This window comes from Alligator mississippiensis, chromosome 8 (genome assembly GCF_030867095.1).
Source record: "Alligator mississippiensis isolate rAllMis1 chromosome 8, rAllMis1, whole genome shotgun sequence".
Lineage (NCBI taxonomy): Eukaryota > Metazoa > Chordata > Crocodylia > Alligatoridae > Alligator > Alligator mississippiensis.
Window position 1 is genome coordinate 25,527,732 of NC_081831.1, and position 125,003 is coordinate 25,652,734.

Below are 125,003 nucleotides of genomic sequence, written 5' to 3' on the forward strand. Positions count from 1 at the left end.
ACATGGTCAGGTGTTAATGAGATGGAGATGGCACTGCCAGAGCCCCTCTGCCTGAGCAGAGGAGACAAGGACAGCTTTAGGGAGCAGCAACAAGGGGACTGTAGGGTGCAGCAAGGACAAGACCTTGGCCCCTGCAACAGGCACCAAGCAGACCGCTGGCACCTCAGCTCTGAGACCAAGCTACCCCAATGCAGGAGGCAGCTCAGGCCCTTAGTGTGCTGGCACCAGGCAGCACCCAAGAAAAGGGTGTGCATGAAGCTAGAACCACCCACCCACACTGCAGGGGGGGCGGGGGAGGAGGAGGGAAACACAAGCAACTTTTGACACATTTCTGATGCACCAGGGGTTTCTGCCATGGGACGTGTCCAGCTCTTATGGCACTTGGGCTGGAGTACACCATGGGATGACCACTTTTTAGGGAGCTGCAGGGAGTAGTGGCTTTGCTTTTCTGCAGGGAAGGGAGGTGGAGGGAAGAGAAGGGTAGAGCACTGGAGCAGAGATAAGCAGGGGCTGACACTCCAACCTCAACACCCCCCAAAATTTTTCTCCCCCTCAGTAAAGCAAAGGGAGAGGGGTCAGGCAGAACCCAGGTCTGGTAGTGGCAGGGCTCCAGCAGCATCTCTCCTTCCTCCTGTCAATGGGAGGTGCAGGGGCAGGAGAGGAGCACTGTGGGATTCTGGAGGACCCAGGTATCCCATTCCCATGTAGGCGTAAATATGTCCAGCCAGCCCTCTGAAAACTTTCAGCTATTACTTCTGTCTGCCCCCACATGCACCTTCCCCCCCCCACTGCCCCCCCCTGCTCCTCTCACGTTTTACTCTGGTGTGCACCCTTCTGGACAGGGCAGTGGCTTAGGACACCAGCTTTGCTCATGTCCACACTGCACCCCCAGCTGGAAGTAGCCTGGCTTGAGTCTCAGCCTTTGCCCTTCAGAGGAAGAGCCCAGGAAGGCCACATGGGCCTCTGCCAGCAGATGAGGCATGTTGCTGGCCTGATCCCTGAAGGATAGACGTGGACCAGCTCAGCCCCAAGAGGATGCTGGGAACAGGCCTGGGCCCTGGGGATGCTGTGGGAGATGGACACAGCATCATTAGCTTTGGGCCATGGATGGCATGGGCTTCCCTTTGCTCCATGTTTATGGGTCAGTGAGGAACATCACCACTGGCTGGGATGTGCACTCAGAAGGATGTCATCCCCAGCCCCCATAGCTAACTACGGGCAGGCACAGCCCTCCCTTGGGTGCCTACTCACCAGCCTCTGGGCCCTTCAGTGGAGAAGCAGCACTCCTGGTCACAGTATGTTTCTGATCTGCGGCCACTCCACATGTTCCTAATGGTGCACAGTTCCTGGAAAACACCTGTAGGGACGTGGAGAAAGAGGACTCCCCTGCTGCCCCGCCATGGGAGCAAAGAGGTCACGAATCTCCCTTAGGAACTTTCCTTGGATTATTCCAGACACAGAGAATCCTACCTCAAGCCTCCCCAGCCCAGGCTTTTCAGGACAAACCAGCCCCTCTCCTGTGTTTGAGACTGGTTGGGACACAGGCAAGCACTCAGAGACGCCGGGGATTTGTTTTCAGAAGAGAAGTTTAATCTAATTTACATATTCCTAGGTACATTAATAACCAGAATAGGCCCAATGAAAAAAGTTAAAAGGTAAATTCCCTCCAAGCTCTGCTCAGCTTGGGACTCCAAATAAAAATGGATGCTTGTTGTTTCTACACAAAACTAGAGTTAAAAAATTTGAGGTTCTATGCAGCTAGACATAAAAAGCAACTGTGAGTGTGGCCGCAAGGGGAGCCCAGGCTGTGCTGCATGGGGACCAGATGCTCCCACTGCTGCCATGGGGAGAAGCCGAGTTGGCAGGAGACGCATTAGTAGCACCGGATGCCTCCCTGGAGACTCCTGTGCTCACCATCACGCCACCTGGAGCTGAGTCAGCTCTGTATGCACCTGATGCTGGTCAGGAGCCCCCGTGCCTGGCCTGAGAGGCTGCACGGCAGAGACCTTGAGACATGCCATGACCCATGGCAACATGAGGGTGGAAAGAAGGGTGCACCCTGCACCAGCTATGGCACCCTCTGTGATGGTGCGTGAGCTGGGTGGGACAACACGGACGCCAAGGGGGCAGGGGAAGGGAGGATGAACGGACGCAGACGGGCAGAGGAGCAATGAACCCATGACTTGCCGTTTAATGTGTGTGATAGGGGAGGTGGGGGTGCCGTTGGGGGTGCGGGGGAGAGGAACATGCAGCGCAACCCGGTAAGAACGGACTCCGACATCTACACGGACTACACGTGTTGCCTACGCAATCGAATATACAGGAACCCGCAGCCACGTACACAATCCAGTGGCAGCAGCCAGCAGTGTCGCCCTCCCGCTCACCCTCCATGCCGGCCCCATGCTCATGGCCTGGGCCCAAGCCTGAGCGGCCCGCGGGGCAGACACACTGCCCTCACTGGAGCTGCAGAGTCTTTGGACTAACTGGTGTTCATGATGGGGAGAGAAGCCCCCTCCCCATGGCTCAGGGACAAGTCCCCTGGGTGGGGGCGCAGCCCAGTGCTTCCCAGGTATCCTCTAGGGTCCTGTCTCTGAGCTGAAGGCTGCACCCCGGACTGCTCTGTTCCATGTAGTGCTTGTGGCCGGCTCCCCTGCTCTTGGTGAGTCGTTCTGGGGGAGCTGGGCCCTGAGGGCTGCTGAGCCCAGTGCTCAGAAGGCAGCTGCCCCTCTCCGGGAGTGACTGCAGCAGGGGTGTCGTGCTGGCTCCAGGGCAAGCGTCTGCATCCAAGAGGGGGCAGCAGGCAGTGCTCCCGGAAGAGCTCCGTCACTGAGCCTCGGCCACAGCCTGGGCCTCAGGTGCCACGGCCTCGCTGCGCAGGGGATCGACTTTGGAGAAATTCATTTCCAGGATGTGGCGCTGGAGATGCCGCACCCACTCCTCCTGGATGGAGAGCGGGCCCTGGAACTCCACCTCGCAGAACCTGCCCAGGAGAGGCCAGCGCATGAACCCCCGGCTCGGACTGCCGCGGGCGCCGGCTGCTGTGGCTCCGGCGGGGCCCCGCAGTGCTGGGCACTGCACAAACACAAGAGAGACAACCCCAGCCCCGGAGGGCTCGATCTCACGGTGCAGACATAGGAGGGGGGGCAGGGAGTGAGAGGGGCTGGCCCCACCAGGCCAGGCTTGGGGGATGACCAGCATGGCAGCAGCACCCGCAGGCTGCCAGAAGGTGGCTGAACCTGAGCATGAGCTGGAGGCACAAACAGCCCTTTTGGGAGCCAAACTCAGACCAGAGTAGGGGACAGAGATGCTGAAGGAAGCCAGGCCTGAAGCAGGCCTGGGGTTCTGCGCGGCTTGTTTCACAGGACACGTAGGAGTTCAAGAACACCCTGTTGGTCAAGGGGTGATGGGGAGGGGTTCCCCATGCACTGGGTAGGGGGGCCACTGGGAGGAGTGCAAACCCCTCCAGGGAAAGGGGCTGGGGACTCTGGCCAGGGTCTCATGGCCTGGGTGGGGTAAGTCAGCCTCTCCCCCACCCCCACCAGACAAACCTGCACTTGAGGGTGTACATGTTGCCCACAAACTTCACCAGGGACGTCTGTGGTGGCCGGGGCACCAGCGAGGGCACTGGCCGCATGCGGGGTGGGGGCTGGCGCGCCTCTTCCATCTTCTGCTGGAAGTCACTGGCCTCCTCCTCACGGGATGCTGGGGCCTCTGGGGGCCGGGCCTGTCTCCGTTCAAACTCTGGGGTGAAAGAGGAGGATTCAGACCTGGGTGGCACAGTGAGACGTGCCCCACAGGACCATTGCGGGCTTAGTTTCACCCCCCGCCACATGTTGCCCTGCCTCCTGGGGGCCTGACTAGCTGCATGGGGCCATACAACCAACCGATCTCCCCTCCATGCCTGTGGGAACACGTGACTGCGCAGCTGACTGCTCAGGGAGGGAGGGAGGGGGGTGGGATGAACAGAGGCTTGCCTTGGAGGGGCCTGCAGTCTGTCTGCAGTCTCCCCCCAGCCCCATTCCCATACTGCTAGGGAGAAGGGTCCAGGGTTGAGCCCCCGGCCTGGCCTGCCCGGGGTAGCTCTGACTCACTGTTGATGTTCTGGCGCTGGTGCTCTTCCACCTTGACCAGGGACAGAGGTGAGGTGATCATGGGCCGTTCACCGGCACCACCCCCATCCAGAAGCTTCCCGGGCTCGCTGTGCACCAACTCGCTTGCCAGGCTCTTGCCCACCAGGGCCATTCCACCAGGCTGCAAGCTGAGGGGCAGGCGCTTGGCTGTGGCTTCCTGCTCACGGGCATGGGAGGCATTGCGAAACTTCTTGGTGAAGGGGCGACCACCTTGGATATAGCTGCGGTAGGCTCCGGCTTTCTGTGGCCGGTGCTTGATCCACTCGCTGAGGGTCTCAATGGGCGAGCCATTCACGCACCACTCGGTTACACCAAACTGGCGCAGATGGGCTCGGGCATGGCTGGCCAGTGCCTTGCGGTTCTCAAAGTACAGCCCACAGAGCTCGCAGCAGGCTTCACTGGCTGTGGGAAGGGGGAGAGATGAACAGGATGAGAGCTCACAGGGATGGGGAGGGGTGGCAAGGGGGGAACTTCCCCCTTCCCACCTGTCCTTCCCTCCCTGCCCCAGGATATGGGGCACTACAGTAGCCTTAGAGCCTGACTACCCAACCCTCGGAGTCCCTGTGGGATCAGTGGCCTGCATTCAGCTGGAGAGACCCACCCCCCACGAGGAAAGGGCAGGCTTTGGGCACCTGCTGGCTGCTCTGCAGGGCATGCACCACTGGCTGGGACACCCAGCATCAAAAACTGTGCTCATGTGGCGTCAACAAGCTGCCTTGCTTAGGCTGCAGGGAGCTCTGGGATCCAGGTTGGGCAGGGAGGAGACTGGGTCCAGCCAGATGTTCAGGCTGGCCCCTTTCACATAACGACAGTGAAGTCAGGCAGGCAGAGCCCTCTGGAGATCACATCTAGTCCAATCCCCTATCTGAGTCAGGATCAGCCCCATCCAAACCATCCTATGCAAATTCTTCTCTCACCTACTACTGAAACTACACAGTCAACACTGTTACACAACCACAAGGCAGAGCACCCAGACCTGGCACAGGTAAAGCAGGGGAAGCAAGGGCTGTCAGTGCCTTGGTGTGAGGGTTACTAAAATATGCCTGAGAGATGCCAGGTAAAGGCCACACTCCTTGCAAAAGGCGGCAAAAACCACCCCCAGTCCATATTGGTTTGACAATGGGTTAAAATTTCCTCTTCACCCCCACCACCCCCTCCAATGCAGTGTTCAGTTTGACCCTAAGTGGAGAGGCAAGACTCTAGCCAGGAATCTTTGGGGTTGAGTCCCAGCAGGAACACTCAGCCCAGTCACCATTCCCAGCCTGGGCTGCAGCCAACACCCAGTGCCTCTGAGGGAGGCTCCTTCCCAGCAGCAAGAGCCCCGATGCCCTCTAGCATTTGGCTGTAGCCAGCCAGTTCTCTCTGGGGTATGGCCCAATTCCTCTGGACTCGCCACCACCCCCACTGTGGACACAGTGCCCAGTGTTGCAGCTGGGGCCTCAGCCCAGCTCCCCAACACCCCCATCCCCACTTACATGTGTGTGCAGGCTTATCGTGGACAGACTTGGTCTTGAAGGGCAGCTCAGTCTGTATGTAGGCCTTCTGCTTCATCTCCGTGTGTCCACCCAGACGGTCGTCTTGCAGGGGCCGTTTGGCGGACAGCGGCGTCAGGAAGCCACCTGGGGACTTGCTGGTGAGCGGCGTGAGCGAGAGCTCACGACCCAGGCTGGAGCCACCTGGGCCGGGCTTCCCTGGTCGCCCACCCAGTGGAGACAGTGCCATGGTGTGCAGAACCTTCCCAGGGGACTTGGGGTCAATCCCATCCTCACCCAGCAGCTTGGGGGGCTCGATGCTGGAGGCATGTGGCTCCTTCTTGATGATGCACGGCTTGGACTTCTTCTTGAGGATCTCACGGAGGGTGTCAATAGGGGAACCATTGACAGACCACTCGGTCACTCCCATCTGCCGCAGGTGGGACCGGGCATGGCTGGACAGGCCCTTGCGGTTCTCAAAGAACTCGCCACAGAACTCGCAGCGGATGTCCCGCACAGGGTCAGCTCGTGAGGCTGTGGGGAGTGGGGATTGGTATCAGTGGGAGGAGACTGTGCCCTATGACTGGGCACATCCCTTCGCCATCCCACACACACGCAGGGACAGCAGGCAGAGCAAGGGTGGGTAAGCTTGCAGCTACAGACCCCCCCACAAAGCAGGGAGGCACCTGGGCTCTCAACCACAGCTAAATGGAGACAGATGCCAGCACCTGCCCTTCTCCAGCCTGGCCCAAAGACTCCTGATGAATGTCACCGATGCTGTCCCAACCCTCCCCCCAAAACCAGGTAAGTACAGTCCCCAAAGTAAAAAGCAGCTTGCCCAAAAGATCTCCTGGCTTTTGGGCCATGCTCCACCCCAACCATAGGTAGACACCAGGATTCCTGTCACCCAAAGGCCTTGCTTTATGTATGACAGCTCCCTACTTTCCCACCACAGGTCCTGCCTGTCAGGACAGGAATCTCTACCATCAGTGCAGGCAGGGCGGCTGCTGCTGGCACTTACAGAGGTTCAGGGGAGACATCTCGTCCCGCGGGGACCAAGCCCGGTCAGAGGGATGGTGCTCGCTGTGGAGGCCACCTGATAGCATCTCCCGCTTGATCTCCACCCGCATGTGGTCCTGCTTCAGCTTCTTCTGCAAGGAGGTCGGGGAGAGCCCAGGGAACATCTTCCTGGCGGTTGGGGGTGGGGAGGAGGTAGGCGACTGTCCCATGGGACTCCCTGGCTGCTGGACCTTCTTGGAGAGGGTGGCCACATGCAGGTCCCCAGGACCACGTGGCTCCAGTGACCCCATGCCCAGGATGGCCTTGGCCATGGCTTTCTGCCCTGGTGCGAGTGGGTTGGAAGCACCACTCCGGGGCTGACCCCTGCGCTTGAGGATCTCGCGCAGGGTGTCAATAGGGGAACCGTTGACGTACCACTCGGTCACCCCCATCTGCCGCAGATGGGACCGGGCGTGGCTGGACAGGCCCTTGCGGTTCTCAAAGTACTCGCCACAGAACTCACACCGGATGTCCCGCACAGGCTCTGCCCCCGAGGCTGAAACAAGGAGGGGAGAGGGGGGTTACCTTGGCATGACACAATGCTGGGATATCAGCAAGAATGTCCCCTAAGACATGGCACAGGTTGGAGACTCTGTACCATAGCGAAGATACCCCAGAGAGAAAGAGAAGACTCAGGTCATCGATGGATGCCTGGGCAGCACAACAGATGCTGGGGATGGCCGTAAGGGAGGGAAGCAGCTACTCTGAACATCCAGAACAGGCACAAATGCCAGAGGTTTCCCTTGCTGGCTCTTGCAGGCAGGTGGCCTGGGATGAGGTAGTTGCTTTGGTGTCTCTGGGTATATCCTGGAGGGAGCATTCCCTACCCCAGGCTGCCAAGCATGTGCCTGTAGGCTGAGTTCCCCGTGGGGACAGTGACCTGCAAGGATATACACACATGCCCCTTCAAGTCTCCCCCCCCCCAACCCCAGTCTTCCCTGGCAGCTCAGCAGCACATGCTCCTGCCATGCCAGTTGGCAGCACTCTGTGCACTGAAGGCTGAGCATGCCCTGGCTAATCCATGTGCTAGGTACCCAGCTTTTGGCACCCTCCACCCCCAGCCCCCTGCATCTGCAGTGTTCCTGCCTGTGGAGTGCTCCGGGAAGCCCTGGTTTTCAGCATGTGCTGGAGTGGATGGAGGATTCGCACAAAACATAACATGTTTGCCACCACAGAAAGCCACAGGCTGAGCCATGCAGTCTCCTGCAGTGAATGCTTAACGGTGAATGAGTGCAAGTCAACAGGCTGTCAGGGTGGGAGCTGGGCATTAAGATATCGCCAGCTCAGAGGAGAGAGAGCACACGGCGGAGCTGGACCTGGTGCTTGGCTCTCCCTGCCCGAGGGGAAAGGAGCAACCCCCAGATGTGTGCCCTGAGGTGCAGTACGACGGCAGCTTGACCCCCTCCCGGAGTGGGCTCCAGCCCCCTGAATGCTGGCTTGACAGCAAGGATGATGGAGCCTGGTCCCCTGTGGCGAGCTCAGATGAATGCATGCAGCACTCGACAGCAGGGGCCGGGCCCTGAGAAGCAGTGATAATGCCCTAGAAAGAGCAGAAACTGCCATACCCTGAACTGCTCTGAAAGGGAGTGGCTCAACCAGCCAGGGATCTACCTGGGAGCATCTCAGGACCCACTGGGCTTGAATGCTCTAGTGGGTATCTAAGACTATATGGGGCAGGAGAGGGCCTGGACTGCAGTGGGAAGGCCGCACACATGCCCTGCCAGGGACAGGCCAAAAGCAACACACTAGGAGCCAGCCACGAGAACCAGGAAAGGTGATGCTTACAGGGAGGAAAGGCAGGCCACCAGTAGAGTACATTCCAGTTCCTGCCTAACAGAAGTCTCCACTGGGTACAGGACAGGGCTGGGACTCTGGGCTTCACAAAACAAGGACTGGGAGGGGGAGTAGGGGTGGGGAGAGAGGAGGCTGTGTTGAGAGGGAACCTACAAAGGTTGAGTGGAGACATCCCAGCATCTGAAGCCCAGTAGGCGGAGGAGGAAAGGTGCTGTTTCCTGTGCAGGCTGGCCCCGGCTGACAGCCTGTGGGCTTGTGGCTTCAGTTTCTTGGTTGGTGGAGGGGAGTGAGGTGGAAGCCTGGCTGGCTCTCTGCCCAGGGGCCGTGGTGGCGGTGGTGGTTTCACGCCTGCTGTGGGCGCTGCAGCAGCCGAGCTCTTTGGGCTGGGTCTGGGGGAGGCCCCCAGCTCTCCTAACGCCTTTCTCTCACTAGGGAGGAGAGAGGACAGACGGCTTTTGAAGTCTTCGCTTTGGATGAGGTCATTTAACACGTCAATGGGGGATCCTTTTGCATCGGGGTCGGTCACGCCGAGGTGTCTCAGGTGGGCTCTAGCGTGACTCGACAAGCCCTTTCTGGTTTCAAACCAGGCACCACATAATTGGCAGTCAAGGTCTCTGCCCGAGTCACTATCTACAGCTGCGAAAAGAAAACACATTCATCACAATATGGACGGGCACTGGGGCGCATGGCTGTGAAGCACCGGGGATGGCCCTGCCTGGACCTCGCCTGGGCCGTCTCTCCACCCTAGCATAAGAGTGAGGAATGTGCTGGCCAAGGGCCGTGCTTCTGCCGCTGCCCACAGGGCTATGTTGGGACTCCACTGGAAACCTGCCACCTTGGGGCTTCACACTTGCAGCATCTCCATGGAACACGCAACAAATCTCTCTAAACAGCTGCAATAAAATCAGAGTGGCCAGAGGAAAAACACCTAGTTGTCTGACCACTGGCTCCACTGTTCCTGACCAGCTGCAGCTAAGCAGTCCTTCCCACTGCCATCGACGGCCTGGGCCTGGTGCCTGACACCCCTTGAATGCTGGAGCTCCGAAGTGTCAGAGGGCCATAGGCAACTGTAGCTGCCCCCTCCAGGGTTGCTGCTGTTCAAGTCTCACCTAGCTGTAGGCCAGAAACAGCAGAAAGAGAATCAGACTGAAGGGATCTTAAGGGCTGGTGATTTGTGACAAGACAGGATGACTCGTGGACCTCTTGCACTGAGGACCTGGCTATCCCCAGTCCTAGCTGTTTAAAAGGGTGCTCATTTGAGCACGCAAGGGCCAACTGCAGCAAGCTCCGAAACATCATTCCGTCTCCTCCCCTGGTCCCTGCAGCAGAGGAGGGCTTGGACCAATTCTGAACACCCCCTGCTTTATATAAAGTGATTTTGACTAAGGGAGTTGACGTCCCCTTCCACAGCGTCACCCTGCAACAGGCCCCGCAGGGTTAGGCAGGGATGGAGCTTTTCAGAAGCCCTGGAAAGCCTGTTCACTACTGGCTGACAGCAAGGACAGAGAACTCAGTGCTGGACACAGGCAGTGCTGTACACAAGCCAGGTCCAAGCACGTCTGTGCAAAAGGTCCACCTCATGCAGCTGTGGTGGCAAGACCTCTTCCATGCAAATCTAGCAGCATCAAGCAGGCAGGATGTCACAGCAATAGCCAAACTGTGGGCACATGACTGGGTGTCCACGGGCTGGACAAGCATCTGCTTGCCCAGCTGGCTTCTACAGCCTCATGGAAGAGCCATGTGCAGCTACTGATCTCAGCTGGAGGCCAGCACACATTGCAGCTGCCTCGGTGATTTGGACAACTGGTCTAGGCTCAGTCCTTGTAAGCAGTGCAGACAGACGAGGAAAGGCAGTGGTGCGAGGAACTGAGGGTGGGAGTTGGTCAGAGACATGTGTCAGGCAGACACCTGGTTTCCCTAGCAGTTACTTTACAGCCTCTTTCCTGCCTGTGTAGGAGCAGCAGAATTGGCTGCCTCTACCCCTGCCATGCCAGATGGAGTCAAGGCACCTCTGCACTGGGGTGGAACAGACCCCATAAGGTGCTGTTAAGGGTGAAGGCATGAGGAGGGTGGTGGAAGAATTGAGTGGAATGTGGAGGTTAGACCATTCAGAATGGCTGCGCAGGCCACAGAGCCTCCCCTGCTGGCGTCTGCTTGGCTGGTGGGATGGGGAGCTGTGAAAGTCCAGATGCAAACGGATGAGACATAGCACACCGATGCAGACAGACTGACTGTGCTCTCACTGGCTGGCCCAGCCTAGGGCAAGGGCCAAAGAGGCCAAGCAGACTGCTCAGGGCTTGCAGAGATTGCCTCAGGCCAGACCTGCCCTTGGGGAATGGGGTGGCTGGGACAGCAGTCCTGCTATTACTGCTGGCCTCAACAAGCCAAAGCAAGGTTGTGCAAGAAGCTATGTATGAGGGAAGACTGAAATTGAGATGGAAAAGCAACAGAGCTAAGGCACCTGGGCTGACACACCCTCCAAACATGCTGCTAGCTGGCACAGGAGAGCTTCATGAAGCAGAGGGTGTGAGGGGCTGAGGAGGTACCTGGCTGGGGCCCCCGGGTCCACTGTCAGTTCCTGTGGTAGGCTGCACTGAACTCCTTGGTCAGGGCCAGGCAGAGCTGAAGTCTCCCTCAGACTCAGCGTGCTGCGTCGCATCATGCTGGACTAACTCTTTCGAAGATCCCTGGGCTCTGAGTGTGTGCAGAGCAGGGGTCTAGCAAGCTGCAAGGCTAGTACAGTCCTGGATGGTCTAATGCCCTGCCACGTTGGTTGGTGTCTCCCAAAGGGCTCCGGACTTCCCATAAGAGGCGGGGCACTGAGGGGACAGGGATGTACTGTAATCTGGCATGCAGCATGCTGCAGGATGCTTCGCTTGGAGAAGGGTAGGGATGCACTGCTGGCAGGACTCCTCAGGCCCAGAACAGAAGCACTCCAGCAGGTGGATGCATAGGCGCCTTGCAGCCATGAAGCCCTGAGGAGATGGTGTGCTCTGCTCCCCCAACTGTAACAACTCCGAGATCCAGCTTTACTAAGACCTCTTCAGAGAGGGCAGGAGAGAAGTCCACACTAAACCAAGGAGAGGTGAATCCCCTCCCCTATATGCTATGACCACACACACCAGGGGCAGGGAGGGATTCACATGGCTGTGAATAAGAGACAGGCACCCCCAACCCAAGTCTGCAGATCTCTGCCCCCCACATTGGTTTGCAAGGCAAGGATGCTGGCAGCCAGGTGAGAGAAACAGTCGCTCTGGGTCCTCCCCCACCCACGGAAAAGTACTGGCAGATCCCTCATTGCACCCTCCCACCCAGGATGGGGTACAGAGCTTCTGGCTGATCCATGCCAGGGGTCATGATGGTATGCTCAGCAAGGCCAAGCAAAATAGGGTGCCCAACCCACCAGCATCTGTGCCACAGTCAGCGAGGGGGCCTACAGCCCCAGGTCCCTGCCCCAAGCCCAGGGGGAAACGACAAAGGCAAAGGGACTCACTCAGATTCAGGGGCCCTTCGTCCTCAGGCTGCGGCCACTGTGCTTTTGGGGAGCTCTGCAGGGGGCTCAGAGGCAGCTTTGGGGGCTTGTCCTCGGGGTTCTTCAGAGGAGGAGATCCCGAGAGCGAGGGAGGCACCTTCTTGAGGATGGGGGAGCCCGGCTGTGAGAGGTTTTTCGAGGAGAAACCCGGTGGGGACTTGATGGCCTTGTTGATGGGGGCGTCGGGTGGGCGCTCGCCCACCTTGCCGAGAGCCAGAAGTGCAGGCCGTGGGGAGCCAGCTGTCCCCTCCTTGGGGGAGCTGGACTTCTTCCCAAGCGTTGGGGACATGGGGCTGCCATCGGGCTTGCCCTTCTGCTTCATCAGTTCGTAGAGCAGGTCAATGGGGGCACCGCTGCTCTCTGACTCAGCCACACCAAGCTGGCGCAGGTGGGAGCGGGCATGGCTGGATAGGCCCTTGCGGGTCTCGAAACAGGCGCCACAGACCTCGCACGTTGTGAGGTTTTGGGCTGCAAAGAGGAGCAGGTGTCAGAGAGGGTGGGGCTCACACCAGGTGCCTGCACTGTCCAGAACCTGCAGGCAGGCAGCCACCCCCACAGCACTGTGCCAGCTGCTCTAGCCACCCCACCCCTCCCTGACATCTTAGCCACCTCCCTTCTGGATGGCAAAGCATTGTCCTGAAGGCTCCCTGGGGCAAGGGACTATTGCAGTGATAATTAGAGCTGCCCCACACCCTCCACTAGGGCTTCTGGATACCCCTGAAGCAACCAGCAGGGAGCAGAGAAAAAGTAGCAGAAGAGAGGTGCAGCATGTCAGGCCCAAGGCAGCAAAGGGATATGGCAGCAAAAGGCCAAAGTTTGAGATCTGTGCAGGAACAGCAGAGCTGGTGCCCCTGCAATCAGCTGCTTCTTTGCTGTGTGGCCTGACCTGCTGGGGGTGGGGTGTGCGCGCAAGGTCTGTGACTCTCTCTTTACACCTGTTGCTCGGTTATACTTCCAGCTGCTCAGCACGGGCTCTTGGACACTACTTCCAGACACAACAAAGTCCCCTCTGAAGCTGGGATGCAGATACTTCTGAGGAGAAGTGTGAATCTGCAAGCCCTCCAGGCACTGCCTGAGCTTGGGGCACTGTGCTGGTGCCCCATAGCCATGTCTAGGCCTCTCTTCCATGTCTGGTGCCTAGTATGCAGTGAGTGTTGCCAGAACAAATACCCATTCTCTTTCCTTAAAATTTCAGGTCTTTCCGCCTCACTCCCTGGCCTGCTGTTCCTGTCACCCTAAAGAGCTGACTTGGGTGGGCAGGGCTTTTGCAAAAACAATTGCCCATTGAGAATAAGATGGTTATTAAAAAAAAAATAAAAAAATTACATGAATTTAAGAATAAAATAACTCTCATGAGGTCCCTTCCAGCCCTAAACTTCTGTGAATCTGAAATGGCCTCCTCCATGGTTCTTGGAAGAAAGACTTCCTTCTACAGGAAAAAGTGCCAGCTGTGGTGGGAAGGCACTTACTTTTGGAGTCCTGGGGGTCTGGCTTGCTTCCTGGTGGCTCAGGAGACAGCTTGGTCCCTATTCGGTTTGAAGGCTGATCCAGCTGACCAGAGGGAGCACTCTTCTTTGGGAGGGGTGGCAAGCCCAACTCAACTGCCACCATCTCATCCTCCTCAGAGGCCATGACTGCCAAGAGAAGGGAACACTGTAAATAGTGAAGTGTTAACAAAACTCACTCAACAGAAACCTGAATAAAGGTTAAGCCGCTCTGCCCACCATCAAAACGCCCTAAAAGTTATTCATTAGCTTCCTGTTACCAAGACCGAAGAATGGAAGTGACAAAAGCCTCCCAGCTCCTGCCAGCTATTCATGGGAACAGGAAGCTTTACAGGTAAGTTTACAGATAAGAGATACTGTTGGGCAAATCTGGCTGTCATCAACAGGCCAAGAACCATGGGCTCTCACATGCATTGGATGGGATCGCATTACTAATCACCACTGCACTGGGATGTAAAGGATTCCTCTGGAAACTGCCTGCTCCCTCAGCAGCATAGGGTCCACCCCTTCCCAGCCCCACCCCATTTCATAGTGCTGTTTATGTAGGAGTAGCTCTGGACATGGTCCAGACCTACACTGGGCTTGGCACTGGACAGACAGCCCTGCCAGCCCCTACCCATCTATTTGTTGCCAGTGAGGTAAGAATATACACATCACTGATGTAACAGCATTTTACAAACTAGTACAACTTGTCATGGACCCTTAGAAATTACAGTCCTGTCAGCACTTCGTAGGGATCAAGGAATTATTAACCACATCAAACAGAGCTTGCTAACATGACAGGGATACTGATACTCAGACCAACGGGCACGGCTCTCTGCAGTGGTTGTAAGATTAAATGGATAAAGGCAAAAGAACTGACAAGAGACCTTAGGAAAGGGCAAGGGCAACAGGGCTAGTGATGTTGCTTTGGGGAAGCGGATCATTTATTTAGGCTGTTTTCCATCCGGGTGTTTCATTTCCAATGCGAGCCTGCCAGAGAAAAAAAAGCTGCTCTCTCTTTTCTCGGTGGCTGTACAGGACAGGGCTGGAAGCAATGGCCTCAAGCTGCAGCAGGGTAAATTCAGGCTGAAGAACAGGAAGAACTTTCTGATTGTGAGAGTGGTCAAGCACTGGATAAACAGTCTTCAAATACCTGAAGGGCAATTATAGAAAGGATTGAGATGTGCTTTTCTCTGTGGGTGTAGGGGCAGAACTAGGAGCAAAGGCTGCAAACTGTACCAAAGGGAATTTAGATTGGAGATTAGAAGGAACGTTCAGACACGGACAATGGTCACACACTGGACAGAAAACAGACACTGGGCTGGCATGGTTTCATCAGCGATGATCCTGCCCTGAGCACGGGGTAGGACTAGTCTAATGTTTTTGAACTGCTTTTGTACCAGGTCCCATTTGTAAACATGGACAGCCAGTCCCAACCCACTGCCCCCTGTCCCCAGTGCATGGGGCAGGGGTGGGTGTGGTACATGGGGGGCCTCCAAGCAGCCCCTCGCAAGCTGGAACTCTGCCAGCCTACAAGGGAAAAACCAGTTTCCTGTGTTTTTCTCTTTTAAAGGAGAATCCATTTTTAAAGTTTGTTTGTGATCCTTTCATATATTCTCACCACCCCATGGGTTGAGAAACACTAGACTAGACCTCACAAGGTCCCTTCAGATCCTATGATCTTAGGGACACAACTAAGATGACTGCTGACAAAATGGATAAAAAAAAGCAATAGGCTTTGAGGAGCCTATAGACGACAGTGTCACCAGGCTAAGATTACTGGGCCCCACGGAGAACATTAGAGAATGAGTAAAAGGAACAGCTAAGACAAAGATGGATTCAGGCAGCTTGTACAACCCCCGCATTGCTCTGCCTAGTTCCTGGACTTGTCACCTGCTTGACAGCCGTTTAAGAAAAGGGGCAAATACAAGCTAAAGCAGACAGGTCCCTATGGGTCAGGCTATGCCCAGTCCCGGCAGAACGCACCGCCGCTCACACCCGAGCCACCAGGAACCAGTTACCCAGGAAGCTGCTACCTCGGCTGCTGCAAAAAGCAAGGGGGGGGGGCCCGCGGGCAACGTCACACTGCGGGGGATGCAGACCCCTCTGGAGGGTCCCAAAAGGCCGGCAGAAAGGGGGGGGGGCGGGATTCAAATGCCCAAGGGCTTCTTGGAGCCACTCGGTGGCAGTTTCCAGGGGGAGGGGGAATCACCTTGGCCCCCCCCAGGGCAAACTCGCACCTCAGGCCGGAGCCGTGACGTTGCTGCCCGCAGACACCCGCCAGCCCCGGCCACTTCTGGGGCACGGATTGGACTGGAAAGCCGAGGCTGCCCCGGATGTCCGGGCTAGTCGGGACCCCCCTGGGGTGATGCCGCGCCCGGGGCGGGGCTGGGGCCCAACGAGGGGGAACCTCTCCCGGCCCGGGCCAAGGCCGCCCCCCCGGCGCTAAAGTGCCTTCGGGGGCCCTGCTGCCTGCCCCTGGCGACAGGGTGGCCAGGGCAGGCCCGTCGCGAGGCGATGCGGGCGCAGGGCCCGGAGGCACCGGGCCTGTCACAGCGGGGGGGGAGGGGCACCGGCCGAGGCCGCCCCGCTGCAGCCGGCGCCGGGCGGAGGGGGGCGGGGAAGGGCTCACCAGGCTCGGGCGCGGCGTCTGGCTCGGGGTCCCCGGCCCCGCCCCGCGGTCGCGGCGGCGCCGCCGCTTTTGTCCCCCTGGGCGGCGCGGAGGTGGAGGCCGCCATCTTGGCTCCGGCGCACGCGGAGCGGCCGCTAGGCCGTGCAGCCGAGCGCCGAGGCGCCGGGCCTAGGCCTAGGCCTAGGGCTGGGCCGGGCCCCTCCCAGGCGGCGCAGCCGAGCGCCGAGGGGTCCGAGCAAGAGGCGCTGCCGCGCGACAGGAAAGGCGGCGGCCGGGCGGGGGGGGGCGCGCCGCCAGGCAGGACTAAACGAGCCACTGCGCCGCGGGCACAGGCCACTGCAGTGGCGCACCGAGCGATCGGCGGCCGGGGCCCGCCGTGCGTGAGCAGCAGAGGCCGTCGTTCTCCTGGACAGGCAGAAGCAGGGGAGTTCCGAGCGATAGAGCCAAGGACCTCCCCCACCCCCTCCCCAATGGTCTGGGGCCTGCCAAGGATGGGGCAGGGGCAGGTGCATGGGGGTGGGTATTAGGAGGACCCTCGCACCCCCCACATGCCACCTTGCAGGGCTGCTCTACCTGGTCCTGGCTCCTGTGGGGCCCCTCTAGCATGCTCAGCTCCTTTGGCTACTCCAGGTACCTTCTCGAGGGGTGACAGGGCTGCTCCTCTTCTGCTGGGCAGCCCCCTGCCCTTGCCCTGCCTGGCCTATCACAGCCATCCTTGCTGCTGACATCCTCCCCTGGCAGTCCAGGCAGCTGCCCTCAAAGCCCCAGTGCCCGAGGACAGACAGCCTGGCTGAGCTCACGGCACTGGGAGGTGACAGGTAGCATCACATCTGTCCCTATCTGCCGTGCCAACAGCAGGGACATGGGGTTGACAGGTGCTCTCACAGCAGTCAGAGCATGGCTTTACACCTCACATCTGTCAGCCAGACTGTAGCAGCAGGAGCAGCCAACACCTGCCTGGCCTGAGCACTGCCTGCCCATGGCCCAGAGTTGAGAACTTGCTGCCTGTGCAAAGCGTGGCAGGGAAGGGACTCCAGAGCCACATGAACCTGGCATGCCAGTACCTGCACCACTTGCCGGGCCGGCACTCAGACTCAGGGACAGGCCTGTTTCCTGGGCTATTGCTTTAGGAGGTCATGCTGGCCCCCGTCTCCAGAGCAGCTATCAACACCAATCCTTCACCCTTCTGACAGCCAGTCACAGGAGGAAGATCTGGGGAAGTCTCCAGCTTAAAACCCTACAGTGAAATACAGGAGTTAGAGTAGCCTTAGGGCTAGTACTACTTCCTGTGTTCCAGTGCTTTTCAAATGTTTTTGGCAGTGCATCCATTTACATGCAAAATATTACTGCTGGTTCCCCCTACACTCTAGGCATTTAAGCATGTTCACTCCTTAGGAAGAGTGTTGATGCCAACGTCAATGCAGTACTATTACTCACTGTGCACTGACCAATTAGAAGCTCCACCACCGTTAGTAACATTAGGACCCATGTAACCTGTTTGAAAACCACGGTCTTATTCTAGTAAAGTGCTCTCCAGCATTACAGGCATTGCAGCAATTCAGGCCTCTGCCCCATGACACCACATCACGACTTGCTTTGGGCAGAAAAAGAAAAATGCCAAAGTCCCTCTTTCCATTTTAAGACTTGTAGAATGGCTTGAGCCTACAGGGTGTGGGGCTTTCCAGGAGGCTGAACCACAAGGCAGTTTAAGGATGCCCAGGATCCAAACACCTCCTTACCACAGTCAGTAGAGAGAAGAAATTCACCTTCCCTTGAGTAAGACAATGCACAGACTTGGGACGTTCTTAAAAAAGGGGTTAGCATTTGGCTACGAAACGGATGACATTTAAATATGGGCATGAACTTTTAACCAAAGGACAGAGATCCAGAGAAAGTGGGTAAGGTTTTCCAAGAGCCTGGGGACAATGCAAGAAACACTTGCTATCTGCAAGGATGGGTACACAAATAATTGGCAAGAAGTCAAGATTTTTAAAAACAAAGAGCTTTCCCATTTCCACTGATGTTCAGTCTGATGTGGAGAACAGGGAGGCACTTTGTCAGAGGGTCTGAAATGAGGTAGATATAAATCTATTCAGCTGAAAGCTGGGTGCAAGGAGCAGCAAAGAAAATGCCCTCCCAGAAAGGGAGAGCATCATACACATTTGGCTCTTAAAACCAGTGAGTTCTCAGGGCATAAATGGGGGGAGGCGAGGGGAAGGGAAAGGACCCAGGGCAAGCAAGGTGGAAGCAGGTGTGGGAAATATAAAAACCGACAGACAGGAAGAACACCATGCTGAAAGCAAAGGTATTTTGAAACAAGCAGCTCTCATCTTCAGCTGTTTCCTAGGATCTGCACTCATAAACAGGCATGGCCTGCTAAGTAATGCTTCAAAGGTGACCAGTTCCTAAAGAAATATTTACAGACACCTTGACCTGCAGCAGCAGCCCAAGACAGCACTCCCTAACTCCAGAGCTTGCTTCAGACCCAGACGCTAGCCGTGCACCTCTCATCAACATAGACTGCACCTTCACTGGACAAAACAACAGATTATGACACCTGAGGTTCATTTGTGTGCCATTCAACCAATGTCAGATACACCCTCACCTGCTGACTGTGCCCCTTTGCTGTCTATTGTGGACAGATGGGGTGATCCCTATGTGTAAGAATGAATGAACACTGATGTGGCCCGCTGAGCAACTCTTGCAAAGCCAGCGGGTCAAGGCACTTAAGGGAGCCCACCCCTGCCCCAGCCCTGGTAAAATCTGTGGGCAAGGAAGGAGCCCCCCAGGGGACACTTGCCTGCCTGTACACAAATGCCAGGAGCTTGGGGAATAAGCAGGAGGAGCTCATCCTGCTCAATGCAAATAATTATGATGTCATAGGGACAACAGAGACCTGGTGGGACTCCACCCATGACTGGACCACGGGTATAGATGGCTATACCCTGTACAGGAGGGATAGTGTAGATAAAAGGGGCGGGGGTGTAGCTCTCTATGTTAAGGAAAGCTACACGTCCCTGCAACCCGATATTGGTGACCAGGGTGGACGGCTGGAGACCCTCTGGGTTAAAATCCGTGGAGAACATGGCACAGGGGACACAATGGTTGGGGTCTACTACAGACCTCCCACCCAAAGTCCTGAGCTTGACCAGGAGTTTGCCCGGGAACTGGCTGAGGCAGCATGCTCCAGGACCATGGTTGTCATGGGAGACTTCAATTACCCGGACATCTCATGGGAGGATCGCTCAGCAAAACCCAAGGAGTCGCAAAGCTTCCTCTCGTGCATGGATGACTTCTACCTGACTCAAGAAGTCTATGGGCCAACGAGAGGCAAAGCGCTGCTCAACCTGGTACTGCCTACTGGGGATGACCTAGTCGGCGACCTAGTGATCGACGGGAAGCTGGGTGACAGCGAACATGAGCTGATCACCTTCACCATCCACCGAAAAGCTGGCAAGTCAGTCAGCAACACGGAAGTCCTTGACTTCAGGAAAGCCGACTTTGACAAGCTCAGGAGGCTTGTCAGTGGGGCCCTAAGGGACCATGACCCCAGGGAGAGGGGAGTTCAAGAAGAGTGGTTGCTCCTCAAGGGAGTGATCCTCAATGCACAAGCTAAGTCTATTCCATCTCGGAGGAAAGGCAGCAAGAGGGCACAGCAGCCCCCCTGGCTCTCCAGGGACCTAGCAGACCTCCTGAGGCTAAAAAGAAAGGCCTACAAAGGATGGAGGATGGGAGTCACCTCCAAGGAGGATTATTCTGCACTGGTCCAGTCCTGCAGGGAGCATACCAGGAAAGCCAAGGCTGCAACTGAACTCCAACTAGCTTCGAGCATCAAGGACAATAAAAAGTCCTTTTTCAAATATGTGAGGAGCCGGAGGAAAAGCAGGGGCAACATTGGACCCCTGCTGAACCAGATGGGGCAACTGACAACTGACGCCCAGGAAAAAGCCAACCTATTAAATGGGTACTTTGCGTCAGTCTTTCATCAGTCCCATGGGACGCCCATGCCCACTACAGGATGGGGAAGTCCAGGTGAGGGTGATCCCCTGCCCTCCATTAATTCTGACCTTGTAAAGGAACATCTTGAGAAGCTGGATACCTTCAAGTCAGCCGGCCCTGACAATCTTCACCCCAGGGTACTCAAGGAGCTGGCGAGCATCATAGCCCAGCCTCTAGCGCGGATCTTTGAAAACTCTTGGCGCTCTGGTGTAGAGCCCGAAGACTGGAAGAAGGCCAATGTGGTGCCTATCTTCAAGAAACAGAGGAAAGTAGATCCGGCTAACTATAGGCCCATTAGCCTGACTTCTATCCCGGGGAAGATCTTAGAAAAGTTTATTAAAGAGGCCATCCTTAATGGACTGGCCGACGCCAACATCTTAAGGGATAGCCAGCATTGGTTTGTTGCGGGTAGGTCTTGCTTGACCAATCTCATTTCCTTCTATGACCAGGTGGCCTATCACCTGGACAAGGGAGAAGAGATTGATGTCATATATCTTGACTTCAAAAAAGCCTTTGATCTGGTATTCCATTATCACCTCTTGGCGAAACTGGCCAATTGTCGCCTTGGGTCCACCACGATCCACTGGCTGGAAAATTGGCTCCGTCGTCAGACCCAGAGGGTAGTAATTGATGGAAGTCACTCATCGTGGTGTCCTGTGACCAGTGGGGTCCCCCAAGGCTCAGTCCTTGGACCCATATTGTTTAACATCTTCATTAATGATGTGGACACTGGAGTCAGAAGCGGACTGGCCAAGTTCGCCAATGACACCAAACTTTGGGGCAAAGCATCCACACCAGAAGACAGGCGGGTGATCCAGGCTGACTTGCACAGGCTCAGCAAGTGGGCGGATGAGAATCTGATGGGATTCAACACCGATAAATGCAAGGTTCTCCACCTAGGGAAGAAAAACCCGCAGCATCCTTATAGGCTCAGCAGTGCTATGCTGGCTAGCACTATGGAAGAAAGAGACTTGGGGGTCATCATTGACCACAAGATGAACATGAGCCTGCAGTGCGATGCTGCGGCTAGTAAAGCGACCAAAATGCTGGCTTGCATCCATAGATGCTTCTCAAGCAAATCCCGGGACGTCATTCTCCCATTGTACTCAGCCTTGGTGAGGCCGCAGCTGGAGTACTGCGTCCAGTTTTGGGCTCCACAATTCAAAAAGGATGTGGAGAAGCTTGGGAGAGTCCAGAGAAGAGCCACGCGCATGATCAGAGGTCAGGGAAGCAGACCCTACGATGACAGGCTGAGAGCCCTGGGGCTCTTTAGCCTGGAAAAGCGCAGGCTCAGGGGTGATTTGATGGCCACCTATAAGTTTATCAGGGGTGACCACTAGTATCTGGGGGAACGTTTGTTCACCAGAGCGCCCCAAGGGATGATGACTAGGTCGAATGGTCATAAACTACTACAAGACCGTTTCAGGCTGGACATAAGGAAGAATTTCTTTACTGTCCGAGCCCCCAAGGTCTGGAACAGCCTGCCACCGGAGGTGGTTCAAGCGCCTACATTGAACACCTTCAAAAGCAAACTGGATGCTTATCTTGCTGGGATCCTATGACCCCAGCTGACTTCCTGCCCTTTGGGCAGGGGGCTGGACTCGATGATCTTCCGAGGTCCCTTCCAGCCCTAATGTCTACGAAATCTATGATATAACATCAATTTCAGAAAGACACACAAGCCTGGATCAGAACATGAACTGCCCTGGGCACTCCACTGTTGACCTTAAAGTGATTGTTCTTAGACAACAATTAAAAAAGAACTTGAATGGGAAATTGCAGAACAAGAAATCATTCACAGACTGGATTGTGTTAAGTACCATCTAAACCAAGACTATAGATTCTTATCCCCTTACCTGGATAAAGCCCTGTGCCCCTCTGTGGGTTAACTTCTGTTTTTCTCCTACCCACCTTGCCTCTCCCAGCAATGCCCCCTTCCCCATCCTTTGTATTCTAATCACTGCTTTCTATTTAGAAGCTCTACTTCCTGCAGTCTCTTCGCAGCATCTGAGAAAGTAAGCAAATGCTTTTGAAAGCTTATTCTACACATTTCTGATTTAGTTAGTCCAGGGATGACAAAGATGCAGCCTGCAGGCTGGATCCAGCCCACAAAATCCTATCATCTGACCCACCGTGCTGCCCTCGAGTCTTGGACTGAACCACTGTGCCACATGCTCATGTGCAACTGGTGTTTAGAGCTGGTCGGTGGGCCTGATCCGTCCCACCAACTGGCCCTGCAGCACTTATCCAGCCTGCAGGGGCTGATGAGGTTGATACACCTGAGTTACTCTGTGAAGTGCAAATCTACCCTGCTTTCCACCCAGTACAAATTGTCTGGGTCACTTTAAGGCCACAGTCCTTATACTCTAGGACAGCTTCAACTGACAGGCTTGGAACAAAAATTCATAACCTTACTGGACACTAAATACCATGGAATAAACAGAGACATTGGTTTCATGATTCACTGTAATCTAACTGGTGTTTCTTCTAATCTCTCTGGTACTTCACAGGTAATGACAGCCCCTTTCTCTTCTGAATGGTTGTGTTCTTTTACATAAAGAGGTAATCTTCTCTTGCTTTGAAGTTACTTCTGATAACTTCTTGCTCCTTTTTACAGCTCTCCTTTTCTGTAAGTGCCTGTTTTACATACAGGGTTAAATACAAGCCAGTGTTTTATCTGGTACTTATCTTAGGCTGCTTCTGCTTCTTTCCCAGACCCCAGGAAGGCAGTTTACGTCCCAAAACTTGTCCAACATCTCTCCCAGCTATAGGGTTGGTCTAATAAAAGATATCACACCAAAGACCCCTTGCTTCTTACACAGGTCACTTCAAAGTATGTGCTACCTACAGTGGCAAGGAGGACTTGCTGATGTCTTGCTGTTAATGAGACAGCTGCAGCTAACCTAGGCTGAACAACAGCCATTGAGATGGGCCTAAAAGAGAGGAAGTTCAGATAGTGTGGGGGAAAACCCCCTGACTGAAGTGCAAGCTGAAAGAGGGGGGCATGCCTTGCACCAGCTCAGTCTGGGAACACCAATCATACTGCAACCCAAAGGAGAAAAGGCCAGAACAAGACTTCTTAGTGGCCCCTGTTGGATACTGCAAACCCCCAAATAACTTACCAGAAAGAAGGGAACTGAGGCCAAGAGACAGTGGAAGTTTTTCCTTTTAGTTCGCAGGATATCATAGGCAGAATGTACCACAGGTATAACAGTCCTGCTAAAGCAAATGGAAGCTAATGCAACACAATCATGCCAAGAGACATGCCTGACAGGCCAGCACCAACCCCAATTCTTAGAGCACATGGTTGATAAAGAACAAACCAAGGAAAGGCCAAGTCCTTCACATCCTTGCAGTGGCAGGATACTGGCAGTGCTCTCATCCCCCTGATTTACCTGGGGCATGTGGGTTTTCTTCATGCTTTCATAGTTGCATAGTTGTTAGGGTCGGAAGGGACCTGAGCAGATCATCAAGACCGACCCCCTGCTGTGGCAGGAAAGAGTACTGGGGTGAAATGACCCCGGCAAGGTGTTCATCCAGCCTCCTTTTAAAGACCCCCAGGGTAGGAGCCAGCACCACTTCTCTTGGAAGTTGGTTCCAGATCCTAGCTGCCCTGACAGTGAAGTAGCGTCTCCTGATGTCTAGCTTGAATCTACCCTCTGCCAGCTTGTGACCGTTATTTCTAGTCACTCCTGGTAGTGCTCGGGAGAACAGGGACTCCCCCAATGCCTGGTGGTCCCCCCTGACTAGTTTGTAACAGGCCACTAGACCCCCCCTCAGCCTTCTCTTGTGGAGGCTGAACAGGTTCAGGTCCCTTAGCCTCTCCTTGTAGGGCCTGCCCTGCTCCTCCTGATCATGAGGGTGGCCCTCCTCTGGACCCTCTTCATGTTGTTCACATCCCTCCTGAAGTGTGGCGCCATGGCTTTCAAACACCATGGCTGGTAGTTGTGGGTCAGGGTTCCTCCTGCAGTTTTAAGAATAGGTTCGACAAATGCTTGTCTCGGATGGCTCACATTGGGATGATCCTGTGTCAAGTGGGGTTGGAATAGATGCAACTCCTAAGGTCCCGTCCAGCCCCACTTTTCTATGATTGCTAAAATGCTGCAACCAAGACCTGGTATCAGAATGTGGGTCACTCCTCAGCAAGGTAAAACAGTAGGGGGGCAAACCCATGTCTGCCCTGTCTCAGGTGGGCAAGTTCTTTACAAGGGTCTTAGAACATGCTGTGGGCAAAATCTGCAGATGCAGAGAAGCACTGTTCTGAGATTTGAAGCAAGATGTGTGAGGAAAGACTGAATGAGCTGAGTTTATTTATAGAGAAGAGAAGATTGAGGGGGTATTTGATAACAGTCTTCAAACACCTGAAGGATGATTACAGAGAAGATGGAGATGGGCTTTTCTTTGGCCACAGGGGACAAGACTAGAAGCAATGGCCTAAAGCTGCAGCAGGGGAAATTTAGGTTGGAGATTAGGAATAAGTGTTTCACTAGGAGGGTTTTCAAGAACTGAAACAGGCTAGCCAGAAGTTTTCAAGAGCAGGTTAGACGGGCACTTCACCCAGATAGCTTAGTCAGGGATGATCCTGCCTTGAACAGGGGACTGGACTAGATGACCTCATGAGGTCCCTTCCAGTCCTACTTTCCTATGATCCTAGGAGGCAGTTCTCAATCTCATCTTCTCTACTATGGTGATTTTAGGATGTTTCCAAACTGACAGCCATACTAGCAGGTACCACCAGCTTTGCAATGGGGTGCCACTGTAGCTAGGTGGTGACAACAGGACACCTGTGGTGGGCTGGTCCAGATGGCTTTCAGGTTCTGGCACCAGGTGTATCCGAATATAGATATACATCCAGTGAACAAACGGGTACACAAGATAACTGCAGGACCTTGGTTTCTGGCCAGTGACACACCATGGATTTCTTACAAACCATGAACAGCTGCAAAGATTTGGAGAAAGCTCCCTTTAGATGTTAGGGGCTGCTGCTGCATTTGAGACTTCGATCTGCCAATGTATGCAATCCCCCAGAAGGTTAGGATCATAAAGAAGCCCGTACTTAGGTTTGAATGAATAGCTTGAAGCTTCAGCCAAGAGGCTAAAGCTGATTAAAGGAGATGACAGTGCAGTTTTCTAGCTGGAAACTGTATCCAAGTTATTGGGGTCCCACGTTCAGCTGGACTCTGCAGGTAGAAAGGGCCTGTCCGATCACCTAGGGCCATATTGCTGTCCCTGTCCTTGACTGGAAAGGTTTACTGGGGAGCATGGCCAAGGGGGACTCACTGAGTGCTGGGAGCGTGCCAGAATGCCCAAGGGTTGGCTCAGCACAGGGCCTGGTGCACAACACATGGTGGAATGGTACGAGCTTCACCCAACACCCAGTCAGGCAAGCTCAGCCACCCAGATCATCATCCTTCAAGCCTTGGAGAACAGCACTAGCTCTCTACGAAAGGAAGCAACATATGAATTGAGGAACCACCAGCTATTCTCCAAGACATGCAACAACACTTTCCACTGCGCTCCAGTGACACAGGCCCCTCTTCCTTATTCTGGCCCCCAGAAGAAACTGTTCCTGTCAGCAAGGCACAAGGTGCCACCACTGCCCATGACGGAAGAGACCAGCAAAGCAACGGCAAAGCAAATGCTACCCCATCAGACCCCTACCTGCTACGTGTAGCCACAAGCCATTCCCCATGCTCCTATGTCAGTCTGTGCAATATGTCCCGATTAGCTGATTACAGGTCTGTACATCGAAAGAAGGCCACCAGCCTGTGTCAAAGCTCTGTCCCACCTGGCCTTGCTAGAAAGGGTGCAGGGATGTATGCAATGCCAGGATTTCACTGTGTGACTGCAGCCAGCAGCTGGCCTGAACTAAAACAAGGAGACCATGCCCTGACAAACAAGTGCCCCTCAAGAATGGACACCACTGAGATCAAGAGAGTTACTGGGGAGGGAAGGTGCAGGTGGCATCTCCTGTTGGTTCCAACTGATCTGAACTGCATCTAATCTCCAGGGGGCCATATCCTCACTACCGTCCTGGTTAGACAGGGCCCATAATGAAAAGAACCCATCTGTCCCATCTAATACCAACCCCTCTAGCATTCAATGACTAGGAGTCAAACTCCACAAGATCAGCAAGCGATTAACTGCAGCAATGTTTCCCCAGTGTGTTTGCTTCCTGCCTCTCGTATGCTTTAAGGCCAGAAAGGGCCAACTCCCGCTGGCATGACAACCTGGGCTGCACAGGTCAGGAAACTTCACCCTGAGGCTCCTGCATCTGGCTAGAGAGCACCTTTTCTGACCATGCTCAGGCTGAGGCGGATGGAGACTCCACTCAGTTGGTCCACGGCTGAAGATGATCAACTGTTAAAATATTATTTCTGTTTCTTCCTTGTCATCTGAATTTACTGAGCTTCAGCTTCCAGCCATTGGAACACTTTCTGCCCTTCTCTGCCAGGTTGCAAAGGCACTCTACTGTCTGAAGTCTTCTCATGAAGATACTTAGAGAAACAAAAAGCTCTTTACCTTCCAAGTAGAATCTCTCCAAAGCAATTCTAGGACCACAGTGCCCCAGCACCTCCCATCTCTAGGGGATGCTCCAAACACTTGATGGGACAGAGCAGGGCAGGGTGGTTATCTCCATTGGACAGATGGGGATTGAGACCTTGCCCAAGGTCGCACATGGAATCTGTGAGAACAGAGAGAGGAAGCCGGTCTATCGTGTCCTCACCACGGCACCAGCCCTTCCCCTTGGCGCACGTCGATTCAAAGTGAAGGTACAGAAAGGTCTCAAAGAAAGGTCCCCTACTCCTGTCTGGTTTCCTAAACACTGAGACACTTCTGAGTAACTCCTATTTAAAGAATAACAGGAGGCAGCCATCTTTACTAAGGGTGGCTTCCCCACCCCTTGCAAAGGCTGTAGGGAAATGGAGGCCATCTTGACAGTGGGCAGCCCATGGCTTTTCCTCAACTGCAAGAGATGGGAGGCGGCAGCCATTTTGAGGAAGGGCACACATTTGTCAGGAATGTGCAGAGCTCAGGAGGCTGCGACAAAGCTGTCAGAACGCACTTAGTCAGGAGCTGGCAGCTCTGCAGCCTGTGCCTTTTGAGAGCCGATAAAGCAAGCAAACTCACAACCCAGGGCTACAAGATGTGGGAGCTGGTGGCTTACATGGGTGCCCGCAATTTGCTGTTAAATCTTTAGCAAAGGCTTAATACTGACTGTTTCAGCGGAAAAGCTATGGAGGAGGGCATGAGGATATGCACTGCTGCTCTATGTCCACAGCAGTTGGCAAAACAGGAGGGGGCTTGGGGAGAGGATCAAGCAGAACCTCTGAAGAGCCTTGTAAAAGAGCAGGAACACGTTCCATGCCCTGGTGAAGTCCCTTGTTCTGTGGCCAGGGAAAGCCATGTTTTTTGTGGTTCTTTCATAGTGTCATAGTATCATAGTGCTTAGGGTTGGAAGGGACCTAAACAGACCATCAGGTCCAACCTCCTGCCCCGGGCAGGAACGAGTGCCTGGGTCATAACACCCCAGCCAAATATATATCCAGCCTCTTCTTGAAGACCCAGAAGGTAGGGGAGAGCACCACCTCACTTGGGAGTCCATTCCAGAGCCTGGCAGCCCTAACTGTAAAGTAATGCCTCCTGATGTCTCCTTTCCCTCCATCCTGTTAGCAGCAAGCAGCAAGGCACCTGTCCAGATCTACAGCGTCCACTGCTTGTGCAGTGGAACATGGCACACTGGATCTGGCAAGCATTCAGTTCAACACAGAGCATTGCACTTCAGGTCTCTGAAGTCTCCCACCAGGTCTAGCTGCAAGGATCCAGGAGAACTGAAATGCTGGGAACTGCAGACTGTTAGCCCTGTTGTTTCATTCAAGATGAAAACATTGAGTACTGGGACCTGTGCACCTTAAGAGCACCCACCTTAAGCAGCAATCCTGAACAACAAGAAAAGGAGAGCAGCTGCATTCTGGTCCAGCTGATGGCAATTGGGGGTTGCTCCAGGGTACACTAGAGCAAAGGTGTCCTTCCCTAGGCTGGATGCTCTTGCATTTCAGGGAAAGGAGAGAAGCAAGAACAGTTATCTTCTAGAAATGAGAAATGACTAATGCAAAGCACTGAAGCTATTCAGGAAGCGAGTGATGACTGGGAGTAGTTTAGGAGTGATCCGTTAGATGCTCCCAAAACCTCCAGAACTCTGCAATCACAAGAGCCTCCTTTGGTTAAAATAATCTCCATCAGGAGCAGAAGTGAAGGAAGCATTAATATTGCATAAAATGATGGGGAAAGGGAGACGCTGACAGAAAGGAGTTCAAATTATCAGGTTAGAAGCGAAGGCAGCTACTAAGGGAAGCTAAACAGATCAGTGAAAAATTTTGGTCAGTGGGGCACTTTGTTAAGTGTATCATGACAAATGATCTCTTATCAATAATGTATGTTTGATAATAAATAGGCATGGTAAAAATCACAATTCAGGGGTCAGGACAATTCAGTAAATATTTGTGTTCTACCTTTGGAAGGATGCAGGTATATATTTGTATCTAACCATGATACAAGCCTTCTGGCTCTATCAATAACTAAGGGTCAAAACCAGGAACTAAGCATTTTAAATCTCCAGACATGGATAACTTGTCCTTGAGAGCATTCAAAGAAAGAGCTGAGGCGCTTTTAGACCCATTTATGTTGGTTTCTAACCAATCATGGGATACTAAGGAAGCTCCAGAATGCTGGAAAAAAACCATTGGTGTGATGACAGTAATAAAAGAAGATACATCCAAGGACTTGGAAACTACAGGCTTGTCAGACTGATGTCAGTCCTGGGCAAAAACCATAGAAAGACTGGCCTGGGATGAAACTGGTAGAGCAAACACCCAACACAAAGCAATCAAAATAGACGATTGATTCTCCACCAGATCTGTGAGATCATTTTAAGGATGCTGCAAGGTGCTACGCAATATTCATAGATTTATAGATTGTAGGCTGGAAGGGACCTTGGAAGATCATCGGGTCCAGCCCCCTGCACCAAGCAGGAAAGATAACTGGGGGTCAGGTGACCACAGCAAGGTGGCAGTCCAGTCTCCTCTTGAAGATCCCCAGGGTAGGTGATTGCACCACCTCTGGAGGAAGCTTATTCCACAGTCTGGACACCCTAACTGTGAAGAAGTTTTTCCTAATGTTGAGCTTGAATCGATCTTCTAGGAGTTTGTGGCCATTACTCCTGGTTTTCCCCTCAGGTGTCCTGGTAAACAGTTGCTCACCGAGCCCTTGATGTACTCCCCTAGTGGGTTAACACAGTTAGGTGTGAAAACATCTACACATGATTCACAAGATCATTCCAGAGATTTCCTCTAAGAATCCTTAGTGTCAAAAATGCTTTGTCCTGTTGCAGTCTTTTAGAGTTCTTTGCAACAGTATAATTGCTCTAGTATTTTCCTGTAATCAAAAAATGAATGAAAGCTCAGAGCTGGCATTTTCCAAAGGGGACCTTGAGTCTAACGAGAGGGGTCTTTAATCAAAAAAGTTTGAGAACCACTAAAATAGACTGGGAAAGAGAATAGGTCTCAACAAGCACGCCTGATTGTTGTTGACAAACTTAACTGCACCAATATAATATACTCACAACTCCCATGAGTCATTTAGCTTGTGCACTCCAACATGGCATTCTGATAAAAATTAGCACTGGACCAAAAAATGCGGAGCCCAAAACTGCACACATTACTCTAGATGAGGCCTGAGCAGAGATGCGCTATCACCTCCTGTATCTTGCACCTAATACTTTTATTGATGCATACCATAACTGCATTTGCCTTTTATGCAGCTGCACCACACTACAGACTTACTGAGTCCTCAATCTACCAAGATGCCCAGATCATCCCACTACCATCCAGCCAGGGGTTGCTCATTTTGTATTTGTGTTTTTGATTATTCTTCCTGAGGTGCAGCACCTTGCATTTGCCAGCATTTATCATAGAATCACAGAGAAGTGGGGCAGGAAGGAACCTGCACATATCATCTAATCCAATCCCCTGCCTGAAGCAGGATCATTCCTATCCAAACCATTGCATACAAAACCATTTTCTAAACTATTAGCAAAACTACAGTCAACCCTGACACAACTCAAGGCATAACACCCTAACCTGTCACAGGGAAAGCAGGGAGACCATGGTGGCCAAAGTCATGCTGGTGCAAAGGCTGTTAATACATGCTTCAGAGATCCCAGGCAGAGGCTATGCCCCTGCTACAGAGGAAGGCAAAGACTGTCACAGCCTGTACCAGTCTGGCCACACAGTAAAATGCCTTCCTAACCCCAAATGCTGAGCAGAGAGGCAAGACCTTCTGGCCAGGAACCTCTGGGCTTGAGTCCCAGGAGGAACACTGGCACAGTCCAGTCACAATCCCCAGCCTTGGCTGAGGTTAATACTCAATGCCTCTGAGGAAGATGAAAGTCAAACATCAACCCCATTGCCATGTTATGGAAAATATCAAGGAGGATTCAAGAAGGTAGTATAACTGCTGGATATGGGATCAGGGAGCCCATTACTAGATGGTCTAACCCAAGGGTGTCAACCTCACCCTGTACTCCAGGCTGGATCTGAATGGTGCAGTCCTGGTAGGTTGGATCTTCAAAGCAAGCAGTGGAGATGGCAAGGCCAGAAGTGTAAGCAGTAGCTGAGTCGGGGCAGCAGCTGCAGCAGTGGAACAAATGGCCTCAGGGCAAATAGTGGCTGGCCATGTAGAAACAGGGTAAGTGGGGCTGAACTGACACAACCCTTGCTCTGCTGCCAATGGCCATGACCAACAGGGCCCCAGATTCTGTGGCAGGCCCAGTCTCCAAATTCTCTGGCCCATGAGGAGTCCTGCAAGCTAGACGAAGCAGCTACCGTGAGCAAGATCTGGCCTCTGGGCTGTACACGGAACACCTCTGATCTAACACATTACAAGACTACTACAGCCCTTGTGTTCATACCTGAAGTGATCAAGAAAAACTGGGAAAGAGTCAGAAAAGAGTTGCAGGAAAGATCTGTGTTCTGAAAAACCTGCCCTCTAGTGAAGGACTAAAAGTAGCGTGGTCTAGTTAGCTAATCAAGCAGATGGTTCAGTGCTCCTGACAATTATCTGTAGAGGGAGACTTTTGACAGCAAACTGCCCTTCAGTTTAGCAATTCAGCTAAGGGCTGAGACAAACTCAGACTAATATAAAAAATTTTTTTTTTTAAACAGTGAAGCAATTAACTACTAGAGCAACTGATGCAGGGCTGGGGACTTTCCACCACTTGCTGTACCCTGCTTGGAGCCACTAGGAGTGGAGGCCTTCTCAAGATCATCTGTTAACAAGAGAGGGCTCATCATATTACTAACACCTCCAAGACCTCCAGCCAATGGCAGGAGGAGAGCTTCAGTATAAGACTCTGCACACTGGGAAACAAGGCAGCCAAGAAGCTGCATTAGATTCAATTCCATCTCCTTAGTTTTCGTAGGCCTTGGAGGAAGTGCATTGCCTGGGACCAGACTGAGAGCTAATGGGCTCTTTGTGGCTGGTGCCAAATCCCAGAACTGCTGGGTGCTGGGAGTCCAAATCAGTGGAAGGAGGTTTCAGAGGGGAGTGGCACCATTGACAGAGGAGACAGCTGCCTCCTCTCATTCAGGGCTGCCATATGTGTATGCTGGCCATGAAAGGTCACTGCACACCATGTACCAGGGGAAGCTGGTATAGCAGTGCAGCTTGATGGCTCGCTGCACTCAGGATTAGCTTTTGGGCCCTCACAGAGGATAGGACACAGGCTCAGGGAGAGAAGGAGCAGAAAATGTTCCACTGCACATGAGGTATGGGAAACTGGGGCCAGAAAACAGCAACACAACAGCCATAAGCCTCACAAGAGTAGGTAAGCTAGGCCATGGCTAAGCCCGAACCTGCCCTCCAGGGTGAAGTGGGTGCTGGAGCTCAATCATGTATGCGTGAGGGCAGCTAAGGAGTGTCCTATCCAATCTTAGTGCTCTAGGGACACTGCTGCACACCTGATTACACTGCTGCACACCTGATGGACCCAGCTCTGATTTAACAGGATAAGCTGTGGAAGCAGCTGGTTGCTGCAGCTGTAGAGAGCACACAGGTGAAGCCTCACAGCAGGACAAGAGAGCCTGACACCAAGACTGCAGGCACAGCATGAATGGGAGGAGGCTTAGGAGAGATCTGGGAGGAATCAGGTTGGATTGGGCAGAGCCATCATGGAAAATGGTGGAGGCAGGTCAGGATGGAGCCTTTGGAGAGAGGAGGCAGGGTTGTCAGTGCACGCGCGCGCACGCACGCACGCACGCACTGCCAAGACTCACTTTTCTCAGGCTGATACTCCAGAGCCTGCAGAAGTGGGTCACCAAAGAAACACCCCTCACAGGGTTGAGAGACCCTCAACACAGGCTCCAGAGGAGCGGGCACACAGGGGGCTGGGGCAGGCACACACAGGAGTGACACTCCTTTAGCATAAGAGGCAGGTGAGCCATTGACGGAACCATGCTGAGAGTGCGCTGGCCAGAACAGGCCAGGACCCCCCATGGAGTCCAGTCAGAAACCCAGCAAGCAGAACAATGCTGAGAAAACATCCAGCTGCAGCAGCAGAATGGGACCCATGTCTGGCACCTTCCACAGGTGTGCAGCACTTGCACTCCACAGGTGGTGCCAACAAGGAAATCTGTGCACCTGCCTGGAGCCTCGGTCAGCGCTTCACGTTCCAGCCAAGGGTGACATTCACTCTCTCCCACTTTCACCAGCTATAATCGGGGTCTCTCACATATTATTCCACTCACATTTTGGATCTTAAAAACAATAGGGCAGCCTCAGCTTAGCTCTGAAAAGGCACGTGCTGCTGCAGAAGGTCCCTTTGCCTGGGCTGGTGCCGACATGCAGAAGGCAGGTTCAGCCTGGTGCAAGACTCTCTTCACCTAAGGACTTTCTCTGCACAGCGCAGGAGCTTCCTCCAAGCCCTCACTCCAGACCATGGTCAGCTCAATCTGGAACAGCTGCCACATCTCCTGAACACAGTTCTTTTTGCTGCTTGCCAGAAGCAGGGGCAGAATCTCACTTGGCTGCCTCTGCACTGACTATTCAAGCTGGCCACAAGCCAACAGAACGGTATAAATGCCCACTGGTTCCTGCTGGAGCACTGCAGGTCAGAGCAATACCCAGGAGAGTGGTGCTGGGGTGTTGCAGCCTGAGGGTAGCATGACACCCGCTTCCTCGTTTTCCTTACGATGAGCATCTTGGATCGTTTATACAAGGGCAGATCAGGAAGGTGTCAGCATATGTCTCTGGCACAACCAGCGAAGTCTTTAGAGCTGCAGCTGGGCTGTTCTTTGCATTCAGAGTCCATAAAGAAGGTGTAGAAATGGCCGCTCAATGGAAGGGAGAAGGGGGAGTGGGGGGAGGAATACAGTGCGAGTCTGTGCAGAACTGCAGCCTGCTCAGCTAGAGTGGTCCCCAAGACAGAGCAGGGAGAATGGCCTGGACTGGGAGGGCCACAGACCATGAGCAAATGGAAAGGATAAGCCATAGGTGGCTGAGCTGCCCTCCGCAGACCCAGCAGCAGAAGAGCATGTGTTCCTCCAGCTCCTTTCATCCTCAAAGTGCTTTATGAGCCGTGAGCAGAGATCCTGTTGCCTAGCACCCCGGCACGGTCCTGCCAGGTGGAACAGGGCACAATAGGGAAGCACAGGCTACAACGGCTGCTTGAAAGTCAAACAGGAAAAAGAATCTGGGAGGCTGAATGATTCCTCAGCTGGAATCCATCCAGGATGCTTGGGCTGCCACCCCAGGGAGAGGAGGGAAGGGTCTAGTCACCTTCCACAGCATAGAGTTGCTTCAGAGCCATGGGCAGTGCCCCAGAACCCATCCTGGATGCAGCTTTGCATCCTTCCATCCACATACTGGCTCTCGCTCTGATCATCTCTTGGATCCAAGGGGCTGAGGACTGACTGAGGATTTGGACATCCACTCTCTCATTTTTTTAAGTGACTGATAAGTAGCCTAGATTCCAAGGCTGGAAGAGACTGTTGCTCTGGCTTCCTTCACAGCACCAGCCAGAGAATTCCACCCCACATCAACCTGCGTCCCTTCTGGTTGGGCTGGCATAGAGCTCCGGACAGCTGGTTCTCTCTCAGTGATATTCCCTCTATTGCCATGTGTCCATCATGCCAACAAGCCAGAGAGGGGGTAGGAGAGCTCAGAAAAACCTCTGCTCCATAAAGGCCAAGTCTCCTCCAGAATCTGTGGCTGTCAGTGGATATCCTGGTTACAGCACCTCAGCCATATCAAAAATAGAAAACATAGCCATATTTATCCCGTTAGGCAAGATCTTTGTGGCCTATAAGCCTCTCTTGCCAGGTGAAGCTATGAAGTGAGGCTCACCTGGGATGGGAGAACGTTTAGTAGAAAAGCAAGACCAGATCCCCAGGGTGGAGAGGGTAGAGCAGAGCTGAGCTGAGCCCTCTCTACCCAGTGCTGCTTCCTCCTGATCAGACTCTGTGACAGCTGACACTGTCGCAGCAGCAGCAGCAAATTCACATGCAAGTGAAAGGACCATTAATGAAATGCTAAACAAAATGCACATCTTTCCATCTGCTCCTGAAGCAAAATGCTGCAGGCTCTGGCAAATGGAGCACATTCCAGAAACACAGGCCCTGCCACTAGGCGGAATTTGTGGGCCTGACAGCAGGCTTTTCTTAGCTATTAAGTGCTTTGAGAGAGACACCAGAAAGGATTCAGCAGTTTCACAATCAGCACCTTGGATTGGACAGGAAGGAAGCAGGAAGCGGTTGTGAGAGATCTGAGTGCAGGTGCTAATGCTCTGACAGTAGCCCAGAGGCAAGCTTAGCGCATCACGGGTAGTCAGTTCTATGGTTCCCACAGCAACTGCAACTCCCAAGAGGCCACACGAGTTAGTGGTTAGAAGCAGAGGAGGGGCCTTCATCTAATCCTGACTGCCACCAGTTCAGGGACATTTGGTAAATCACCTCACTGCTCCATGCCCTCTATGCCCCACCTGCTTAACAGGTGCCTCAGAGTGCTAAAGTCAGCCACATTATGGGCAGAAGTTCAACGCTACATAGCGTGATACAGCACACTGCCTGTACAAGGGAGCAGCTGTAGAAAGCACTTAATTTGCTGGCTTTGGGGGTTATAAAAGCAACACCAATGATTCCCAGCCAGGGTGCTGTTGTACCCTGGGGTGCCAGGAGCTCCTTTTAAGGGTGCCATGCAGTAACTGTACAATATTAGCACAGTTAGCACCTACATAGGATTCACAAGATCAACTGAGAGATTTCAAATAGAAATCCAAAGTGTCAAAACCATTCTGCCCCACTGTGGTCTGCCTGTGTTCCTTGCAACCAAAGAATTGCACTAGTATTTTTCTGTAGTCAAAAATAGCAAGTGAAAGGAAAAAGCTGGCATTTTATAAGAGACCCTTTGAGTCTAACGAAGGGGACCTGGAATCTAAAAAGGGTTGAGAACCACTAAGCTACACACTGCAGTGTTCTTTTAGCTTGTTTTGCCTGGACAAAATTACTTATCACTTGAGGAATTAGTGTAAAGTAGCAATCAGATGGAAGACAGACGTAAAGGAATTGTGTAGCCAGGAGAAGGGTTTACTTAACACCCCAGGCCCTGGAAGCAAAGCTCTCTCTTCAGTGGCACCTAAACCCCAATCTGGAACTCTGCTCTATACTCCTTTCTGGGACATGGAACAATCCCAGGGGAACATCATAAATGGGAAAACACACAGGAGTTAATTTAATTCCTCTCTAAACCAGCTTGGCTGAAACACACGTGCGCAGTTGCTTTTGCTCTTGACCTCGTCCTATTAGCATTTAATTGTTATGAGTATAGACAACTGTTAATAGCTCAGTTTAATTACAACCCGGTTCCTGCAAATGTACTCTGTGCACAAGATTTAACCATGGGGAAAGTTGGACAAGTCTGTTATTCCATTACTAAAAATCACCCGAGACCGAACCAGTTCCGACGCAGTGCGCTGAGCATCTAGGAGGAGCTATTTAAAAATTCATTTAGCCCCAAACTAATTACAAGATTTACTCAAATTCTCAGGGCACAATTTCCATATGCAAAGAGCGAGTGCCATGACTCGGGGAGAATGAGCTGCTCTTTTGCAGAACCCAGGGGATATCTTCGATTTCAGGGCCTCACTCACCCTGAACCCTGGAATGGGGACTAGTCCCCCTGTAATGGAGTGGGGTTGTACTAGTTATTGTACCCGTTTGGGGACCACAGCCTGGCCCTATTTTTAACTTCCCAGATTAACTCGTTTTCCTGAGACTCCCCTCCCCCAGCACATTATTGGGGTGGAGAGAACACAGAAGAAAGCTGGTGACATTTAAATCCAAGAGATGGATTTTAGAGGATTTTCCACACTCCTGCTCTGGTTTCAGAGCAACTGGGCCTGCCATTGGATTTTGCTGGCGGTCATATCACTTCACGCTCACTCTCTATTGACCATGGCTGTGCGGGAGCCAACAATCTGATCAGGGTTTAAATAAGAAATGAAAGAGGAGGAGATTCTGTTCCACGCGGCCTCTCGCCCTGCCCTAATCACTGGGAGGGATCTCGGCGCTGTCCAAGACAGGGAGACACTTCTGTACTGATTCTTCCTGATGAACACCTGAGTGCAGTTTTCTTTCAGTGCTTTGTGAAATTGGCTTTTTGGTAGCTTCTGATACATGTAAGGGGAATTGAATGGAATATCCCCAGCATGCAAAGGCCCCATGGGCTTTTTAACTTGTCCTGACTACAGCAGCAGCTTTCTTGAGCAAACCTGGAACGTTATGCTCTAAGTAGAGAGTGCTTCAGCAGGCACAGAGCAGGATATAGCCAAGTTGCTGGGAAGGCAGGAGATGCAACTTTCTGCAGAAAGACCCGTGCCTGATCACTGAGTCAGCCTGACCTGGGCCATGACAAACTGGCAGCACAGAAGCAGCACAAAGCAAATGGGAGTGTGGAAGCTTTGTAATTTCTTCTGGGTGCTGCTGTCCTCTGCAGTTGTTTCCCCTGAATAAAAGGGCAGAGGGTGTGTGATGTTCTCAGGGGTGCTGTACTCCGTGGCAAAGAGCCCAACAGGCATACAGAGTAAAACCAAGTCCTGAGACAGAGGCACTGGGCCTGGGCCACATGCTGAAGGGTGGTTTGTAAGGACAAAGACTATGTTGACAGCCAATCCACTCCTCTGACCAGGACACGTGGGCTGTTATCCTTCCTATGCCTGCTTGCCCTAACAAGGGTGGCTTGTATGTGAGAATGGGATCCTGAATCTGAGCAGTGTCCAGCCCATTTCCCTGAAGTCTCTCCTTGTCAAGAATGATCAGCCATAGAAAGGCTTCTGCTGCACCACTCTGCTGACTGCCGCACATTCCATTCTTTATACTTATTAATTCCAGGCCACAGGTACAAAGGGGCAGGGGTACCAAGTTCCCAAAAAGAACACCATCGACTTATGGTGAAGTTGAAGCCAGCACCTTGACAGGCCAGGCACATGGCTAAGCCACCATGTCAGCCAGAAACACCAACATTTCTAAGTCCCCCAAACTGCTTAAGAGCATGCATTTGATGTCCTTCTTGGCACTGTTTGTGATAAGCTGGTGGCTGGGACCTGAGCAGCAATAAGGCACAGGCACCAGACAGGCATCTGCAGCTTGATTTAACTTGCCATGTCAGTGTTTTGTACAACTCATCGATATTCATTATCACTGTCATCATCAAGCATCCTCCAAATACAGAAAGGAACCATGGAGCAGGTCTTTGGAGAAGCTGGGGCAGGGGAAAATTCTCACTCTGCTTTATTCTCTGCATTTCAAGGCTCTTCTTGGGCCACAGCAGTTTCCTGGGAATGCAACACCATTTTGTGTGCTGGGGTTGGTGGAAAGAGGGATGGCCTGTGTGCTGTTTGTGGCTGCCTCTGTTCCAGAACTGATGTGTGCATGTAAACAAAGCAAGTTACACATAGGACAGATCCAGGCCCAGTCGCACTGATTTCTCCCTTGCTAGAAAGCTGGCTGGCAAGGCCTCAGAATTCTGCAGAGGGCAGAATGGGGTGTCCAAAGAAGGGGTCATGGTACACTCAGCTTCTGTACTGAGGGGCACAGGAAAGTGGCTGGGGCAAGCTATCCACAGCCTGCATCTACTCCAGGCGATAAAGAGAAAGAAAGGTGGCTTTGGTGTTTGAGGCCCTGGACTGAGGCTAGGGAGATCTGGGTTCAACTCCTGGCTCTGCATGGACTCCCAGAAAGCCCATAGACATGTCATTCAGAGTTATTGCACCTCAGTTCCCCCAAGTGTAAAAACAGGGGTGACAATCATTGCCAGGCATATCAGGAGGATAAATGGTCAAGGAAAAGGAAGAAAAGGATAGCGCTGCCTTTCAGACAGGGGGTACTGGAAAGGAAAGGCAAGGCACATGCCTGGATCTGAGGAGCAGCCCAAGAGAAGCTGTCGTTCCTGCCCCCTCCCCCGCCTCGAGCCAGGATTAAAGTTACCACGCACAGCCCTGCTAATGCTCTAGCCCTTCCCTACATTCAGCTCCAGTCCCACATTCCCTGGTCACCAACCCATAGCACTGAAGAATCGAGTTTGTTTTCCAAATGGGGTGTGACTGAGCTCCTGCGACTGAGGCCCATGAAGCAGGGCCAGTCTACAGTACATGGGGTGCTGTATGGTGTTAGTTATAGGCCCGTCCCCCAGGGCTGGGTTGTCTCTAGGGAGGACAGGCAGCAGAGAGGTGACTATGCAGCTCCCTGGCCAGGGACCACGTCTTCTTTGTGTGGCAGAGAACTCTGCTGGTGTGTTACCAATGGAAGAGATACTGGAGGTGCTGGACAAGTTCCAACGGCTGCATCGTTGCCCTCCCCTTCTCCTCAGCCAGGCTCTGCCCAGTGAGAAACAAACAGGGCCATGTCACCCTCCAGGGCTGCAGGCACCAGTCAGTGACAGATGTAGCACTCCCAGGCAGAAGTCTGGTCTTTTTAACAGCAAAAACAAGCCAAAACAAAACAGAAAAACCCCTTCCCCTTCAGCCACAGCTGGCAGCCCACAGGAGCTGTCCTAAAGGTGGCCGCGCTAAAGCGAAAGCTGGCTCTTATCTCCTGTTCTGCCATCACAGCTCTGCTTGCTTGCGACAGCCAGTGTCAGGTTTCACTGGCACAGTACAGGCTGCGTGGAAGGTGAGATGGAGGAACAAGGCACCGTTGGAGACTAACAAGGGACCCAATCCTGGTGCCCTTGCTTGTGCCGAGCAGACTCCTCTGCCCAGTGGACAGGAGGGAGAACCTAGCCCTAGACTAAGAGGGCAGACCCTGCGGCTCTCAGGTGAGCTCAGGAGAATCTTACCGTCTCTGTAGGACTGCAGGGACTCGTCTCCCCAGGAAGGCGGGAATGGAGACAGCGGTGACCGGGGAATGCTGCACTCGGACATGGGCGTCATGCTCTTGCGGGGTCCAAATCCGTGCGCCTCCCTCTCGCAGCTTGGGGACGATGGCTCCACTCCTGCTGCAGCCTGCAGCATGGGGTGCTCGGAGGAATTGGCCAGCAGCTCCTTCAGGATGTTGATAGGCGAGATGGTGAGTTCCCAGTTGGTGATGCCAAAGTCCCGTAGGTGGGCTCGGGCATGGCTGGAGAGCCCTGCCCGTGTGTCGAAGCCAGCCCCGCAGAACTCACAGCGCATGAGGCTGAAAGTGCTTGGGTCAAAGTTGGCCACTGTGAAAAGGAGGACAAACATTCTGTCACAGACGCGCAGGGGTGCTGACAACAGCTAGAAGACACATGCAGGCACAGGCAGCCTCCAAGAGGGCTGTACCACACATGGCAGCAAACCCCACAGCTGGTCAGGCTGGGGCATGGCTTGCATGCAGGTATACATTGGCCTACAGTGGCATGACAATGGGTTCCAAAATTCAGGCCAGATCCTGGAGCATACGTACCCATCCTCCGGAGGGAGGAAGAAGAGCACCCCACCATTATTAAAAGAAAAAACAAAGCCTCACAAAATGAATACATACTACCTTTTTTCTTCTTCTTTTGGAAGGAAAACTTTTGCTCAATAGCTTTCACTTCTTCTGCAGAGATGAAGTGGCGGACATTGTAGCTCACCCCCACCCTGTTGAGATGGCCCCTCACATGGTTGGCAAGGCCAATGCCATTGTGAAACCTATCAGGGCAGTACGGGCATTTCCGCTCCTCATTCTTCAGCATGGATGAGTCAGCATCCAGGAGGTCATCCAGCTCCAAGGAGCCTTCCAGCGGGGAGTCCAGCAGCAGCACATCCAAGGGCATGGCCTCATCCATCATGAACTCCCGGGAAGGTGCAGCCGCCACTGCAACTCTCTTCTTGAACAGCTTGCCTCTGGGCCGCTTCATGGTCCGCGGATGCAGGCTCATCTCCTCAAGAAGCACGATGGGGACCATCCTCCGCAACTGGTGCTGCTGCTCCTCCGAGGCAATCATGGGATCGGTGGCTTTCAAGGTGTCTCGGAAAGTCCTCTTGAGGTCCAAGGCTGCCTGAGGAACAGTGAAGGGCTTGAAGCTTCTGCCTTCAGTTACATCCAGCTCAGCTGGTACCGAAACATCCTCCTCCATGCTCTCGGCACTGTTGGCCAATGCCCACTTATGCCGGAGCTCCTCCAGGCTCACTGGGGGGCTCCGGGCACGGTCCCCTTCTCCCTCAAGGTGGGATGCTGTGCTTTTTTTTTTCATTTGCTGCAGGGCAAACTGTGAGTAGGCTTTTGCTGAGGTAAGGGTGGATACCCCCAAGCCCTTGTGTGAGGTGGTATATGGAGCGGCTTTCCTGGCATGAAAGCCTGATGTTGGGAAGTCCTTTTTATTTGCACCATTGCTTTTATCGAGTCTCTGGAGGCCTGAGGCAAAGCCATGGGCAGGGTCATAGTGAGAAATACTCTCACGATGGGGCTGGGAAAAAAGCCTCTCTGTTTTGCCAAAGTAATCAGTCTCCAAGAACCGGCCTGGCCTGCAGGCATCCCTGCTTGTGCCAGGCTGGTTGGAGTCTTCCTCAAATGCCTCTGTGTCCCAGGGAAGATGAGAATGGGCATATTTCATGTGCTCTTTGAGGATATTTTCATTGGGGGCGGGGAAACTGCAAAGCATGCAGGTGCTGAGGCCTTTGCTGCTGCTGTGGGGCTGCAGTTGCACCTGGAGAGGGGCAGGCTCGCTGGGTTTGAAGTGTTTGTAGAGGCCTTGCATGGAGCTGTCCCGCACTTCCCCACTGCTGGTGCTTCCAAACAGACTCATGCTCTTCACACCTTGGTCTTTCCTCTCCTTGACATGCATCTTGGCGTGCTGGACAAAGATTTTGGAGGAATTAGTGCCGAAGATGCACTTGGGGCACTGGAGCCGGGCGTCTCGGCCTTCATCAGGGAACTCGTTGAGTTTCTGGATTTCCTCAATGATCTTTTCCCGGGACTCCTGGTGGAGCCTCTTGTGCTGCTCAAGTGAGGCGAGGTCCCCAAATGCCCATCCGCATTCATTGCAGCACAGCTGGCACTGGCTGCCCAGTGCATCTCGGTCTTGGTCCCGCCCCAGTCCCCGGTTGTGCTGCAGCATGTGATCCATCAGGTGCTCCTTCTTCTTGAAGTAGATGCTGCATTCAATGCATGTGTACACAGTGGGGTCCTCCTCTGGGCCCAACTCATCCTTCCCCTGGTCCTCCAGAAGGACACTGCACACATATGGCCGCATCTCAATGTCATAAGAGCTGCAGGGTGTTGGCTCAAGGGACATCAGAGGGATCCGTTCCACAGAGTCCTCAGCATTCACTGTCCATGACTGCTTGCTTATGGCCAGGTCGGAACTGATCTGTAGGCTTGGCTTTTGCAATGTCCATTCTGGTGGGCTCAGCTCGCTCAAGTCCGAGTCCACGGACAGCCCCTTCCTGTGTGAGGATGTACTCTCCATTGCTTTTGATTTGCCTAAGATGGGGTTCAGGGCTTTCCTGAACACAGGTAGAGTCAGCGGAGGTGGCACCTCACGCATGGCCTGCCCCCGGATGGATACGTTGGCTGCTACCTCGGTAGGTTTGCTCACGTCTTTATAGTGAGGGCTCAGGCTCTCACTGGGGCTGGAGAGCCAGTCAAACCTCTGGATGCCCTTCTTGGCTTTCTCTAAGTGCTCTTTGCTGAAGGCTTCGAGTTGCTTTGGTTCATTTTTCAGATACTTTTCCTCTCCACTTGCAGGCTGCATTTCATCACAAGCTGGGAGAGCTTCTGCTGTTGTCTTGCTCACAGGCAAGTCCTCTGAGTCACTGTCCAGCTGAGTGGCATCCATTTGCGCAGTATTTACAAGTTTGGACTCCATCGCCAGTGCAGGCTCCTTTGGGTACAAGGGACTGATGTCCGGCAGGTCCTTGGAGCTCACCACACCCTTCAAGCTGGAGAGTCTTTCTAAAGTGCTTTCTTCATGCGTGTCACTGCCTCGGGTCTCTAGTGCAGAGCACTCCCAGGCCACACTGCCTGATACAGTCATGCTGCGCGGCTCGGCCGGACCCCGGGAATCTGTTCGGTAAAACCCTTTCTTGAACTCAAGGCGCTCCTCGTTCTTGGGGCTGCAAAGGAGTTTGGATATTTGTTAGCTGGGGAACAGGCTGACACAGTGCACTTGGTCTACAAAAGACATGTTGTGTCATTTACGAACATTTCCAGGGCAGGGGGGAATCCCCTAGTCTGCATCCCATAGACTCATCCCACTCCCAACATGCTGCCCTGTGTGAACCAAGGCTGAGCAGTTCATTGCAGAGGACAGAAAGGACCAACCAGGCAACCCCATCACACTACCCTCATGCTGGTACATGCAGGGTGAAACTGCTTCAGGCTGGATTCACTGTCTCTACCCCTGCAGTCGCAGCAGCCTCCCCCGCAGCAAGGCCAAAGCCTGCTCTCAGGCTGGCCTCCTTGCTCGAGAGTGACGCAACAGGCAGCTGAGCATTTCCATCATCACCTCACACACTCCTGCATTGCCCCCCTCTAAAGTCTCCTCTCCTGGCCCGTGGAACACAGTGCGTGTTGACAGGTTTATCGCCTGGACACGGCTGTTTGCCATTGCCTGACTATCTCTTTTATTGCTGGCCAAGCAGGAAGGAGCCACTGAGGCTTTCCAAGCTGTTCAAGCTGAACTACGTAGGCATATGCCCTATGCCTACATAGCTGAAGCTTGAACAGCTGAACTGCGAGGCACAGACCTTGCAGAACCCAACAAAAAGACTCTGGATCCAGAAGCAAGAGCTTCTCCGGTGGCCAGCTGAAAGGAAAGCCGTCCTAGCTGGCTGCTTTCTTTTATTTGGGCTGGGAAATTGGGATACACCGTGAACGTACTGTTTGTCCTCCACTTTCAGTAGTCTGCACAGAGAGCCCAAGCCAGGAGGAGCAGTGACCAGAGCCATAGGTGACTCCTGGCAGGGGACATTAGAGCCTGTATTGTTCACAGATGGTACCAGGAGTCTGTAGCTGGTGTTATGGAAGGGCTGGACTTGCCCCTGGGGCTGGAAACTTTTCACTGCCAGTATGGTTCCTGCTACAAAGAGGCAGGAAAAGGCAAGCTGATTTGGGGGATGAGGGTTGGAGGAGGAGCTGGGGAATCAGGCCTAGCAGCACTTCCAACCCTGGGGCCAAATGGAGGTAGCAAATCGAAACAAGAGAGTACCAGAGAGCACCATACATTGGCCACACTAAGTTCTGCTCCCCTCTGCCAGGGACCTGAGGCCAGCTGGTTGGCCTTTCACCCTGTCTGCAAGGCTGAGGATAAGAAGGCAATCCTGTTCTGCAGAATACTTAGAGGAGTGCACATTGTGGTGGTGCTATTAGCTTGGCAGAGCAAAAGGCAGGCTGTTTGGCCCCAGGCCTGGATCAAGAAGGAGCACTACAGGCTGAAAGGGACAGTGATGACGGCTCCTTCACAAAAGAATGATGCCACAGACAGCCTTCTCCTTGCACAGCCAGGTGGAAATTGGCAGCTTCTGGCTCCTTCCAGCCCCAATAGTGAGAGGGAACCCAGGGACAGCCATGCAGACTCAAGGCCTCTGCCCAGCCATGCAGCAAGGCCAGGTTCCCTTGCATGGGGGGCGAGGGGTCCTGCTTTAAGCCCCACAGCCCTCTGGGTCCTCAGCCTCTGTTGTGAGTGCAGTGAGGACTGAGGCCAAGACCCACCCATGCCATTCACATCAGCCACCAGCCACTGAGGGTCTTTGCTATCACTACAACCCCTGAATCCTATTCTTGGCCACTCCAGCTGCCCCCACTCCTCCCATCCGAAAACTTGCCCCATGAAAGGTCATGGACTAGGATTTCTGCCTATGCTCGAGAGCCAGCAAACTCCAGTGCCTCCAGTTCCCAGGTGAACAGAGGCACCGAAGCCCAGAGCAGTTGCTCCTTCAGGTCCATGTTATCCCACAGGTCGAGCTGCGCTGGAGGGAGAACAAAGCTCCGTTGTTGGGTAAGACAGCACGGCTGCCAGTCTCCCCCTGGATTCCCACACTGCAGTGGCCTTCTCCTTTTAAATACACTAAAAGCAGTGTTTGATGGACCCCGAATTGGAGAAAGGGGAAGGCGAAGCTCAACCTTGATCTCTGTCCTCCAGTGCTCCTGGCTCCTACCCAGTTGAAACAATTACACCCTAGAAGATGGGCTTTTCCCAGCCTATGGTGCAAAGCCTACATAGGTTATTCAGAATGATCTGCTGCGAAAACTTCCCATCCCTGATCCCACTCTAAACCTGTCAGAGTGTTCTGGACATCTTGAGGGCTTGCTGAAGCAGGTAAGAGGGAGATAAAAGTCAAGACTGATCTGCCCAGCCCAGGAGGAGCACAGCTCCGCACCAGCACGGGGCACAAAGATACCCCACTCTATCAGGCTGATACTAGACAATGTTTCTCTGCTCTGACCCACAGTTGCTCCTCAAAGGTCCCTCTGCTAACCCTAAAGTGCTTGTGCCAGTGCAAGCCTCCTGGAAGAGAATGGCTGTAGCAAACCCAGCCCCTGCCCCTGTCATTCCAAAAGCATGGGAACGTGAGTGGCATACACTTGGGCTCAGACAGGACTTCTAGGGGGACAGCCTGTGTGTGCAGGCAGCTGAAGGATGTGTAGGTAGATGCAAGGGAGAGACATAGGCTGGACACAGGCTGATGTGGGAGTAGGTCTGGAGGGACACGGGCTGCTCCAAGAGCTACATGAAAACACACCATGGTGTGAGGCATTTGATTCCCGGTCCCCATCTTTACCTGTGTCCCAAATGACAGGGGACATAACCAGGTCTGGCTAGAGCCCCAGGTTGGATCTACAGTCAAGGCCTGACCTGCTAGACCAACAGGACAGAGTGAAATGTCCCAAATGCCTGTCAGTGAAGGATGTGGGAAAGCTCCTGTGAACAGCCCCAGCTGGTCCCAAGGCAGTGGGGGTAGGGAAAGGATGTCCTGCAAAGTCCTCTGTAGTCATGTTTCCATGGGATGCATTCCCTACAGGGCAGCAGCAGGGCCTGGATGCAGGGGTGGCGAGTTTACTGTGCAGACAAGGCCTTTGACTAGAGGGGGAGGAAGGAGGCTGTACTCTGAACCCGACCAGGCCAGACACTGTGGGCAAAATGGACCTGCCCACAGCATGGGCAATACCAGGCTCCGACCTTCAGCACTTACCAGAGGTCGTTCCTGTGGGCTGCGGTCGGGACAGCACCGCAGAGGGCTGGGCCAGGCTCGTCTGCAAGAGACAGAAGGAAAGTGCCACAGTCAGTGCTGGGGCCGGGCTCCTCGATGGCAATGTGCACAAGCCTCATTCGCGTTGGGAAGCTTTCCCAGCACCCCCCTCCCCTTCCTGCAGCTGGGTTGGGATTACTGCAGGATTTCCAACCCATACTTAAGAGGGTTTAATCCTGTGCACCAGCGACTCGACGCATAATCGTTCCTGCAGCTAAGCAGTTTAGCGTGAAATCGCACAGGCCTCCTTGCCTGGCTACCCCTTCACCTTTCCTCCAGAGAGATGCCCAGCATAGGTCAGGAGCCAAGGAACCTGGCATGGTTGCAAGAACCTCCCCACATAGGAGCAATCTCCCTTGGGGCACAAGGGGACGGGAGCTGTGAGGACTTTGTTTACTTGGGGCATCTCATACCATCAGGATGATCCGACCTGCTCTTGGCCTGCAGATGTGTGGCAGGGCTGCTGCACTGTGGCGAGGGCCACTTCCCATCTGCATGACCTGAGCCCAGTTTCAAGACAAAGGCCTGGCTTGTGGCCTGGGCAGTGCCACAGGATGATGCATTGTTGGTCAAGCAGCATGGAGGCACATCAACCCTCTGCCAGACCATGGCAGGCAGCACTGGATGAGGGCACTGGAAACAGGATCTGAAGCATGCCCCATGCTGTGCTTCTGGGGGCTCAGTCTGCTTCCCATGACCTTGCTGACAACCCCTCCATGCCCTGCAGCTACAGATAGCACCTCCGCTCCCAAAATGGGACCCTTACCACAAACAGAAGTGCAACTATGACAGCACAGTGCAGTGGAAAGGCTGACAGTGGCAGTCAGAGGGAACTCCAAATCACAGAATATTCAGGTTGGCGGGGACCTCTGAGGATCACATCTAGTCCAACCCCTGCTCAAAGCAAGATCCTCCCTATCCAAACTATCCCACATAAGTCCTTGTCTAACCTATTCCTAAACCTACACAACAACCCCATCACACAACTAGAAGGGCCATTGCCCAGAGACACTAAGAGCCCTCAAACCTGCCCCAAGTAAAGCAGGAGAACGAGGGCTGGATGTGTCCTGGTGCTGCAAGGCTTATTAAATGCACTCAAGATACCCCAGATAGAGGCCCCATTTCCCTACTACACAGAAAGGCAAAACCCATGGTTTGCACCAGTTTGTCCATGGGGTAAAATTTATTCCTGACCCAAATGTGGCAATGGGTCTGACACTGAGTGGAGAGGCAAGACTGTCTAGCCAGGAATCTCTGCATTTAAGTCCCAGCAGGAGCACTGGCACAGCACAGTCACAATCCCCAGCACTGCTGAGAAAAGTGAAAAGCCCTGACACGTGTAGCAACAGGAGGGGAAAAAATTCCTTCCTGGCCCCACACGGCTACCCAGAAAGCCCAGAAGCCTGGGAAAACCAAACACCCTCCACTATGCGCTGCAACCTGAGGACTGTGAAGGACTCCATACATCACATGCCCCTTGAACAAAAGAGCCTTCAAGAAAACAAGGGGGCCTCGTAAAACAGCCTCTGCTTCTGGTGTCGTTCACTACAGCATGTGAAAGTTATGTGATCACAAATGCATACACCCTCTCCTACGTCCCTGTGTGTTATTCTCTCTTCCCAGGTGAAGAGTACAGACACTGAGTGATATGCTCAAAGCCACACAAAGTCTGTGGCAGATGAGGAAACTACTAGGGCTGCTGGAGGTGTAGGGTAGAGCCCAACCCATGGCACTGTCCTTCCATGTCCCGAATACCATCACCACACTAGTAAGACTAGCTCCCTTTCCTGAGGACCTCTCACCATTGGCCCTATGCCTACAAACTCAGGGGCTGTCAAGAGGAGGGCCTCAGCTGATCTGACCTATCAAACCAGGGTAGGCCTAAATCAAGGTGTTGCTTAAAGCAATGGCAGCGGCTGCAGCAGCCTGTCTACACTAGGGCCCTCAACACAGTCCCACCAGTGCCAGCAAGCCAGGCTTAACAACAGAGGTGGTTTTAAAAAGTCAGTAGCACTAGCACAGCATGGCTGGGCCCCTCTGAGCTAGATCACATAAGCACTGAGTGCCCAGGGGCCAGACGGGCTTCAATCCCCAGTATTGAAACCTGTGCAGCACACTACCCACGGGACCCCATGATAGTTCAGACTGCCCACCCAGGCTGCACTCACACCTCCCAGCATAGCACCACCTTAGGGAGTCCGAACCTGCACAACTGCCAGGCTCCAGGGACTGCTGTGAACGCTATGGGAGAGCTGCCAGGTGGGGGCATTCCCGGGGGCAAAAGTGTGAGCCCCTCATGCGCAGGCTCTGCCAGCCAAAGCTCACCTCAAGCATAGAGGGCATGGGGATGCTGAGCAGCAGCTCATAGAAGCCAGGCATCCTGCGTAGTGTCAGGCACCCTGCCAGGCAGCCACGCTCCATGCCTGTCAAACAGCAGAGGTCCCTTGGGCCTCATCACAGGAAACAAGCACCTCACAACCCTGCTTCAGCGGTCATCACCTTGGGCCGCAGACTTCTCAGCAGTGAGAGCCAGCTCTGAGCTAGGAAACCAGCTGTACTTTTGGGCCAGCCAAATGCAAAACAGCAGAGTGAGCTCTCTGTGGGGCCAGTGTGGCTGATGGGGTTGCCCTCACCGGGCTACACGGTCACAGGACTGTTCACAGAGCTGCAAGAGTGCAGCCAACCAGGGGAATAGATGAGGCAGAACTGATCATACAAGGGAGCTGGGCAGGCATGAATGAGAGATACTTTAATATTTAGCCCTAAAGCCAAGTTACAGAATGAGTGAGGGAATGGGATGCTGCCAGGACTGGCAGAGACACGACGAGCTCCTGGGGAATGTGGCTCAGCTCTTTGACGCACTCTGCACCCTTGATGGCATCATAACTCCTCCTTCCCCTCCTATGGACCTGGACAAAGTGCACTGCCCAGCCTCAGGCTTGCAGGTCTGAAGGACCTGGCATTTGTCTCATGAGCTGACGATTCAATTGACTGTGCTGTGAAATCAAATGAATGGAAGCCCCCCTGCAAAGGTAGGACCTGGAACAGGAGCCGAAAGCATGGACAGGATGCTCATGTGGTAAGCACTGGGGAAACTGCCTGAAGCCCAGGTAATCTGGGGTTCCCATATCCTCTGGGCAGCTGTCAAAACCTCAGCTGACACAGCATTCTGCCTGAGATTTAGTAACATCTGCCAGAGAAGGCCAGACTCCAACTCTGCTCACACCAATATAATTCCAAAGCAGGTCCCAGGATGGTTACTGAGAGTGCCCTGGTTTTTCCCCGCTTTGTGAGCAGAACCTGGCCTGAAAATGTGGCAGCAAAGGAGGACTGCTTCCAGGCTCCAGGGGCCCATTAGGTGTTAGACTCTTTCCTGGACAGGAATGACGAGGTTGCAATGTCAAGGCGCTGAGGTCATGGCAGGTGGCAGCGTTTGTTCAGGAACCATAGTCACCACCAAGCCTGGCCTGGAGTGCTTGAGGGAGGGGAGAGAAGCTGCAGCCTTTTATATTTAATGCTCCAAAAATGTTAGCTTTCATAGGCTTCCAGAAGTCCTAGGAGATGGGGGCTCAGGAGCAAGGTGCGGCAGGCCAAGGAGCAGAGAGCATAGGCAGGCGAGGAGGACAGCGACAGAGGTGGTTTCCAGGAGCTCTTTTGTTCTCGGTAGCTCCAGCATGACTCCTATTTTTAGCAACTGTCTCCTTTGGAGGAAAACATGCTGTGATTTATCTTCCTCCTGATGAGCACGTAGCTGCACTGCCTGCAAATCCTGGTTTCTTGGAAACAGCCAGAGATGAGAGAGTTGAATGCCTTGGCCTTCACAGGCTCACATTTACCCACTATGGTAATCCAGTAATAATTTCTTCTCTGTACCTCTGGACAGCGGCAAGGATTATTCTGGGACAATCTGAGAGCAGATGTTATGAGCTCTGCTCCACAGCAGCAGAAACTCTTGTGTTCAAGCAGCTGGAACACCCGAGAGGCAGAACACCGGTGCTGGCCTCTGTCACTCTGCCTCATTGCCTGAAACATGTTAATGTGCCTGGGATGCAGAGATGCTTTCAAAATCAACATCCCATGTAAGCTCACAACAAATCGGCTGCCAAAACTCAGCTTGGCAGGACAAACTTTCTCCAAGGAGCCATCACCTGGGAGACAGACACTCTGAGGGGGGTGGACTTACCTGCCAAGCTTCAAGGTCAGGAAACCAAGAAACACCAGCTGAAAGATCTGCAGCTCATCAAGAAAAGCCACTACATTCTGGACCACAGTAAATAAAAGTGACCTGAATACTGAAGAGGCATTGGTAACGCATCACGGGCATGTAGCTTCATTTAGCTGCTAACCTACCCTCAAGGAGAGAACCCCACATGGAGAATCATTCACACACATCTCCTGGGAAAGAGGAAGTCTGTAGAGCAAGGGGTGAAAGGGCAGTGGGGCCTGTGAAATATTCAGCACGAGCTACTACCCTAGCACCAGAGCCTCCGATCTACTTTGGAAGGTGCTTGCTACAGAGCTGTTTAGCTGTGAAGGGGATACACCATCTCCAACAACACAATTCCTCTGCAGAATCTGAGAGCAGAGGAAAAGTTCTGCAAAAAAGAAGGAAAAAAAAGAAAAAAGGACACCAGTCTCCTCAGAAAACATGTGCTAATTACAGAGGCCTCTCTAGAGAGCACAGTGGGTACAAGTATAAGGAAAAGCTCTTAAATGGATTTTGGGACAAAGAAAGTGCATTGGTGCATAAAACTCGCTGTTCTTACTGTATCGACCCAGAGACACTGCACAGCGCAGCGAGCTGGAACTCAGAACTTCCACCGGAAGGGAAATGTTGATGGGCTCCGCTTTGATTTCATTCCAGAGCAAAGATATTCTGGAACACTTCTCACTAGATGGAATTTCCGAATAAAAAAAGGGTTCTGGAGAATTTTCCAGTCATAATTTTGAAATGTTGCTTTGAATTTTGTTGGACATTCCTACCTTAGTTTCCAACATGTCAGTAATAAAAACACCAGCAGCTGATGCAGTTTCTGTTCTACAACAAGCTTGATCTGCCAAGGCCAAGTATGTCAAAGTCCTTTACAGGGACCACCCATGCCAAAAGAAGCGTACTATGCACTCTCAGTGCCACGTCACAATAGCAGTTGATAGTGTCTCCTGCCCAAGCTGCCACAGGTTGGCTTGGCATTTCATTAGTTCAGAAATAAAACCAAGTTTTGGTATTTTAACAAATCTGTCCTATGACATGCAATACAAATAGCCCTGCATAACACGTGGCACTGCTATGAATCGTGAAATACACATGCAACTATAAAAATGAAAATGCCCATCAAATAAAATACAAATTATGTTTAAACATTTTTAAATTAAATTTTTGTTCCATAGCACGTTTTCCACCTGGGGAATCTCTATTAAATCTCTGGTTTTGAAAGGCCTTATTCTGACAAATCTGCTGCTGTTTTGATTAAAGCTTTCTAACCTTTGCTAGCCAGGAGTTGTTTAGGATGGTCAAAGGAGGAGTAAAGGATTGGAGTTTAGGACAGAAAATTTAAGTTAGATATTAGGAAAATTATTTTCTAAACAGTGGAGGCTTATCCACAACAGAATGGTTTCTCCAAGGGGCTCGGTGAAATGTGTTACTCGAGGCAGCTGAAACTGGATTGGCAAAGCTCAGGAGGAAAGTATACGGGACAACTCTTCACCAGCCAGGGAAGGGAACAGACCGATGATGTTCTATAGCTATTCCCTCCCTAACCTCTATGAGCCTTACACTCAGAGTTGCACTGCTCTCTCTCTGAGTGACTCCTGCCTAGGGAACCCAACAATGAACACACTGCCTGCTGAGAGGTTTCTGAGTCTTCAGGGGTGTGTAAGATAAATTCAGGCACAGAAAAGACAAATATGACTCAGCAGCCCCACAAAAGCACAGAGAAACCTATACAGGAACAACAGTGCCTGACCATTCTAGGCACGGATTTAGCAGAAAGGCAAGGCACTGTCCTGTCTTCTCAGCAAGGGAAGATGCAGCCCAACGTGATTTAGCAGGATTGGAATTCAAAACAAAATTATTTGCAGGCAGTTAACCTAGGGCACTTCATTTGAGCCAAGGTACTGGCTTGTAATGATGTCCTCTGATGTCATTACATCATGGGAACCAGCCTGGAGAGCTCCGACAGGACAGTCCACCTTTTGGAGAACAATCAGTGACCGAGTCGAGCAGAGCAACATGTGGACTGTCTGCTAGAAAAAGTGAGTGGGCTGTCTGCTAGAAAAAGTGTGTGCGCCAGCCCACAGGCCTTCGCTGTGTCCCAATGATGTGAACATCACTTTAGCCACCACAAAACCCGCTGCTGCTTTTGTAAGCCAGAGAGCCATATTACACTGATCACGCTTTCTTGGGTGTCCATCTGACCCCCAGTTCCATGGTATCTGCTCACCATATAACCTTTAAATGTCTTTGTCCTCAGTGCCCTCTGGATATGGGGGAAGATAAACTGTCCTTTTTATTGAGGGGAGCAGAGAAGCTGAGGCACTTCCAAGGTATGCAGGGAGTCTGACAGGGCAGGGGCTTAAATCCAGATCACCCAGCGTGCAAGCTAGTGACCAAAAACCTGCGCCCTCCAGCAGGAGAATGCTAGGCAGATAATAGTTCCTTCTGCATACTAAAGACATTGCCAAAGGGATGGAACACCAGCCAGGCCCTGCACTAAATGAGGAAGATGTCTAGTGAAGCGACTGATTTACTGAGAAGCGGCTGACAGAGAGCAAACGCTAGGTGAGCAGAGAAACCCGCAGACAATTGTTTGTGCAGTCATAAAGGCAGCAGCCAGATCTGTCTGCAACAACAATCACATCCACAGAGCTCCACGGGGAATCAGTGCTGCGGTGTCGGGCTGGGCTCGTGCTGGAAGTGCAAATGACGGCATTTAGCACCAAGCCTGCTGTCAGCGCTCAGGAAGAAGACTGATCTCGGCTATGACCCGGTCAGGTACTCCCTGGGTTCTCACGCAGGCCCCTTGCTTTGGGTTGCATTTGTGTCGGATCCCCTGGGCTGAGCATGGGCAATGGAACACCAACAAACCCCACAGGTTACTGGAAGTGCTCTTGGCGTGTCAGGTGGTGGCCATTGGTCTCCTGGCACAGCAAACCTAAACGGCATTCAACTTTCACCACAACACTGAGGCAAGGGTGTCACAGTTCTACTACGTGGAGTCCCATCATCCAGCCCTGGTATTGCCCCTGAGTCTGGAGCTGACCCACACATCACACACTACGCATACCAGCACAGCTCCATGTGCCAGGGTCAGAATAATAGCCACAAAGGTGCTTGGCTCTAGCACATGGCACCACTACCCCTCCTTCAGGACATGCACCAATCATGGTGCCCATCCTCATTCTGGGACCCATACTGCATTTGGCACTTCCCTCCCTGCCCTTTCCACTCCCCCCACAACTAGCTGCTCCAGAGCAGGTGCTGCATGACCTCTTGACAGTCCTGGACCAGCTGGTGTGGGCACTATGTGTAGTCCGCCTCTCGAACTGGCCTTGCATAGGCACCATGTGTGATACAGTCCTGGACTGGCCAGACCGAGTGCCGTGTGCCTGGATCTGGCATGTAGGAGGTCTGTGGGCCTGAACCAGGCCATGTGGCTGGGCCCGCACCATTCATCTGGCCCATGGACTGGCCCCACACTGCTTATGCGGCCTGTGGGGCCAGACAAGTTTGATACCCCTGACTAGGGGGAAACAGGTAAAGGCACCAAGAGGTTAAAGCTAATACTTACAAGAACTTCTGCTAGTTTTATGTTCCCAGTCTGGAATACCAGAACTTGAGCCTTTTGGCTGGGAACAGCTGGAATCAGCAAGGGAAACAGGGGGAACAAAAAGGGTCCGGTCAGGCCCCAGCTTCCTTTACTTCCGCACTGAAGATTAGTAGATTCTCCAAAATTTGAACCTAAATAAATTCTTCAAAAAGGACAGGGAACAAAATTTAGATTTCACTTCTAATTGGATGCTACTGCCCACTGGGCTGCCATTAGCTCTTCCTTCTGGAAAAGGAACAGGCCTAGACCCCAGCCCTTGCAGTAACCGATGCTATGGCATCTCCGACACACAAAGTGATGGTATGAGCCTCAAAGTCTGGGCAAAACTTGGGTTTGGGCAAATTAAGTTCTTCCCAGCTGCACTTCTTTCCCCACATGACCAGACGATGCAGTTAGATGCTGTACTCCTCTTGCACTTCCTGTCCTAAAAGCTGCTGAAATAGCTGCTGCACTCAACTTGAGGGATGGTTGCATTTTGGTACCAGGTGAAGGGATTCAATCCAGGCTCTCACACTGACAGCCAATATTGTGGCCAAAAAGCCTGCAGTTAGCAGGACTGTTAAACCCCCAACCACAACTCCACACTCCTCAACAGCAAGATTAGCAAAAGCTGAGCTCATCATCAAGTTGCGCAAGCTTGCCAAGGCCATACTGAAACAAGATTAGCGAAAGCTGAGCTTATCAACTAATTGCACAAGCTTGCCAAGGCCTTGTTGAAACTTTGCAATGACTAAGGTTAAAGTAAAAACGTTAATCCTCTAGTCAGGTAGAAACAGATGTAACAAGACGTCACCATGTTTGGGCATGAGTGAAGCATAACTAGGGTCTTAAACCAGTAGGCATAGGGAAATTATCATAAAGCATGACTATGCATTAGATTAGCTAAGTAAAACTAATAAAAAGGTAAGGGCAGTCAGACATCTTCAAGACAGCCGAGGTGACATGCTCTCCTATGGAGCCTGGTGGCTCAATGCTCCTTGGATAACACATCTGCTTCGCAAGGTAACTCGTCCACTGCTTGTTAGTAAATTGTGTTCTTTCTTAATAAACGCGTTTTACAGAGCGAAATTCTTGTCTCTCCTTGCATGTCTCGGCACTGACCATGCCTTAAACACAACCGTTCAGGCAACATCACCAAGATACTCAAGCCTTCCCGTGAGCAGAAAACAGCGGTGTATTCCACCCCTCCTCTCAACCCACACACTCACTCAGTTGCTGCTGGCCAAGGCAAGCGTGTTTTGGTGGTACTGCTGAATTCAAAAGAACAGGCATGCAGGACACAACTGCCAAAGTATTCGGATAAAGGAGGAGGTTTTGCTTTTTTCTCTGGAAGCTGCAAGGCTTGGGTTGGGGTAATCTTTCTTTTGAGTCTGATTGTGAATAAGGCCCTGGTCAGGCCCAATTTTCTGTTCATCTGCAAATGGAAGCAACAGTGGTTGGTCTCCACTGTTCAGAGCAGATTGCCAAGAATAGCAAACGTAACCTGGGAAGCTCCTGAGGTCAAAGTGAGAGGTCTATGAAAAAGGGAGTTCTTCTGTGGTAGAGGAGGTTTTCAAACCCCTCCTCCTGGCATCATTTCAAGTCACGCCTGGGTTCAGCTTCGTCCCAGTGCCAATTCCAGGGACTGAACAAGCCAGGGAATGGTGCCACTTACATCTGGCATTTGGGTTTGCAGGGCTGGTGCCACCCCGTACTTCTGGCTCTCCCTGGGCCAGGTCACTCACTCTTTGGAGGGAACTCTCTAAGTAGCAGAGATTATGGGAGAGCCCCGAGTCATTGGCCCCCACCCTCTGCCCTCAATGATGTTTCTGTAACAGTTTTTTGGGCTCTGCCCTAGAGGGGGGGAAAAAAAAAGTCTTGAGCTGTATCAGGATATGAGGGCATTTCCATCTGAGCCACAGTAAAGGTGCAGGGCAGAAGGTGTTGGCAATCACCAGTATGAAGAAATGCAGGGACAATAGCCAGAAGTGTGAACCTGTTTCCTTTCCATCTGGACAGCCCCAGGTCCCTTCCAGGTGCTATATCCCAGCCACAGCAGATGCAGATTCAGCAGGTGTGAGGTAGCAGTGAAGTAGTATTAGGAGGCCAAGAGCTCCATGGACATGTGTGCTGAACTGAAACAACTGTCCAATCACCAACATATCTTCCCGCTTCACACTGCATAACCTCCGTGAGAAGCAAGTGAACAGTCGAGTGATAAGGCAAGCCAGACAGACATCCAGACTGGAGGGCACCCACCCCTTGAGAAGGTAATGCTTTCTGAATATGGGAGAGAATTGGTTCCGAGTATTCAGGGGAACAGAACTCCAGTTTTAAAGCCACCCTTTATTGAGCAATGAACACAGCAATGAGCAATAAGCCCATGACTGGCTCAGGGAAGGAGGCTGGAGAGAAGCAGGCTGCTACAGGGCCACGCAGGTCAGATGGGGGCTGCATGCAGGGGATACCTTTAGGGCTAGGAAGTTTAAGGAACGAACTGCTCTGTGCCATAGCACGGGACAGCACTGCTGAGGTGAGAAGCACACCAAGAATCAGGTTGTCTAGACACACATGAGCTGCAGTATCCAAGCTCAAGTTAGCAAGGGCAGGGCAGCCAGTGTTGTTCTCTTGTGGGAACACCTCATTTGGACCAAGGTTCCTCTCCCTCCTTTCTGCCAAGGGGCAAGATGTCTGGGAGGACACTGGGGAGTAGCAGAGCAGGCCTGTAACCAACACTGCCCTGAACCCTCCCCCAAGATGGTAGGCTACACCAGGGCAGGAAGAGTTCTCCTGCCTTCTTCAACAATTCCCACCAGGCCTGTCTTCTCCAGCCTCCTCCCTCCAAACCCTACCCCATCCAGCACTGGCCTTGCTTCTCCTACACTGCCTAGGGTTCATGCTCTCTCCTTTCCTTGGGACTCCTGCTTGGGGGCCCAATCTTTGGTACAGCCAGTCAGCATCCCCATTCGTGTGCATGCAGCAATGCAACAGCCCCCTGCTGCACTTCAGTCTTTCCAGATTCTGCATTTGCCACTTTGACTCCTCCTTTGAGGTGGTGCACTGCAGAAGCAGATGCTACCCTGAAGAGCAAGTGGCAGGGTTCACAGATAGCAGCCATGTCCCCACTGAGCCCTGGTACTACCAAGACATGCTGTCAGCACAGAGATTGCATAACAGGCTCTCCGCCCAGCGCCCACATAGCAGTTGTGCTCTCTTCGGACTCCAGAGGGTCAGGACACTCTAGGATTCCAACACAACGTTCTGAAAAGGAGCCAGACCTGCCCCTTGATATGGGGATCAGGATTGGCCCTGCCAGGATACTGTACAGTGAAAAGCTGTAACCTGGCCCCTTGTCCATATCCTGAGGGATTCCCAGCATGGGTTGGTTGCAGGTAGGTCTTGCTTGACCCATCTCATTTCCTTTTACGACCAGGTGACCTATCACCTGGACCGGGGGGGGGAGGAGATTGATGTTGTATATCTTGACTTCGATCTGGTATCCCATGATCACCTTTTGGCAAAACTGGCTAACTGCGGCCTTGACCTCACCACGATCCACTGGCTGGGGAACTGGCTCTGCAGTAGGACCCAGAGGGTGGTGGTTGACAGAAGCCAATCATCTTGGTGTGCAGTCACCGGTGGGGTCCCTCAAGGCTCTGTCCTAAGGCCTTTGCTGTTTAACATCTTCATCAATGATGTGGACACTGGTGTGAGAAGCAGGCTGGCCAAGTTCGCCGACGACACCAAACTCTGGGGTAAAGCATCCACACCTGAGAATAGGAGGGTGATCCAGGCAGATCTCGACAGGCTCATGAAATGGGCAGATGATAACTTGATGGTGTTCAACACCGAAAAATGCAAGCTTCTCCACCTTGGGAGGAAAAAAACTTGCACCATGCTTATAGGCTCAGCAGTGCTATGCTGGTTAGCACAACAGATGAAAGGGACTTGGGGGTCATGATTGACCACAAGATGAATATAAGCCTTCAATGTGATGCTGCAGCTAGTAAAGCAAGCAAAACTCTGGCTTGCATCCATAGATCCTTCTCAAGCAAATCCCGGGACGTCATTCTCCCATTGTACTCGGCCTCGGTGAGGCCGCAGCTGGAGTACTGCATCCAATTTTGGGCTCCACAATTCAAGAAGGATGTGGAGAAGCTTGAGAGAGTGCAGAAGAGAGCCACGCACATGATCAGAGATCAGGAAAACAGACCTTATGATGAAAGGCTGAGAGCCATGGGACTCTTCAGCCTAGAAAAGCGCAGGCTCAGGGGTGAGCTGGTGGCCACCTATAAGTTTATCAGGGTGCTCATCAGGACCTGGGTGAACATCTGTTCACCAGAGCACCCCAAGGGATGACAAGATCAAATGGTCACAAACTCCGCCACAACTGATTCAGGCTGGACACGAGGAAGAACTTCTTTACTGTCTGAACCCACAAGGCTTGGAATGGACTGCCATCGGAGGCAGTTCAAGCACCCACTTTGAACGCCTTCAAGACACATTTGGATGCTTACCTTGCTGGGATCCTATGATCCCTGCTGACTTCCTGCCCATGGGGCAGGGGGCTGGACTCGATGATCCTCCGGGGTCCCTTCCAGCCCAAATGTCTATGAATTCTGCTTGATCCATCTCTGCAGCCATGTCAGAATCCTGGATTTCCTGCAAAAAGTTTGGGGATCCTGGCAGCACACCGGGTGCTTCCTGGGCTGGCTTTCCATCCCAGCTGGAGCGATTCTTCACATCTATGCCAGGTGGGGGGAGTAGGGGGAAAATTTCTAGGATCCAGACCTGTCTCTGTCTCTTCCTGCACTTTACTGTACTGCACCTTCATCCCCATTCTGTTCTTCTGCTACTGGCAGTGCCAGATTGTCTGTGCCAGCTGTTCTACATTTCAGCTGCATGTTATGGCATGTGTGTGACCATCTGCTAGCTGCCATCTCTTCTTCTCCCCAGACAGACACCAGAACATGCCAGGCAGCCTCAGGCCAGCTGGAAGCATGCTTGGAGGAGGCTCTCCTCCAACAGGCCAGCACGAAAATCAACCACATGAGTTTTCCAGCACTGCCCAGCAACCAGGGACAGGCATGTTCAAGTGCCACTGCACTCTTGGAAGGGAACTTGTTATGTAGTGACGAGAGCAGAGGGTGGCAACCATTGGCTCGACTCCACTTCAGGACTCTTGATATCCACATCCATGGGTTAGGCTCAGTTTTCAGTGTCAAGACCTCAGCACAGATCACTGCAAAACTGTTTCTGGCCCCATGAGTTCTTTAACCCGCCCCTGCCAGAGGCTGCTCAGAATATGCTGTACCCTGAGAATGAGCAATGCCATGCATTCATGTTGCAATGCACACTATCTGCCACAGTGACTCTCAACCAAAGGGGTCCAGGGATCTTTTTAAGAGTGCCATGCAATATTAGTGCTGTTAAGTGTCCAAACGCCTACCCCATGATTCACAAGATAAACTCAGAGTTCCAGAGCATCCCAGACGTTCAGCCCTGTGGTGGTATTTCAGAGTTCTTTGCAACAGAAGAACTGCTCCAGTATTTTGCTAGGATAAAAACAAACAAACAAAGAACCCCCCCAACGAATGAATACAAAGAGCTGGCATTTTCTGAGTGGAGCCTACAGTCTACTGAGGTTGAAAACAACTGAACTACCTCAATCTCAGGCTCTCTTGAGCAATGCGATTGTCCTTGTAGGCAGGGCTGGCTACTAAAAGCTGAGCTCACTCATTCTGTGACTGCTTGCATTAAATGCTCTCACACCTCAGCCACCAGGCCTCCCAGGAAGTTGTCTCATCCGGGCCTGTGCTGCACAGACCAGCTCAGTTAGCCCCCAGACTGACCACAGGTGAGGAGCTTCAGCCCCACCACATCCGGGGCAGAGAGGAGCTGAGAGCTGCGACAGCCATTAACCTTAACTTTGGAAAGCCACTGCACTGGTGACATGGATGAAATCTGTTGCAAGCTCCCTTCAAAACAGCCACTCTCAGAGCCTGCTGCAAGCCAGGGACAGGTTGTTGGCCTCCTACTGCAGGGCTGAGCATGAAACTGTAGTTGTCTTCTCACCAGTGCCAGACCCTGGAGAGTTCTTTGCGCGGGACAGCTGGCTCTGGGGTGGCAAGTAAGGGGGGAGGGAAGGGCAGCACTTTTCTTCTCCCAACCAGTCTAACATTTAGATGCAAGCGCCCCATGAACCCAGACACCTCATCTGAAGTCTCACCATGGGAAGCTGCAGCAGCAGCTGCTGAGGATCTACGAAGCAGGTCCTTGTGTACCAGCAGCCGGAGCCTTTCCAAGGCTGGTGGATCTGAGGCTGGCAGGTTCAGTGCAACATCAAGGGAAAGACTGGCAAATCCTCTTAGTCCTTCACCTATCCACTCTCCTTGCTCCAGCTGCCACCTTCAGCTCCTTTCTCACAGTCCCTCTTCTCCCCCAGAAGCCACAGGTGGTTTGTCACTGGTGCCTGCAGCTTCAGGAATGGTTTACAATGGTCTGATGACATTCTTATGAGCCAGAAAAAGTCTCCTTGGGTCCATACAGCACCCCGTAGCACTCAGCATGAGGAGGCCCAACCCCCACTCCTTCCAAGTTAGGGATCATCTCTGTGGGTCCAGAGCATGCTTGGCACAACAGGGAGCGTTTATAACATAGCAGCAGCCCATGCCCTCCGGTCCACTCCCAAGCACCCTCTCTTGCCACAGTGTCCCCACCCTGTGAAGGCCACTCCGAGGTCATCTCCAGTGGCCAGAGACCCAGGTCTTGAGAGCAGCTTCTGGGGACATCCCAGAAACAGTCTCATCACATGCTTCTTGGTCTGGAGCAGGCCTGTAGGCACAGGGAGCAGGGCTTGCCGGGAACAGTAGGGCTGGAACATGTCATCACTGCCCCGCAAACAAGCCCAGAGAGCTCCAAATCCCTCCAACTCCAGAAACCAGCTCTGGGTCCACACATGGCCCAGCACAACAAGGCTGCATGCCAGTTTAGACTGGCCTGGAAGTGAACCTGGAGCCGACTGGCAAGTGAGCTTATGCCTCCTGACTGATGATTTTCTTGGGAATGGAGACTGTGGTTTGCATGTCAAACAGTAGCCTCCTCTGCTCTCTGCTGCCCCTAGACATCACAGGACTCCAGTCCCCCATTTCCTTTCATACAGCACATGCAGTTACTGCTCAGTCACCTTACATGCACTTTGAGAGACCCAGTTCTCAATGAGCTCTGCCAACACCTTCTCCCTTCCTCCAGTGCTCGGGATTCAGACTGGGAGGCAAGAAGTTTGCATCTGATCTGCCCCAATGCACTTGCCATGAGAAGTTGCTGTCCCAGGACAGACCACTTGCTCCACACGCCAACCCCTGCCATGCCAGGACAGTGCTAGCTCCATGGCCCCACATCCTACCGTGTGCAGAACGATGGAGGGATCCCCTCTAGCCCTTACTCCACATCACCAGCTTGGTGCCATTCTGTCTCTGCCATCAGACCCTTGTTCTCCTTTGAGTCCTCAGAGCAGTTATGAAGGCACAGGCTTCTCAGGAAGTGGTCTCTGCAAACAATGGCAGGGGGCGGCAGAGGCACAGCTGCAGAACAGGGAGCAAGGGGAGTGCTGAATGAACGCTGGCTTGTCCATGTGTCTGGAGGGCTCCAGGGCTCATGCCAACGGCCTTGCACTTGTAATCAGCATTAGCATGACCCAGGCTCTTGCCAGACACCTCCATCCCCACTCTGGTAGCCAGGTCACGTGCCAATGATGGCCAGCAGGCCACTGCCCCAGTCAGTGAACTGGAACATCCTGGGTTAAATTCCCTGCAGGCAAGTGACCTTCCCACAGGACTCAGCTTCCCACTGGATGTGGCGTCAGTGGCTCACACTGACTTTGCTATCACTGAAGGTCATGATCTACCATTCCCAGCTTCTCTCACCAGTCAGCCTTCTGCTTGTGGCTGGGCACCAGCCATCCTCCTGCCTCTCTGACCCCCCAAGCCAAGGCATGCTCTCTCCAATAGATCGAGACCGTGGCAGCACTCAATGGTGTGGACGGATCTGTGCTTATTGCACATCTGTAATGACACCTGTCTAACAAGCAGCCTGATCCCCTATATAACAATCCTTGATTCCCTGAAAGGTCTGCAGGGGTCTTACCCATTCCCACAGTGTCCCTTCCTCCCAATGGCTCACAAATAGCTCTGTTCCTGCTCTATTTGGGCTACACTAGGCCAAGGATATTGCACTGCTGCAATCCCTCAATGCAGACCTCAGAGGGTTGGCATGTGCTGGGCCAGTTACAATCTCTTACTGAAAGTATCTCTCCCCTTCCATCCCTGGGGGCTCTGGCGATGCGACAGAATGAGCAACATCCTATCCAAATGGGAGCTGCTGGAATATTCCATCCCCGAAGCACGGGCTGGCCTGCATCTCCCTGCAGGGATCCTGCTACAGTTTGCTGAATGGAAAGAGAAGACCGTCTTCCTCCACTGTTTATTCTTAATGTGTTGACCAAGCGCTTGCATGAGTCTGGCCAGAGCCCTCCCACGGGACACTACTACTGTGGGCACAGCTAGAGGCTTAGCGTGCGGCCTGTGCTGGAGCAAAAGCCTAAGCAAACACGATGCCTGTTGGCATGCTTACATGGGCTAGTGTTCAAGCTGCCCTAGTTAGCAGGGATCAGGAAGCTCTGTGTACTCCTGGAAGACAGCTACATAGGAAGCATGACACATCTCTGGATATTGGCCCGGCTCCCTGCAATGTTTATGGTCAGTGAAATCTGCCATGGATTTCATAGGACTCAAATAAACATCTGGATGAAGGATTCTACTGAGGCTAAACTGGACGTGATCCTCTTCTGAGGGCTGCAGATTAAGAGCACGGATATCTATGTCAGCAGTTCTCAACCTTTTAAGACGCAAGGCCCTCCTTGGAAAATGCCAGCTCTGAGCTTTCACTGTTTTTCCTTTCCTTTTTTTTTCCTTTAACTCTGGAAAAACAACAGAGTGATTCTTCTGCTGCAGCGAGCTCAGAAAGACCACAACAGGTCAGAATGTTTTGACACCATGGTTTCCTACTCAAAACCTCTGGGTTTATCTTGTGAAGCACGTATAGGTGTTTACACACCTAACAGTGCTAATACGTTCCGTGAACTTCACAGCACACTTAAAAGGACCTCATGGCACCCTGGCTGAGGATGACCCATGTCTTCCTCATGGCCCCCAAGCGTAGACATGCTCACAAGCAGATGGATACACACCCCAGAGCACTCAGGGATTCCCAGAGCTGCATGGTGTCTTGTGTACACGGAGCTGGGAAGCAGCAAGCAGGGGATCAAAATAAGAAGAGATGGAGAAGCAGAATCTCAGGGAGGGCAACGGTATCCTGCAAAGAGGCAGCAGGGCACTGTGTGAAATTGTGAGACCCAGAAGGGCTGGTTTGTGGAGGAAGCTGGATGGTGCGAACATCCCTGTGTCACCAGTCAGAGGACAGACCCATTGCAGCTGGGGCTGGAGAAGCCCAAGCACTAGCATGAGGCTGCTGAGGTGTTCCTGGCAGGTCCGTTGGTTCCCTGTCACTTTTGTACCTGAACCCTTCCAAGTTTTTAACAAGTTCCTCCTCGCTGTTGCATTCTCATCTTCAAATTTACAGATGGGAAAACAGAGACACAAAGCAGCACCAAGTGACTTGCCAAGGCCAAGCAGGATGTCTGGGGAAAAGCAGGGAGTTGCATTCAGGCATCCTGAGTTCCAAGCCAGTGACTGAACCACAGGCCTCAGGACTGGATGTACAGTCACTCTCAGTGTCTTTTCCTAGGCAGAAGCAGAGGGAAGCACCGGCAGGTTCCTCAGGTTGTTGGCAGTGCTAGGAGAGGACCAATTTTCTGTGTGAAGGAAAGCACCATGGTTGCAAGGGGAAGCCGGGTGAAGAGAACCCTCCGAGGTGGGTCCTGTTTTCCAGGGCCGCAAAGGAAACAGGGCACAAGCTGCATCATGGAGGCATCACTAAGACCCCCTCCAAACTCCTGAGGCTGCTGTAGAAGCTGCCTTGTCTGCACATAACCATTCCCTCCAGTTCTGCACCAGGAGCCAAGCTGCCCAGCCAGCTTTCATACACTTCCCAGGCTTCGTCTGCATTTGATGTTTTCCTTTAGGTCGATCTAGGTTTGCATTTTTGGCCCCTGTCACTGGAACCCGCGAGCCCTCAGCTTCACAGCCAGAGGAACTTCCTGTTCAATCTCCCACCGCATCTCAAGGAAATCTCTCAGAAGACGACGCAACCGATCAGTCTCCTCAGAACTTTCTTCCTGAGATTCTTGGGGCCAAGTTTTCAGCTCTCATATTAACCAGGCTTCTCATGCTCCGACCGGAGGAATTACAGCCATAATTCTGCCCCTGCTATTTAGGCCACTCAGACATTTATATCACTGCCTGTTCCTGAAAATTGGGACAGAGAACTAAATGGCTCAAATTGTGAGCATTAAATTGTTCCCAGACAGAGATCAGAGAGGAAAATCTTGTCCCTTTATTTACCAGTCACAGAAAGCAGCCCTTCTCTGGCAAAAAAATCACTGTAGCTGGAAAGGGAGGCAATGCCGTTTATAATGAAGAAGATAATGCAGAGTATTCAGGCAGTCTTCTAACATGTCGTGCATCCAAAACTAAGCCCTGCAGTCAATAGAACATTAAGGCTGAGGAATTGGGCTTTCCAGTGTCAGGAAAGGAAATGAAGGCAGAAAGGTTAAACCTTAACTCCATCCTCTTGTGTTTCAGCCTTGAAATGTATGGCACAGTTCCCAGCTGGTATAAGCCACAGTTTTACAGAGGTAGATTGTACCAAGCCAATACTGTATCTTTGATGAGAGTGCTGATTTTCTAGACAACAGAAGGGATTTCAGTAAACTGTCTGACATGCTGCCATGTAGGAGATGATTACATAAACTAGAAGGGATGAAGATTAGCACAAGGTTGCCAGGTGGGTAAGGCTCTTGTGAAAGAGGAGATGATCACAGACTGAAGTGTGAAAGACTGCAAGAGTGGACCTAAGAGCTCAAAAACTGGAAATGTTAAATGGTCTCAAGACAAACCTTCTTTATGACCTTGGCACCAAAATGCAGGAGCACACAAATAAAATTGGCCAATATTACAAAGCTGGGAAGCATCACCAACACAGAAGTGGGGAAGAGCAGCATATCACACTGGAAACAGATGAGATGGTCTTGAGGACCAGGATATTTGAAACAGGCTGAAATTCAGCATTACAGAATGCAAGGTCGTGCACTTGAGGATGAATGACAGAAGTTGCTGCTTTAAACTGGAGGCTCATCTGCTGGAAACAACAAAGGAGGACAGGGGCCTTGGTGTGCAAATTAATCATTGGGTGATGACAACTCACCATCAAGAAGTGGCCATGAAACAGCAAATACTGTGTATCAGGCAAGGAATGTCCAATGAAGATAGAGAAGCACCGATGTCAATGCATGAGGCAATGGTAAGACCTTATCAGAAATGGTGTGTATCGGTCTAATCATTTGCAGTCAGGAAAAATCAACTCAAACTGCAACAGGTGCAGACCAGGGCTAGGCAGGATGCTGCAGAGAGGAAAACCCATCTTGTGAAAGGAGGCTAAGAGCTTGGCTTACTCACTGTAGCAAAACAATGGCTCAGGGGATAGGGCTGCTCTTTATAACTGTATTGGGGTAAGCACCAGGGAGGGAGAAGAGCTGTTTACACTGAATAAATGGTTATCGCTGGTCATGGATGAATCCTGGCTGGGTACCAGAAGGTGGTCCTTAACCGTCAGAGCAGTGAGGTTCTGGAATAGCTTTGTCATCTGAGCAGCAGGCATTAAAAAAAACCCAAAAAACTTAACTTGATTTTCCAATGGATCAAATTCAGGTGGCAAGGGTGGTGACAAGCCTGTCTGTGATGGCCGAGACTGGACCCCAAGGCTAGTAGGTCCTTTCTACTTCCACAGCCACATAAAAAAATATCCCAATGGTGATTTAAGCCACTTTGATAAGTTTTGGAGGCTGGCTCACGAGGGCTGTGCCCCTGAAGATGGTGACGTACCAGTCTGAGGTACAGGCAGCATCAGCACAGGTACTCCTCAGACTAGGCTTAATGCTTGGAGTCTCACCAAAGATCTCAGCAGTTCCAGGCTCCGTGCAAACTCAGCTGGGATAGCCCCAGGTCAGACTCACCACACCCTCACTGCGGATTCAGGCAGGCCTAAGTTCTGGTACAAGAAACTAGCTAGATCACTGGTACTCATCCCATTTATATGCATGGACCTGGGTGGCCAGGAGCCAAGAACACAATATGCAGTGCTCCCCACTGTCCCTGTAAGCCCCTCATTGAATAGTCTGGGCCTAAATGGGCTCCATGGCACTCAATTACTGTAGGTTCCAGGCTGCTTCACATTGCCGTCACCCCTGGGAGGACATTGTCAAATGGCAGATTGGAATTTATTCTCCAAATCCTCCACCACCATCTGGCTCAGTCTGGCCTGATTGTATCCTACCCTTCCCACCCGAGAGGCCTTTCCCAGACCCCATCACCAACCCCTGAAATGGGGTTGGCTTTGAAGCCCAAACCTTTTTCAGTCAACTCTAACCTGGGGCAGATTCAGAGGCAAGGGCCCATGATGTATGGGAGGTTGGAAACGTTCTTCATCAACATCTGTGTGCAACTGCCAGAAAAAAAAAAATTCAGAGCTCCTATGACCAACAGCCCATGACCAACAACCTTGCTGTTCATGGCATCAGTGGCATCACTGTTACCTGGTTGTCCCTGCACCCAGAGATCAGCCATCCTCTTGCCACCGCATGACAGAACCAAACCTTTCAAAATGTCCGCCAGGAACTCAGTGTCCCTCTGTCTAGAAATCCAGGTCCCATTTTTGCCATTGCCAAAGTGATCAACACCACTGAAGGAGGAACAGGGAATTACAACTAAAAAAAATACAAGTATCACTGAAAGTGGCTGTCTCACTCCTTTAGACTCCTCGGAAGGCCTTCCTGCATGAGGTCCCTTTGCCCTAGAGTCTTCTACATACACAGTGAATTGTTCCAGTTTCAAGTCAACCTTTACTCCTCTAAAACAGGGGTGTCATACCCATATGAGTTGGTTAGTCGCATCCAAACCATGGGATTTCTTGCAGTCTGGGCCTAACAGCCCACCTCTGGTAGTGGGATGGATGGTGGCAATGCCAGCATGAACCTGTGTGCGCTAACTGCACTGATGTAATCTTGTAGCTGGGAGCTGCTGTATCAGCGCAGGGCTGCCATCACCACTCGTTGCTCTGCCATCGCTGAAAGATGTCCCCAACAGAAATCATGAACCAGAAACATGGTGGTGGGGCCACCAGCACTCAGGGGGTTAATGCTGCCACTGCTATTCAACCTGGAAATTTGGCAGGTCCAGCAATGGTGGCATTAGTGGCCCCACCGATGAATTTCCAGCCCTATGGGTTGGATACAGAGGTGGGTCTTCTGGACAGTAAGAAGCCTCACAGGCTATGTTTGACACCCTTGCTTTAAAAGAACCATAAAAAGTCACACTCAACACACGTGCAGGGAGGGACCTGTAATTGCATCCCTGACAGTCTTGACTTCTGTCCCCATAATATTTCTGTGCATTCAACAAACACACCAAACAAGACGTTTTTTCAGCATGGTTCTTATTATTTTTAGTTCGTTTAATCCTCTGGGATCCTTTCCTTGGTTACTGGGTTTTCCTGTGGGATCTTGCAAGGGCAAGAGCAGTTTAAGGACTGTATCTGGAGTGATCAACTGATATTCATGTCAAAAAGCTGCTTTTCCTAAAGCTGAACCTGAAAATTTTCAGTCGACTTTCAACAGAAACAACACGGTATTCACCAGTTACTTTCCTGTCACTGTAATTGAAGGCCATTACTCGTATCTTCATCCCCCATGCTAACCTATAGTTCAGATATTTTCAAACGTTTCTGGCCATATACCCCTTTACCTACAAAATTTTGCTGCTTGTACTCCCTACACTTGACATGTGTCTATACATTTATTCCTTAGGAAGAGAGTCAACATTGACGTTAATGTACGGCAAAGCTTCCACTGCCATTATTAAAATTCAAGCACGTATCTCTTGGCAAAGTGCTGCATACCCCCAGGGGTATGTGTACCTTGGTTTGAAAACCAGTACTACAGACTGTAGGACTGTTCAAGTTCTGAGCAGCTGGGAATAATATGCACCACTGGCCACACATGCCACGGAGACACCCCCCCGACATGCAGGTTCCATGGACTTCCCAGGCACATGGGCTGCATAGATTTCCTGGACCCCTGCAGGCTGCATTGCGCCATCTCTAGGGGTAAAAGGAGGGCAGAAAGCAGAAGCCAGAGGTGGGAGGGGGAGACCAGAGACCCCAGGAGCAGAAGGAACAGTAAGGGGAATGGTGGCCAGGCACAAGCCTCAAGTTAACTCTTCTGGGCAATAAGCTGGGGCACATTACAGCTCCCTGCAGTGTTTCTGGCACCATGCCTTGGTTTTGTGTGGGACAGTTTGAAGTCATGATCCTGGGGATTCCTTGGGTATGTGGTGGACTGTGATTTCAGGGGACCGAACTTGATGGTCCCAGAGGGTCTCTTTCCAGGGTTGTTCCGAAATTCCAATGCACTTGGAAATGGAATCTGTGCAAATAGCAACTGCCCTTGCCCAGGTCAAGGTGGCTAATTTCCTGGGGTCTCCAGCTGGAGGGAGAAGTCCCTGGAAATTCCACTGCAGACTGGAGATGAACTTGCAAGCAGAAAGACCAGTTACTTCAGCAGTTCCTCCTCTTGGCATCAACAAACTTGGCTGTTACCTTGTGCACGCTCTGTCAGAGAGTGCAACACATGGCAGGAACTTTCCTCATCAGCATTGGACGTAAGGACATTTGCCATCCCAAGTGTGTGCAAAACTCATACTTGCACTTGCTTCCTACCACAAGCCTTTGTTTTTCTTGACCAGTTTTCCCGCCCTCAGAGTACCTACCTGTTGGCATGTTTCTCTGATGATGCAACAACAACAACAAGACTTCTTGAATTTATTCCAGGGTGGTTGTTGAGAAAACTTTTACCTCTTCTGGAAAATAATTCATCAACTTCACCAAGGAGAGGAGAGGCTGATTTCTTCCACCCACCACCTTTTAAACAAGATTCATGTGACATGTGGCAGAATGTTCCTCACCAGCAGAGGATGCATCACTGTCCCATGAAAGAACGTTTTCTGTTCAAGGTGCTTGAATGCCATCCAAGCTCAGCTGCAAGGTCATCACATTTGAAAGTTTCTCAATCAAGTTTCCGTCAGGTTCCTGCAGCACATGGGCAGCTCAGATAAAAGTGGCCTGTGTTCTACCAGCAATGAATGCAGGGGATTCAGCTTCCTGCCCCTTTCTGCTCCAGGTTTCTCTGACTCTCCTAGCTGCCTTCTGCCCCATCAGTTACTGTATCCTGTCAGCACATTCAGGGCCTGACTTGGCACCATTTAAATCCCTCCCGTCTGACCAACAACTTCAGCGGGAGCCCTTGGGAACTTGCACGCTGCCTTGCCTCCACTCGTATTTGAGGCATCAGCTGGCAAGAGAGACTCCCTCAGGTCACTTTGGATCTCATCTGCCCTGTCTTGCTGTGCCGCGGCTCAGAGGATGCCCCCTGGGATCCTCCGCTCAGGACGGCTGGTTGCTGTCAAGGCTAATAAAGCTGTCCTCCCTGCAATCAGGGAAACCCGCTCTCTGCCACCAAATCGCCCAGCAGCACTCTCTGAATGCTTACAAGTAACTCAGACCCTGCACGCGTGCGGGAACGCTGCGGCACTCGGCCAAGCTGCACGCAGATCTCATTAGTTCCGACGCCTGGCTGGGCAAAACTCTCTCCCTACAGATTTGTCCAGGCTGAGCCAGAATATGGGATTAGCTCTATAGCTCTAATCTAGGCTATTTGTTCTGTGCTGGCAGTGCAAAGGTAATACACCGTGCTAGGCAGCTGGTGTAATCCTCCAGCTAGGAGACCCCTTGGCTGGCAGGAACCTGATGTAACCAGGTCCTGGAGGTTGGGCAAGCCAGTGGTCTGTCTGGCCAGAGGCTGATGCCTACAATGACTGTCAAGGCAGGCGCTGGCTGGCACAGGTTTATGGCAGATCAGGGACAGGGCAACAAAGCGGGCTCTCAACTAGCGGAGCAGCTCCTTGGCAGCTCTTTTCAAGCTATGGCCAGTAGTTCATTGAGTCTTGAGGGGGCTACACCTCAGAAGAGCACAGGCTATTGTTTTGGCATTGGTTTTACCTAGGAAACAAAACCAAACCACCACTATTCCAAGCACATTCTCAATTATCCTAAGAAGTAAGCAGGACTAAGAACCTGATTGAGTAGGAAGAGTGGATACCACTGAAACATGCCTTTAACGTCAAAGCTCAGTTTGACCCTGTAGCAGTTAGAATACAATGCAATATCAATGTTCTCAGATTGCTTATGACTTTTGGCTACCCATGGGCTTTTAACATTCCCTCCAGCTTGTAGAAGGAGGAATCCTAATCTCCACAGATCTTACCACTTGTCCTGTGGACTCCAGTTGACTCCACTGGAGATGAAATGATGACAGTGGCTTCAGAATCAAGAACAACTTGAGTTTAGCACTTAACACTCAGGCCACATATCTACATTATATATGAAAAATACAGCATGACTCCCTCAGCAAGTTACAGTGCTTACTCTCGAAGAGCACAGAGACATTTTCAGAGTATTCACAATTAAATCTACTAAACAGTTTAAATAATTGAAAGTGGCTCCTTAAAGAAACATAGAAAAATGTGATACCAGGTGCTATCTCAAATGGTCTCAGTAATGAGGATCATAGACTGACTAGATTTCCCAACATTTAAACCCGTTAAATTCTGTATGCAGGCTATGTCTTCTGTAATGTTCTTTAGGTCAATGGTCAGTTTGGGCCTGCTAGTCTTCATAAGCAAAAGTTTTTCCTTCAGGGGAAGCTAACAAATGACATTTCCCCACACAGACCGCCAGGAAGGACTGCCCTCTTTCAAAACCTCTACCAGCTCCCACCATTCCCAGTAGAAGCGCAGCTTTGCTGCCCATAAGAAAGATGGCGGCTGTTGTGCCATCAGGTTTTACCTTTAAAACACGACAGTGGAGACAGTTTTGAAGGCTGCATCTCAGCAGATCAGCAAAAAATCAACTCTGCTATTCTGAACTCTCCCATGACGTTCTCCAAAGCAGGATTTTTTCTCTTGAACCTTGGCTGACCGAAGAGCTTTCCTCTACGGCCAGGCTGCCCAGCTGAGTGGTTGGGGACCACATGCCCCATGGGCTGCACACTACATGCCCCTCCTGCTGCACCATATGCTCAGTGCCTCCCCCTCCACTGCACTGATCCCCTCTCCCCTACCATGGACTGCCTGCCACATTGTGCCTCACAGACACCATAGACCATGGGCTCCTGTAGTACTGCAGCTGCACCACTCCACCCCAAGGTGCAAAAGGGGAAGCCAGAGGGAGAGAGTGAGCCTGGAGACCCCAACTGGTTCTGTAGCTGGAGCAATGGGGCAAGGACAGGGGGTGGGAAATGGCAGACAGGTGGAAGGCAGGACAACCCTGCTTGATGGAGCTTGATGTTTTAAATACCCAGACTGCTGCACCAGCTCTACTCATCATGGAGAGCAGGAAGGAGAGTGCAGTGGTGCAAGCAGGGGGAGGTGGGAAGTTCAAGGAGGAGAAAGCAGGAGGGAGAGGGAACAATCACCCATGTGTGCACAGAGGACAATGGGAGGGAGGAAAGAAGGGGAAGCTAAGCTGCTGCAGGCATTGCTCTGGTGAGACAAAGCATTTACAAGACCAGCATGATGAGCCAGTATTCACAAGGTGGTGGTTGCTTTAAATTTAATTTGAGACAACACACACTTGAATGCCTCATCGCACATACAGGGTTTTGGCATGGTGTCATGACAGGACAGAGCTAAGGCATCCAGACAACCTTACGTGTGCGTCTCAGTCAACCGGGTGTGCATTTGGTTTACCTTTGTGAACTCTTTACTCTTCAGGTTTTAGTGACCATATTCCAACATTTCCCCAAAATTTCTGTTGTGCAGTTTTAACATTACCTCAATTTTAACATGCTTCATTATGTCCAGACCCAGACAAAACTAGGAATTTTATCTTCACTGGAAACAAAGAACAGCATCTACAAAAGCTAGGGCACATTATTCCAAGACAGTCTTTAGCTAAAACTAGTCAAGTCTTGTGTCAATCTGTTTTGCTCCTCCCTACTGAGCAACTCTTCCTACTTGCATCATGTTCCCAAATACTTGTAAAAAGTGTGGGGGTTTTCCCAGTTGAGCTTTTTGGTCATTAACATTTCAGAGAGAGGCTGTGTTTCCCAGAACAATTGCATACTAATTCACACAAGCAGAGAACCCTGGCCACTTGCATGACCTGTATTTTGAGAGTCTTTCAGGCACCCACTCCCAGGATGCCATGACGGAGAACAATGCCTTCTTGGCAAAATGGTAGGGCAGAACGAACTCCAGCTGACTAATTTCTAGCAAGAAGCTTTTTGAGGCAGGCTGGCTATCATCAGCCCAAAGGGTTGCCATGAGACGCTTGTGGATTTTCCTTGGATTCTTCCCCTTACAAAGGTACAAATGGGTTGAGAATCTATTTCTAGACTTCCTTGCTACCACCTCTATATCTGGCCTCCTCTTTTTGTATGAGCTGGGCAGAATAGACTCACACAAACCCCAGAGGCACTCGCCCCAACTACTCAGTACATCCCAAACCCTGAAATGGAAAGAAGTTTTGACAATGTGGGGAATTTGTTTCACAGAATTTTGTGTTCTGTTCAATGTGGGGAACCATAATGCAAATAGTCCAGAGCCTCCTGGGGTGGGAATAACATGCCGGGTTAAGTGCAATGAAGAGCCAGTGACTTGAGACGCAATGTAATGACAATAAGATTTATATGCAGGGGAAGGAAGAAAAGATAAGAACCTTATTATTTCAGGGACCCAAGACTGGAAGAGGCCTCTGGGTACGCAGGCAATCGCACATCCTACAAATGCTGCACTCCAACCCCTCACATCTGACGACCACAGAGACCATTACCAACCAACCAGCACCCCGAAACAGGAGGATGAGGGCACTGCCAAGATAGAGAAGTCATCCATTAACATATGCTCAGCAGAAAACCGGAAGAGGATCTTCACCCCATCCTTACAAAGGGTCTGATCTGAAAGAAAACAATGCTTCTAAACACCCATTCTGGAGGTCAGTTTGATTTAAGTGAAAGAACAAGTCTCTCTAGCCAGGTACCTGAGAAGTTTCTAAGTACTGCAAGGAAAAGAGGAGCGTGCAGTCAAAAGTCTTTTCTTCAGCTGTGTGCCCCATGCTTCAGGGGAACAAAAAAAAAAAAAAAGACAGAAACCAAATAAAACATTCAGGAAGGAAAACAATTCCTTTCTTCACCCAGAGGTGACCAGCAGAAGCCCTGACGCACAGGAGTACTGGGCATCCCCCACACAGAAAAAGAAGACTGTGATACACCTTGTTCCTAAAGCTCTTTTTCAGTGGCTGCTGTTTATTCAACAAATGCTATAAAGCTCCGTTGGTGCTGCTTTGTCATGACAATCAAATTATTCAAAGTTTGAGGGATTCTTCCCAGGATGCAACACCCCAGGTAGTCAGAGAGCAATGCCGCAGTCAAGATTTTTAAAGGGAAGCTTTAGTTTTATGACCCAAACCAGTTTGCAAAGGTGCGCGTATGAATGAGTCCATTCTTGTGTTGTAGGGATCAGTTTGCTGATGTAAGAAGCTGTCCTTGTGACTTCTCCAAGCCCAAACCTGCAGTGGGTCAGGAACTGTATTGGGGGCTGTCTGCCCTTCAGACCTAGGTCACCACTGGTCTGAGGAAGCACATCTGGTCTAAACCAATGGTCTGAGCCAGCATGACAAGTCCTACAATTTCACTCCGAGTTTTACACCCAGCCGCAAGTAGCAGGCATGGCCCCTTTCCTGCCCACAAGCACCTTCCTCCAACGGCTTCCTGAGAGGAATGGAGCAATTGTGCAATGCTGGCGAGAGCCCCATGACGCGGTCCTCTGGGTGAGGGGTGGGTACATCCTAGAGGGAACAGTGGACAGCAGGGAGGCAGTGCAGAAGCTTTGCCCAGAGTGCTCCCACCAGCTTATTTTTAAATCATGTCCAGGTTGGCCTCAACAGCAGCATGAAGCGTATGTACTGCTCTTGGGTAGCCGGGCAGGGACTATTTATAGATGTTGCAAGACTGGCATAGCAGGTGTTCAGTGAGCCCGGACAATTGCCACCAGCAGCCAGATAAAACCTTCCACTTGCAGAAAACACTGGGACCCTCGCGGCTACAGAAAAACTGGACGCAGCCTGATAACCAACAGAAAGAGACTGACTGGGACAGCAGGCTAAACCATTCTCTGCCCAGCACAGAATTGAGTGAAATGCCAAAGGCCAAGCCCAGAACACCTCTGTGTTGACAAGGCTTGGCATGAGAAGACTATCGGGGCTGCACGCTTTGACTGGTGACACATTCAAGGACTGTGATGCATGTCCCCTTCCCACCCCAGCAAGAGCTGGGAAGACTATAGAATGAAACCATGCTGCTGGCAACCAGCTCTCAAAAACCTGCACTTGTTTAAACAAGGGCGCTTGGGACAGCAGTTGTCAATCTGGTCAGTCACGTACCAGGACCCCGACCACTCCATCAGACATCCTCTGGCATTTTTTGCAACACTGAAGATATTATTTCTACTGTAGCCAAAACCCTACTAGGCTGCCAGCCCTCTACTAGATATTTTTATCCATAACCTAGACCAGGGGTCAGCAACATTTTCCAGCAGTAGGACAGAATGACCCAGCTCAGGTCAAAGGAGGGCTGTGCTAGGACCTGGCCGCTGCCACTGCTTCTCTTTGCCACCCAGCCACAATGAGGTGCAAAGCCCCCTGCTTCCAAATGCCACCAAAGCCCCCAGCCACTGTGGCCTGGATCCAATGGCTCCATAGGTTGCCAGCCTCTAGTCTAGGCAACATCAAAATCTTTGCTAATATAAAGTTCGTATGTAACAAAGCTTGGCTGGATAGCAAATAAGGTAGGGTCGATACTTGTATGAAGTGTCTACTTAAATGGTCACAATGCACTGCAATGCGTTTAAAATACAGTCAAATGCAGGATAGCCTCTGGGAACAAAGTGAGGCAGGTGGTCCCTACAAAATGGGAGGCTACCTCGGAGATCAGCCACTTCAAGGATGCCTTATGGCAGGGATCAGCTACCTATGGCCCATGGGCAGAACTGGGCCTGACAAGCAATGGCATCAGCCTGTAGAGCTGAGATGTTTAGAGCAATTTAGCAGCAGTGGGAAACACTGCAGTCGGACAAGCGATAGGGGCCCACCCTAGTCTCAACCTAAAGGCATGTTCCCCTTTGCTCCACTGCTCTGTGTAGTCCAAGGTGCTGTCTGCTGTTGCCTCAGCCCTCCCTGCTTTCTCACACACCCCCTTACTGCTTCCATCACGGCCAAATTTGCCATTGGTAGCAGTCAGCATCAGCAGGAGCCATTGGCAGTGAGGGATAAGGGGTGGCTGCATTACGGGGGTTCAAGAACGAGAGAGCAGCCTTGGCACAGAGCAGGGAGGGCTGGGGTGAGAGCAAGCGGCTTGAATGCTACAGAGTCACAGGGCAGCAGTAGGGGAAGCAGTGACAGTGACCTGCTGCTCCTTGAAAGGCTGCTGACTCCTGTCTTAGGGTCACTGCAGATAATACCTCCAAGCCCCACTGTCAGTGCCATGCCATGCCAGTTAGGACCACAAAAACAGGGGGCAGGAACACAAGTTCAGCAATACAAGGCTTACAGAGCTCAACCTGCTCAGCCTCTTGAACAACTGAGAAGCAACTTGGTCACAGCATGCAGGTCTCACACACGAGGAGGACATGCGGGGGGGGGGTGGCTTTCTGACCTTGCTGACAAAGGCAGAACAAGCTCCAGTGGCTGGAAGCGGAAGTGAGATAAACTCAACCCTGAACTCAGATGATTTACCAGCTGTAATTAAACACCAAGCGGCTCACACTTAGGGGGTGGATTCCCCGTCACCTGGAGTCCCCCATGCAAGATTGGATGGCACTGCAATGGCAGGCTCCAATCCAGCTCTGGGGAGAAATTCTTGGCCCTGTGCAGGGGGCAGGATGCCAACTGGATGGTTCAGCTGGACACTGGAATCTGGATCTACTATCCAGCTTCTTTGTCCCCTTCTTTGTTGGCATTGAACAGAAAAGGATTGCCTGGTTTGTCCTCAACATGCTTGTAGCCATGGCAGTTATGCATCAGGATAATAATCCATGAAAGCCTGTGCTATATATATATATATATATATATATATATATATATATATATATATATATATGACATATTATAACCTGCCTGACATCCGACTCCCCAGGTACTTCTCCACTATTCATCCCCCTTCTCTCCCCCGCCACCCAGTCTGTCTCTCACCCATTGACTCCTCAACCTACATCTCCACTGACTGTCTTGCATGCAGACCAGCCCAGCCTCTGGCTTCTTTACTTTTTGTCCCATTCAGGAAGAGCACACACCAACTGCTGAAATTTCCTTAGCCTGACGAAGGGTTTTTGAACCTGAAAGCTTGCTTAAAATTTTTTTTCCAACTATTTAAGTTGGTCTAATAAAAGATATCAGATTTACCTAAAGAACCTTGTCTGCCTATGTCCTTAGACCAACACAGCTACAACCTATACCCCTGTGCTATACACACACACACACACACACACACACACACACACCCCCCCCTACTTTGGTTAGTCTATAAAGTGCAAGTCTACCCCACCTTCTACTTTACTTTAAACTAAACCTTCAACACTTTCATCCCAGCAACTCCCTGCCATGGTGAGGCCTTGGTCACTGCCAGCCCCTGGGTGCCCCCTGTTCTCTATGCCTCTATACAGGCTCCTACATCTTTGGGCTGGGCAGAGGGGTGACTGCAGGACATTCATAGATTGTTAGGGGCTGGAAGGGACCTTGTAGATCATCGGGTCCTGTTCCCCCGCATTAGGCAGGAAAAGACAACAGGGGTCAAGTGACCCCAGCAAAGCAACTGTCCAATCTCCTTTTGAAGATTTCCAGGGTAGGTGACTGCACCACCACTGGAGGGATTTTATTCCACAGTCTGGACACCCTGATTGTGCAGGAGTTTTTCCTAGAATTGAGTCTGACGTGGCTTCCAGGAGTCTGTATCCATTATTCCTGGTCTTCCCCAAGGGTGCCCTGGTGAACAGCTGTTCACGAGTTCTTGATGTACTCCACTGATGTAGTGGTAAGCTGCTACCAAATCCCCTCTCAGTCTTCTCTTCTGTTCTGTAGGCTGAAGAGCCCCAAGTCCCTAAGCTTCTCCTTGTATGGCTTGTCTTGCAAGTCCCTGATGATACAGGTGTCTCTTCTCTGGACCCTCTCAAGCTTTTCACGTCTTTGTTGAAGTGCGGTGCCTGAACTGGATGCAGTACTCCAGCTGTGGTCTCACTAGAGCAGAGTACAGTGGGAGTATCACTTCCTTAAGTTTTGCACAAGATGCAACGGTTAATGCATGCCAGCATGTTTGCTCTGCTGGCCACCGCATTACACTGATGGCTTATGTTCATGTGATGGTCAATCACTACTTCTAGCTCCCTTTCGGCCACGGCAAGTCAAATTGTCGCCACCGAGCCTGTAGGTATGTTGGGGATTGTTTGTCCCCAGATAGAGCACCTTACACTTCTGAATGTTGAATTTTATTTGGTTCTGGTCCACCCAATTCTCCAGCCTGTCCAGGTCTACCTGAATCTGCAACCTATCTTCTGGCATGACCACGCTCCCCCATAACTTGGTGTTGTCTGCAAACTTGGCCAGTGAGCTTTTCACACCCACCTCCAAATCATTAATAAAGATGCTGAAAAGCACCGGTCCAAACACGAATCCCTGAGGGACACCACTGACCACGTCTCACCAGGACGACAAAGATCTGTTCATGAGAACTCTCTGGGTCCTACCATGCAGCCAGTTTTCCACCCACTGAACTGCTGAGCAGTTAAGCCCACAATCTTCCAATTTTTCCACAAGGATATTGTGGGATACTAGATCAAAAGCCTTTTGGAAGTCTAAGTATATAACGTCGACATTTCCTCCCGTGTCCAGGTGGCGAGAGACCTGTTCGTAGAAGGAGATGAGACTGGTAAGACGAGACCTACCCACGATGAAGCCATGCTGGCTGTCGTTCAGAATCTTACCCTCAATGAGCATATCGCACATAGATTCTTTAATGAGATTTTCCAGGATTTTCCCTGGGATGGAGGTTAGACTGGCTGGCTTATAGTTGCCTGGGTCCTCTCCTCATCCCCTTCTTGAAGATGGGCACAATGTTGGCCCTCTTCCAGTCCTCAGGGATCTCCCCTGTGTGCCACGATTTCTGAAAGAGTCTTGCCAGGGGTTCTGCAATGACCTCAGCCAGCTCCATCAGCACTCTCGGGTAAAGTCCATCTGGTCCTGCTGACTTATAAATGTCTAGCTTTTCTAGTTGGTTTTGCACCAGCTCAGCATCCACAGTGGAAAGGCTATCATTCCCACCATGCCCCCTGTGATCCTTATCGCGCTTGTTTTTCCCCTTGGTCCAGTGAAATACTGGAGCAAAGTGGGCATTCAGGAGTTAATTTTTTCCCTGAGTGTCCATTACCAGCTGTCCCGAGATGTTAAGCAGGGGTCCCACATTTCCATTTGTTTTCCTTCTGCTCCCTATATACCTAAAGAAGGACTTCTTATTGTCCTCGACTCCAATGGCTAACTTAAACTCAGTCACTGCCTTAGCTTTCCTAATAATTTCCCTAAAAGTGCGGACCACTGTTGTACAGGAGGACTGTCCCTAGCTTCTCCTGTGTGTACGCCCCTTTTTTTCTTTTTCAAGAGGACCACAATGTCCTTATTGAGCCAGGAGGGCTTGCCAGCCCTTCTGCTACCTTTCCTCTTCATGGGAACAGTTTTCTTTTGTGCTTCGAGGATAGTGTCCTTGAGGAACGACCACTCTTCGTGCACCCCATTTGCCTTCCACCCCTGGTTCCGCATCGCCTCCCCTACTAATGCCCTGAACCTGTTGAATTCAGCATTTTTGAAGTCCAGGAGTTCAATCCTGCTAGTTGATGTGTTGTCCTCGTAGCGGACAGTGAACTTGATGAGATCATGGTAACTGTCGCCCAGGCTACCCTCTGTGTTCAAGCCTGTGCCATGCAGGAGGTTAGGCTAGATTGGTGGTGTTACTCAACAGGGCTCCCAGCTGAATCCAGACCACAGGGCTCTTCATGGGCCATACTGGGACCTGACAGAAGCATGGGAGTTAAAAAGGCAACCATTGCTTCCCCCCTGCCACGTACACATATTCCCAAAGGGATTCTGTAGTTCTGCCAGGGTAGACAGCAGGTCAAGCCTCACTCACCTCACCCCCACATTTCCAGCACTCTCTAGGAATCTCATGGGATGGATTTAAGGTCTCTGTACACTAGATCCAGCCGACAGGCCATTGCTTTGATACCCCTAGGATTAGGCAAGTCCATGATCCCTCTCAGCCTTAAGGTCAACAAACATCAGACATTAACCCTTCCCCCAGCCCCAAGATTTCAAATGAAAATGCTCTCCTCCACCTCCTCCCTTACACTGGCTTTAATGGTAACATGCGCGCCGTCACTGCTTCTCCACACCAGAAACAGCTGCATTTGCAGTGCATCATGAATGGTACGCACAGGCTTTTAGGAAATTTAAAAACCCTTCAGGAAGAAAGGCACTTCATAATGATACTCCTACCAGACTATGGATGCTGGGAAGCTCACTCTCATTCACACAAAAATTCAAACATACACCTATTTTCGAACACTAAGATGACCTGACACCAGTTGCATCCACTCTGTCATTTTTACATTAGGACAAAAGCAGCAGCAAACATTATTTGACTCTAGATCACTTTTACTCATAAGCAATTGTAAAAAAACTGTTCCTGATCTTTAGTCAAAAATAAAACCCAGACACTAAAACACCCACCACCTCAGAACAATGTCTTAAGCTTAACAAAAAAAGTGTACATGAGTGAAGGGAGACAGATGATCTGACAAAACACCATGAATCCTAGAGTTCCCAAAGCACTTTCCTTTCAGAGCAGCCAACAGTGGGGTGCAGCTGCTATGTTAGCATGGCATCTTGTTCTTTGCATGCCCCTTTACAGCCACACTAACATTTATCTGAACACAGTCAGAGCAACAGTGGGAATGAACACCATTGCACATTTGTGGCCAAGCTAATCTGCCAGGGTAAACAGGGACTTTTCCATTTGTTTCAAGAGAGTTATGCCAATTTATACTTGCCAAGACTCTGGCCCACTGCACCATAAATGCATTACTTGACCATCTAGCCCATGATACTAAGTGCACGCATAACTGGTGGGACATTTAAGGTTTCTGTTTGTAGACTAGGTGTTCAAGGTCATAACCTTGATGTCACAGGACTGCAGGTCTTGCACTCACCCCTTGACCTTCTTTCTATGGGACGCTGGGCTGGTGTCTGCTACTCTGCACTAGGAAACCCATGAAAAAGGGGCATGAAGGGATAGGGAAACACACTGGCCCACAAACTGGTCTGCCTCAGTGCAAACAGGCTGGATGAGGCAAAGAGCAAGTAGCAACCATATATTTCTTTTGATTTAAGAAACAGAAGCCAAAGCTGACTTCTAGTCCACCACAAACCACCACCTGTGACAGCTGCAGGCTCCAGAGACAAATTTGGAAGCCTTTACCTTCCCAGGAACAGGGGACTGACCAGGAGCCTGAACGGATATCCACTGCAGAGACACAAAGCTTGTCTGTAAGGATCTAGCATGGATGTCCTGAATGGTGCAGAACTCCAGATTCCTTCGCAACGTTAGCTAACTACATCCCATGGGTCAGGAGCCTTGTCACCCCTGCTGTGGCCTACAGCATGCTACAGGGTGTGGGATGGCAACCTATGGCTTGCAGGCTGGATCAAATCAAAGGGATTGTAGCCCGCCCACTGGCCAGGACAGCAATAGTGATTTGGCACTGGGGAAAACGTGTTGGCAACATTCGGTGATGTAGGAATTCATGGGATAGGGCAGCATGTGGCAGGACACAGCAGCAGGGATCAGGTAGCAGGCAGCCCACTCTAAACAATTCAGCTGCTGTTGCTCAAAATTTGCTGACCTCTGCTGTGATGTTTCAGGTCTGGGACTTGCAGCCATGATTCTGGGGATTCCTTGAATTAATGGCTGCCTGAACGCACATGTGACTGGATTACAAGACAATAGGGGCCCTTTCCAGTTCAGTGCTCCAGGCATTTCATTGGTAATAATAAGAGGCCCAGCAGACAGTCTAAGGAACCAGAGACACAGCTAACTGGGGTGTGGGCTTTCTCAACCCCTGATGCTATGCAGAACCAGGTCCTCCCTAAATCAGACCCTCATACTACAGGATCTGCTGTTGCAATGGGTGCAATTTAGTGTGCAGATGCTCTCTATCAGTTTAAACGTGGCTAATGAGGGGCAATCTAAACAGATGAAAGATAAGTTCACCTGCAGGGCAGGGATTCACTCACAAGGTTGCTCCAGTTTTAACGAAACTGGCACAACACCAGGCTGCTAGATAAATCAAGGCACCCATCTGTTAGGATGATACTAATTGCGCTCTGGATTTCTATGCTGAACTGCTACAGGGTTATACACATTCACAAGAGGTAGACAGCTAAATCTGAAATCAGAAGGCTCCACTGCACAATGCAAAAGCAAAGGGTTACAACCCTGGTGGCTCCAAGACCTAGACAGCGGTGTTACTCTCACTGCTTTAAGGAATCTTAAGGTCAGGTGAAAGCAACTTCCTTAAGTACCATCAATAAGCCAAGTTTGCTTGGCAAAAACAAACTGGGGGTTGTTCTCAGCGGTCACCCCTCAGCTCTTGAACTCCTTGAGGCCCATCAGATCACGAGCCTGGACATCTTTCGGAAGCACTGCAAGGCCTTCCTATTTGGGCAGTTATTCGGCAAACCAAGATAGGCCAGGATATTGTTTGGGAGGTTTCTGCTTTAGGTTTTCTCCTGCTTTAGAAAACAGGAAAATGCTTACAAGTTATTCTGTTCTTCTGTAAGCTGCCCCAAGCCTCTGTCAGGAATGGTGGCAGGTAAATCAAATAAAAAATGAATACTTCCACAATTTTACAAACTTCTCTTCCTCATTGATAAGCAGATGAAGGGGGATATTGATTAACATGTGCAGGGGTTTTTTTTGTTCTTCTCAAATTTAACCTGCCTGCTCCTCCTCCCCCACCACAAGGATGCCTTCTGCAGGGATTCAGTTTTCCTTTTTCAGAGTTGGAACAAATTTTAGAAGTAGAATCCACATCAGATAACAACCAGAACAAGAAGTTCCAGGATAGATGCTTTCCGAGACAATTGCCGAGGGGAGACGTGGGGTTGTAATGGGCAGAGAGACGTAATCTTAAGATACAGATGTCACCATTGCAAATCGTCCTGCATTTTCTCCAGTTTCATTAGAGAACATGGAGAGAAGCCCTAATGGAATATTTCCAAGGGAAGCAATGCTGTAATGTGTCATGATTGCCAGGCGTCTAGGAGAGCAGAGAATGAGAGGCCCGATTAGATATTCCATTTGGTGACAAGGACACAGGGGGAGGGGAAGACAGAGACACCTTTCCTACATGAGGAAGATGGTACAAGTGGTCTGTGTCTGTAAGAGACCCAGACAGCTGAGAGATCAGTCAGGATGATCCATCCACAACTCTATCCATAGCTGAAGCAGATTCACCTGGGGCCTGTGCTCCTAAGGAACTAAGCCCTGAGACTGGAGATGAAAAGCATAACCCAGCCTGACCCCTGGTTGGCCTCAGCACTCTTTCTAGCAGGCTCTGATGTGGGGACAGCTCCTTCTGCGGGGCAGGATTCTTGCTCTTCTGGCACAGGCTAGCCTGAAGCTAGGAAGCCCCTGCAGCTCAAGGGAGGGGACAAGCAAGGATAGGGCATTCTTACTCCGTAAAACCAGGGCACGGTGTCTCAGAGGTTGGGAGCCTGGTCCTGGAGCTAGGGGACCACAGATGTTTCCTATGCAGGAGGTAGGAGCCTAGCATGGCACCGTGACAGTGGGAGCTCAGACTGGGTCACGCATGAAGCTCCCCATGGGCTGATGGGAAAACAGACCACAAGAGGAAAGCTCTGTCAGTGTTCAGGAACAGGTCCCAGGTGGGTGATAGCAGGTGCTGAGCTTCCCACAACCCAGCAAGGGCCACAATGAGGCTTCCGTGCAAAGCCACAGACCCAGGTACATCATCCCATTGGCCCAAGCTTCCTGCAGAGAGAATGGTTCCAGTGGGGGAAAGGGGGCCTGCTGGCTAGAGTACTAGCTCAAGACTTAGGAGAGCCATGGTCAAGACCCTTCCTTGCCACACACCCCTTGTGCAACCTTGGGTAAGTCCTGTTGATTCTCTGTGCTCCAGTCCCCCGCTGTTAAACAGGAATCACAGGGGTCCTCTGGCCTCCTGCCAAGAATCCCAAGGTAGAGCTTGTCTCTGCAGAAGTCAGTGCTCTCTCAGAGCATGGAACAAAGTCTCACGGGATCCAAGAACCTCCGAGTGCCGGACAAGAGCCTTCGGCTGCACATCGCTAACTGAGGCAGTAGAGAAAACCTGCATATGATTTCTCTTCCTTGAATGGACAGAGACTCAGCCATGAGAGGTGCCAGCCACATCATTCTCTCCCCAGGGTGAGGAGCTCAGTATGCAGCCTTAAGGAGAACAGCCTGGAGGGATAGCGAGAATGGTTCTTCTCCAGCTTGGGAGCAAAGCATGTGAAGAGAGAATGGAAGTTCCCATCCTTCTCTGAGCGACACGAAAAGGGGTAAGAGACTGAGGGTGAGGCAAGAACCCCACAGCAAAGCAGCCCTGGGCCAAGGGATCTACTCAGTCCTGAAGAAGAATCCCGTGATGATGGCAGAAGGCAGGCCAGCTCCGGCAGCTCAGGTAGGAAGCTCCTCCGTTTTATCGGCTGACTTCTAACAGGCATTGGGGGCCATTCCAGAAGCCCCTTCCCCCACGATTCGCTTTATCTAGCATCCCAGAGACTGAGGAACAGCTCACATCTATAAATCAGGACATTTCCCAAGTCACCTGTGTTTTAAGGTCAGCCCTTTGTCCAACTGCTCCTCACGCTGCAAAGCGAAAAACTCCTGTTTGCTCTCATCGTCAGAGCCCCGGCACAGAGCACTCCAGGCAAGCTCACCCCGGCACACTCCTGAGCCCAGCCTACATCTGCTCTCTTTGCAAGCCAGTCCTGGCTCACCAAGGGAGGGAATCCTGGCAGGCGGCAGGGCTCTGGCTGCGGTAGCCATTGCCTCAGCCCATGGAAAACTGCTGAGGGAGGCACCTTAGGTGAAGCCGAGCAAGCAAACAAGCAGGCAGGAGGAGGAGACTAGGCAAGCAGCTGCGGCATTCCCATACACACGCTCCCAAAGCAGCCTGGGAGGGGACAGGCCAACAGCAGGTCCCCTCCCATCAGCAGCTTGGCCACTTGACTTTGCAGCCACACAGTGCAATGATGAGAAGGAAGGCAAACACACCCGGGCCTCCTCTTTCATTCTCTCTTCCAGGAGGCTGTCGGCTCAAGTGGGCTCTTGAGTTTCATTTCAGCCGCAAAGGAAAGCAACTCCTGTCCCCAGATGACTGAGCACAAGTGCTGAGGGGACATGGAGGGGATCTCTGCAGCCCTAGGGAGAAGGCAGAAGACCTTGCCTTTGAAGGCAGGCACTCTGGGAAGCCCTTGACAAGGCGAAAGAGAGAGAGAGGAGAGAGAGAGGGAAGATCCTCCTGCCACCAAGACAGCGCTGCTGACAAGTCGCAAGAGGGGAAACAAAAGGCAGGAGAAAGGAGGAGACAAAGAGGTGGAATAAAGGCTGAAAGTAGGCTCCTGCCACAGTCCCTGGCTCTGTTGCCTGCACCGGTGGTTGTAAAAATACCTTGGAAAGGTAGGAAACTCCTCCTGCCCTTTTTAAAAAAAGGCTCTGACTTTGCAAAGGGGCTCAGGGATTTCACAACCTGCTTCTCGTGGATGATGGGTTTCCAAATATTGAAGAGGGGGTGGTCCCCCCTGGATTGCAATGGGATGATTAGTATTATCAATATTACCCCAGCCCCTCAGGGCTCTGGCATGGACCAAGGCCCCAGGGTGCAGGGGCTGTATAAAAACAGAACAGAATGACAGCTCCTTCCCACAGAGATGGTGCATACACGCCTTGCCAGCTGGGTCCACAAGACCTATCTGGGAGGGTTCTAGCTGGGCTGCTGGGACCGCATGGGATGACTTCTGTACAGTAGTCACAGCACATTCGATGCTATTCTGGTCTTCCTGAATAAGCCAAGTAACATGGCCACATGCCAGCATTAGCAAGGGGGGGGGGAAAATCAAACGTAAGTAAGACGATCCCACCCCCAACTTACAATCAGGCAATGCCCAGGACACCAGATCTCCCCTGAGGTTTCAACAGTCACCTTGAGGCCAGAGGGAATGTTTCGGCCTCCCCAAAGCTACCAGTAGCTAAAGTCATGATTATCTGAACAGCCAGATGTCCAACACACAGAGCCACGGGGCAGGGAAGAGCAGACAAGGGGTGTCCAACTCGCTCAGTACAGAGAGCTACGTTGTACAGTTAATTATGCCCCAGGCTCAGATTAGACACAGCAGAGCTCTCCCATGGTTAGCAGCAAAAACCTGCAAAGAGCCCAAGGCAGACAGTGACTGCACAGTAGACGTTAAACTTACAGCCATGATTTTTACACACATCCTCACCCATGACAAAAGCAATAGTTTTACCAGGGAAATGACATGATGGGGCTGCCTGGAGGGGACTGAGCCAAAGCTCCAGGATGTTCCTTCCCGCTTCCTGGCCCTATGACAGCAAACACTAAAGTCCAGAGCTGTTTGTGCCCTTGGCATGTACAGCAACCCAATCTGCACATAGCACTGCTATAACCAACTCCATATCTAGTGTGAAACCTTGCACCTACATTCCATCAAACCTGGCTCTTCAGACATCGGACTTGTCTCACCCTTGACATACGCAAGACTCATTCACACACCCATGGCACATATCCATGGCCCTCTACCCAGGATTTCTTGAGCATATATTGACAACATTTTGGTAGCAGAACACTGGCTACCGTGGTTCCCCTGATTTACCTGTGGCAGGTTAGGGTGTTATGTCCGTGTCATGTCAGGGTTGAGGATAGTCTTAGGTAGAGTTTAGTTTATGGTTTATATAGGATAGTTTGGATAGGGCTGATCCTGCCTCAGGCAGGTGGCTGGGCAAGATGACCTCTGGAGGTCCCTTCCAGCCTAATTTTTCTATGCATGTGATGGCCACTGCAGGAAGAGAACTCTGACCAGGTCACACAGGAAAGATTTTTCACAAGCTCTAGGCTAGAAGCTCCAGGCCCTACCTTGCCATCACTTTGTACACATGGACAGCTGCTGTGCTGAATCTCTGGGGGAGCCTAGGGGGCAAAAGCAGATAGAGCAAACCCAGTTATATGAGGTTTGAAGTAGGGGTGCACTGATAGAGATTTTTTTGGGCTGATACTGATGACCGATTTTTAAGGAGCTGCATTGACCAATACCGATCCGATTCCGATATGCAGCCAGTAAGCTTGGAGACCAGCGTTGGGCCTGTAAGTCTGGTGTGGGGGAGGGGGTGTGGGGGAGGCCGATCAAGGACCCGGTGGTAAGGGAAGGAGTGGGGCTGGGGCAGGCACTGCTTAGCCAGTGTGGGCAGGATGCAGGAGAGAGCTGTGAGTGGCTCGTCCAGAGGGCATGGGGGGGTGGCTTCCACCCTGCGTGCACCTTGGGAGGGCATATGGGGGGGGGGGGGGCATGTATCCCCGGTTCTGCATGGGGTGAGGGTGGGCTGCTGCTGTGGGCTTGGGCCAAGGTGGCACTGGGCTTGGGGTGGGTGGTGGCAGCACTGGGGAAGGGGGGGGCTGCAGCCACCCCAAAATTTGCCATAGCCCCCCCCCCACCCGTAGTCCTCCTCCCAGTACTGCCACCGCATGCTCCAAGCACAGCCTGACTCAGCCCTCACTGGGAAGAGCGTGGTGCAAGCCCCAGCCCCAGCCCGCAGTGGCAGATCTGGGGGCACACACCCTCCATGCTCTCCCAGGGTGTGCGCAGGGCGGGAGCCACCCCCACTGTGCCCCCCAGACACACCACTCATGGCTCTGTCCTGTGCCATGCCCTGCCCCACCCTGGCTGAGCAGCACCTGCCCAAGCCCCACTCCCTCCGTCACTACAGAGGCCTCAATCTGCCCCACCCCATGCCCCTTCCCTGCCTTCCCCCAACACCAGACTTACCAGCCAGATGCTTGTTGTTCCCTGTGTTGGTGCTGATCCAATATGCGACCAATGTATCCGTGCACCTCTAGTTTGAAAGGATGGAGAGGTGAGGTAGAACCGATCAAGATGTGTCTGCTGCTGTATATGTGGAGAACAGCAAACAGTCCCTGCATTTAAGAAAGGAAGAGAACGCAAGGAGCCTACATCATCCAAGAGGGGAATTAGAGTGTGGCTTGCCCAGTCCAGTGAAACGAAGGTGGGAAACAAGGTGGTTTCTAACCTTCAGAGCAGTGCGGTCTGGGGTAGCAGGGACACACACACACGGCTATTAGTCAGATGGAGCTTGTTCCCTCTCCAGAAGGGAGGGCAAGCTCTCACTCTCATCAAGTACTGCCTCCCATGTCAGCAGATTATGAGCGCCTCTCTGGACATGCACACAGCTCCCAGGCTGAAGGCAGAGAACACAGTAGAGCAGGGGTATCAAACTCAACCAGACCTGTGAACCAGATGATTTTTGTGGGGCCAGACACAGCAAAGGCAGGTCAGCTGGCCTGTGGGGCTGCCCCAGGGGCCAGAAATTTGGCAGTGGCAGCATTAATTGCCATGGCCCCAGGAACTACGGCAGTTGCCAATCTTCCCACCACCAACCTTCCAGTCCCATGGGCAGCCCTGAGGCCAGATGATATAGCTCCGCACTGGGATCCAGCCAAGGGAAATTTAGCAGAAGGATGAACAGTGGCAGCATTAATTGCCCTAGCTCTAGGAGCCATGACCATTTATGCTGCCACCACTCAGTTTCTGGCTCTATGGGGAGCCCCCTGAGCCAAATGACATGGCTCTGCAGGCTGGATCCAGGCCATTTGCCAGATCTTTGACATCCCTGCACTAAATGATCTAAGCATGTGATGAAGCATGTTCTCTGAGCTAGGGAAACTCGTCACTTCCCATGCAGACAAAATATGAGCAAAACATGCTCTTGGATGTAAGGAGAGCAGCGGACATGATATACCTTAACTTTAGCAAGGCTTTTGATACAATCTATCTCAATATTCTTACAGGCAAGCTAAGGAAGTACAGGTTGGATGAATGGACCATAAGGTGGATAGAAAACTGACTGAATTGTCGGGCTCAACAGGTAGTGATCAATGGCTCAATGTCTAGTTATCAGCTGATGTCAAATGGAGTACCCTGGGGGTTGGACCTAGGGCTGGTTTTGTTCAATATCTCCATCAATGATCTGGAAGATGGGATGGGGCGCACCCTCAGCAAATTCACGGATAACAGCAAGCTGGAGGGAATATTAGATATGCTGGAGGGTAGGGCTAGGATTCAGCAACAGTGATGCACTGGAGGACTGGACCAAAAGAAATCTCATGAGGTTCAACAAGGACAAGTGCAAAGTCCTGCACTTAGGACAGAACAATCCCATGCACCAGTACAGGCTGGGGGCTGACTGGCTGGGCAGTGGATCTGCGGAAAAAGACCTGAGGGTTACAGTAGACAATAAGGTGGATATGAGTCAACAGTGTGCCCTTGTTGAGAAGAAGGCTAATGACATACTGGGCTGTATTAATAGGAGTTGCCAGTAGATCTAGGGAAGTGATTCTTCCTCTCTATTCAGCGCTGGTGAGGCCACATGTGGAGAACTGTGTCCAGTTTTGGGCCCCCCCACTACAGAAAGGTTGTGGACAAGTTGGAGAGAGTCCAGCAGAGGGCAACAAAAATGGTTAGGGGACTGGGGCACATGACTTGTGAGGAGAGGTTGAAGGAACTGAGCTTATTTCATCTAGAGAACAGAAGACTGAGAAGGGATTTAATAGTAACCTTCAACCACCTGAAGGGTAGTTCCAAAGAGGATGGAGCTAAACTCCAGTGGTTCAGTGGTGGCAGATGGCAGAACAATCAGCAAAGATCTTAAGTTGCAGTGAGGGCAGTTTAGGTTAGATGAGGAAGAACTTTCTCACTAGGAGGGTAGTAAAGCAGTGGAACAGGTAACCCAGAGAAGTGGTAGAATCTTCAAAGCCTTGGCTGGGAAGATCTAGTTGGGGATGATCCAGCTTTGATCGGGGGTTGAACTAGATGACTGCCTGAGGTCCCTTCCAACCCTAATTTTCTATGCTCCCCTGGACTGAGCAGCAAGGCGACAAGCTAATAAAGATCATAAAATAATCACTTCATAAACATTAGGTGGGAAGCAGCAATCCCCGGCAGCTAACATGGGTGTGTTGAGAACCAATCCTGCCAAACTAACCTGATTCCTTCTTGGACAAGGGGCCTGGTTTGGTGGATAAGAGGAAAGCAGTGGACACAGGCCCATACATTGTCTTCATAATCCAGTTGGAGAAAAATGGGCTAGCTAAAGTTCGCATTAGGTGGATACTTAATTGGTTGAATAAATGCAAGCAAAGATTAAACCTGGATCAATATCAGACTGGCAGGAGGTCTCAGGTGGCAGTCTCCCACGGGTCTTCTCTGGGTCCAGGGCTATTTAACATTGTGATTAATGCAGTAGCTCCCAATCTTTCTTAGATCCTAGGCCCCCCTCAAAAAAATGCCAGTTCTTAACTTCTACTTGTGTCTTTACTATGGAAAATAGTAGAGCAATTCTTCGGTGGCAAAGAACTCAGAAAGACCACAACAGGGCGGGATGTTTTTGACACCATGGATTCCTGTCAGAAATCTCTGGTTTGATCATGTGACTCACGTGTAGAGTGTTTGCACACGTAACAGTACTAATATTGTGCAGCACCCTGCAACACCCTTAAAAGGATCTTGTAGCACCCCAGGATGCTGGACACCTGGGTTGAGAATCGCTGTATTTATGATTTGGACTAGCGCAAAAGCCCATAAAAAAAAATGACGGGCCTAAATAGGTTACTTGTTATAGGGTATCACATTTCTATTATCCACTGTGTCATCACCAACTTGAGCTGTTCTGCCTGGACTTCTTCTATACAATGGGTATCCATCAACATTTCCAAGCGTCTCCTCTCTAAATTCCTTTGAATATTTCTTCAGACATTGATGATTTTCCATGCATGGTGCATTTGGATTCAATCCTCCATATGGTCCATGAATCATACAACTTCTCACAATGATCTTTGCTCAAAAGACAATGCACTGTTGTACGATCAAAAGTTTTTTTTTTTAAAGTTCTGGTAATACTTGTTCTGATTTGTCATCAAATCCTGCAAATACTCTGGAAACAGTCTTCTTGGAGGCAGAATCACTTTACCCTTATGACAAAAACTCCAGAATTGGCCATCCGACAGTCTTTCAGCTTGAAAGTTTAAAGTGTTACAAAACTGGCACACCACACTCACCAATCCACAGCTACATTCCTCAATCTCACCTTCTATTGTTGTCTACTCTTTGTTTCGCTTTGTCTTAGTCTTGCCATTCCTTCTGCATTCAATTGCTGTCTATTCTCTACTTCACCTTGGTAAGGGTGTTACGGGTTAAAGTAAGGGTGTTAAGGGACAATTTTTGCTCGGATACTGAGAGTACACCATAACCAATTGAAATCAATCACTAAGTCTAGAAAAGCGAGCTCAAATATGTTTTTTTCAGTGTGACAGACAAAAAAACAAAGACACAAATGAAGCAAATTATTATAGAGGACGGCAAGGTAGAAAGAATACACTGATCAAACTTAAAAAAAGACAAAACAGGGAGGGGTTTTAAGCAAACACTTGAGAGGATAAAATAGAAATCCAAAGGATTTTTATCCAAAGGATTCTCCAGGTTTGATGTACTGGAGAACTGGGCTGGCCCACAAAACAAAATTCAACAAAGACCAGTGTAAGGTCCTAGACTAAGGATGGGCAATTATTTTGACTGGAGGTCCACTTAATGAGTTTTAGTGTCCTCTCGAGAGCCACACTTCTCTCTCAGAACCTGCTTGGCGCTGTAGCATGCCCCAATCCCCACCCTGACCTGGAACCTGCTGTTTATGTCACCACCCACCCAGCATGGCAAAAGCAGCCCCCGGCAGGCACCGGCATCAGCTGCGGATGTGGCCAGCAGGTTCCAGGTGGGGATCAGGGCATTTGCCCAGAGCCACAGATGATGCCACTGCGTTAGTGCTAGGTGGAAGCAGCCCCACCTGTTCACCTGCCCAGTGCAGCAGAAACAGCCACATCTACCCAGTGGGGCTGGAACCAGAATCACTGGCCACTTGCAGGCTGGATCCCATGAGTTCATGGCCACCCGTCCACAGGCCGGATACAATCAACTGGAGGGTCAGATCTGGCCGGTAGGCCATATTTTGCCCACCCCTGTCCTAGACCTAGGAAAGAAACTACCACACCCATACAGAACATGGTATAACTGGCTCAGCAGTAGTATTGTTTAGAATGATCTGGGATGAGGGTGGACCACAAACTCTACATGAGTCCTCTATGGGATTATCTTGCAAGGAAAGTGAATACAATACAACACAACATTAACAGAAGTAGCATATGCAAGACCTGGAAGGTGACAGTACCATTCTCTCTAGTCTTGGCAAGGCCTCAGCTAGAGGACTGTGTCTAGTTTCAAGCACCACCTTATAAGAAAGGGAGAGAAACTGGAGAGGATCCAGAGGTGAGTGACAAGGATGATACAAGGGCTGGCCACATGAAGAAAGGTGGAGAGAACCAGGTGTGGCTGTCTAAAGAGGAGACTGAGAGGAAATGTGACAGCAGTTTTCAAATAGTTGAAATTGTTCCCCCCTTGCCTTGGAAGACAGGACAAGAGGCAATGGTTTTAGATGATAGCAAAACTGATTGAGATTTAACCCCAGAAAAAGTTTCCTATGTGTAAGAAGTGGGGGAGGTATTCAGGGAAGCTGTGGAATCTCCTTCCCTAGAGGTTTCCAAGCAGAGGCTGGATGGGCATCTGTCTGAGACTGTTCAGGAAGCGCAAGTCCACACAGGGGGTTGAACTAGCCAACCCAAGAAGTTCCCTTCCACTTTAAGGTTCCATGATTTCAGGTGCGATCAATGCCCAAACAGAAGGTCCTATAAGAAAAGCCCTTCAATACTATTTACATAATCACATCGTACTACACCTTCACCTTCCAGGACAAAGTACCAGGCAAACAGGTCAGTGACTCCCCCGGGGAGCTAGGAACAGTTGAGCAAGAGTAAGACTCACTTGTTCATGGCCTGGGCATGACCATACCTAAATCTGTCCCATGTTGTCTGCTGCTATGGGAAAGGAATGCCATCTGCCTGGGCTAAGACAGGGGCACTGCAGATAAGGAAGCCTTACTATGGCCTAGTAGAAGATAGCTAAAGATTGTTTTGAGACTCCTGTTTTGAGACTGTTTAAGACTCCTACAAGATCATACCCTAAGCTGCACAGAACTGGGACTCCAACAGCTGAACCTGACTAGGCTGCATGGTGCCCAGAAAACTGCCTCATACTCTGGAGAGGGGAATGCATCCTAACACTAAGAACAGCCCAGAACCAGGGCAGGCCAAAACAAGAGAAGGTATAGGACAGAGAAAGGGGCAAAAGGAGATTCCTGTGGCATTATTTCCTGAAATCCCCACCACAGCAAAGCCACTGCCACTCGCACAACTGTGGCACCTGAGCTAATTCCAGGCCATGGGGTCCCATTTATGCTCTGGGCCCCTCACATCACCCTTCAGAAGGGCCACTCCACCTTACTGCTCTAAAGGGGAGAAGACCCCTAAGGGTGATTCCAGCACATGGCAAGGCATCCTGAGAAGTGCTACATGGTGCAGAGACCATCTGAATGCACAAGGTGCAACCAGAGATGTCGGCAGAGAACAAGGTGGAACGAGGAGGCAGAAAGTTGAGTAACAGTGGCATCAGGCTAATCCAGCCCCTTGGAAATCCCGGTTCCTAAAGAGCCCTTCTCACTGCAGTCTGTACAGCTACCTGCAACACAGTGCAGTGCAAACCCAGGCCTGTGGTCATGTGACTCTCCATTTAAACTAGTGATGTCTCAGCCACAGGGGGGTCACAGGTCATCACTCCTTGACACCTACAGGAGCGATGCCACAGGTAGGATTTGCATTGAGCCTTGCAGCTAGAGTGCCTTATCATTGCTTCCATGGCCCTTACCGCTACCCCCAATGCTGCCAGAACTAACACTAGCCTGAGCTGTGCACCACACAGAATTTCACAACACCTCCTAACCCCAGCCCCACTTCCTTATCCTCCCCCGACTCCTGCTCACTCCCAGGGGCCAGATGTCACTGATACCAGTTCTTTCTCCAAAGACTTCTGGATGGGACTTGCTGTTGCCACTTATTCGACAGCCCAAAAGGGCTGCTGAGAACAACTTGGGGGGTAGGGGTTGGAGAAGGCCTCCATCCACAATCTCATAGGGCCAGGACAGTTCCCCCAGTAGACAAGGTGCCAGAACAAAAGCTTTTGCAGTCTCTTCCCACCTTGCCCCAACTGCCTGCGCTGGTCCTGGAGCTAGTTCCCCAGAGTGTCGAGCTCTCGGTTTCTCTTGGTTTGGGACAGGCTGCCCACGCCCCACAGACAGACAAAGACAGTGACTGAACTGAGAATGTAAACCCCCAAGCGGGGCTTGGACTAAGAGACTGCATTTGGGTTAAGGGAGCGTAAAGAGTGGGTGCACAAGGGTGCAGGGGAGTGGGTGCATTTATTGTAACAGGAGCACAGGCGTCTTAATGCGGTTTAAGATGTGTGATGGGAAGTTTATAATAGATAGATAGATAGATAGATAGATAGATAGATAGATAGATAGATAGATAGATAGATAGATAGATAGATAGATAGATAGATAGATAGAAACAAAAACCCCAGCATTGGAACCATGTGGACTCTGGTGTGCTCTGCTCTCTCTGGCAGGCCTGGAGCAGCCAGCCAGGAAGAAACTACAGGTTGGAAACTACAAGAAACCCCTGGCATGCTCCTGTCCTGAATGCAAGCCAGCAGGACCTCGTTGCTCACAGACAAGGGCTCCGTTGGGCACACCATGAAGGTTCAGCTGCTGTCCTGTTTGGTTCCAGCCTAGGGAACTGGAACCCTAGGAGGCTGAGAGGCTGCTGGATAGTCAAGCACTTATAGTTTCATAGTTGGTAGGGTTGGAAGGGACTTGAGGAGATCATCTAGTCCGACCCCCTGCCATGGCAGGAAAGAGTACTGGGGTCAAACGACCCTGGCCAGATGTTCGTCCAGCTTTTTTTTTTTTTTTTTAAAGACCCCCAGGGTAGGAGCCAGCACCACTTCTTTTGGAAGTTGGTTCCAGGTCCTAGCCACCCTGACAGTGAAACAGCGCCTCCTAATGTCTAGCCTGAAACTACCCCCCGCTAGCTTGTGTTCGTTGTTTCTTGTAACTCCTGTGAGTGCTTGGGGGAAACAGGGACTCTCCCAATGCCTGCTGGTCCCCCTTGACTAGTTTGTAGACTGCCACTAGATCCCCCCTCAGCCTTCTCTTTTGGAGGCTGAACAGGTTCAGGTCCCTCAGCCTCTCCTCGTAGGGCCTGCCCTGCTGACCCCTGATCATGTGCCTGGCCCTCCTTTGGACCCCCTCCATATTGGCCACATCCCTCCTGAAGTGCGGCGTCCACAACTGGACACAGTACTCCAACTGCGGCCTGACCAGTGTTGCATAGAGGGGGAGGATCACCTCCTTGGACCTGCTTGAGATGCATCTGTAGATGCACGACAAGGTATGGTTGGCCTTCCTGACCGTATCCCCACTTTGTCAGCCCATGTTCATTGTGGCATCAATGATGACTCCAAGATCCTTTTCTGTCTCGACACTGATGAGAAGGGAGTTCCCAAGCCTGTAGGTGTGCCACTGGTTCTTCCTCCCCAGGTACATTACCCTGCACTTGTCAGTGTTGAACCCCATCCTGTTCTCATTGGCCCACCCCTGTAACCTGTCTAGATCCGCTTGCAGCCTGTTCCTTCCTACTAGCGTATGCACTTCACCCCACATCTTAGTGTCATCTGCGAATTTGAACAGGGTGCTTTCTACCCCCTCGCCCAAGTCACGGATGAAGATGTTGAACAGTGCGGGCCTGAGGACCGAGCCCTGGGGAACCCCACTGCCCACATCCCTCCAGGTCGAATAAGACCCATCCACCACCACCCTCTGGGTGCGGCCCTCTAGCCAGTTAGTGACCCATCTGACTGTGTAGGCATCAACACCGCTGTCTCCTAGTTTCTTACTGAGAATGCGGTGAGAGACCGTGTCGAAGGCCTTCCTGAAGTCTAGAAAGACTATATCCACTGCGACACCTGCATCCAAGGACTTGGTGACCTGGTCATAGAAGGCCACCAGGTTGGTTTGACAAGACCTGCCCCTAATGAACCCATGCTGGTTGCCCCTGAGCATAACCTCCCCTGCTGGCCCTTCCTGGACACGTGCCAGAATAATTCTTTCGAAAAGCTTCCCCAGGACTGAGGTAAGACTCACGGGCCTATAGTTTCCTGGGTCCTCCTTCCTCCCTTTTTTGAAGATGGGGACCACGTTGGCCCTTTTCCAGTCCTCCGGCACATCGCCCAAGCGCCATGAGTGCTCGTAGAGCTGTGCCAGAGGTCCTGCAATGACCCCTGCTAATTCCTTCAGCACTCTGGGGTGGAGATCATCAGGACCTGCAGATTTAAATACATCTAGCCACTCCAGAAGTTCCCTGACAAGGTCCTCGTTAACCCTAGGCCTGGGTGTGCCATGTTCTTCTTTGGCAAGTAGTTTGGAGCAGGGGCATATAACTAGTAAGGTTTGCACCCTGGGCCAGCAATCTCCTTTGCTGTCCTGTTTCAAGTGGAAGCCAAGGACCCTGCTTGGGGCAATGCTGGGACACTGCAGACACTAGCACTCGGCATGGAGTGGGGCAGTTAAGCCTGAGCTACTAGTAATGTGTGCACAACAAGGCAGATGGGTTTGGGGTGGAGACTATTTTAGCACCTACACAGATTGGATCTCCCTGCCCTGTTCTGAGGGCTGTGGTCTCTCACTCCCCTACTGTGGCTGCTGCCACTGTTACCACTGATGGAGTTGGAGGGGAGAGAAGTATTGCTGCAGAGGAACACTTCAGGAACAGAGAAATGCACACAGCAGGACAGAAAAAGGGGACACGTGAAGGAGGTAGGGACTGGAAGCTCTGCCTCTAAGTCAGTGCCCAGGTCTTGTGCCCTAGTCAAGAATACAAGAGTACACCACCAACCTGTGTTGCTGCCTGACTTATTACACATTAGCCATTGATTAACGCCCTGCTTCTCCCCATAATACAAGGGGGAGATCACAGTGCAGAGATGGGATGCAGCGGAGATGTTACATTACAGCTTAGTTTGCTGAGGTTAATTGCTGTAGGGCATGGCATGACCAATACCCGAAGAGTAGGAGTTAACCACATGCTGGGAGCCAATGCAGGCTGAGGTCCAGCCTATTTGCACTATGGGACTCAGGTACTATCCTGGCTTCCACCACAGGCTCCAAACACTGTACTGCCAGCAAGATCTCCCTTGGCTGTAGTGTGCCCCAGGACTCCTATAGACAGGGAGGATTTCCAGCAAACCCTTCTGTTAAAGGGACACCACCTCATACATCACCATTCATTTAAGGGAGAATACCAACAGCAGTCAGCTACTGGCACTGCTGCACAGACTTGAAAGGCCTTGTTGGTGACCAGAACTCCTCCATGTGGACAGAAGGGGACAGGTGATTTGATGGTTTAATGCTGGTCCCAACTGTCAGCAGATTTGTGCTCTCAAGCATGTACCTAGTCCCTGTTACCCTAGTATCAGAGTGCTCCATGGTCTTTTAGGCCTTTACCCTCCTGACCACAACCCTGGGGGACCACATAGTGCTACTGCTCCATCTTGGATAGAAGGAACCCTGCCAGGGAGAACAGCGGTGCACTCAGGTTGCAGGCTATCAGGGTAAGGGCAGCAGCCCAGCACTTCTACATGTGGACAGGACCAGCCCAGGAGTCGCAACTGCATTGAGAGCACACTCCTGTGAGGGAAAAGGAGGGTAGAGCTGGGCCAGGCCAGGCCAGACCCAACTGCTGGTAGTGGCAGTGAACAGCAAGGGTCCATGGCTGCATGCCAGGAGACTCTCCTGCTCCTGTGTCTGAGGAGACAATGGAGTCATTTTGGAGAAGGGGCTCTCCCCAGGGTGGGGATGCCAAAGTGGGCAGGCAGAAAGACCGGGACACACCCCTCCCACCCCACGTCTCCTCTCCTCCTTGTTCTGGCTTTCATCGCTTCCTGACGATGATAAAACCAAGCTTTATTTCCAATATTGTGGGGGGTGCTACAGGAATATTTAATCTCCCAAAATGGCAGAGCTCTACCAGAAAACCTAGCACACAAGTGGATCTCCATCAAGTCTGAGGGGTGCACCCTGGCCTGGAAGATGCCCACATGACATTGGAGTCAACAGATGTTGGGAACCCATGTCTCTCTGAGGATCTGGACACAACTGATTGGCTCAAGGCCATCCTGGTAGTCAGTAGTTGATCAGGGAATCCAAGCCAGGTCTCTGGGCCCTGAGCCACTGCATCACCATTGTACTCCAGAAGACATAGCTTTCCTCATGGCCCTTTTGTGACCAGTTCAAGGACATGCCCAGGTCACCTTGGAATTGTTCTGTGACCAATGACCACCACCCTGGAGGTGGCTTTCAGCTCCACCTTCTAATGGGAATGCTACACCCATATCGGGTCATTCCAGATGGAACAATGAGGCTGCCCCCAGCAAGGCCACTGGCTCTGACCAGTGAGGATGCCTGGAGTCAGCTGGATGGGGTTGGATCACAGACAGAGTCAGTCTGCTCAGAATGCGACAGGCCCCTTTGGCACAGGATGGGGTTTTAATGCCAGGAACAGAAGACCTAGATGGAGCATGCAGAAGGACTCTGGTCCTTTCAGGCCAGGACCCAGTTCTCACAGAAGGAGCAAGGTTAGACTTGGCCAACTACGCTCAGGGCTTCAGCGGTTCCCACAGACTGGAAATCCACCGGTGGTTTTTAAGAGCAAAGCAGTTGCACAAATTAAATGTTCCTTTGCCAACCCTGGGTGTCCTGGTTTCACTGCCCCTAGGGCCTTGAAGGATGGAACTAGGCTGAGAGCTTGCTCAGCCCTGTCAATGCTGGGGGGCTGCATCACAGCAGCTGTGGTTCAGGAGGGGCCTGGCATAAGACGCAGGAGGGAGTCAGACACAAGGGCTGCATCTGGAGAGTGCAGACACCCAGGGCTTGAGGCAGGGACCGGGGCCAGACCCATCATAAACAGGATCTTCCACATCAGAAGCACAATTGCCAAGTCTGCCAGAAACAGAGCTGGGCGCAGCATTTAAAACCAACACAATGCTGCCTATGATCCTTTCCATTAAAGGGCACAGGAAAGAGTCAGTCATGCTCGTTGTTTCCATGACACCTTCCATTCCCCAAACACTCCGTTCCATCTGGTTCCCCCTGCTCAGCTACAGGCCATGCCTTTTCCAACTACGTGCCTCAGTCCTCCCTCAGGCACTTTCTCTACTCTACACAGTCCTTTTGACATAGCAAGGAACCCAGAACTGGGCATGGTCCCCCCAACTACAGGTCTGCTAATGGAGAACAGGTCTCATGTATGCATCTCCAGAGCTGGGGCAAAGGAGGTTAAGGCCAGGTCTGTGCTGTTCCACACCTGTATGAATTCTAGTAAGGGAGTGCAATTCAAATTGTACCAGAACAACCCCAAATATGGGTGCAGTTGCAGCCAGAAGAAAAACGTCCTATACCAACGTACCCTCCTCACATGGAACAGGTTGTGTCAACACTGGACAGGCTGTACCACTTCAGAGCTATCCCAGTACTATATAGTTAAGCTGTGCTATATTGTACCAGCTGTGTTTAGACCAGGACTTCCCAAAGGATCCCTGCCTACTGTTTACATGTCTCTATTCTCCCACTCAGCCCTTGCTTGGAGTTGCTTGTTAGAGAGCAGCATCCCCTGGCTTTGCTTCCAAGCCGCAACGTCACTTGGCTTCAGCACTGATCACACTTGGCCCTTGCCCACTTCTCTAAGCTCTCTAGGTCATAAGAGCATCAGAAGTGCCAAACTGAGTCAGACCAGTGATCATCTAGCTCATTATACCATTATCCCATCTCTGACAGTGGTAAGTAGTAGATGCTTCAGAAGGAGAGCATATGAACAGCACATATCTAGAGTGATCCAACCCTTCTCATACCTTCCCTGGCACGCACCATCATCAGTGTAAGGATGCCAGAGGAGACATCCCTGGATTATTATGTTTAATAGCTATCAATGGACTTGTCCTCCATGAACCTGTCTAACCCCGTTTTGAACCTGGCTATGCTATCTGCCTCTATAACTTCCTATGTTGACAAGTTCCACAAGTTAACTATGAACTGTGTAAAAAAAGTCTTTGTTTGTTTCCTTTACACCTGCCTCCTGCTAGTCTCAGTGGGTGCTTTTGTCCTTGTATTCTGGGACTTGGTGAATAACACTTCCCTGTTCACTTGGTCCACATCTTTCCCTATTTACAAGACCTGTACCATATTCTGCCCCTGCCTCGCCCATGCCACCCCACTTCTCCTTTTCCAGATGAAGATTCTGAGCTTTGTCAATCTTTCCTGAAATGGCAGCTGCTCTATGCCCCTGATCATCTCCTACTGTTCCACATTGCTCTCTCCTCTCAATTGGAAGCAGCAACTGATGTCAATATATGTTGGTCCAGGCCCACAACCGTTGTACACAGACCCTAATAATCAAACCCCAAAGCTGCTTTGTAGAGCTCCATGGCACCCCGGGAGGAGCTCCTTGGGCAGCTGTAGGAGGAAAGGAAGGACAAGGCCTTTCTAACAAGCAACAAATACACAACAGATGCCTGGCAATAACATACCCATAGAGTGCACCCACTTGCTGCAGCACTTGGAGATTTTGAGCAGAGCAGAGCAGAGGCTGGCACTACCCCTGCTGGCCTAACAGCCCAACCATCCCCTCCAGAAGATGGTATGTGCTTGCATGCTTGCCACTGCCCAAGGGAACTGCAATACTTGTCTTCATACCCAGTCCTATGCACTCACACACATCTGTACAAGTTTCAACTTAAACCCCATAAACAGACAACTCCCACAGCACAGTGCTCCCACTTGGCTTCTCCAGTGATTTAACCAACGGGGAAAAAAACCAGCCCAACTGTTGTACAAGGTCAGCTCAAGAAGCAGAGACCAAGCCTTAGGCACATTCTAGTTCCTTCTGCACAGCCAAAAGCCACTAGTCCAGCCTACCACTCCTGGCATTATTGAAGGATGCAGGCCGAGTCAGTTGGAACAACCCCTGTGAGTCCAACTGTGGCCACTTAAAAAGGTTTAAGGCATCTTTATTAACTACACATGTTCAACAAAGGCTTCCTGCCTTCCCAGCATGGTTCCTCTTCAGAGCTCATCACTCTTCCCCGGCTGCTGGCAATTCCCCTGTTCAGCTGTTTGCTGGAGTGCTAATGAGCCTGCTGTTTCTTCAGCACCCCGGCATGCAGCTCATCAGGCTCAGCCCTCTCAGCGGGTTTATCTTGGTGGATCTAAGTAGGTTAAAGCATCCTCTGTCAGGGCACGTGCCTGGACCTTATGATCCTGCAGCATCCCAAGCGCACATGGGGACAAAGCAGAGGCACGCACAGCACAGGCAACTCCTGCTATGGCCAGTGCAAACCCAGATACCCCAGTGCTGTGCAAAGAACGCCAAGCTCAGAGAGGCATTGGTGACTCAGTGGGAGAGGCCTGTCCAAAAGCAAAATCAATGCACAAGCTCAGGACACAAAAGAAGTCATAATCTATGAGAGATCCAAGGCCAAGGGCCTGACTGCTTGTGGTCCCAGAAAGCCAGCAGCCCTTTGTCAGGGAAGGAAAATCAGCCCCAATATCCCTAACACATTCTAGACAGATATGTTGCATCTCCCAATGCTGTCCTTCCCATTTCTCTTGGACAAGGAGTCCCTCTTCTCTTCTTGCCCTCAAGTGCTACGCAGCCAGAAACAGAAATGAGACCAAACAACAACTGCGCACCAGAATGAACGCACACCGGAAATCTATCAAAGACAGGAATGCCCAATTACCTGTGAGGGCACATTTCTCACAAGAAAACCACTCCCTCCTATCTCTCTTTCCTTTGAGGATCAGGACTCTTACAAAACACTTCCCAGAGACGAGCCTATGAACTCCACTTCAACCTCCTGGATACAAAAAATCATGGACTAAATATAGACCTTGGATTTATGACACATTATAACCTGCCTGACAGCTGACTTCCCAGGTGCTTCTCCACTATTCATCTCCCTTCTCTCCCCCCCCACCCAGCCTGTCTCTCACCCACTGACTCTTCAATCTACATTTTCACTGACTACCTGTCTTATATGCGTACCAGCCCAGCCTCTGGCTTCTTTACTTTTCATTCCATCCAGGAAGAGCACACACCAACTGCTGAAACTTCCTTAGCCTGATGAAGGGTTTTTGAACCCGAAAACTTGCTTAAGAATTGTCCTCCATCTATTTAAGTTGGTCTGATAAAAGAGATCAGATTCACCCAAAGATCCTTGACTACGCAGCCAGAAAGGCACTAAGCAGCAGCTCTGGGTTTCACGGGTTTTGGCGAGCAGGGATGCCGCCATATCCACAGGCCCACGGACTTCACCAAGCACTGACCAGGCACTGAGTAGTTCCACTCAGCACTAACCAGGGAATGAGACGGGCCCCGCGTTCACAAAGCACTTAGGGAGGTGCTAGGGGAATATAAAATTGCTCCAAACTGTGCCAGTCCTCCACCACAAGCCAATCCTTGCGTGGGCCAAGTCAGCAGCCTCCACCCTAGATTTTTACTCTCCATGTGGTTGCTTATTTCCAAAGCAGTGCAAAGGATGTCAGAGACTAAGGGCATGGTCCAGTAGGTCTCAACACTTTGAGACTCAGAAAATGCTAACTCTCAGCTTTCACTCGTTTCTCAACTGCGGAAAAGTAGAGCAATTCTTCTATGGCAAAGAACTTGGACAAACGACAACAGGCCAGAAAGGAATCCATTGTGTCAAAACTAATTTGAAATCTGTAAGTTTATCTTGTGAATGGTGTGGGTGTTTGCACATCTGACAGTACTAATACTGTGCGGCAACCTTCAAAGGATCTCATGGCACCCCGGTTGAGTGTCACTGACATGGACAAGCGAATTACAGTGCATTAAAAGAAGACAGGGACTTCCTACAAAGCAGCTGACTTTAGCTAACTGGTCTTCTGCCCACTCTTACCCTATGGGCAGTAAATGCTAAATGGAGACAGCTTCATTCCATTTCAGTGGGGAATAAATCACTGCACGTTATTACCACAGAGTAAGAGCAGACAGACAATTACATGTCAGCTGCTCTGTGGTAAGTCCAGCCCTTTTTTAAACATGCTTGTTTCTTCATCCTCTGAGTGCCACCTTTGGCACTCCCCCTATCTCCACCTGCTCAGGACAAGCACAGTGTGGAGGGCATCCTGGGCTCAACAGAACCACCCTGCTCCAGGTGTTCAAGCAGTGAAACGCCTGCTCCAACCAAACACACGCTGTGCTGCTCAGACAGGCACAGCTGCTCTGGGGAGAACAAGCTTTCATGAGTAGCTACAGCTGAAGCTGGAAATTCAGCAGCGGTGATGGCCTTTTAGACAATGCTACAACCTACTAGCTTAACAGGAGGGCATTAATACTGCAAGTAACCTGAGACAGAGACCAAACCAGCACAAGAGACCAGGTAGCAATGGTCTGCTGAATCTTTATCGTGAGGTAGGGCCAGATCTCGTGTTGATAAGGGTCAGGGCCAGGGAGAGTTCCAAAAACATGCCCTGCCCTGAATTTTCCATCCTGAATGAGTGAAAGCAAAGCCCCTTTTATCCAGAAGCACCTGACTGCATCCAGCACTGAGTGCACTCAACTCCTGCTAAAGCCAAAGGGTGCTCAGCTCAAACCTCAATGGAACCAAGAGCCTTCAAGACTGAGGCCCTTTGTTCTGAGCAGATGACAAATCTTGGCTTTGTCCAACATCAGGATTTGGTGGCCAAAAACACTGTGCCCTGCCTTCTCTCCCCTCAACCTCCCCACGGCATCTGATGCATTTGAGGGGGCAGGATGGGGTGGGTCCATAACCTCCTGAAACAAAGACAAGGCTGGAAGGTACAAGCAGCCCTGCAGAGAGAAGCACCCATGGTCCTGCCCCTCCTTGCACCTCAGGTCTGGAATGGACACACTGCAGGGCTGCCATAGAGCAGGGAGACATGACTGAGGCCAAGCCACATGGAAGGCACTGCCTATGTACAGTTCCAGCAGGGTGTCCAGTTATGGGCTTGTCACCATCTCCATCTCCACCCAGTGCCCACACACAACAAGGGCTGCATTTAAGTTATGCTTACAAGGGATTCCTCAGTGGGAATGGGTCAGGCTGAGTTGTCCTGGCTCCAGGGGCCACACTGTTTTGAAGACAAGGTGTCTGAAGCCAGCAGTTTCAACTACCTCCCTGATGCAGGGACTTTGTGCAGCACCTAGTACAGGGGTCCTGCCACAGGCCTGAAGCCCTTGAGTACTACCACAATCTGAATCATAAGGTAAGCAAGCTGGCAGAGGTCTGGGCTGGGAAGTAAGAGTGGATGGTTCAGCACAGACCAGCTGCGAGTGCTGCTCATGCCCAGATTAGCCACAGTGCTCAATGCCAGGCAGGATGGACTTCATGTACAAAGTGGGCGGAATCGGAAAGCGGCAATAGCGCGTGGATGCCGGTGCTGACCACATGGAACTACGGCACAGGACTAAACCACACACCAGGGAAGCCACTGCTGAAATGCAGGGAGCCAAGGACTTAACCACATACCAGAGCATCCTCTCTGGGCATTTTCATCAAAGCACCCAGTCAGTGGCACCCATACCAAGGGGACGCTGGAGATGAAGGCACCAGAAAGGAAAGGAAAGTGGGACCCATTAGCACCACAGTCCCCCATCCGCCATGAACAAACTCAATGACAGCAGAGGACAGGAGCAGCCCTCTTCCCAGAGCTGAGCATGGCCTGAAGGGAATCCCACCATGTCGCCAGCTTGCAGGCAAGTTGAGACATGAGTCTGCCACTCCCAGGCATGCTGGGAAGGGCTGTGTCCAGCCTCCCTGTCCAGCTGGGCCTCAAAGATGGAGCCTTTAAAAATAAGGATTAAGGCAAGACACCAACTGTGACTGGATCTGGCACCTGCTTGTCTGGCCCTTGAGGGCCTACCCTCAGTTAAGAGATGTTAAAAGACAAACAGAGCCGTCCTGACCTGATGGGACCAGACCCTGTCCCTGACCCTCACCTGGAAGGAAAAAATAGTCGGATTGCAAGGCATGGCATCACCCATTCCCCTGTTGTGGTAGCACTGGATGTAGGCTCCCAGTGTGTGACCAACTGGGAGCAGGGGCAGAGTCTCCTGGGCTAGTGTCACACTTATCAGCAATGTTCTGGGCACCAGGTGGGTTTACAGACAACATGGACAAGGACCAGACAGGAAGCCGGTCAGTGCAAAAAGCTCTTGAGTGTCCATTCCAGACCTCTCCTGGCTGAAAACAAAGCTCTGGATGCCCACTGTGTCCAGGCTGTCTGTGACCCCCGAAGGCACAGGGGTGCAAAAAGGCTGGCAGAGGAACACTGCTGCAGCAGAGGGAAACACAGATTACATGAGGTCTGAGCCCTCAAAAGGGTGAGATCCTACCCCCACCACCCCACCCCACTTTGGATGACTAGGCCCAAAAGGCTACAACATTGGATTTCATCTCCTTGCAGAGATTCCCTGATAAGCTGTTAAAGATGAGAGCAACATCAGCACTAATGAGCTGGACATTAACAAGGGAGCTTGGGTGGACCAGCTTTGAAGAGTCAGGAGCAGATGTGGGAATGAGCTGTAGAGAAAGATAATAGGACAGAGCCTTCAAGAGCGAGTGGGATGGGCTGGCACAAGGGCAGGCATAGGGACAAGAGTGCAGATGAGAGGGGAGCTACCACCCTGGCACCTGGAAATTGGAGAAAATGCCATGTGGGAAGGGGCCTCATGGATCACCGAGTCCTGCCCTGACCACAATAGCAGGCACCACACATCCCCCTACACCAGGCACTTGCCCTCCCCCACTCTCTGCACAAGGGCACACCATATATTCACAACCCAGGAGAGCACCAAGAGCTCTCATGCACTAGACATGGGTTCATGCGTGGCACCCTTTTCTCTGGCTGCCAGTACCAGAGGGAAAAAAAACCCCAAAAATGAAAAAAACCACACCCCCAGCCAGGAACCCAGGGCAAGGAGGGGTAACGCACCCAGGACAGTCAGATCATTAGCTACCTCCTTTCCCAGGGACAGATCTGCTTTACTCAGTTCTTCACAGGGAAACAGCTGGAGGAGAGGAAACACTGCACAGAGAGTGGCAACCAGAGCATGGCTTCCCCCAGCAACAGGCCATGCCGAGCCCATGAGCTGCACGTCAGGGAAGGAGGCAGCCATGCTGAATTCTACAGTATGTCCACCTACCAGCAAAGATCCCCTGAGCCACATGAAACCAGTGAGGTCACGCAGCCCAGCACGGGACTGTACCATGAGCTGACATACAGCACTCCACAGAACAGCTGAACTAAGACTAACACCTGTAACATGGCATCCACTCAAGAGTCCCCAGAGTCACCAAATGCTGATGGAGCCCCAGGACCCAGCTGGGACCAGCAGCAGCTCTGAGCAAGGAGTCTAGCAGGCAGATTGCTGGAGGTGCGTGGAGCTTCAGGTCCCTGTCTGTAGTGCTGAATGTTGAGATAATTACCCGCTACTAGAAGCCCAAAGTGAGCACACTCCCAGGACTCTATTCCAGTTGTGCCCAGCATCTCGGCTTTGTCAAGCCAGGACAGTCATTCTGCAACTGCTCTTCCCTTCTCCGAAACTCTCAATGGGGAAAGACCTCAGCCAAGGGAAGGAACCCAGGGCCATCCCAGTCCAACCCTTGATGCTGCCTGCCAGCACTCCCCACACCCTGGGAAAAGCCCCGTCCAGGATCGCCAGGAGTGGAAAAGCAAAGCGGCTGCAGGACAGCAGCTCCCCTTCACCCACAGCAACCAATGCAATGCCATAAGGAGCTGCTGGTGGAACAGAGCTTGTACCACTAGGTGCCTTGGGGGACAGGTTTGGCTAGGAGGACTGTGACCAAATGGGTCTGGAGTCAAGTTATCGGGCCCCTCGTAGTCAGGGGCTGAAAGGAACAACAGAAAAGGTTCCTGCCTTTTCCTCCACACCAGCAGGGAGCAGGGCCAAGGCCCCAGAGGAGGAGAGGCCTAGACCACCCCATCATCACTGCTGGGAAAGACCGGGGGGGGGGGAAGGGCCCTGCCCCAGATCTTGCTCATTTTCAGGTGGGCAGAAGTGCCGATGAACATGAAGCCCCTCCCTCACTCCATTCCTCTCTGATGGCTGCAGAGTCCCTCTCTCTCTCCCCAGCCCAGATTAGCCAAGCATCTGACCATCCTCTCCCATGGATGCTGCCAGAGCACCAGGACCCAGCAGGCACCAAGTGACAACTGTCCCTATGTGGCAAAGCAAAGCAAAGCAACCCCAACACAAGCTTTGCCACACCCTGCGAGGCTCCAAACAGCACCCCCCTTGTCCATCCCCTGTGCAGACCCCAGGTGACACCAAGACACCTGCAGAGCCAGGGGCACGCTGCAATTCAACCTCACACTGTGCTCATCTTTAAACAACAGCTGACCATCGCCGCTACGGAGGCTTCAAGCCTCCCTCCCCACTGCCTGGGAGGAGGCCCTGTGCACTGTCCAGCCTGTCCCGCACAAAACATACCTGCCACCTCGTGTGCTTCCAGAGCGACGTCAGGTTCCTGGCGTGACAGGGGTGAGAAGTAGTCTGGGTCGTCTTGCAGGCCGCATCTATCAGTGCCAGCAGGCCCCTTTGTGTCCTGGCTCATGACCAGCCGGCTCTCTGGGGCATAGAAGGCAGGCTTCTGGAGCTCAGTCCTGCCTTCCCCAGATAGCCCAGATAGAGCTGTGCTCTCCAGAGGCGTTCTCGCATCATTGATAAATGTGGCTCTTTGCTTGTCCCCTTGGGGGCACTCTTGGGCAGTAAAGCTCTCTTTGCTGGGCTCTGAGGTCATCAACATGGCCCTTCCTCCATCACCCAGGTGTGTTGTCAGCTGCTCTGTGGGAGGAGGGACAGACTTCTCCATTCCTCCCCCGATTCCAGTGTCACTTTTGAGAGCTGAGCATCAGGACTTGCATGTGGCCACTGCCACTGGGACCTACAATGAGAGGGAAAGGCAGAGTCAGAGTATGGCAAGGCCATGGCCACTGCTGATGTTCCACAGCCTCAAGCCACCCAAAAGCAGCAGTTCCTACCGCACCCTGTGACCCAGCAGCCTCTCCAGCCACAGCCCATTGAGGACAACTGCTCTACGACGGGTCCACCTGCCAGCCAGAATCCTTCTGTAGGCTCAGTCACCTGCACTGAGGTGTGAACTGTCTGCTTGGGTTCATGCTCCTAGAGCTACAGGATCCTGCAGAATGGCTTTGCCTGAACTTATTGGAAATCATGGCTCCTCCAGCCAATCTCGCTGCCAGGCTCCTGAGCTACCCAAGTCTGGGGATGCCACAAGGAGAGGTGGAAGGGCTTGGGAGTGGGGAAGAATAGTGCCACTTGCACTAAGACCCTGGGGCAGTGCCAGGTGCGTCACCATAGTAGTTGAACATGCTTCACAAGGCTTCTTGTTCTTCTGCAGGCCCTGAGTGAGCACAGAACAAGGGGACAGGCTGACAAACTAAGGCAGGTCAGGGCAAGAGGGCAGGGAGAAGCTTTTGACACCCCACCTCCCCTCACACCAACAGCCTCGCTGTCTCGGGAGTAACACATACTGCCCACACCACAGTCCCCATCATTTTGCATTGACAGACCAGAGACTCCCGACCTTCAGAGCTATCCACAGCCAGGGACCATTTAGCCACACAAAGCTGCCATTGCAGAAGCTCATGCTCCCCAGCTCCCAGCAACACTGCCCTTCCTGCCACCTGCTCTACCACAGCTACCCTGGTGGGGGCTAACCACACAGGGATGGCCACTACTCTTGGAAGGCTCTGGGGACCACAGCCAGCTCCTGAACACATTCCAACAGCAGCAGAGAGTCAGTGCTACCTCTGAGGAGCAAGATGCAAAGTGGAAGGATGCCCAGAAGAAAGGGCATTGTGCGGGGAACCAGCAGGCACTTCAAGGGCTCTGCTGGCATTCACAGCCATTGTGTAGCACATTAGTCACCATCACATGGCCCGAGGGGCTCACTGTCCTAGAGAGCTGCATGCACGAGAGAATGAGTCTCAACTGCTCTGGCAATTGGGAAAACAAGCAGAATTGAGGCCTCGGCTAGCACACTGCTAGAAGGGTTGTGTGTGACTGTTGTGATTGGGGCAACAGTGGTGATGACTGCTCCCCTCTGAGCATGGTGGACCCAAAGCCATCCAGCCAGCTCCCCTCCCCCCAGAGACAGCTGGCTCCCATCTCCTCATCAGAATTGGCCAGACAGCAAAAAGAACAGACAGGGTCCATGCCGAGTCCACAGGAAAAGCAGTGACACAGCAACAAGCCACTAGCAGGGGTGAGCTGAAGTACACCGAAGAGCTGGGGAGGAGTGATGCCTGCCCTCCATCACCCTGAGCTGACCCGGCTGGAAACAAGCACATCCGGATCCAGGATGAACAAGAGATAGTACCAGTAGAATGCTCCAGTGAGCAAGAGAAGGCGGTACACAAGGAAAGAAAATGAAGGAGCTAAATATACTCTGTCAAGGAAGAAGACCAGTGAGGGAGATGAGCCGAGTCTATAAATACCTTCAAGGTAACAATGTAAACGAAGAGCAGGATTTATCTGCCGTCTCACAAGAGGCTGTTCCCGTACAAGGAGCAATAGCCTGGGGCCAAGGAGGACCTTTACACCAGTGGTACGTTCTCACCAGGCAGAGACAGCTTCCAACCATGCAGTGTCAGGGAACAAGGGACCTGGCAACCACCTGTCCTTGGTCATCACAACTAGAGTCCAGCCGTTGCATACATGCTCATTTTGGAGATCCCTGGAGATGGCTTGTGCTTAAGGATGCCTGTTAGAGAAAAGCAGCCAGTACAGCCACTGCCCAGGAACCTCAAGATGCCATCTCATCTGTACTAGCAATCTCCGCCTGCTCTTCAGCACAGCTGTGCTCACAGCAAAAGGCACTAGACTGGGAGCATCAGGTGTTTCCCTGCCCAAGCAAGTGCCACCCATGAAGCCAGGGTCATTGGGCAAACCTGCTCCTGCCTTGTCAAGCCAGAGAAGTCTCCACGTGTGGTGGCCTCCTCTGTAGCCATTCCGTTCTTCCAGCTGGGACCTAACTGTTGTGCAGCTCCCTCCAGCAGTGTCAGGAGCCTGGACTCCTCTTCCTTGTTCTGTCCTGGCTGGCATGCAGACTTGAAGGGAGCTCTCTGGCTTCACTGGGATCCATCCCCAGGCCCAGCTGCAGCTCCTTGTATAGGGAGGAGCAAGGACCTGCTGAAGCATCTTCCTAGAATCGTTCTGGTTCCTGCTGAGCTCTTGCCAAATGAATCCCTGGATGGGCTATTTTTAGCGTTTTAGGATTTAGATGCATCCCTCGGGAATACATATAATCTCCAAGAGCCCCACCCTCCCCCTCCCTCCCCACCAGTCTCCCACTCATGGCATGGACCCAATGTCTCAAAACCATGACAGGCTCATGGGAGTTCTACAGGGCTCCCTGCCCTGCCAAGAGGGAGGTGCAGGGCACAAGACACCTCTGATGCCATCGCTGACAGATGGCAGAGGGTGTTCCATTCCTTCTACCCAGGTATCACCTTTCCTCTCTGTGTCTGCTGAGAACAACTGGATGTGGGGGGTGCCATGTGGGGACCGGTGCATGGACAGCTGTGTCGCCAGGACAGCCCCAGCACCTGCTTGCAAAAGCTGCTGCCCAGAGAGGGAGGTTCCTGTTCTGCTCCAGCAGAGCCCCTTCCAAGCAACTGCCACCCCAGCAGTGAGCACCAAGGCTCTCCAGGTTTCACTCCAGACATACGGCCCTTCTGCCTGGCCCTGACCACAGATGAGCTTCTATAGGGCCTGGCGGTATCACATGGAGTGACCAAGACTCCAGGTAAGACTATAAACATCTGCTGTGGAACATGGAGCCAGAGCAATAAAATAAATGCTTCTGAGCTTCAAAGCCCTTTGCATACGTTAACCAATCAGATGGGAGGATCAGACAGTGACCAATTACACCCTTCACTCACCCCACAAGTCTGAGCTCAGCAGACTCCTGGACTCTCCACCAGCTCTGTCATCACTCAGACTCTTGTCCAAGTTAACATCTAGAGCACCGATTTCCCACCTTTTTCATTTATGGACCCCCTAAAAATTTCAAATGGAGACACAGATCCGTTTGGAAATTTTGAATGGAGCTGCAGACCCCTTTGAAAGGTAAGTGTGGGTATTCACATACTTTTGGTTGATCATAGTCATCTTTTGTGGACCCCTTAGACATAGTCTGCAGACCTCCAGGGGTCTGCAGACCACAGATTGAAAACAACTGTTCTAGAGCCAGTAACACCCACCATGCTCTATGTACCACAAGCTGTGGGAGGGAAGTGGCTGGGAAAGGGACAGCCTGCTGGGGGCTGGAGCAGGGTCAGCAGGGCAAGAAGAGTTCAGAGCACTGTGCTCCTAGAGGTTGGGGATGGGGCACTAGGAGAGCTGTGTTTCAAGGCCTGCTTGGCTCTAGAGTCAGAGAGAGGGATAGAGGCAGGACAGGATCTATGCAGCCAAAAGGTACCACAGCAGATCCCATGAGGTTGTGAGTGAAAGGATGGGCTGGGTGAGGATGCATCCAAATCAGCCTTGTCAAGGGTGGGTCTGTGAGATGAGAAACCCCAAGGGCCCTTACATTCACACAAGCAGCAGGCTTCGAAAGGGAACTCCACCTCTGATGGGAACAGCTGGGAAAGGGACAGCTCACAGGCTAGGGAGTCCTGCTGTAAGAACCCCAGCATAGGCAGTCTGACCTAGCGAGTAGGCCACAAGGGGAGGGCTAGAGACAGGACTTAGGGGACCAAGAGCCCCACAGCAGGAAGGAAGGAGCTGAAGTTTGAGTTACCAAATCCACAGGACAATTCTAGAGGCCAAAACAAGGTTCTGGAGTCAGGGACCAAGCTATTAAAGCCAAGCCAAGTTCCCAAAAGCCAGAATGTGGCTCTGCTTCTGAGCAGGATCAGACACCAAGAGAGCACAAGATCCAGTGAGGCTTCCCAGAGACCTGCGAGGAAAACCACTGGCTGGATTGCAGCCTGCTGCCAATAGGTGAATTTAAATGGTTGCTGGAGACTGTAACATCTCCAATCAGGAAGCCCTAACAGTGACCAGCTGGTTCATCAGCCTGGGTGGGGCTGCCAGTTAAAGCCTCTGGAAGGTTTGGCCAGCTGGTGAATCAGGGCTGGGCTGCTCGCAGGGGACCCTGGCACCAGGATGCAGCACTGGAACCCAGCAAGTTTCCCTGGGCGCCTGGGGGCTTTGGAATCTGACAAAGGCAAAACAAGAGCCAGAATCACAAGCCACAGCCATGGCAGGACTGCTGCTGCTGTTGTACAGGCTTTAGTGATGAAGAATCTACCCACACCCTGGGCTTACTGCACAAAACCCAGCCTACACCTCCTGTTCACAGGGGCATTCTGTCCCAGCCTGCAGGTACCAGCTGGAGACGGGTATTGTCCTCAGTAACATCCAAATGTCATCCCCCCCCTCAGCTCCATCCAAAGACACTCAGACAGCCCCGGGCCCAGTGGAAGCAGGTGCATCCCTAGCAGAGCAAGTGCGCACCACTGGCCCCCAGCTGGATTTGAGTCTTGGGCAATGGCCCTGTAGCCTATAAAACAAGCAAAGCCTTGCAGGCCCTAAAAGCATGTGAGAGGATGGAGAAGCACTGACAGCAGTAGGGCATGGGAATGCCTGATGATGCAGCAGCCTGGCTGACCGTGGGGGAAGGAAAGAGGAACAGAGGCAGGAACCCCATGGTAGGGCCCTGGCCCCAAGGTGCAGTGACAGCTCCAGGCTCACCCAGCTTCCCCTGCCAGCTCCTCCCGGTGTGGGGTGGGTTCTCCCCTCAGGAAGCCAGCATGTGATGCAGTCCCATGATGGTGCCATGCCTAGCACACCCCACAGGCCACCTGCTCACTTCCAGCCAGCTGGCAGGGAAGGCCTGTAGGCTCTGTCAAGCCCCAGCTGTGAGGAGGTAGCAGATCTGGCTCCATATTAGCTTCAAGGGACAGGGCTGGAGGTTGCCCCTGGCAGGCGGTGCAGCCAGCCCTTGGGGTCACAGATGGACACCACACAAACTATGAGCGGAGACCAGGAGCAGGGTCTTCTAATCCACTGCAATTGCTTCAAGTTGGCAAGTGCAACCAGACCTCATCTCTCTTCCAAATGACACTGACAACGCCCCCCCCCGCCCCCCCCACCATGCTTCTGGACTACCTGGGAGCCTGCCAACAAAGCCTGCCCTGCCCTGGACCCGCCACCAGGGACACACCACATTTCCAGGCAACATCTGGGCCCTAAGCACAGCTATTTCTGTTTCCGTAATGCTTGTGTTTGCTGCTGCATTTCTCAGGAGGCCCCAAGACCCCTGACAAGGAGCAAATTGGTGCTGTTACACAAAAAGGGACTGTCCAACTTAACCAGACCCTGGGCTGGTTCACAAGGAGGCATGTGGGAGACTTGTTTCCCTTCCCCAGGGACTGTGCAGAAACAAAGCACACCCAGGCATGCCGAACACTGAGCAGTACTACCCCCACACCCTTGTGTAACACACCCTAGACCTCCCTTGTGCTCCTAGAACGTAAGGTGCCTGCAGGAGGCAGCAGTGGCCCTAGGGGACATCCTTCAGAGCAGCAGGATTTTGCCCTAGCAGCTCTTGCAGCACACTCGGTGGCCATTCTTGCCAGCAGTCAGCATCTTTACAGGGAGCCCCTTCCCTGTCTGGGGGCACAGCACCATGCAGTGTGAGCCAGGGCTGTGTGACCACTACACAGGAGAGCTGGCAAGCTGAAAATGCCCAACTCAGCAACAGGAACTTGGCAGTCAGAAATCACTTGCCCAGATGCCCAATCCACATAGCACATAACCACCTCAGAAACGACAGGACAGACTTAGTGGATGCCTTCATCCAGGCCCATTTGCCACTCACTGACACCTTGCATTTCACCTGCTCTGGGGACCCCAAAGCAAGAGGCCTCAGAATTAGGCACAACTGGGTCAGACAAACACATCCTGGGAGCTGAGCGGAAAGCCCCAGGCTTGTCCTTATTCATGATCTCCCACAAGTGGGGCTGGGCTGGGGTAGCTACGGCAGAACAAACCCATTTAATTTGCACATCTGTGCAAAGACCCAGTGATGCAGGCCAGCCCTAAGCCACACTAGTCCATTGGCTAGACAAAATCAATGGGGTTGCCTGGAGGTTTGGGGCCTAGAAGTCCCATGGAAGCCCTTTGTGTCCTGCTCCTGCCAATGTCCAGGCTCAGTGTGGACCATTGGAGAAAGGCATTCAGCCAGCCCAGGGAAGAGCAGGACTGTGAGCTCCCCATCGCTGGTCCTGGCAAAGGCTCCAGTGGCCCTCAAGTCAGGGAGGGCCATTCTGGTTTTGCTAGCAAAGGTGCTGCATGCCTTCTTTCCTGCTCTGCCTTGCCAGAAGCTCTCCATAGAAACAAGTTGACAAGGAGTGTCCCTATTTTTTCCTCCTCCAACACCTGCTCAGTTGTTTTCAACCCAGTAGGCTGCAGGGGAGGAAAGAACATTAGATGGGCCCACCCCCATCTGCCCATGCATGTGAGAGGATGCCAGCATGGCTCCTTGAAGTGCGACAGCCGATCTGTATTCCTCTGAGGTAGGAGAGACCCATCACCCGGCCCCACCAAGCTCGCTCACTCTCCGAGACCTGCAGAGGCCCCATCTTGGGACTTGCCATACAACTCCAGCCGCGTCCATTAAATGCAAACTTGATATTTAAGAAGTCTTTCTCTTCTCCCTTCTCAGAGTCTCACTGCTACTGCCCCACCCCCAGGCACAGACACACACCTGCCCTACTACCCCAGGTTGGCGCACACCCCTTCCATGACAGGTAGCAGCAGCAACCCTCCCCCTACCCAATTTACCCCACAGAATGGGGACAACTGAAATGCGAAAATGGTTGACTACTAGTCACCGACTTTCTCCCAAGAGCCAGGAACACTGCTACTCTCCCAAGCCACCTGTGCTGGGTGGCTCCAGGCTTCCCCATATCTAGTACCTCCTTCAGGCTCCAGGTTCTCTGCAAGAGCATCCACAGGTAGAAGCACCCCAAGGAAAGGACAAGGAGGGAAAAAAACAAGAGTGGCTCACAGGCCAGATCCTGCAGAAGGACTAGCCTGGCCAGTCACCTCCAAGAGGCACAGACGGAACCAGAGCCACCAGTCAGGGGGACGTGTGGGGGATAGGCTGTGGGGTGGCAAGTGCTTGGAGAAAGAGCAGCTCAGGTGGCAAGGAAGAGGCAACAGGGGCACAAGGGAGATACCTGAGGCCTCAGCTTGTGAAATGGGATAAAACATTTACTCCATCAGCCCTGGCACTTCCACAAGATCCTGAAGACCTGCCCCATGTCACAGACAAGCTCATGTTGCTCGATTAAGACTGCTACTCAATAGAGGTGCACCAATATATCGGTTGCCTGTTGAATCGGCACCAGTAAAAGGGGAAATGACATTTGGCTATCGGCTTTTTTTGGCCATTGTAGCCGGTAATGTTTACCAATAATTATGCCTTCTGGCCAGGGCCCTGGACACCTGGATTCCCTCTCCCATGCAGGGCCAGGGTTCCCTTGGAAAACGGCTGGTTTCCCCTTGCAGACAGGCAGCACTCGATTCTGTAAGGGGTCCTGCTTGGGGCTGCTGGGAACGAGACACAGGGGGCACCGTGTGCATGTGTGTGGCCGCACGTATGTACGCGGTCAGGAATATAGCCCGGCAATGTGGAGAGCAGCTCCCTGCAGGTAACTGTAGGGAGAGAAAGGGATTGGGGGGTGCTGATTGAGGCCCCATGGTGAAGGAGGGAGGTAGGGAAGGAACAGGGGCTGGGAATGCTGCCCAGCCAGGGCAGTGGATGGGACCTGGGGCCAGGGCAGGATGGAGCCACGGGCAGCTCGTCCATAGGAGGTGTATGGGTGGGGGAGGACAGACAACCCCCCCGTGGGACACAGGTGCTTTCCAAGATTTGTGCATGGGGTGGATGCAGGCAGCTCACTGTGGGCTGTGGGCTCTCTACTCTGCTGCCTTTCCCTCAGAAGCCCCACAGGAGCCACGTGCTCCCTGCCTACCCAGCAGCAGTGGGAGGATAGGGTTGAGTTGTGCCTCCCACTGCTGGGCAGGCAGGGGGTGCGCAGCTGGCACAGGGCCCCAGTGCAAAGACAGCAGAGTGGAGAGCTTTGGGCCCACAGCAGGCAGCCTGCATCTGCCCTCATCCCACTCAGCTCTGCTCCGATTAAAAGCATTCCTGTGCTTGAAAATAGTGGTGGCAGTGCTTGAACTAAAGTTCGTTTGACAAGCTTTAGTTCAAGTGCCCCTGCCGCCATTTTTAAGTGCCAGGACACTGATACATGTGATATAGGAGACTGCTGGAGCATGCTCCCCCCCCTCAAAAAAAAAAAAAAGAAAAAAAAAAAGAAAAAAAAATAGTGTATGTCAGTACTTTAAAACGCCTTGCATTTTAAAGTAAATCGGTTACTGGATCGGCATCAGCTGATATGGTTAATAATCAGCTATCGGTATTGGCCAAGAAAATCGTTATTGTGTACCCATGTTACTCAGACAGATGGCACCTGTGTGACAAGGGGGATGGTCGGAGAGTTATGGTGCACGCTGGCTGACCCAGCAAGGGATGTCACCTGGATCACTTAAACTAGGGCTGTCCAACTGGTGGCCTATGGGATGATTTGCAGCTTCCAGGTCCCTCCATTGCTCCAGCTGAACCAGCAGTTGGGTCTCTGGGCTCCCGCTCCAACTTCTGACTTCTACGTCCTGCCCTGCCCTTGCCCCAGGGGGTAGCACAGCCCAGCCCAGTGCCAAGGGAGCCCACAGCCCAAGTTGGCACAATGCAGCCAGCATTGGGGGTGGAGGTGGGGAGGAGCAGAGGAAAACACTTGCACACACAGTGCAGTTGGGGGGGGCAGAGATGTGTGTGGCACACAGACAGGGGGTGGGACCTGTGGTTCATGCTGGCATGTCCCATGCAACATGCAGCCCCCACCCACTTAGAAGTGGATTTAAACCTACTTTAAACCATGCAACCTCAATGGTTGCTACAGGCAAAGCTATTCTATGGGTGCAAACAAAGACAGTGATTCTGACATCGCATCAAATGGGAATTCACATGGAGTGTGAAAGTCCCCAGAGCAATCCCCCCCTTCATGGGAAAGTCATATGGGACTGGGGTGAGGCTAAGAGGGGCTCCCCGAAGATTCTCATCCTCTGAGGAACCACTGATGATCAGCTAGATGCCTCCCAAGGACCTGAATGGCAGGAAATGTCCCCTAAAGCCTCACTAATAAGAGCATTTAGCAGAGGAAGGGGGCTTTCTTCTCCCAGAGCTGGAAGGGGAGAGGCATGTGCCCACAAGGGAGGCCTTTCTTCTCTGCTGCTTCTCTGGTGGTGGCTCCAAGGCTAGGCTGGCTGGGGAATTCAGCACTGAGCGCTTGGCTGCAAGGGGCTGCGCTTATCTGAGCTGTGCTGGTGTTAGCATCTTCAGGGAATTTGGCTCCAGGGTTTTCCATGATGAAGAACTTACTGAAGGATTTGACAGGGGAGATTCCCCTTCCCAAGCTTTTGGCCTGCAGCAGAATCAGCAGCAATACAGCAGCAATACAAGGCTCCAGAGCCACCTCCAGGGTTAGGATCACCCAGCATTTCATGTGACATGCTGGCCTCCATCTCCATAAGGGGCTGGCACACCAGGCACATTACCCAGGCAGCCATCCCAGAGGCCCTCCTGCTCCCAGGCACACCAGCGGGCCTGTTCTTCAGAGCAGGCTGGTGGGATCATGATGGGGTATAACAACATATAGCTCTGCATCATTGCAGGTCATTGGGTTTTTCCAGCTGCTCTCCACTTGCCCTCATCACTAAAAAAAACCCCTGGCCCTTGGGTAGCAGAAGCCAGGTTAAAAACATCACTCATGTGTAAGTGAGGCCCATTTCCATGGAGAAGCCAGAGCAATGGCACAGAAACAAGCCCCTGCAGCTGCTACATCAGGATGTACCCAGAACCCAAGGACTATTTGACTGCCAACATCCTTCACTCCTTTGCTGCCGGGTGCCAGTGCCAGGACAGCATGGGATACATGGACAACCCCTGTGGCATACACATATTCTTGCTGCAAATGACTGCTGGGATAGGAACAAGGCATCAAAGCCTCTTTCCCCAAGCAGCAAACTACCCAGGAAGAGGGGCCTTGCCTGGTATGAAGCCCAGCGCAGCCTCCCAAGCCAATGCCTGCAATCCTCCTCTCTCAGCTGCCAGCCTGTCTGTTCCTGCCAACCCAGCGTGCCCCTGGGCAGCCAGGGCTAGGTTCCCAGTGTTGGAATGCAAGACGTGCAAAGGATCAGCAGTCAAGAGCCTGCCTAAATGAGAGATGAATTTCCCCATGAACAGCGTGGGATCTGCAGGAGGGGAGCAGGCCTCAGAAGCCAGCGGCTTCCTGCCCCAGACAGCTCCAAGTACACTTACTGATAACTCCTCCTTGAAGTACTGTCAATGTGCCTGCCGCCCCAGCCCTCCCATTCCATCAGATCTCTTTGCTTCCCTTCCCAGGCCATCGACAACCGTCACTTCAGGCATGTCACCAGCACAACCCACTACCTCACTCCTGCTTCAAGCACCACAGCCTCGCATGCACTCCACCTAGAAGCCTCTCTGGTCACTCCTCCTCTCTGGAGGGAACCAGTAGGCACAGACCCCCAGGCTCCTAACAGCCAAGGACAGGGAAGCTGTAGCACTCTGTGCCAATCCAAGAGATGCCCAGACACCATATGGGTGGCCAGGGCATAGAACACACTGCCGATCCACCCCCAGCTCCAGACAGTCAGCCCACGAGGGGTTCCCTCTGTGCACGGCCACACTGTGACTACCAGCACCAGCTGTCAGAGTGAGGGCACAAGCACTAGCCCTTACAGGGCCCCAGTGCTGAGGCATGGCACCACTTGAACCACGTCTGCTGGCTCACCTCCACCAGACAGAGCCAGGCCAGTGCAGGAGAGGAAAGTGCTGGGGTGGCAGACACGAGGCATCATGCCCTGTGGGCCAGCCCTGCTGTACGCGAGGCATTCCTACCCTGTGCCTCACAGCAACATCTCAGGAGCATGTTGTAGCAGCACTGGACACTGCTCAGACCTGGCTCTGCCTGCCCGTCACACTCCCAGGCTGCCAGCCCTTCGCAACAGGTGGAGGTTAGGCCCTGGCGACCACAAGGCCAGCTGTGCTGCCTCCCCCTTGCCAGGCACAGCACCTGCCCCCCAGGTGCTGAGGCTCCCCAGGCACCAGCCCCCATCGTCCTGCCCAGCTCCAGCCCCCAGCACCTGCTGCTCCCCACCCAGGCACCGCATCCTGCCAGCCCAGCTCCCTGCGCAGCTGACACACGGGCACCTGGATCCCTGCCCCACAGCATCCTCCGCTCCCCACGTGGATGTGGGGCTCCCAGCCCCCTTCAACCGCTTCTTCCCCAGGCGCCTGGGTCCACGCCCCACCGCATCCTCCAGCTGCCAGGCACTGCCCCTCGCTGCCCTGCCCCGCCGGGGCCCCGTCCTGCTGCAGCCTCGGCGGCTTGCCCCCTCCCGGCGACCCAGCCCCGCCCCCACCCCGGCGCCCGAGTCCTCGCCCCGCTGCATCCTCCGCCCGGACACCTGGGACCCTGCCTCCCGCCCCGGCACCGGCCCCGGCCCCCGGCTCCCCGCCCGGCCCGGCCCGGCCCGGCCCGGCCCGGCCGCACCGCGGGTTCAGCACCCCGGACGGGGCCGGGCCGGGCCGCGCTTTGTCTCCCCGCGGGTACTCACCGGTGGGGCTGTGTCGCCTTCGCCGCCGCCTCCCCGGGGACGCGGGGGTCGGGTCGGGTCGGGTCGGGTCGGGCCGGGCCGGGCCGGGCGGGCTCCTCAGCGGCCCCACGGCAGCCGCCGCCCCCTGCCCGGCTCCGGCCTCCACAGCAGCCGCCGGCGCGCGGGGGACATGGCCCCTTTAAATCCCCCCTCCTTCCCCGGGGCCCGGCCAGTCCCGCGGCTGCCGCTGCCTGCGCCGCTCCGGCCGCTCCCCCGCCCCCCTGCCCGCGGCGGGGCCCGACTACGTCATCGGCAGCGCGACGGCGGCGCCGCCGCCGCCATCTTGGACGAGGCAAGTGCCAGGGCCGCGGCGCGGCCTCCTGCTCCCCAGCGCCGCCATCTTGGGAGAGGCACAAGAGGCATTTTCCCAATCCCCGGCGCCTTGAGATGACATCGAAATCCCAACCGCCATCTTAGGACAGGCACGGGAGGCAATCCGCTTCCTTCCCCACGGCGTCTTCAGATGATGCAACAACCCCCACCGCCATTTTGAGAGAGGCACGGTATCTCTGTACCGAGATGACGTACGAGCAACGCGACAACCCCCGCGTCGCCGCCATCTTAAAGGAGGGAGTGGGGTGGGCAAGTGATTCTCAACCGGGGACTTGGAGGTTCTCGCAAGGAGTTATTGAACAGGGGAAACGTACAAGGCCGGAGACAACTAATGGGAAACCGCAGTGCCCACAGCACCCAGCCTGGCATTAGCCCTTGGCAATGAAAATGCCACTCTGTTTTTCCTGTGATCCAAACACCAGGGAAAAGGCAGAGCTCACATCTCCCAGGGCTTGCGTTTGAGAGCCATGGGGCTGGAGCCAGGGGTCCTGTGGCCCCTGCCCCTCCCGCACCCCAGGAAGCCAATGGGCCAAGCCTAGGGCTGGCCAGGTCCAGCCTCCCCAGCGCTATGCCTGTGGGTGCCACTTGCTCCCGCCCTCAAGCATCTTGCCCTAAGCTCAGCAGTCCCGGTCTGTCTGGCTGCCCCTTGAAGGGAAGCCACTCCGTCACCCTGCTGGTCATGCCAGACCTCAGCCACCCCCAGGGCCACCACAAGCCTACCTTGGCCACCACGTGATGCAGGCGTCCCCCACCCTCGCTGGGACGTGTCCAGTAAGCAGCAGCGCTGTGCTTATCTTACCCTGGTCGCGTGGCCTGGCCACCTCTGCCTCTCCTTCCTGCCCTGCCCTGTGGGCTGGCTAGGATTTATTGGTGTAAGGCCAGCCAGAGAGATTGATCCAGTGGCTCAGGGGTGAAACTAAACACAGTCCAGATGCAAGGAATACAACCTGTTGTCTTTTACCAGCCTGCCTGGAGGGCTTTGTACAGGGAATCTCAAGGCCCAAGGTTTTGGGAATTTGGCATCCGTAGCTAGTCAGTCCAGGGAGCCCATGAAGGCAGTGGAACATGCAGTTCCCAGGTTCCTCTGCTGACGTGTCTCGCATGCGGACAACTCCAATGAAATGCTCGTGTGGGGGGAGGGGAGGAATGGGGTGATGCTGTTGAGCAGGTGCAAATCAAGAAGGGCCCAAACTAGTCACCCACAGAGCTCCAGGGGAAGGCAACTTGAGGCTGAAGACAGGGACTTAAAATGGAAACTACTGGGGAGCCTTTGCTACTGCTCGCACCCTGGCTGCCAGGCACAGCCATCACCTCATCTGCCACCAGCCCTGGGGTGTACAAAGTTGCTGCTGGAGGCTGCCCAATGCCCCTATGCAGCTTAGTTTGGAAAGAGCTTCGAGCTCCCCAAAGGCAATTCACTGGAGCTGGAAAGGGGCAAGGTAGTAGGATTCCCTCCTGAAGCTTTTGAAGGAAGTCTGGGAATTTTAGTAGCCACAGTGGGACATCCCCAGAGCAGAGTGGCGCCTCTCTGCATTAGCCAGCCTGCTGATGGCACCTGAGACAGGGTCTGGCCCAGCAGTGACCCCAGAGCTCCTTGCTGAACCATGAGCACTGCCTACTGCTCCCTTGGCAGCAAATTCAGTGAGAAGCCCAGCTGGCTTGGAGGGGACTGGCGACCTAGTTCCCTGCCCACCCCAGGCCTCCCCCTCCTACCACAGTGGGACATTGAGGTCAGTGCTAGCCCCATAACCACAGAGAGCCCAATGAACCACCCTGCTCCCTGCAGCCAGCCCTCCTGGCTGGGATCTGGGGCTGAGCCCTCATTCCTGAGGGGAGAGCGCCCCCTTCTGAGTATTGCCCTGCTACACAGCCCTGCCACCCCCAGCAGCAGAAAGTCAGGTACTGTCTCCCCCATGCCCTCCGAATCCAGAGACAAAGTTCCCAGATGTTGGTTGTGCTGGTGGCCTGCCCTAGAAGTCTGACACACATGCACCAGGCCCTTAAAGCCCAGGATTGATCTAAATGCCTTGAGATAATTGGTTCCCTAGACGATGGCACTGTTCAGGTCTGCCCTGCTTTCTCTGCTCGTAGTGGAAGCTGCCGGCCTGACAAGCTCTTCATGATGCCACCTTCGTGCCCCCAAATGGGCACACGACTGCCAGCCCCCACCACTCAATGCCTTGCAGCCATGACCCTCTCCCTGCACCCCTCCATCCATGCACTATTCCCCCCAACCCTTCGTACCACTGCCTCAGCTCCCGGTGCCTCCAACCACTGCCTTCCCCTTTGCCCCTTCCATCCCATTTCCCATCTCCCTGACCTCTGTATTTACCTGCTCCCATCTCTACTGGGAGCAGCCAGGCTTCAGTCCCACTGGGGAGAGCTGGCACCATCTTGGACACGCTACAAAGGCTATAGAGATGGGAGGCCATCTCAGCCCAGACTGCCCCTGGGAAGTGTTGGTGAGCAGTGAGCATTGGGGATCTGCATCTGGGGCTCCCAGAGGACAAGCCACCCCAAGAAGATGAGGCAGGGTCTGGTACCCCAGAGATGCAGCAGGCTCCCCACACACCCCCTGCTGTGGTTCAGTCTGAATTACAAGGATTGGGGTGTGAGAGAAGTGGACAGTGAAAGACCATTTCAAGGGAGCTGAGATGCACAGGCCAATGATAAAGTTAGATAAACCTTCTTGGGTCTCACCTGAGGAAGAAAGTCTAGCATTGAGAGACCTGAGGAAGAACATCCTGCATTCAAAAGCTTGTCTGACTATGCCAAGTGCATATTTGATCCAATATAAGAGATCACCCTAAGAAATCTGTGTCTGATGTATCATTTCTGGACCATCATGGCTACATTTCCCCTACACTACCACTAGGCCAGTGATAACACCCAGTGCTAAGAAGGTGACCCTAAGAAATAAAAGTGGTCATAGGTTATGACTCAGTTTCCCTACTCCATTGGCCAAGAGATTGTTGTCTCAGAGGAAGGGGTGGGAATACAGCCATTTGAACCTGAACTGTCTCAAGCTCCTCCACACACAGGCAGAGGGGTATGAATCCGGAACATGCCTCAACCAAGAAAATGGATTCTGAGGGGCCTGAGACCTTGCCATCCAGTAGTGAGCATTGCCTGATCATATCCCAATAAACAGGCATATTGTTCGAAGGAACTTGCTTTGGCTTTTCTTGTACTTCTCCAGCTAAAACAGAAGCCACCAGAGATATCCTGATTGTAACAGAATGGAGCTACCGTGCTTCCCCCAGGTCCCTGTTCATGCCCCACCAGGTGCACCCTCTTGCACCATCAGGGCCCCATCCCCCTGCATCTCAGAGGGCTCAGCTGTGGCTGAGTCTGGGGTCCCTCGTGGGGGTCCTTGAGTGGCCCAGCACTGAGCTGGGGGACCAGGGAGCTGCCTGCAGGGTACTGCACCGCCCCCCCCCGCATCCCCCTGGCTCCTTGCTGCTTCTACCCCAGAGCTGGGGGACCCCAGCACAGAGCTCCCTCCAGCCCCAGGAGAACCTGCTCTGGACAGTCACCAGTGGGGAGCTTTCTGCCCCATGCCTCTTCCCTGGGGGTTATGCAGCAGCTGACTGGGCTTGTGTAGGGGAGGGGTCGGGACAGGAGAGGGCTGGGTGTAACTCCAGGCTTTGTTCCACATCCTCTCAGATCTCCACACAGTCCCTGGAGCCAGAAAGACTGGGGTTCTCTGGGCTTCTTAAGAGGTGAGTGGAGTGGCTATGGTAGGCTCAACTGGGTGCCCCAGCAGCCATCCCATGGGAGGGGGCTTCCCCCTGCATGGCTGGCTTTGGTGTCCAGATCTGTGGGAGGGCTCAATGCGAGGTACCTACCTGGAGCTAGGGACCCTGGCAGAGCTTGGGTCCAGCTGCTCGGAGTCCTGATCTGGAGTAGCTAATGCACTGCCTTGTGTTCCTCTGACTGTGAGGCTCTGAGGCTGTGATGCCCAAGTCCTTCTCTGACCCAGCCCTGAACCCCTGGGGTTTCTGTGCCCTGCTCCCCTCTGTGAAATTCACTGGGAGCATAAATGTGCTATGAGTGTTTGGATGTCAGGGGAATGGGTCAAGTGAATGCTGATGATTAGCAAACAGGTAGCCCCCCCCCCCCCCCCCCAGACTTCTGGGTTCTCTGGGTCCAGAAGGAGAGTGATTTGGGGGTGGGGATGGTCCTTGAGGATGCCTGGGTTCCGTGCGCTGCTCAGGCACCAGGCAGCCTGCTCTTGCTGTTGCTGTCTTCCCTAAAGGCTGAGGCCCCTTTGCAGCCACAGCGTAGATGTCCCCCTCTGCCCTGCTCCCCTGGGCACCTGCTCTGTCACTGAGGCCTCATCTATACATTACATGGACATGGTCACCCAGCTGCATGTTCATGTTATGGATGGTGTGATAGAAAGAGGAGTAAGTTAGAGTTACTCCACAAACTAGGTGTACTAACTTTGTATCTGCTTGCTGTCATGCCATTAAATGGATATGTGGGCTGGAAACCCCATCAGCTGATTGGAGCTCCCAGCTGGGAAGAGCCTATGTGTACCCCAGAGCATGGGAGATCTCAGCTGATGCTGGCTTCCAGCTACAGAAGCACGTGCCCCCACAGCTGGGGGACTACAGCTGACGCAGTGTCTGAGGTGCAGGGGAGCTTCATGCCATCCCCCCGCCCCCCGGAACACTGTATCAGTTGTGGTCTCACAGCCGTGGAGGGACATGAAGCACCCCTGTGTCTAGGACACTGCGGCAGCTGCAGTCTCCCTGTCATAGGGACCCCTGGGGTATCCCAGTGGCTGGGGGCCTGGGTTGGCTTTGGGGAGGGGGTCCCAGCTGTGGGAGCTTGCTTCTTGCTAGTACAGGGGGAGTTCAGGATCCGGCTCCCCCTGAACTGGCAATAAGGCATGATGGAATCTGATGTGTGATCCCACAATCATGCCTTCTGCCTTGCACCTTAGGCAAGGCAGGAAGTGCACTTGCCATTGCAGGGGCAGTGCTGTGCATAAGGGACCTAGCCTAGCATGTCCCCAGAGCCCATGCTTTGGTTGAGGCACAGCCTGGAGATCAGGACATGGTGGGCACCAGTCTTGCCATTTGCACTTCTGGACTCTTCAGAACCTGCAGCTGCCCAAGGTGCCTCTCTGCAGCTGCTGAGCCATCCTGCATTCCTGTGGCTCAGGGCAGCAGGGACATGAGGTAATGTGTGGCAGCTCCTGCAATGCTGATGGCTTTGAAAGCTTATTCCAACCCGAATTCTCACCCTGGTGCTACAGCAGGTCTCCTGGTTAGGCTGGGAGCCAGGACTCCTGGGTTCTATTCCTTGGACTGAAGACTTATCTCCCCGCTATAGTTTCTGCCTCTCCCAGAGCCAGGGTTCAGCTGCTTTCCCTGCTCCC

General features: G+C 52.5%; 1 protein-coding gene across 11 annotated transcripts; it reads right to left on the bottom strand.

Moving 5' to 3' along the window:
- Window positions 1-1,568: 1,568 nt before the first annotated feature.
- WIZ (WIZ zinc finger) lies at window positions 1,569-119,481 on the bottom strand. Of its 11 annotated transcripts, XM_059732454.1 has the most exons (14): window positions 119,243-119,434; window positions 106,934-107,387; window positions 45,793-45,853; window positions 40,160-42,714; window positions 39,492-39,857; window positions 13,457-13,621; window positions 11,949-12,455; window positions 8,609-9,091; window positions 6,624-7,157; window positions 5,900-6,136; window positions 5,606-5,749; window positions 4,092-4,532; window positions 3,549-3,741; window positions 2,812-3,072 (listed from the first exon to the last, which is right to left on the bottom strand). In XM_059732454.1, the coding sequence occupies exons 2-14, from the start codon at window positions 107,313-107,315 to the stop codon at window positions 2,898-2,900; spliced, it is 6,243 nt and encodes a 2,080-aa protein (XP_059588437.1). In that variant the 5' UTR covers window positions 107,316-107,387; window positions 119,243-119,434; the 3' UTR covers window positions 2,812-2,897. The 11 variants fall into 11 exon arrangements, with proteins under 11 accessions (XP_059588436.1, XP_059588439.1, XP_059588437.1 ...); XM_059732453.1 differs by having other exon boundaries at window positions 1,569-2,980; window positions 5,606-6,136; window positions 119,243-119,433; XM_059732452.1 differs by having other exon boundaries at window positions 5,606-6,136; window positions 40,163-42,714; window positions 119,243-119,433.
- Window positions 119,482-125,003: the final 5,522 nt, after the last annotated feature.

Excerpts from the sequence above, each read along its gene's own strand:
- WIZ (XM_059732451.1), bottom strand. The coding sequence starts at position 107,315 with ATGGAGAAGTCTGTCCCTCCTCCCACAGAGCAGCTGACAACACACCTG. Across the intron at positions 6,137-6,623 it reads GATGTCTCCCCTGAACCTCT|CCTCACGAGCTGACCCTGTG; the intron begins GTAAGTGCCAGC and ends CACTCCCCACAG. Across the intron at positions 3,073-3,548 it reads ATGTACACCCTCAAGTGCAG|TGCCCAGCACTGCGGGGCCC; the intron begins GTTTGTCTGGTG and ends GTGTTTGTGCAG.